Source organism: Triturus cristatus, chromosome 1_1 (assembly GCF_964204655.1).
Source record: "Triturus cristatus chromosome 1_1, aTriCri1.1, whole genome shotgun sequence".
Taxonomy (NCBI): domain Eukaryota; kingdom Metazoa; phylum Chordata; class Amphibia; order Caudata; family Salamandridae; genus Triturus; species Triturus cristatus.
Genome location: NC_140579.1, coordinates 781,532,251 through 781,670,527, shown reverse-complemented (window position 1 = coordinate 781,670,527; position 138,277 = coordinate 781,532,251).

The window sequence follows — 138,277 nt, the reverse complement described above, 5'->3', positions numbered from 1 at the left end:
GGGTTGTGCTGGGGGTAGTGTTTTAGGGTTTAGGGTAGTGAAGTGGTGTTGTGTAGTGTTGGGAGCCTTGCTGTGGGTAGATTTAGGGCTTAGGGTAGGATAGTGGTGTTTGTGTAGTGTAGGGGCTCATGCTGGGGTGGTAGTGTTTTAGGGTTTAGGGAAGCGCAGTGGTGCTTGTGTAGTATAGGGGGTCATGCTGGGGTTAGTGGTTTAGGGTTTAGGGTAGTGCAGTGGTGTTTGTGCATTGTAGGGGGTCGTATTTTAAGGTAGTGCATTGATGTTTGGGTAGTGTAGGGGGTCATGCTGGGGGTTGTGTTTTAGGGTTTAGGGTAGTGCAGTGGTGTTTGGGTAGTGTAGGGGGTCCTGCTGGGTGTAGTGTTTAGGGTTTAGGGTAGTGCAGTGGTGCATGTGTAGTGTAGGGTGTCATGCTGTGGGTAGTGTTTTAGGGTTTAGGGTAGTGCAGTTGTATTTGTGTAGTGTAGGGGTTCATGTTATATTGTTTAGGGTGGTGCAGTGGTGTTTGGGTAGTTTAGGGGGTCGTGCTGGGAGTAGTGTTTTAGGGTTTAGTGTAGTGAAGTGGTGTTTGTGTAGTGTAGGGGGTTGTGCTGGGGTAGATTTAGGGTTTAGGGTAGTGCAATGGTGTTTGTCTAGTGTAGGGGGTCGTGTTTTGGGGTTTAGGGTAGTGCTGTAGTGTTGGGATAGTGGAGGGGGTTGTGCTGGGGGTAGTGTTTTAGGGTTTAGGGTAGTGAAGTGGCGTTGTGTAGTGTTGGGAGTCTTGCTGTGGGTAGATTTAGGGTTTAGGGTAGGACAGTGGTGTTTGTGTAGTGTAGGGGGTCATGCTGGGGTAGTGTTTTAGGGTTTAGGGTAGCGCAGTGGTGCGTGTGTAGTATAGGGGGTCGTGCTGGGGTTAGTGTTTTAGGGTTTAGGGTAGTGCAGTGGTGTTTGTGCATTGTAGGGGGTCGTGTTTTAAGGTAGTGCAGTGATGTTTGGGTAGTGTAGGGGGTCATGCTGGGGGTTGTGTTTTAGGGTTTAGGAGTAGTGCAGTGGTGTTTGGGTAGTGTAGGGGGTCATGCTGGGTGTAGTGTTTAGGGTTTAGGGTAGTGCAGTGGTGTTTGTGTAGTATAGGGATTTGTGCTGGGGTAGTGTTTTAGGGTTTAGGGTAGTGCAGTGGTGTTTTGGTAGTGTAGGGGGTTATGCTGGGGTAGTGTTTTAGGGTTTAGAGTAGTGTAGTGGTGCTTGTGTAGTGTAGGGGTCTTGCTGGGGGTAGTGTTTTAGGGTTTAGGGTAGTGCAGTGGTGTTTGTGTAGTGTAGGGGGTCAAGCTGTGGGTAGTGTTTTAGGGTTTATGGTAGTGCAATTGTTTTAATGTAGTGTAGGGGGCATGCTCGGGGTAGTGTTTTAGGGTTTAGGGTAGTGCAGTCGTATTTGTGTAGTGTAGGGAGTCATGCTCAAGGTAGTGTTTTAGGGTTTAGGGTAGTGAAGTGGTGTTTGGATAGTGTAGGGGGTTATGTTGGGGGTAATGTTTTAGTGTTTAGCGTAGTGCAGTGTTGTTTGTGTAGTGTAGGGTGTCATGTTTTAGGTTTTAGGGTAGTGCAATGGTGTTTGTGTACTGTAGGGGGTCATGCTGTGGGTAGTGTTTTAGGGTAATGCAGAGGTGTTTGTGTAGTGTAGGGGGTCGTGCTGGGGTAGTGTTTTAGGGTTTAGGGTAGTGCAGTCGTATTTGTGTAGTGTAGGGAGTCATGCTCGGGGTAGTGTTTTAGGGTTTAGGGTAGTGCAGTTGTATTTGTGTAGTGTAGGGGTTGGTGTTTTAGGGTATAGGGTAGTACAGTGGTGTTTGGGTAGTGTAGGGGGTCATGCTGGGGGTAGTGTTTTAGGGTTTAGGGTAGTGAAGAGGTGTTTGTGTAGTGCAGGGGGTCATGCTCGGGATAAATTTAGGGTTTAGGGTAGTGCAGTGGTGTGTTGGTAGTGTAGTTGGTCGTGCTGGGGGTAGTGTTTTTGGGTTTAGGGCAGTGTAGTGCAGTGGTGTTTCTGTAGTGTAGGGGAATCATCCTATGGGTAGTGTTTTAGGGTTTAGGGCAGTGCAGTGGTGTTTGGGTAGTGTAGGGGGTCATGTTTTATGGTTTAGAGTAGTGCAGTGGTGTTTGGGTAGTGTAGGGGGTCATGCTGGGTGTAGTGTTTAGGGTTTAGGGTAGTGCAGTGGTGTATGTGTAGTGTAGGGTGTCATGCTGGGGTAGTGTTTTAGGGTTTAGGGTAGCGCAGTGGTGCTTGTGCAGTATAGGGGGTCGTGCTGGGGTTAGTGTTTTAGGGTTTAGGGTAGTGCAGTGGTGTTTGTGCATTGTTGGGGGTCGTGTTTTAAGGTAGTGCAGTGAAGTTTGGGTAGTGTAGGGGGTCATGCTGGGGGTTGTGTTTTAGGGTTTAGGGTAGTGCAGTGGTGTTTGGGTAGTGTAGGGGGTCATGCCGGGTGTAGTGTTTAGGGTTTAGGGTAGTGCAGTGGTGCATGTGTAGTGTAGGGTGTCCTGCTGTGGGTAGTGTTTTAGGGTTTAGGGTAGTGCAGTTGTATTTGTGTAGTGTAGGGGTTCATGTTATATTGTTTAGGGTGGTGCAGTGGTGTTTGGGTAGTGTAGGGGGTCATGCTGGGAGTAGTGTTTTAGGGTTTAGTGTAGTGAAGTGGTGTTTGTGTAGTGTAGGGGGTTGTGCTGGGGTAGATTTAGGGTTTAGGGTAGTGCAATGGTGTTTGTGTAGTGTAGGGGGTCGTGTTTTAGGGTTTAGGGTAGTGCTGTGGTGTTTGGATAGTGGAGGGGGTTGTGCTGGGGGTAGTGTTTTAGGGTTTAGGGTAGTGAAGTGGTGTTGTGTAGTGTTGGGAATATTGCTGTGGGTAGATTAAGGGTTTAGGGTAGGACAGTGGTGTTTGTGTAGTGTAGGGGGTCATGCTGGGGTAGTGTTTTAGGGTTTAGGGTAGTGTAGTGGTGCTTGTGTAGTGTAGGGGTCTTGCTGGGGGTAGTGTTTTAGGGTTTAGGGTAGTGCAGTGGTGTTTGTGTAGTGTAGGGGGTCAAGCTGTGGGTAGTGTTTTAGGGTTTATGGTAGTGCAATGGTGTTAATGTAGTGTAGGGGGCATGCTCGGGTAGTGTTTTAGGGTTTAGGGTAGTGCAGTCGTATTTGTGTAGTGTAGGGAGTCATGCTCGAGGTAGTGTTTTAGGGTTTAGGGTAGTGAAGTGGTGTTTGGATAGTGTAGGGGGTTATGTTGGGGGTAATGTTTTAGAGTTTAGCGTAGTGCAGTGTTGTTTGTGTAGTGTAGGGTGTCATGTTTTAGGTTTTAGGGTCGTGCAATGGTGTTTGTGTACTGTAGGGGGTCATGCTGTGGGTAGTGTTTTAGGGTAATGCAGAGGTGTTTGTGTAGTGTAGGGGGTCGTGCTGGGGTAGTGTTTTAGGGTTTAGGGTAGTGCAGTCGTATTTGTGTAGTGTAGGGAGTCATGCTCGGGGTAGTGTTTTAGGGTTTAGGGTAGTGCAGTTGTATTTGTGTAGTGTAGGGGTTGGTGTTTTAGGGTATAGAGTAGTACAGTGGTGTTTGGGTAGTGGAGGGGGTCATGCTGGGGGTAGTGTTTTAGGGTTTAGGGTAGTGAAGAGGTGTTTGTGTAGTGCAGGCGTCATGCTCGGGATAAATTTAGGGTTTAGGGTAGTGCAGTGGTGTGTTGGTAGTGTAGTTGGTCGTGCTGGGGGTAGTGTTTTTGGGTTTAGGGCAGTGTAGTGCAGTGGTGTTTCTGTAGTGTAGGGGAATCATCCTATGGGTAGTGTTTTAGGGTTTAGGGCAGTGCAGTGGTGTTTGGGTAGTGTAGGGGGTCATGTTTTATGGTTTAGAGTAGTGCAGTGGTGTTTGGGTAGTGTAGGGGGTCATGCTGGGTGTAGTGTTTAGGGTTTAGGGTAGTGCAGTGGTGTATGTGTAGTGTAGGGTGTCATGCTGGGGTAGTGTTTTAGGGTTTAGGGTAGCGCAGTGGTGCTTGTGTAGTATAGGGGGTCGTGCTGGGGTTAGTGTTTTAGGGTTTAGGGTAGTGCAGTGGTGTTTGTGCATTGTAGGGAGTCGTATTTTAAGGTAGTGCATTGATGTTTGGGTAGTGTAGGGGGTCATGCTGGGGGTTGTGTTTTAGGGTAGTGCAGTGGTGTTTGGGTAGTGTAGGGGTTGTGCTAGGGGTAGATTTAGGGTTTAGGGTAGTGCAATGGTGTTTGTGTAGTGTAGGGGATCGTGTTTTAGGGTTTAGGGTAGTGCTGTGGTGTTTGAATAGTGGAGGGGGTCGTGCTGGGGGTTGTGTTTTAGGGGAGTGCAGTGGTGTTTAGGTAGTGTAGGGGGTTGTGCTGGGGGTAGATTTAGGGTTTAGGGAAGTTCACTGGTGTTTGTGTAGTGTAGGGGATCGTGTTTTAGGGTTTAGGGTAGTGCTGTGGTGTTTGAATAGTGGAGGGGGTCATGCTGGGGGTAGTGTTTTAGGGTTTAGGGCAGTGCAGCGGTGTTTGGGTAGTATAGGGGGTCATGTTTTAGGGTTTAGAGTAGTGTAGTGGTGTTTGGGTAGTGTAGGGGGTCATGCTGGGTGTAGTGTTTGGGTTTAGGGTAGTGCAGTGGTGCATGTGTAGTGCAGGGTGTCATGCTGGGGTAGTGTTTTAGGGTTTAGGGTAGCGCAGTGGTGCTTGTGCAGTATAGGGGGTCGTGCTGGGGTTAGTGTTTTAGGGTTTAGGGTAGTGCAGTGGTGTTTGTGCATTGTTGGGGGTCGTGTTTTAAGGTAGTGCAGTGAAGTTTGGGTAGTGTAGGGGGTCATGCTGGGGGTTGTGTTTTAGGGTTTAGGGTAGTGCAGTGGTGTTTGGGTAGTGTAGGGGGTCATGCTGGGTGTAGTGTTTAGGGTTTAGGGTAGTGAAGTGGTGCATGTGTAGTGTAGGGTGTCCTGCTGTGGGTAGTGTTTTAGGGTTTAGGGTAGTGCAGTTGTATTTGTGTAGTGTAGGTGTTCATGTTATATTGTTTAGGGTGGTGCAGTGGTGTTTGGGTAGTGTAGGGGGTCATGCTGGGAGTAGTGTTTTAAGGTTTAGTGTAGTGAAGTGGTGTTTGTGTAGTGTAGGGGGTTGTGCTGGGGTAGATTTAGGGTTTAGGGTAGTGCAATGGTGTTTGTGTAGTGTAGGGGGTCGTGTTTTAGGGTTTAGGGTAGTGCTGTGGTGTTTGGATAGTGGAGGGGGTTGTGCTGGGGGTAGTGTTTTAGGGTTTAGGGTAGTGAAGTGGTGTTGTGTAGTGTTGGGAATATTGCTGTGGGTAGATTTAGGGTTTAGGGTAGGACAGTGGTGTTTGTGTAGTGTAGGGGGTCATGCTGGGGTAGTGTTTTAGGGTTTAGGGTAGCGCAGTGGTGCGTGTGTAGTATAGGGGGTCGTGCTGGGGTTAGTGTTTTAGGGTTTAGGGTAGTGCAGTGGTGTTTGTGCATTGTAGGGGGTCGTGTTTTAAGGTAGTGCAGTGATGTTTGGGTAGTGTAGGGGGTCATGCTGGGGGTTGTGTTTTAGGGTTTAGGAGTAGTGCAGTGGTGTTTGGGTAGTGTAGGGGGTCATGCTGGGTGTAGTGTTTAGGGTTTAGGGTAGTGCAGTGGTGTATGTGTAGTATAGGGTGTCATGCTGTGGGTAGTATTTTAGGGTTTAGGGTAGTGCAATTGTATTTGTGTAGTGTAGGGGTTCATGTTATATTGTTTAGGGTAGTGCAGTGGTGTTTGGGTAGTGTAGGGGGTCGTGCTGGGAGTAGTGTTTTAGGGTTTAGTGTAGTGAAGTGGTGTTTGTGTAGTGTAGGGGGTTGTGCTGGGGGTAGATTTAGGGTTTAGGGTAGTCCAATGGTGTTTGTGTAGTGTAGGGGGTCGTGTTTTAGGGTTTAGGGTAGTGCTGTGGTGTTTGGATAGTGGAGGGGGTTGTGCTGGGGGTAGTGTTTTAGGTTTTAGGGTAGTGGAGTGGTGTTTGTGTGATGTAGGGTGTTGTGCTGGGGGTAGATTTAGGGTTTACGGTAGCACAGTGGTGTTTGTGTAGTGCAGGGAGTAGTGCTGGGGGTTCATTTAGGGTATAGGGTAGAGCAGTGGTGTTTGGGTAGTGTAGGGGTTCGTGTTTTAGGGTTTAGGGGAATGCAGTGGTATTTGGGTAGTGTAGGGGGTTGTGCTGGGGGTAGATTTAGGGTTTAGGGTAGTGCAATGGTGTTTGTGTAGTGTAGGGGGTCGTGTTTTAGGGTTTAGGGTAGTGCTGTGGTGTTTGGATAGTGGAGGGTGTTGTGCTGGGTGTAGTGTTTTAGTGTTTAGCGTAGTGCAGTGTTTGTGTAGTGTAGGGGGTCATGTTTTAGGATTTAGGGTAGTACAGTGGTGTTTGGGTAGTGTAGGGGGTCGTGCTGGGGTAGTGTTTTAGGTTTTAGGATAGTGGAGTGATGTTTGTGTAATGTAGGGTGTCCTGCTGGAGGAAGATTTAGGGTTTAGGGTAGCACAGTGGTGTTTGTGTAGTGCAGGGGGTAGTGCTGGGTGTAAATTTAGGGGGACATGCTGGGGAAGTGTTTTAGGGTTTAGGGTAGAGCAGTGAAGCTTGTGTAGTATAGGGGGTCGTCCTGGGGTTAGTGTTTTAGGGGTCAGGGTAGTGCAGTGGTGTTTGTGTAGTGTAGGGGGTCGTGCTGGGGGTAGTGTTTTAGGGTTTGGGGTAGTGAAGTGGTGTTTGTGCAGTGTAAGGGGTCGTGCTGGGGGTAGTGTTTTAGGGTATAGAGTAATGCAGTGGTGTTTGTGTAGTGTAGGGGGTCAAGATGAGGGTAGTGTTTTAGGGTTTAGGGTAGTGCAGTGGTGTTTGTGTAGCGTAGGTTGTCATGCTGTGGATAGTGTTTTAGGGTAATGCAGAGGTGTTTGTGTAGTGTAGGTGGTCGTGCTAGGGGTAGTGTTTTAGGGTTTAGGATAGTGCAGTCGTATTTGTGTAGTGTAGGGAGACGTGCTGGGGGTAGTGTTTTAGGGTTTAGTGTAGTGCAGTTGTATTTGTGTAGTGTAGGGTTTTGTGTTTTAGGGTGTAGGGTAATGCAGTGGTGTTTGTGTAGTGTAGGGGGACATGCTGGGGAAGTGTTTTAGGGTTCAGGGTAGAGCAGTGGTGCTTGTGTAGTATAGAGTCGTCCTGGGGTTAGTGTTTTAGGGTTTATGGTAGTGCAGTGGTGTTTGTGTAGTGTAGGGGGTCGTGCTGGGGGTAGTGTATTAGGGTTTGGGGTAGTGAAGTGGTGTTTGTGCAGTGTAAGGGGTTGTGCTGGGGTAGTGTTTTAGGGTTTAGGTAGTGCAGTTGTCTTTGGGTATTGAAAGGGGTCGTGCTGGGGGTAGTGCTTTAGGGTTTAGGGTAGTACAGTGGTGTTTGTGTAGTGTAGGGGTTCATGCTTGGATAGTGTTTTAGGGATTAGGGTAGTGCAGTGGTGTTTGTGTAGTATAGGGGTTCATGCTGGGGGTACTCTTTTGGGGTTTAGGGTAGTGCAGTGGTGTTTTGGTAGTGTAGGGGGTCGATCTTGGGGTAGTGTTTTAGGGTTTAGGGTAGTGACTTGGTGCTTGTGTAGTGGGTCTTGCTGGGGGTAGTGTTTTAGGGTATAGAGTAGTGCAGTGGTGTTTGTGTAGTGTAGGGGGTCAAGTTGGGGGTAGTGTTTTAGGGTTTAGGGTAGTGCAGTCGTATTTGTGTAGTGTAGGGAGTCGTACTGGGGGTAGTGTTTTAGGGTTTAGGGTAGTGCAGTAGTATTTGTGTAGTGTAGAGGTTTGTGTTTTACGGTGTAGGGTAGTGCAGTGGTGTTTGTGTAGTGTAGGGGGTCGTCCTGGGTGTAATGTTTTAGGGTTTAGGGTAGTGAAGTGGTGTTTGTGTAGTGTAGGGGGTCGTGCTGGGGGTAATGATTTAGGGTTTAGGGCAGTGCAGTGGTGTTTGTGTAGTGTAGGGGGTCATGATGGGGAAGTGTTTTAGAGTTTAGGGTAGAGCAGTGGTGCTTGTGTAGTGTAGGAGGTAGTCCTGGGGTTAGTGTTTTAGGGTTTAGGGTAGTGCAGTGGTGTTTGTGTAGTGTAGGGGGTTGTGCTGGGGGTAGTGTTTTAGGGTTTAGGGTAGTGAAGTGGTGTTTGTGTAGTGTAGGGGGTTGTGCTGGGGGTAGTGTTTTAGGGTTCAGGTAGTGCAGTTGTGTTTGGGTAGTGAAAGGGGTCGTACTGGGGGTAGTGTTTTAGGATTTAGGGTAGTACAGTGGTGTTTGTGTAGGGTAGGGGTTCATGCTTGGGTAGTGTTTTAGGATTTAGGGTAGTGCAGTGGTGTTTGTGTACTATAAGGGTTCATGCTGGGGGTACTGTTTTAGGGTTTAGGGTAGTGCAGTGGTGTTTGTGTAGCATAGGTGTTTGTGCTGGGCGTGGTTTAGGGTAGTTCAGTGGTGTTTTGGTAGTGTAGGGGGTCGTGCTAGGGGTAGTGTTTTAGGGTTTAGGGTAGTGCAGTGTTGATTGTGTAGTGTAGGGGGTCTTGATGGGGGTAGTGTTTTAGGGTATAGAGTAGTGCAGTGGTGTTTGTGTAGTGTGTGGGGTCATGCTGTTGGTAGTGTTTTAGGGTAATGCAGAGGTGTTTGTGTAGTGTAGGGGGTCGTGTTGGGGGTAGTGTTTAAGGGTTTAGGGTAGTGCAGTCTTATTTGTGTAGTGTAGGGAGTCGTGCTGGTGGTAGTGTTTTAGAGTTTAGGGTAGTGCAGTTGTATTTGTGTAGTGTAGGGGTTTGTGTTTTAGGGTGAAGGGTAGTTCAGTGGTGTTAGTGAAGTGTAGGGGGTCGTCCTGGGTATAATGTTTTAGGGTTTAGGGTAGTGAAGTGGTGTTTGTGTAGTGTAGGGGGTTGTGCTGGGGTAGATTTAGGGTTTAGGGTAGTGCAGTGGTGTTTGTGTATTGTAGGGGATCATGTTTTAGGGTTGTGCAGTGATGTTTGGGTAGTGTAGGGGATCATGCTGGGGATAGGTTTAGGGTTTAGGGCAATGCAGTGGTGTTTGGGTAGTATAGGGGGTTGTGTTGCAGGTAGTGTTTTAGGGTTTAGGGCAGTGCAGTGGTTTTTGTGTAGTGTAGGGGGTCCTGCTGGGGGTAGTGGTTTAGGGTTTAGGGTAGTGCAGTGGTGTTTGGGTAGTGTAAGGGGTCATGCTGGGGGTAGTGTTTTAGGGTTTAGGGCAGTGCAGTCTTGTTTGGGTAGTGTAGGGGGTCATGTTTTAGGGTTTAGGATAGTGCAGTGGTATTTGGGTAGTGTAGGGGGTCGTGCTGGGGGTAGTGTTTTAGGATTTAGGGTAGTGAAGTGGTGTTGTGTAGTGTTGGGAGTTTTGCTGGGGGAAGATTTAGGGTTAAGGGTAGGGCAGTGGTGTTTGTGTAGTCTAGTGGATCGGGCGGGGGTAGCATTTTAGGGTTTAGGGCAATGCAGTGGTGTTTGTGTAGTGTAGGGGGTCATGCTGGGGTAGTGTTTTAGGGTTTAGGGGAGTGCAGTGGTGCTTGTATAGTTAAGGGGTCGTGCTGAGGTTAGTGTTTTAGGGTTTAGGGAAGTGCAGTGGTGTTTGTGTAGTGTACGGGATTGTGCTGGGGGTAGTGTTTTAGGGTTTAGGGTAGTGCAGTTGTGTTTGGGTAGTGAAGGGGGCCTTGCTGGGGGTAGTGTTTTAGGGTTTAGGGTAGTACAGTGGTGTTTGTTTAATGTAGGGGATCATGCTTGGGGTAGTGTTTTAGGGATTAGGGTAGTGCAGTGGTGTTTGTGTAGTATAGGGGTTCATGCTGGGGGTACTGTTTTAGGGTTTAGGGTAGTGCAGTGGTGTTTGTGTAGTGTAGGGGGTCTTGCTGGGGGTAGTTTTTCAGGGTATAGGGTAGTGCAGTGGTGTTTGTGTAGTGTAGGGGGTCAAGCTGTGGGTAGTGTTTTAGGGTAATGCAGAGGTGTTTGTGTAGTATAGGGGTTCATGCTGGGGGTACTGTTTTAGGGTAATGCAGAGTTGTTTGTGTAGTATAGGGGTTCATTCTGGGGGTACTGTTTTAGGGTTTAGGGTAGTGCAGTGGTGCTTGTGTAGTGTAGGGGGTCGTGCTGGGGGTAGTGTTTTAGGGTATAGGGTAGTGCAGTCGTATTTGTGTAGTGTAGGGAGTCGTGCTGAGCATAGTGTTTTAGGGTTTAGGGTAGTGCATTTGTATTTGTGTAGTGTAGAAGTTTGTGTTTTAGGGTGTAGGGTAGTGCAATGGTGTTTGTGTAGTGTAGGGGGTCATCCTGGGTGTAATGTTTTAGGGTTTAGGATAGTGAAGTGGTGTTTGTGTAGTGTAGGGGGTCGTGCTGGGGGTAATGTTTTAGGGTTTAGGGCAGTGCAGTGGTGTTTGTGTAGTGTAGGGGGTGATGATGGGGAAGTGTTTTAGAGTTTAGAGTAGAGCAGTGGTGCTTGTGTAGTATAGGGGGTTGTGCTGGGGGTAGTGTTTTAGGGTTTAGGGTAGTGAAGTGGTGTTTGTGCAGTGTAGGGGGTTGTGCTGGGGTAGTGTTTTAGGGTTCAGGTAGTGCAGTTGTGTTTGGGTAGTAAAAGGGGTCGTGCTGGGTGTAGTGTTTTAGGATTTAGGGTAGTACAGTGGTGTTTGTGTAGTGTAGGGGTTCATGCTTGGGTAGTGTTTTAGGGATTAGGGTAGTGCAGTGTTGTTTGTGTAGTATAGGGGTTCATGCTGGGGGTACTGTTTTAGGGTTTAGGGTAGTGCAGTGGTGTTTGTGTAGTATAGGTGTTTGTGCTGGGGTAGTGGTTTAGGGTTTAGGGTAGTGCAGTGGTGTTTTGGTAGTGTAGGGGGTCGTGCTAGGGGTAGTGTTTTAGGGTTTAGGGTAGTGCGATGGTGATTGTGTAGTGTAGGGGGTCTTGCTGGGGGTAGTGTTTTAGGGTATAGAGTAGTGCAGTGGTGTTTGTGTAGTGTAGGGGGTCAACTTGGGGGCAGTGTTTTAGGGTTTAGGGTAGTGCAGTGGTGTTTGTGTAGTGTAGGGGGTCATGCTGTGGGTAGTGTTTTAGGGTAATGCAGAGGTGTTTGTGTTGTGTAAGGGGTCGTGCTGGGGGTAGTGTTTAAGGGTTTAGGGTAGTGCAGTCGTATTTGTATAGTGTAGGGAGTCGTGCTGGTGGTAGTGTTTTAGGGTTTAGGGTAGTGCAGTTGTATTTGTGTAGTGTAGGGGTTTGTGTTTTAGGGTGTAGGGTAGTTCAGTGGTGTTTGTGAAGTGTAGGGGGTCGTCCTGGGTGTAATGTTTTAGGGTTTAGGGTAGTGAAGTGGTGTTTGGGTAGCGTAGGGGGTCATGCTGGGGATAGGTTTAGGTTTTAGGGTAATGCAGTAGTGTTTGGGTAGTATAGGGGGTTGTGCTGCAGGTAGTGTTTTTGGGTTTAGGGCAGTGCAGTGGTTTTTGTGTAGTGTAGGGGGTCCTGCTGGGGGTAGTGTTTTAGGGTTTAGGGCAGTGCAGTGGTGTTTGGGTAGTGTAAGGGGTCGTGCTGGGGGGTAGTGTTTTAGGGTTTAGGGCAGTGCAGTGTTGTTTGTGTAGTGTAGGGGGTCATGTTTTAGGGTTTGGGATAGTGCAGTGGTATTTGGGTAGTGTAGGGGGTCGTGCTGGGGTAGTGTTTTAGGATTTAGGGTAGTGAAGTGGTGTTGTGTAGTGTTGGGAGTCTTGCTGGGGGAAGAGTTAGGGTTAAGGGTAGGGCAGTGGTGTTTTTTAGTGTAGTGGGTGGTGCGTGGGGTAGTATTTTAGGGTTTAGGGCAGTGCAGTGGTGTTTGTGTAGTGTAGGGGTCGTGCTGGGGTTAGTGTTTTAGGGTTTAGGGCAGTGCAGTGGTGTTTGGGTAGTGTAAGGGGTCGTGCTGGGGGTAGTGTTTTAGGGTTTAGGGCAGCGCAGTGTTGTTTGTGTAGTGTAGGGGGTCATGTTTCAGGGTTTGGGATAGTGCAGTGGTATTTGGGTAGTGTAGGGGGTCGTGCTGGGGTAGTGTTTTAGGATTTAGGGTAGTGAAGTGGTGTTGTGTAGTGTTGGGAGTCTTGCTGGGGGAAGATTTAGGGTTAAGGGTAGGGCAGTGGTGTTTGTTTAGTGTAGTGGGTGGTGCGTGGGGTAGTATTTTAGGGTTTAGGGCAGTGCAGTGGTGCTTGTGTAGTGTAGGGGGTCGTGCTGGGGGTAGTGTTTTAGGGTATAGGGTAGTGCAGTCGTATTTGTGTAGTGTAGGGAGTCGTGCTGAGCATAGTGTTTTAGGGTTTAAGGTAGTGCATTTGTATTTGTGTAGTGTAGAAGTTTGTGTTTTAAGGTGTAGGGTAGTGCAATGGTGTTTGTGTAGTGTAGGGGGTCATCCTGGGTGTAATGTTTTAGGGTTTAGGATAGTGAAGTGGTGTTTGTGTAGTGTAGGGGGTCGTGCTGGGGGTAATGTTTTAGGGTTTAGGGCAGTGCAGTGGTGTTTGTGTAGTGTAGGGGGTCATGATGGGGAAGTGTTTTAGAGTTTAGAGTAGAGCAGTGGTGCTTGTGTAGTATAGGGGGTTGTGCTGGGGGTAGTGTTTTAGGGTTTAGGGTAGTGAAGTGGTGTTTGTGCAGTGTAGGGGGTTGTGCTGGGGTAGTGTTTTAGGGTTCAGGTAGTGCAGTTGTGTTTGGGTAGTAAAAGGGGTCGTGCTGGGTGTAGTGTTTTTGGATTTAGGGTAGTACAGTGGTGTTTGTGTAGTGTAGGGGTTCATGCTTGGGTAGTGTTTTAGGGATTAGGGTAGTGCAGTGGTGTTTGTGTAGTATAGGGGTTCATGCTGGGGGTACTGTTTTAGGGTTTAGGGTAGTGCAGTGGTGTTTGTGTAGTATAGGTGTTTGTGCTGGGGTAGTGGTTTAGGGTTTAGGGTAGTGCAGTGGTATTTTGGTAGTGTAGGGGGTCGTGCTAGGGGTAGTGTTTTAGGGTTTAGGGTAGTGCGATGGTGATTGTGTAGTGTAGGGGGTCTTGCTGGGGGTAGTGTTTTAGGGTATAGAGTAGTGCAGTGGTGTTTGTGTAGTGTAGGGGGTCAACTTGGGGGCAGTGTTTTAGGGTTTAGGGTAGTGCAGTGGTGTTTGTGTAGTGTAGGGGGTCATGCTGTGGGTAGTGTTTTAGGGTAATGCAGAGGTGTTTGTGTTGTGTAAGGGGTCGTGCTGGGGGTATTGTTTAAGGGTTTAGGGTAGTGCAGTCGTATTTGTATAGTGTAGGGAGTCGTGCTGGTGGTAGTGTTTTAGGGTTTAGGGTAGTGCAGTTGTATTTGTGTAGTGTAGGGGTTTGTGTTTTAGGGTGTAGGGTAGTTCAGTGGTGTTTGTGAAGTGTAGGGGGTCGTCCTGGGTGTAATGTTTTAGGGTTTAGGGTAGTGAAGTGGTGTTTGGGTAGCGTAGGGGGTCATGCTGGGGATAGGTTTAGGTTTTAGGGTAATGCAGTAGTGTTTGGGTAGTATAGGGGGTTGTGCTGCAGGTAGTGTTTTTGGGTTTAGGGCAGTGCAGTGGTTTTTGTGTAGTGTAGGGGGTCCTGCTGGGGGTAGTGTTTTAGGGTTTAGGGCAGTGCAGTGGTGTTTGGGTAGTGTAAGGGGTCGTGCTGGGGGGTAGTGTTTTAGGGTTTAGGGCAGTGCAGTGTTGTTTGTGTAGTGTAGGGGGTCATGTTTTAGGGTTTGGGATAGTGCAGTGGTATTTGGGTAGTGTAGGGGGTCGTGCTGGGGTAGTGTTTTAGGATTTAGGGTAGTGAAGTGGTGTTGTGTAGTGTTGGGAGTCTTGCTGGGGGAAGATTTAGGGTTAAGGGTAGGGCAGTGGTGTTTGTTTAGTGTAGTGGGTGGTGCGTGGGGTAGTATTTTAGGGTTTAGGGCAGTGCAGTGGTGTTTGTGTAGTGTAGGGGTCGTGCTGGGGTTAGTGTTTTAGGGTTTAGGGCAGTGCAGTGGTGTTTGGGTAGTGTAAGGGGTCGTGCTGGGGTAGTGTTTTAGGGTTTAGGGCAGTGCAGTGTTGTTTGTGTAGTGTAGGGGGTCATGTTTTAGGGTTTGGGATAGTGCAGTGGTATTTGGGTAGTGCAGGGGGTCGTGCTGGGGTAGTGTTTTGGGATTTAGGGTAGTGAAGTGGTGTTGTGTAGTGTTGGGAGTCTTGCTGGGGGAAGATTTAGGGTTAAGGGTAGGGCAGTGGTGTTTGTTTAGTGTAGTGGGTGGTGCGTGGGGTAGTATTTTAGGGTTTAGGGCAGTGCAGTGGTGTTTGTGTAGTGTAGGGGTCGTGCTGGGGTTAGTGTTTTAGGGTATAGGGTAGTGCAGTCGTATTTGTGTAGTGTAGGGAGTCGTGCTGAGCATAGTGTTTTAGGGTTTAGGGTAGTGCAGTTGTATTTGTGTAGTGTAGAAGTTTGTGTTTTAGGGTGTAGGGTAGTGCAATGGTGTTTGTGTAGTGTAGGGGGTCGTCCTGGATGTAATGTTTTAGGGTTTAGGGTAGTGAAGTGGTGTTTGTGTAGTGTAGGGGGTCGTGCTAGGGGTAATGTTTTAGGGTTTAGGGCAGTGCAGTGGTGTTTGTGTAGTGTAGGGGGTCATGATGGGGAAGTGTTTTAGAGTTTAGGGTAGAGCAGTGGTGCTTGTGTAGTATAGGGGGTTGTGCTGGGGGTAGTGTTTTAGGGTTTAGGGTAGTGAAGTGGTGTTTGTGCAGTGTAGGGGGTTGTGCTGGGGTTGTGTTTTAGGGTTCAGGTAGTGCAGTTGTGTTTGGGTAGTGAAAGGGGCCGTGCTGGGTGTAGTGTTTTAGGATTTAGGGTAGTACAGTGGTGTTTGTGTAGTGTACAGGTTCATGCTTGGGTAGTGTTTTAGGGATTAGGGTAGTGCAGTGGTGTTTGTGTAGTATAGGGGTTCATGCTGGGGGTACTGTTTTAGGGTTTAGGGTAGTGCAGTGGTGTTTGTGTAGTATAGGTGTTTGTGCTGGGGTAGTGGTTTAAGGTTTAGGGTAGTGCAGTGGTGTTTTGGTAGTGTAGGGGGTCGTGCTAGGGGTAGTGTTTTAGGGTTTAGGGTAGTGCGGTGGTGATTGTGTAGTGTAGGGGGTCTTGCTGGGGGTAGTGTTTTAGGGTATAGAGTACTGCAGTGGTGTTTGTGTAGTGTAGGGGGTCAACTTGGGGGCAGTGTTTTAGGGTTTAGGGTAGTGCAGTGGTGTTTGTGTAGTGTAGGGGGTCATGCTGTGGGTAGTGTTTTAGGATAATGCAGAGGTGTTTGTGTAGTGTAAGGGGTCGTGCTGGGGGTAGTGTTTAAAGGTTTAGGGTAGTGCAGTCGTATTTGTGTAGTGTAGGGAGTCGTGCTGGTGGTAGTGTTTTAGGGTTTAGGGTAGTGCAGTTGTATTTGTGTAGTGTAGGGGTTTGTGTTTTAGGGTGTAGGGTAGTTCAGTGGTGTTTGTGAAGTGTAGGGGGTCGTCCTGGGTGTAATGTTTTAGGGTTTAGGGTAGTGAAGTGGTGTTTGGGTAGCATAGGGGGTCATGCTGGGGATAGGTTTAGGTTTTAGGGTAATGCAGTAGTGTTTGGGTAGTATAGGGGGTTGTGCTGCAGGTAGTGTTTTTGGGTTTAGGGCAGTGCAGTGGTTTTTGTGTAGTGTAGGGGGTCCTGCTAGGGGTAGTGTTTTAGGGTTTAGGGCAGTGCAGTGGTGTTTGGGTAGTGTAAGGGGTCGTGCTGGGGGTAGTGTTTTAGGGTTTAGGGCAGTGCAGTGTTGTTTGCGTAGTGTAGGGGGTCATGTTTTAGAGTTTGGGATAGTGCAGTGGTATTTGGGTAGTGTAGGGGGTCGTGCTGGGGTATTGTTTTAGGATTTAGGGTAGTGAAGTGGTGTTGTGTAGTTTTGGGAGTCTTGCTGGGGGAAGATTTAGGGTTAAGGTGAGGGCAGTGGTGTTTGTTTAGTGTAGTGGGTCGTGCTGTGGGTAGTATTTTAGGTTTTAGGGCAGTGCAGTGGTGTTTGTGTAGTGTAGGGGTCGTGCTGGGGTTAGTGTTTTAGGGTTTAGGGAAGTGCAGTGGTGTTTGTGTAGTGTAGGGGGTCATGCTGGGGTAGTGTTTTAGGGTTTAGGGAAGTGCAGTGGTGCTTGTATAGTATAGGGGTCGTGCTGGGGTTAGTGTTTTAGGGTTTAGGGAAGTGCAGTGGTGTTTGGGTAGTGTTTTAGGGTTTAGGATAGCACATTGGTGTTTGTGTAGTGTAGGGGGTCATACTTGGGGTAGTGTTTTAGGGATTAGGGTAGTGCAGAGGTGTTTGTGTAGTATAGGGGTACATGCTGGGGGTACTGTTTTAGGGTTTAGGGTAGTTCAGTGGTGCTTGTGTAGTGTAGGGGTTCTTGCTGGGGTTAGTGTTTTAGGGTATAGGGTAGTGCAGATGTGTTTGTGTAGTGTAGGGGGTCATGCTGTGGGTAGTGTTTTAGGGTAATGCAGAGGTGTTTGTGTAGTAGTGTAGGGAGTTGTGCTGGGGGTAGTGTTTTAGGGTTTAGGGTAGTGCAGTTGTGTTTGGGTAGTGTTTTAGGGTTTAGGATAGCACAGTGGTTTGTGTAGTGTAGGGGGTCATACTTGGGGTAGTGTTTTAGGGATTAGGGTAGTGCAGAGGTGTTTGTGTAGTATAGGGGTACATGCTGGGGGTACTGTTTTAGGGTTTAGGGTAGTTCAATGGTGCTTGTGTAGTGTAGGGGGTCTTGCTGGGGTTAGTGTTTTAGGGTATAGGGTAGTGCAGATGTGTTTGTGTAGTGTAGGGGGTCATGCTGTGGGTAGTGTTTTAGGGTAATGCAGAGGTGTTTGTGTAGTATAGGGGTTCATACTGGGGGTACTGTTTTAGCGTTTAGGGTAGTGCAGTGGTGCTTGTGTAGTGTAGGGGGTCTTGCTGGGGGTAGTGTTTTAGGGTAAAGGGTAGTGCAGTCGTATTTGTGTAGTGTAGGGAATCGTGCTGGGAGTAGTGTTTTAGGGTTTAGGGTAGTGCAGTTATATTTGTGTAGTGTAGGGGTTTGTGTGTTAGGGTGTAGGGTAGTGCAGTTGCGTTTGGGTAGTGTAGGGTGTCGTCCTGGGTGCAGTGTTTTAGGGTTTAGGGTAGTGAAGTGGTGTATGTGTAGGGGGTTGTGCTGGGGTAGATTTAGGGTTTAGGGTAGTGCAGTGGTGTTTGTGTATTGTAGGGGGTCATGTTGTAGGGTTGTGCAGTGATGTTTGGGTAGTGTAGGGGGTCATGCTGGGGATAGGTATAGGGTTTAGGGTAATGCAGTGGTGTTTGGGTAGTACAGTGGTGTTTAGTACAGTGGTGTTTGTGTAGTGTAGGGGGTCATGCTTGGGGTAGTGTTATAGGGATTAGGGTAGTGCAGTGGTGTTTGTGTAGTATAGGAGTTCATGCTGGGGGTACTGTTTTAGGGTTTAGGGTAGTGCAGTGTGGCTTGTGTAGTGTAGGGGGTCTTGCTGGGGGTAGTGTTTCAGGGTATAGGGTAGTACAGGTGTGTTTGTGTAGTGTAGGGGGTCATGCTGTGGGTAGTGTTTTAGGGTAATGCAGAGGTGTTTGTGTAGTATAGAGGTTCATGCTGGGGGTACTGTTTTAGGGTTTAGGGTAGTGCAGTGGTGCTTGTGTAGTGTAGGGGGTCTTGCTGGGGGTAGTGTTTTAGGGTAAAGGGTAGTGCAGTCGTATTTGTGTAGTGTAGGGAGTCGTGCTGGGCGTAGTGTTTTAGGGTTTAAGGTAGTGCAGTTATATTTGTGTAGTGTAGGGGTTTGTGTTTTAGGGTGTGGGGTAGTGCAGTTGCATTTGGGTAGTGTAGGGTGTCGTCCTGGGTGCAGTGTTTTAGGGTTTAGGGTAGTGCTGTGGTGTTTGGATAGTGTAGGGTGTTGCGCTGGGGGTGGTGTTTTAGTCTTTAGCGTAGTGCAGTGTTGTTTGTGTAGTGTACTGTGTCATGTTTTAGGGTTTAATGTAGTGCAGTGGTGTTTGGGTAGTGTAAGGGGTCGTGCTGGTGTTAGTGTTTTAGCGTTTAGGGCAGTGCAGTGGTGTTTGAGTAGTGTAGGGGGTCGTGCTGTGGGTAGTCTTTTAGGGTAGTGCAGTGGTGTTAGTGTTCTGTAGGGGGTCTTGCTGGGGGTAGTATTGTAGGGTTTAAGGTAGTGCAGTGGTGTTTGTGTAGTGTAGGGGGTTGTGCTGGGGTAGTCTTTTAGGTTTTAGGGTGGTGCAGTGGTGATTTTGTAGTGTAGGGGGTTGTGCTGGGGGTAGATGTAGAGTTCAGGGTTGTGTAGTGGTGTTTGGGTAGTTTAGGGGGTCTTGCTAGGGGTATTGTGTTAGGGTTTAGGGTAGTGCAGTGATGTTTGTGTAGTGTAGGATGTCATGCTGGGGGTAGTCTTTTAGGGATTAGGGTAGTGCAGTGGTGTTTGGGTAGTGTAGGGGGTATTGTTGGGGGTGAGTTTTAGGGTTTATGGTAGTGCAGTGATGTGTGGGTAGTATAGGGGGTTGTGTGGGGGTAGTGTGAAAGGGTTTAGGTAGTGCAGTGGTGTTTGTGTAGTGTAGGGGGTCATGCTGGGGGTAGTGTTTTTGGGTTTAGGGTAGTGCAGTTGTGTTTGGGTAGTGAAGGGGGTCATGCTGGGGTAGTCTTTTAGGGTTTTGGGTAGTACAGTGGTGTTTGTGTAGTGTATGGGTCTACTTGGTGTAGTGTTTTAGGGATTAGTGTAGTGCAGTGGTGTTTGTGTAGTATGGGGGTTCATGCTGGGGGTACTGTTGTAGGGTTTAGGGTAGTGCAGTGCTATTTGTGTAGTATAGGGGTTTGTGCCGGGGTAGTGTTTTAGGGTTTCGGGTAGTGCAGTGGTGTTTTGGTAGTGTAGGGGGTCATGCTAGGGGTAGTGTTTTAGTGTTTAGCGTAGTGCTGTGTTGTTTGTGTAGTGTAGGGGGTCATGTTTTAGGGTTTAGGGAAGTGCAGTGGTGTTTGGGTAGTGTAGGGGGTCGTGCTAGGGGTAGTGTTTTAGGGTTTAGGGTAGTGAAGTGGTGTTTGTGTAGTGTAGGGGGTCGTTCTGGGGGTACAATTAGGGTTTAGGGTAGTGCAGTGCTGTTTGTATAGTGTAGAGGGTAGTGCTGGGGGTAGATTTAGAATTTTGGGTAGTGCAGTTATGTTCGGTTAGTGTATGGGGTGTAGTGAGGACTGCTATTTATATACGTACATTGCTAATTTAGCACAACCGCGATAGATATTAGAAAGCCATCTTGCCACTTTTGCTGCTTTTGCACACAACACTGTAGTTACATGTTATTATTTGAGAAATGCTTGCTCGCCTTTGCTTCACATGAGAACTGTCTGTTGTTCACATCCCTAACAGTGAGCTGCGACCTTGGTCTGTACACAGTGTAAAGAAACAGTCTGGGTCGCTAGACGGTGCATGTTGTTGGGTTCAGGTTGATCGGCCCACTATTTAACCGTAATACGCACGCAGCTGCAAATACCTGAAAGTCGAGTGCTTTTAATATTGCAGGCTGCATGTTTTATATTCATTCGGAAGAAGAGCTTTCCCAGGAGCAGAGTATTCCTGAGCCTGTGATGTGATTCCACTAAGCTGATCTTTACGGTATGGGGTTCCCCATTTAAGCCGAGAGACCCTCTAATAGTCTAATAATAATAATATTAGTTTACTAGCGAAAGGAAGGTGACTGTAATCCACTGTCATTTTATTATGATCTCTCCTTTCATTTTCTATGGTATTGTAACTATGCTGATGGTTTTGATCTTAATCATTTGTCTGCTTATGTTAGCCAAAGTACTGCATCTTAGGACACGAGGTTTATAAAATAAACTCTTTCAACTTTACCGTGTCTCTGTGTACTCTTGTTGTGGACTGATATGAGAATAATTACGAACAGGTATTTCTGATTCCCACCATTCCTGAGAATACACTAAGTCGCTTTTTCTGGGTTGTCTATATATTGGGACTGCCGAGATAAAACTCGGATAACGAATGGGACACTGATGCTGGTCGGATAAGGGGTTCTGGGTTCTGAGGTGAGTTTTTGGTACACCACAATTCACTGAGGTCCTGGTTTCCTGTGCATAGTTCTGTGCATAAGCAGAATCCCTGCTTTGGATTTTAGGGCAGTGTAGTGCAGGGGTATTTGGGCAGTGTAGAGGGATCGTACTGGTGGTAGCATTTTAGGGTTTAGGGCAGTGCAGTGGTGTTTGTGTAATGTAGGGGGTCATGATGGGGTAGTGTTTTAGGGTTTAGGGTAGTGCAGTGGTGTTTGTGTAGTGTAGGGGGCAGTGTTTTAGGGTTTAGGGTAGTGCACTGGTGTTTGTGTAGTGTAGGGGTCATGTTTTAGGGTTTAGGGTAGTGAAGAGGTGTTTGGGTAGTGTAGGGGATCGTGCTGGGGGTTGTGTTTTTGGGTTTAGGGTAGTGCAGTTGTGTTTGGGTAGTGAAGGGGGTCGTGCTGGGGTAGTGTTTTAGGGTTTAGGGTAGTACAGTGGTGTTTGTGTAGTGTAGGGAGTCGTGCTTGGGGTACTGTTTTATGGATTAGGGTAGTGCAGTGGTGTTTGTGTAGTATAGGGGTTCATGCTGGGGGTACTGTTTTAGGGTTTAGGGTAGTGCAGTAGTGTTTGTGTAGTATAGGTGTTTGTGCTGGGGTAGTGGTTTAGAGTTTAGGGCAGTGTAGTGGTGTTTTGGTAGTGTAGGGGGTTGTGCTAGGGGTAGTGTTTTAGGGTTTAGGGTAGTGCAGTGGTGATTGTGTAGTGTAGGGGGTCTTGCTGGGGGTAGTGTTTTAGGGTATAGAGTAGTGCAGTGGTGTTTGTGTAGTGTAGGGGGTCAACTTGGGGGCAGTGTTTTAGGGTTTAGGTTAGTGCAGTGGTGTTTGTGTAGTGTAGGGGGTCATGCTGTGGGTAGTGTTTTAGGGTAATGCAGAGGTGTTTGTGTAGTGTAGGGGGTCGTGCTGGGGGTAGTGTTTAAGGGTTTAGGGTAGTGCAGTTGTATTTGTACTCGATGGCCTGTGCACACATGAAGTTAGATATAGACAGCTAGTACTGTCAAATTCCTGATCACATATAATATTCATACAGGTCAATTCCATCACAGTGATATATAAGGAACACTCCAGATGATTTGTGTTTGTTATGTTTAGTGGAGATCTCAATGCCCAGCCGATACGTGTTTCGTCAGGGTCAACACCCACGACTTCTTCAAGGCACGAAAAAGATACAAATCCATTAAGTTCGAGATACCGGTAATCCATTCAAAACGGTGCGAGTAATCAGGTCAAAATCGAATTGAGAGTTGTACTTCAAATCCAAAAGGCTCCTAAGGAGACAAAAATCCAATGGCGTAAGGCACAACGGGAGGGGGAAGCCGAGTATGGCGACCAGAGTTGCACTCATGCGTAAAGAATGACAGAGCAGTACCGTATGCGCCCTAAATTTGTGACTGGCGGTCAATAAACCGAAAGGTTTGTGTTCTAGGGTGTAGGGTCGTTCAGTGGTGTTTGTGAAGTGAAGTGGGTCGTCCTGGGTGTAATGTTTTAGGGTTTATGGTAGTGAAGTGGTGTATGTGTAGTGTAGGGGGTTGTGCTGGGGTAGATTTAGGGTTTAGGGTAGTGCAGTGGTGTTTGTGTATTGTAGGGGGTCATGTTTTAGGGTTGTGCAGTGATGTTTGGGTAGTGTAGGGGGTCATGCTGGGGATCGGTATAGGGTTTAGGGTAATGCAGTGGACTTTGGGTAGTATAGGGGGTTGTGCTGCAGGTAGTGTTTTTGGGTTTAGGGCAGTGCAGTGGTTTTTGTGTAGTGTAGGGGGTCCTGCTGGGGGTAGTGTTTTAGGGTTTAGGACAGTGCAGTGGTGCTTGTATCGTATAGGGGTCGTGCTGGGGTTAGTGTTTTAGGGTTTAGGGAAGTGCAGTGGTGTTTGCTTAGTGCAGGGTTTGTGCTAGGGGTAGTGTTTTAGGGTTTAGGGTAGTGCAGTTGTGTTTGGGTAGTGAAGGGGGCCGTGCTGGGGGTAGTGTTTTAGGGTTTAGGGTAGTACAGTGGTGTTTGTGTAGTGTAGGGGGTCATGCTTGGGGTAGTGTTTAAGGGATTAGGGTAGTGCAGTGGTGTTTGTGTAGTATAGGGGTTCATGATGGGGGTACTGTTTTAGGGTTTAGGGTAGTGCAGTGCTGCTTGTGTAGTGTAGGGGGTCTTGCCGGGGGTAGTGTTTCAGGGTATAGGGTAGTGCAGGGGTGTTTGTGTAGTGTAGGGGGTCATGCTGTGGGTAGTGCTTTAGGGTAATGCAGAGGTGTTTGTGTAGTATAGGGGTTCATGCTGGGGGTACTGTTTTAGGGTTTAGGGTAGTGCAGTGGTGCTTGTGTAGTGTAGGGGGTCTTGCTGGGGGTAGTGTTTTAGGGTAAAGGGTAGTGCAGTCGTATTTGTGTAGTGTAGGGAGTCGTGCTGGGCGTAGTGTTTTAGGGTTTAGGGTAGTGCAGTTATATTTGTGTAGTGTAGGGGTTTGTGTTTTAGGGTGTAGGGTAGTGCAGTTGCGTTTGGGTAGTGTAGGGTGTTGTCCTGGGTGCAGTGTTTTAGGGTTTAGGGTAGTGATGTGGTGTTTGTGTAGAGTAGGGTGTTGTGCTGTGGGTAGATTTAGGGTTTAGGGTAGTGCAGTGGTGTTTGGGTAGTATAAGGGGTCGTGCTGGGGGTAGTGTTTTAGGGTTGAGGGCAGTGCAGTGTTGTTTGCGTAGTGTAGGGGGTCATGTTTTATGATTTAGGATAGTGCAGTGGTATTTGGGTAGTGTAGGGGGTCGTGCTGGGGTAGTGTTTTAGGATTTAGGGTAGTGAAGTGGTGTTGTGTAGTGTTGGGAGTCTTGCTGGGGGGAGATTTAGGGTTAAGGGTAGGGCAGTGGTGTTTGTGTAGTGTAGTGGGTCGTGCTGGGGGTAGTATGTTAGGGTTTAGGGCAGTGCAGTGGTGTTTGTGTAGTGTAGGGGGTCATGCTGGGGTAGTGTTTTAGGGTTTAGGGAAGTGCAGTGGTGCTTGTATAGTATAGGGGTCGTGCTGGGGTTAGTGTTTTAGGGTTTAGGGAAGTGCAGTGGTGTTTGTGTAGTGTAGGGGGTTGTGCTGGGGGTAGTGTTTTAGGGTTTAGGGTAGTGCAGTTGTGTTTGGGTAGTGAAGGGGGCTGTGCTGGGGGTAGTGTTTTAGGGTTTAGGGTAGAACAGTGGTTGTGTAGTGTAGGGGGTCATGCTTGGGGTAGTGTTTTAGGGATTAGGGTAGTGCAGTGGTGTTTGTGTAGTATAGGGGTTAATGCTGGGGGTACTGTTTTAGGGTTTAGGGTAGTGCAGTGTGGCTTGTGTTGTGTAGGGAGCCTTGCTGGGGTAGTGTTTCAGGGTATAGGGTAGTGCAGGTGTGTTTGTGTAGTGTAGGGGGTCATGCTGTGGGTAGTGTTTTAGGGTAATGCAGAGGTGTTTGTGTAGTATAGGGGTTCATGCTGGGGGTACTGTTTTAGGGTTTAGGGTAGTGCTTTGTGGCTTGTGTTGTGTAGGGGGTCTTGCTGGGGGTAGTGTTTCAGGGTATAGGGTAGTGCAGGTGTGTTTGTGTAGTGTAGGGGGTCATGCTGTGGGTAGAGTTTTAGGGTAATGCAGAGGTGTTTGTGTAGTATAGGGGTTCATGCTGGGGGTACTGTTTTAGGGTTTAGGGTAGTGCAGTGGTGCTTGTGTAGTGCAGGGGGTCTTGCTGGGGGTAGTGTTTTAGGGTAAAGGGTAGTGCAGTCGTATTTGTGTAGTGTAGAGTCGTGCTGGGCGTAGTGTTTTAGGGTTTAGGGTAGTGCAGTTATATTTGTGTAGTGTAGGGGTTTGTGTTTTAGGGTGTAGGGTAGTGCAGTTGCGTTTGGGTAGTGTAGGGTGTTGTCCTGGGTGCAGTGTTTTAGGGTTTAGGGTAGTGATGTGGTGTTTGTGTAGAGTAGGGTGTTGTGCTGTGGGTAGATTTAGGGTTTAGGGTAGTGCAGTGGTGTTTGGGTAGTGTAAGGGGTCGTGTTTTAGAGTTTAGGGTAGTGCTGTGGTGTTTGGATAGTGTAGGGTGTTGCGCTGGGGGTGGTGTTTTAGTATTTAACGTAGTGCAGTGTTGTTTGTGTAGTGTACTGTGTCATGTTTTAGGGTTTAATGTAGTGCAGTGGTGTTTGGGTAGTGTAGGGGGTCGTGCTGGGGTTAGTGTTTTAGGGTTTAGGGCAGTGCAGTGTTGTTTGGGTAGTGTAGGGGGTCGTGCTGTGGGTAGTCTTTTAGGGTAGTGCAGTGGTGTTTGTGTTCTGTAGGGGGTCTTGCTGGGGGTAGTATTGTAGGGATTAGGGTAGTGCAGTGGTGTTTGTGTAGTGTAGGGGGTTGTGCTGGGGGTAGTCTTTTAGGTTTTAGGGTGGTGCAGTGGTGATTGTGCAGTGTAGGGGGTTGTGCTGGGGGTAGATGTAGAGTTCAGGGTTGTGTAGTGGTGTTTGGGTAGTTTAGGGGGTCTTGCTAGGGGTATTGTGTTAGGGTTTAGGGTAGTGCAGTGATGTTTGTGTAGTGTAGGGGGATGTCATGCTGGGGGTAGTCTTTTAGGGATTAGGGTAGTGCAGTGGTGTTTGGGTAGTGTAGGGGGTATTGTTGGGGGTGAGTTTTAGGGTTTATGGTAGTGCAGTGATGTGTGGGTAGTATAGGGGGTTGTGCGGGGGGTAGTGTGAAAGGGTTTAGGTAGTGCAGTGGTGTTTGTGTAGTGTAGGGGGTCATGCTGGGGGTAGTGTTTTTGGGTTTAGGATAGTGCGGTGGTGTTTGTGTAGTGTAGGGGGTTATGTTTTAGGTTTTTGTGTAATACACAGGTGTTTGGGTAGTGTAAGGGATCGTGCTGGGGGTTGTGTTTTTGGGTTTAGGGTAGTGCAGTTGTGTTTGGGTAGTGAAGGGGGTCATGCTGGGGTAGTCTTTTAGGGTTTTGGGTAGTACAGTGGTGTTTGTGTAGTGTAGGGGTCGTGCTTGGTGTAGTGTTTTAGGGATTAGGGTAGTGCAGTGGTATTTGTGTAGTGTGGGGGTTCATGCTGGGGGTACTGTTGTAGGGTTTAGGGTAGTGCAGTGGTATTTGTGTAGTATAGGGGTTTGTGCTGGGGTAGTGTTTTAGGGTTTAGGGTAGTGCAGTGGTGTTTTGGTAGTGTAGGGGGTCATGCTAGGGGTAGTGTTTTAGTGTTTAGCGTAGTGCAGTGTTCTTTGTGTAGTGTAGGGGGTCATGTTTTAGGGTTTAGGGAAATGCAGTGGTGTTTTGGGTAGTGTAGGGGGTCGTGCTAGGGGTAGTGTTTTAGGGTTTAGGGTAGTGAAGTGGTGTTTGTGTAGTGTAGGGGGTCCTGCTGGGGGTACGATTAGGGTTTAGGGTAGTGCAGTGCTGTTTGTATAGTGTAGAGGGTAGTGCTGGGGGTAGATTTAGAGTTTTGGGTAGTGCAGTTGTGTTCGGTTAGTGTTTGGGGTGTAGTGAGGACTGCTATTTATATACGTACATTGCTAAGTTAGCACAACCGCGATAGATGTTAGAAAGCCATCTTGCCACTTTTGCTGCTTTTGCACTCGACACTGTAGTTACATGTTATTATTTGAGAAATGCTTGCTCGCCTTTGCTTCACATGAGAACTGTCTGTTGTCCACATCCCTACCAGTGAGCTGCGACCTTGGTCTGAACATTGTGTAAAGAAACAGTCTGGGTCCCTAGACGGTGCATGTTGTTGGGTTCAGGTTGATCGGCCCACTATTTAGCCATAACACGCACGCAGCTGCAAATACCTGAAAGTCGAGTGCTTTTAATATTACAGGCTGCATGTTTTATATTCATTCAGAAGAAGAGCTTTCCCAGGAGCAGAGTATACCTGAGCCTGTGATGTGATTCCACTAAGCTGATCTTTACGGTATGGGGTTCCCCATTTAAGCCGAGAGACCCTCTAATAGTCTAATAATAATAATATTAGTTTACTAGCGAAAGGAAGGTGACTGTAATCCACTGTCATTTTATTATGATCTCTCCTTTCATTTTCTATGGCATTGTAACTGTGCTGATGGTTTTGATCTTAATCATTTGTCTGCTTATGTTAGCCAAAGTACTGCATCTTAGGACACAAGGTTTATAAAATAAACTCTTTCAACTTTACCGTGTCTCTGTGTACTCTTGTTGTGGACTGATATGAGAATAATTACGAACAGGTATTTCTGATTCCCACCATTCCTGAGAATACACTAAGTCGCTTGTTCTGGGTTGTCTATATATTAGGACCGCCGAGATAAAACTCGGATAACGAATGGGACACTGATGCTGGTCGGATAAGGGGTTCTGGGTTCTGAGGTGAGTTTTTGGTACACCACAATTCACTGAGGTCCTGGTTTCCTGTGCATAGTTCTGTGCATAAGCAGAATCCCTGCTTTGGGTTTTAGGGCAGTGTAGTGCAGGGGTATTTGGGCAGTGTAGAGGGATCGTACTGGTGGTAGCATTTTAGGGTTTAGGGCAGTGGTGTTTGTGTAGTGTAGGGGGTCATGATGGGATAGTGTTTTAGGGTTTAGGGTAGTGCAGTGGTGTTTGTGTAGTGTAGGGGGCAGTGTTTTAGGGTTTAGGGTAGAGCGGAGGTGTTTGGGTAGTGTAGGGGAACGTGCTGGGGGGTTGTGTTTTTGGGTTTAGGGTAGTGCAGTTGTGTTTGGGTAGTGAAGGGGGTCGTGCTGGGGTAGTGTTTTAGGGTGTAGGGTAGTACAGTGGCGTTTGTGTAGTGTAGGGAGTCGTGCTTGGGGTAGTGTTTTAGGGATTAGGGTAGTGCAGTGGTGTTTGTGTAATATAGGGGTTCATGCTGGGGGTACTCTTTAATGTTTTAGCGTAGTGCAGTGGTATTTGTGTAGTATAGGGGTTTGTGCTGGGGTAGTGGTTTAGGGTAGTGTAGTGGTGTTTGGGTAGTTTAGGGGGTCTTGCTAGGGGTATTGTGTTAGGGTTTAGGGTAGTGCAGTGATGTTTGTGTAGTGTAGGATGTCATGCTGGGGGTAGTCTTTTAGGGATTAGGGTAGTGCAGTGGTGTTTGGGTAGTGTAGGGGGTATTGTTGGGGTGAGTTTTAGGCTTTATGGTAGTGCAGTGATGTGTGGGTAGTATAGGGGGTTGTGCGGGGTGTAGTGTGAAAGGGTTTAGATAGTGCAGTGGTGTTTGTGTAGTATAGGGGGTCATGCAGGGGGTAGTGTTTTTGGGTTTAGGATAGTGCGGTGGTGTTTGTGTAGTGTAGGGGGTTATGTTTTAGGTTTTTGTGTAGTGCACAGGTGTTTGGGTAGTGTAAGGGATCGTGCTGGGGGTTGTGTTTTTGGGTTTAGGGTAGTGCAGTTGTGTTTTGGTAGTGAAGGGGGTCATGCTGGGGTAGTCTTTTAGGGTTTTGGGTAGTACAGTGGTGTTTGTGTAGTGTAGGGGTCGTGCTTGGTGTAGTGTTTTAGGGATTAGGGTAGTGCAGTGGTGTTTGTGTAGTATGGGGGTTCATGCTGGGGGTACTGTTGTAGGGTTTAGGGTAGTGCAGTGGTATTTGTGTAGTATAGGGGTTTGTGCTGGGGTAGTGTTTTAGGGTTTAGGGTAGTGCAGTGGTGTTTTGGTAGTGTAGGGGGTCATGCTAGGGGTAGTGTTTTAGTGTTTAGCGTAGTGCAGTGTTCTTTGTGTAGTGTAGGGGGTCATGTTTTAGGGTTTAGGGAAGTGCAGTGGTGTTTGTGTAGTGTAGGGGGTCATGCTGGGGGTAGTGTTTTTGGGTTTAGGATAGTGCGGTGGTGTTTGTGTAGTGTAGGGGGTTATGTTTTAGGTTTTTGTGTAATACACAGGTGTTTGGGTAGTGTAAGGGATCGTGCTGGGGGTTGTGTTTTTGGGTTTAGGGTAGTGCAGTTGTGTTTGGGTAGTGAAGGGGGTCATGCTGGGGTAGTCTTTTAGGGTTTTGGGTAGTACAGTGGTGTTTGTGTAGTGAAGGGGTCGTGCTTGGTGTAGTGTTTTAGGGATTAGGGTAGTGCAGTGGTATTTGTGTAGTATGGGGGTTCATGCTGGGGGTACTGTTGTAGGGTTTAGGGTAGTGCAGTGGTATTTGTGTAGTATAGGGGTTTGTGCTGGGGTAGTGTTTTAGGGTTTAGGGTAGTGCAGTGGTGTTTTGGTAGTGTAGGGGGTCATGCTAGGGGTAGTGTTTTAGTGTTTAGCGTAGTGCAGTGTTCTTTGTGTAGTGTAGGGGGTCATGTTTTAGGGTTTAGGGAAGTGCAGTGGTGTTTTGGGTAGTGTAGGGGGTCGTGCTAGGGGTAGTGTTTTAGGGTTTAGGGTAGTGAAGTGGTGTTTGTGTAGTGTAGGTGGTCCTGCTGGGGGTACAATTAGGGTTTAGGGTAGTGCAGTGCTGTTTGTATAGTGTAGAGGGTAGTGCTGGGGATAGATTTAGAGTTTTGGGTAGTGCAGTTGTGTTCGGTTAGTGTATGGGGTGTAGTGAGGACTGCTATTTATATACGTACATTGCTAAGTTAGCACAACCTTGATAGATATTAGAAAGCCATCTTGCCACTTTTGCTGCTTTTGCACACGACACTGTAGTTACATGTTATTATTTGAGAAATGCTTGCTCGCCTTTGCTTCACATGAGAACTGTCTGTTGTTCACATCCCTAAAAGTGAGCTGCGACCTTGGTCTGAACATTGTGTAAAGAAACAGTCTGGGTCGCTAGACGGTGCATGTTGTTGGGTTCAGGTTGATCGGCCCACTATTTAGCCACAACACGCACGCAGCTGCAAATACCTGAAAGTTGAGTGCTTTTAATATTGCAGGCTGCATGTTTTATATTCATTCGGAAGAAGAGCTTTCCCAGGAGCAGAGTATACCTGAGCCTGTGATGTGATTCCACTAAGCTGATCTTTACGGTATGGGGTTCCCCATTTAAGCCGAGAGACCCTCTAATAGTCTAATAATAATAATATTAGTTTACTAGCGAAAGGAAGGTGACTGTAATCCACTGTCATTTTATTATGATCTCTCCTTTCATTTTCTATGGCATTGTAACTATGCTGATGGTTTTGATTTTAATCGTTTGTCTGCTTATGTTAGCCAAAGTACTGCATCTTAGGACACGAGGTTTATAAAATAAACTCTTTCAACTTTACCGTGTCTCTGTGTACTCTTGTTGTGGACTGATATGAGAATAATTACGAACAGGTATTTCTGATTCCCACCATTCCTGAGAATACACTAAGTCGCTTGTTCTGGGTTGTCTATATATTGGGACCGCCGAGATAAAACTCGGATAACGAATGGGACACTGATGCTGGTCGGATAAGGGGTTCTGGGTTCTGAGGTGAGTTTTTGGTACACCACAATTCACTGAGGTCCTGGTTTCCTGTGCATAGTTCTGTGCATAAGCAGAATCCCTGCTTTGGGTTTTAGGGCAGTGTAGTGCAGGGGTATTTGGGCAGTGTAGAGGGATCGTACTGGTGGTAGCATTTTAGGGTTTAGGGCAGTGCAGTGGTGTTTGTGTAGTGTAGGGGGTCATGATGGGGTAGTGTTTTAGGGTTTAGGGTAGTGCAGTGGTGTTTGTGTAGTGTAGGGGGCAGTGTTTTAGGGTTTAGGGTAGTGCAGTGGTGTTTGTGTAGTGTAGGGGTCAGGTTTTAGGGTTTAGGGTAGTGCAGAGGTGTTTGGGTAGTGTAGGGGATCGTGCTGGGGGTTGTGTTTTTGGGTTTAGGGTAGTGCAGTTGTGTTTGGGTAGTGAAGGGGGTCGTGCTGGGGTAGTGTTTTAGGGTGTAAGGTAGTACAGTGGTGTTTGTGTAGTGTAGGGAGTCGTGCTTGGGGTAGTGTTTTAGGGATTAGGGTAGTGCAGTGGTGTTTGTGTAATATAGGGGTTCATGCTGTGGGTACTCTTTAATGGTTTAGGGTAGTGCAGTGGTATTTGTGTAGTATAGGGGTTTGTGCTGGGGTAGTGGTTTAGGGTAGTGCAGTGGTGTTTTGGTAGTGTAGGGGGTCGTGCTAGGGATATTGTCTTAGGGTTTAGGGTAGTGCAGTGGTGTTTGTGTAGTGTAGGGGGTCTTGATGGGGGTAGTGGTTTAGGGTTTAGGGTAGTGCAGTGGTGTTTGGGTATTGTACGGGGTCAAGCTGGGGGTAGTGTTTTAGGGTTTAGGGTAGTGCAGTGGTGTTTGTGTAGTGTAGGGGGTCGTGCTGTGGGTAGCGTTTTAGGGTAATGCAGAGTTGTTTGTGTAGTGTAGAGGGTCGTGCTGGGGGTAGTGTTTTAGGGATTAGGGTAGTGTAGTTGTAGGACCAGGGGTCACCAGGCCCTAAGGGGGTAACGTTACTCGAGCAGGTTGGCACCCGAAGGCTTAAGTGTAAAGCGACCATACAACACACACATCCCCTGAAGCAGGAAACGCACGCAATAACGGACACCATGCAGTAGGTTCAATGGAAATCAATCAGTTTTATCTAATCATGTTAGATGCAAACGCAGTTCCTTAGGTTTCAATTGGTGATACCTGAGTACATTGAAACGTCAGGTTCAGAAGCATCTCATTACACTTCAATTGGCAATACCTGAATACATTGAAACGTCAGGTTCAGAAGCATCTCATTACACTTCAATTGGCAATACCTGAATACATTGACCAAGACGCGACACCTGGTGATCCTGGGGAGCGTCAAGCACGGCGGTTAAACATAGCGCTGCGCATAGCAATCAAATAGCGCATTAAATCAGGCATAGGATAATCGTGCTGCACATAGCAATCGAATAGCGCGTTAAATCAGGCCTAAGAGCGTAGCGCTGCACATGGCATTTGAATAGCGTGTTAAATCAGGCCTAGGAACATAGCGCGTTTAATCAGGCCGAAGAACATAGCGCTGCACATGGCATTTGAATAGCGCGTTAAATCGGAGCACGGAACTCAGGGCACCTGGCAGACTCTTAGCGTGTCGGATTTGGTAGACGCCATGAGGCGGAGAACCCTAGCAGTTCGTGGGGCTTGGTAACTCCTTGGCGCTTTACATGAGGCAGTTCCACACAACGCGGTGTCTGGAAGGCAGTCAGGGGTCCGCCCAGTCTCTGGCACGCTTAGGGGGCAGTTGAGACCTCGCGGGGGATCTCCCCGGGGGAGGGGCGTACTCCAGGCCTCGGGGGCCTCCCGCCCTCCTCCCCGGAGATTACCTGCGTTGCGGATCTTCCGCCTTCTCCGCGGGTGCCTCCCGGCGGTCTCCGGGTCGAGGGCCTCCCTTGCGGGCTTCTCCCGCCGAGTTGAGTGGTGCGGGGATTGGGGGACAAAGCGCGGGGCTCCCGGTCGGGTCAGACGTGACCAGGGAGCCTCGCCGGCCTCACCGGTGCTTCTGGGGACCTCCTCGCTACCTCAGGGGCCCGCGCCGGCAGCCGCCAATGGCAGTGCGGTCTGCGGGGGAGCATCCCAATCGACCAATGGGGCTACGGCGGTGCGGCGTTTAGCAGTATGCCCCCGTCAGGTGACTCAAGTTCCTTGCTTCAGGCCTACGCGGCCGCGGCAAAGCGCCTGGGCCCAACGAGGCCTTCTCGGCGCTGGGGGTCGCATTTCTTCAGCTGCGGCTGCAGCGGCGGGGCCCCGGGCTTCTCCGCGGGCCCCGGTGACGACAGGGGGCAGCCTTCCGGCCCTGGGCCGCAGCGGTGAGTGCGCCTCCGATTCCTTCACCGGGGGGGCAGAAATTAAGGGGTGACTTCGGCGCCCAGCGCCCGTGGCAGGACTGACTAGGGGGGATCCCAGGCAAGGTCGGGGAGCGCAGGGGTCACAGCGCTAGTACCTGGTTGATCCCCCGGCAGTCCAGTAGTAATTTTCAGCTTTAAGTTTCAGCATTCAGTTTCAGCAGTAGCTTTCAGCAGTAAGCTTCAGCAATAGGTTTCAGCAGTAAGCTTCAGCAATAGGTTTCAGCAGTAAGCTTCAGCAATTGGTTTCAGCAGTCTTAGTGGCGCAGTTGGCTCTGGCGCCCTTGGGGTTCTGTTGCTTGGGGGGGGGGGGGTTGAGTTGGTGACTAGTTCGCTCCTAGTCAAGCTTGGCAGATGGCTCCTGGGTTCCCCTCCCGCTGGGCTAGATCAGTGGGCTAGTACAGGATCCCTCACTCACTTCAAAGACAGCACCTAAGCCCTGTCACTTTCAGAGGCATAGGTCCCTGACTAGGCCCTACCGCCTAAAACTCCTGCGTAGGTTCCCCAGGTCTGCGTTACTCCAACTGCCTAGAAAATGTTCCCTCCCTCTGTTAAGTAGCCCTAGGTCAGGTGACCACTCTCTAAGGCAGCAAAAGTAAAACCCCACCCTTCTTCTAGAAGGTTCCAGCACATTCCAGGAGCTTCCCCATTCTAACTATAGGACAAAAAAGGCGGGCTGGTGTCGCAACATTGTTGTGGGTTTCCAGCCAGCTCCTGGCAGCTAGGGTGCTACTAGAAAGGCCACTCTGCAGTAGCAGGGGCCTGTGGCAGCCATCTTGGGAGAAGGGAACACCTGCACCTTAACACTGGTTGGCAATGAAAAGGCGCCCGGAGACCTAAGTCCAACACAAAAAGGAGGGTGGAAAAAATGAGGCACGGTAAAAATACAGGGGGAGACCACCCTAGGGCTGACAGGTCTAACAGTAGTCATATTTGTGCAGAATAGGGAGTCGTGCTGGGGGTAGTGTTTTAGGGTTTAGGGTAGTGTAGCTGTATTTGTGTAGTGTAGGGGTTCGTGTTTTAGGGTTTAGGATAGTGCAGTGGTGTTTGGGTAGTGTAGGGGGTCGTGCTGGGAGTAGTGTTTTAGGGTTTAGGGTAGTGAAGTGGTGTTTGTGTAGTGTAGGGGGTTGTGCTGGGGGTAGAATTAGCGTTTAGGGTAGTGCAATGGTGTTTGCGTAGTGTAGGGGGTCGTGTTTTAGGGTTTAGGGTAGTGTTGTGCTGTTTGGATAGTGTAGGGAGTTGTGCTGGGGTAGAGTTGTAGTGTTTAGCGTAGTGCAGTGTTGTTTGTGTAGTGTAGGGGGTCATGTTTTAGGGTTTAGGGTAGAGCAGTGGTGTTTGGGTATTGTAGGAGGTCGTGCTGGGGGTAGTGTTTTAGGGTTTAGGGCAGTGCAGTGGTGTTTGTGTAGTGTAGGGGGCATGCTGTGGAAGTGTTTTAGGGTTTAGGGTAGAGCAGTGGTGCTTGTGTAGTATAGGGGGTCGTCCTGGGGTTAGTGTTTTAGGGTTTAGGGTAGTGCAGTGGTGTTTGTGTAGTGTAGGGGGTCATGCTGGGGGTAGTGTTTTAGGGTTTGGGGTAGTGAAGTGGTGTTTGTGCAGTGTAAGGGGTTGTGCTGGGGGTAGTGTTTTAGGGTTTAGGTAGTGCAGTTGTGTTTGGGTATTGAAAGGGGTCGTGCTGGGGGTAGTTTTTTAGGGTGTAGGGTAGTACAGTGGTGTTTGTGTAGTGTAGGGGTTCATGCTTGGGTAGTGTTTTAGGGATTAGGGTAGTGCAGTGGTGTTTGTGTAGTATAGGGGTTCATGCTGGGGGTACTGTTTTAGGGTTTAGGGTAGTGCAGTGGTGTTTGTGTAGTGTAGGGGGTCATGCATGCTGGGGGTAGTGTTTTAGGGTTTAGGGCAGTGCAGTGGTGTTTGTGTAGTGTAGGGGGCATGCTGTGGAAGTGTTTTAGGGTTTAGGGTAGGGCAGTGGTGCTTGTGTAGTATAGGGGGTCGTCCTGGGGTTAGTGTTTTAGGGTTTAGGGTAGTGCAGTGGTGTTTGTGTAGTGTAGGGGGTCATGCTGGGGGTAGTGTTTTAGGGTTTGGGGTAGTGAAGTGGTGTTTGTGCAGTGTAAGGGGTTGTGCTGGGGGTAGTGTTTTAGGGTTTAGGTAGTGCAGTTGTGTTTGGGTATTGAAAGGGGTCATGCTGGGGGTAGTTTTTTAGGGTGTAGGGTAGTACAGTGGTGTTTGTGTAGTGTAGGGGTTCATGCTTGGGTAGTGTTTTAGGGATTAGGGTAGTGCAGTGGTGTTTGTGTAGTATAGGGGTTCATGCTGGGGGTACTGTTTTAGGGTTTAGGGTAGTGCAGTGGTGTTTGTGTAGTGTAGGGGGTCATGCATGCTGGGGGTAGTGTTTTAGGGTTTGGGGTAGTGAAGTGGTGTTTGTGCAGTGTAAGGGGTTGTGCTGGGGGTAGTGTTTTAGGTTTTAGGTAGTGCAGTTGTGTTTGGGTATTGAAAGGGGTCGTGCTGGGGGTAGTTTTTTAGGGTTTAGGGTAGTACAGTGGTGTTTGTGTAGTGTAGGGGTTCATGCTTGGGTAGTGTTTTAGGGATTAGGGTAGTTCAGTGGTGTTTGTGTAGTATAGGGGTTCATGCTGGGGGTACTGTTTTAGGGTTTAGGGTAGTGCAGTGGTGTTTGTGTAGTATAGGGGTTTGTGCTGGGGGAGTGTTTTAGGGTTTAGGGTAGTGCAGTGGTGTTTTGGTAGTGTAGGGGGTCGTGCTTGGGGTAGTGTTTTAGGGTTTAGGGTAGTGCCTTGGTGCTTGTGTAGTGGGTCTTGCTGGGGGTAGTGTTTTAGGGTATAGAGTAGTCCAGTGGTGTTTGTGTAGTGTAGGGGGTCAAGTTGGGTTTAGTGTTTTAGGGTTTAGGGTAGTGCAGTGGTGTTTGTGTAGTGTAGGGGGCCATGCTGTGGGTAGTGTTTTAGGGTAATGCAGAGGTGTTTGTGTGGTGAAGTGGGTCATGCTGGGGGTAGTGTTTTAGGGTTTAGGGTAGTGCAGTCGTATTTGTGTAGTGTAGGGAGTCGTACTGGGGTAGTGTTTTAGGGTTTAGGGTAGTGCAATTGTATTTCTGTAGTGTAGAGGTTTGTGTTTTAGGGTGTAGGGTAGTGCAGTAGTGTTTGTGTAGTGTAGGGGTCGTGCTGGGGTTAGAGTTTTAGTGTTTAGCGTAGTGCAGTGTTGTTTGTGTAGTGTAGGGGGTCATGTTTTAGGGTTTAGGGTAGGGCAGTGGTGTTTGGGTATTGTAGGAGGTTGTGCTGGGGGTAGTGTTTTAGGGTTTAGGGCAGTGCAGTGGTGTTTGTGTAGAGTAGGGGGGCATGCTGTGGAAGTGTTTTAGGGTTTAGGGTAGAGCAGTGGTGCTTGTGTAGTATAGGGGGTCGTCCTGGGGTTAGTGTTTTAGGGTTTAGGGTAGTGCAGTGGTGTTTGTGTAGTGTAGGGGGTCATGCTGTTGGTAGTGTTTTAGGGTTTGGGGTAGTGAAGTGGTGTTTGTGCAGTGTAAGGGGTTGTGCTGGGGATAGTGTTTTAGGGTTTAGGTAGTGCAGTTGTGTTTGGGTATTGAAAGGGGTCGTGCTGGGGGTAGTTTTTTAGGGTTTAGGGTAGTACAGTGGTGTTTGTGTAGTGTAGGGGTTCATGCTTGGGTAGTGTTTTAGGGATTAGGGTAGTGCAGTGGTGTTTGTGTAGTATAGGGGTTCATGCTGGGGGTACTGTTTTAGGGTTTAGGGTAGTGCAGTGGTGTTTGTGTAGTATAGGGGTTTGTGCTGGGGGAGTGTTTTAGGGTTTAGGGTAGTGCAGTGGTGTTTTGGTAGTGTAGGGGGTCGTGCTTGGGGTAGTGTTTTAGGGTTTAGGGTAGTGCCTTGGTGCTTGTGTAGTGGGTCTTGCTGGAGGTAGTGTTTTAGGGTATAGAGTAGTGCAGTGGTGTTTGTGTAGTGTAGGGGGTCAAGTTGGGTTTAGTGTTTTAGGGTTTAGGGTAGCGCAGTGGTGTTTGTGTAGTGTAGGGGGCCATGCTGTGGGTAGTGTTTTAGGGTAATGCAGAGGTGTTTGTGTGGTGAAGTGGGTCGTGCTGGGGGTAGTGTTTTAGGGTTTAGGGTAGTGCAGTCGTATTTGTGTAGTGTGGGGAGTCGTACTGGGGGTAGTGTTTTAGGGTTTAGGGTAGTGCAATTGTATTTCTGTAGTGTAGAGGTTTGTGTTTTAGGGTGTAGGGTAGTGCAGTAGTGTTTGTGTAGTGTAGGGGGTCGTGCTGGGGGTAATGCTTTAGGGTTTAGGGCAGTGCAGTGGTGTTTGTGTAGTGTAGGGGGTCATTATGGGGAAGTGTTTTAGAGTTTAGGGTAGAACAGTGGTGCTTGTGTAGTATAGGGGGTCGTCCTGGGGAAAGTGTTTTAGGGTTTAGGGTAGTGCAGTGGTGTTTGTGTAGTGTAGGGGATCATGCTGGGGTAGTTTTTAGGGTTTAGGGTAGTGAAGTGGTGTTTGTGTAGTGTAGGGGGTTGTGCTGGGGGTAGTGTTTTAGGGTTCAGGTAGTGCATTTGTGTTTGGGTAGTAAAAGAGGTCGTGCTGGGGGTAGTGTTTTAGGATTTAGGGTAGTATAGTGGTGTTTGTGTAGTGTAGGGGTTCATGCTTGGGTAGTGTTTTAGGGATTAGGGTAGTGCAGTGGTGTTTGTGTAGTATAGGGGTTCATGCTGGGGGTACTGTTTTAGGGTTTAGGGTAGTGCAGTGGTGTTTGTGTAGTATAGGTGTTTGTGCTGGGGTAGTGATTTAGGGTTTAGGGTAGTGCAGTGGTGTTTTGGTAGTGAAGGGGGTCGTGCTAGGGGTAGTGTTTTAGGGTTTAGGGCAGTGCAGTGGTGATTGTGTAGTGGGTCTTGCTGGGGGTAGTGTTTTAGGGTATAGAGTAGTGCAGTGGTGTTTGTGTAGTGTAGGGGGGCAAGTTGGGGGCAGAGTTTTAGGGTTTAGGGTAGTGCAGTAGTGTTTGTGTAGTGTAGGGGGTCATGCTGTGGGTAGTGTTTTAGGGTAATGCAGAGGTGTTTGTGTAGTGTAGGAGGTCGTGCTGGGGGTCGTGTTTAAGGGTTTAGGGTCATGCAGTGGTGTTTGTGTAGTGTAGGGGCTTGTGTTGGGGGTAGTGTTTTAGTGTTTAGCGTAGTGCAGTGTTGTTTGTGTAGTGTAGGGTGTCAGGGTTTAGGGTGGTGCAGTGCTGTTTGGGTAGTGTAGGGGGTTGTGCTGGGGGCAGTCTTTTAGGGTTTAGGGTAGTGAAGAGGTGTTTGTGCAGTGTAGGGGGTCATGCTGGGGATAGATTTAGGTTTTAGGGTAGTACAGTGGTGTTTGTCTAGTGTAGGGGGTCGTGCTGGGGGTAAATTTAGGGTTTAAGGGTAGTGCAGTGGTGTTTTGGTAGTGTAGTGGGTCGTGCTGGGGGCAGTATTTTTGTGTTTAGGACAGTGTAGTGCAGTGGTGTTTCTGTAGTGTAGGGGAATCATCCTGTGGGTAGTGTTTTAGGGTTTAGGGTGGTGCAGTGGTGTTTGGGTAGCGTAGGGGTTCATGTTTTAGGGTTTAGAGTAGTGCAGTGGTGTTTGGGTAGTGTAGGGGGTCGTGCTGGGCGTATTGTTTTAGGGTAGTGAAGTGGTGTTGTGCAGTGTTGGAAGTCTTGCTGTGGATAGATTTAGGGTTTAGGGAAGGACAGTGGTGTTTGTGTAGTGTAGGAGGTCATGCTGGGTGTAGTGTTTTAGGCTTCAGGGCAGTGCAGTGATGTTTGTGTAGTGTAGGGGGTCATGCTGGGGTAGTATTTTAGGGTTTAGGGTAGTGCAGTGGTGCTTGTGTAGTATAGTGGGTATTGCTGGGGTTAGTGTTTTAGGGTTTATGGTAGTGCAGTGGTGTTTGTGTATTGTAGGGGGTCGTGTTTTAAGGTAGTGCAGTGATGTTTGGGTAGTGTAGGGGGTCATGCTGGGGGTTGTGTTTTAGGGTTTAGGGTAGTGCAGTGGTGTTTGGGTAGTATAGGGGGTCGTGCTGGTGTAGTGTTTAGGGTTTAGGGTAGTGCAGTGGTGTATGTGTAGTGTAGGGTGTCATGCAGTGGGTAGTGTTTTAGGGTTTAGGGTAGTGCAGTTGTGTTTGTGTAGTGTAGGGGTTCGTGTTTTAGGGTTTAGGGTAGTGCAGTGGTGATTGGGTAGTGTAGGGGGTCGTGCTAGGAGCAGTGTTTTAGGGTTTAGGGCAGTGAAGTGGTGTTTTTGTTGTGTAGGGGGTTGTGCTGGGGGTAGATTTAGGGTTTAGGGTAGTGCAGTGGTGTTTGTGTAGTGTAGGGGGTCGTGTTTTAGGGTTTAGGGTAGTGCAGTGGTGATTGGGTAGTGTAGGGGGTCGTGCTAGGAGTAGTGTTTTAGGGTTTAGGGTAGTGAAGAGGTGTGTGTATAGTGTAGGGGGTCGTGTGGGGGTAGATTTAGGTTTTAGGGTAGTACAATAATGTTTGTGTAGTGCAGGGGTCGTGCTGGGGGTAAATTCACGGTTTAGGGTAGTGCAGTGGTGTTTTGGTAGTGTAGTGGGTCGTGCTGGCGGTAGTGTTTTTGGGTTTAGGGCAGTGTAGTGATGTTTGGGCAGTGTAGGGGGTCATGTTTTAGGGTTTAGGGTAGTGCAGTGGTGATTGGGTAGTGTAGGGGGTCGTGCTGGGGTAGTGTTTTAGGGTTTAGGGTAGTGAAGTGGTGTTGTGTAGTGTTGGAAGTCTTGCTGTGGGTAGATTTAGGGTTTAGGGTAGGACTGTGGTGTTTGTGTAGTGTAGGGGGTCATGCTGGGGGTAGTGTTTTAGGGTTTAGGGCAGTGCAGTGATATTTGTGTAGTGTAGGGTGTCATGCTGGGGTAGTGTTTTAGGGTTTAGGGTAGTTCAGTGGTGCTTGTGTAGTATAGGGGGTCGTGCTGGGGTTAGTGTTTTAGGGTTTAGGGTAGTGCAGTGGTGTTTGTGTATTGTAGGGGGTTGTGTTTTAAGGTAGTGTAGTGATGTTTGGGTAGTGTAGGGGGTCATGCTGGGGGTCGTGTTCTAGGGTTTAGGGTAGTGCAGTGGTGTTTGGGTAGTGTAGGGGGTCGTGCTGGGTGTAGTGTTTTAAGGTTTCGGGTATTAGGGTAGTGCAGTGTTGTAAGTGTAGTATAGGGTGTCATGCTGTGGGTAGTGTTTTAGGGTTTAGGGTAGAGCAATTGTGTTTGTGTAGTGTAGGGGGTCATGTTTTAGGGTTTAGGGTTGTGCTGGGGTGTTTGGATAGCGGAGGGGGTTGTGCCGAGGGTAGTGTTTTAGGTTCTAGGGTAGTGAAGTGGTGTTTGTGTAATGTAGGGTGTTCTGCTGGGGGTAGATTTAGGGTTTAGGGTAGAGCAGTGGTGTTTGGGTAGTGTAGTGGATCGTGCTGGGGGTAGTGTTTTGAATTTAGGGCAGTGTAGTGCAGTGGTGTATGGGTAGTGAAGGGGGATCATCCTGGGGGTAGTGTTTTGGGGTTTAGGGCAGTGCAGTGGTGTTTGAGTAGTGTAGGGGGTCATGCCTAGGTAGTGTTTTAGGGTTTAGGGCAGTGCAGTGGTGTTTGTGTAGTGTAGGGGGTCGTATTTTAGGGTAGTGCAGTGATGTTTGGGTAGTGTAGGGGGTCATGCTGGGGATAAGTTTAGTGTTTAGGGTAATGCAGTGGTGTTTGGGTAGTATAGGGGGTTGTGCTGCGGGCAGTGTTTTAGGGTTTTGGGCAGTGCAGTGGTGTTTGTGTAGTGTAGGGGGTCCTGCTGGGGGTAGTGATTTAGGGTTTAGGGCAGTGCAGTGGTGTTTGGGTAGTGTAAGGGGTCGTGCTGGGGATAGTGATTTAGGGTTTAGGGCAGTGCAGTGTTGTTTGTGTAGTGTATGGGGTCATGTTTTAGGGATTACGGTTGTGCAGTGGTATTTGGGTAGTGTAGGGGTCGTGCTGGGGGTAGTGTTTTAAGATTTAGGGTAGTGAAGTGGTGTTGTGTAGTGTTGGGAGTCTTGCTGGGGTAGATTTAGGGTTTAGGGTAGGGCTGTGGTGTTTGTGTAGTGTAGGGGGTCATGCTGGGGGTAGTGTCTTAGTGTTTAGGGCAGTGCAGTGGTGTTTATCTAGTGTAGGGGGTCATGCTGGGGTAGTGTTTTAGGGTTTAGGGTAGTACAGTGGTGTTTCTGTAGTGTAGGGGGTCATGCTTGGGGTAGTGTTTTAGGGATTAGGGTAGTGAAGTGGTGTTTGTGTAGTGTAGGGGGTTGTACTGGGGGTAGTGTTTTAGGGTTTAGGTAGTGCAGTTGTGTTTGGGTAGTAAAAGGGGTCATGCTGGGGGTAGTGCTTTAGGGTTTAGGGTAGTACAGTGGTGTTTGTGTAGTATAGGAGGTCATGCTTGGGTAGTGTTTAGGGATTAGGGTAGTGCAGTGGTGTTTGTGTTGTATAGGGGTTCATGCTGGGGGTACTGTTTTAGGATTTAGGGTAGTGCAGTGGTGTTTGTGTAGTATGGGGGTTTGTGCTGGGGTAGTGTTTTAGGGTTTAGAGTAGTGCAGTGGTATTTTGGTAGTGTAGGGGGTTGTGCTAGGGGTAGTGTTTTAGGGTTTAGGGTAGTGCAGTGGTGTGGTGTAGTGTTGGAAGTCTTGCTGTGGGTAGATTTAGGGTTTAGGGTAGGACAGTGGTGTTTGTTTAGTGTAGGAGTCATGATGGGGGTAGTGTTTTAGGGTTTAGGGCAGTGCAGTGATATTTGTGTAGTGTAGGGGGTCATCCTGGGGGTAGTGGTTTAGGGTTTAGGACAGTGCAGTGGTGTTTGGGTAGTGTAGGGGGTCATGCTGGGGTAGTGTTTTAGGGTTTAGGGCAGTGCAGTGGTGTTTGTGTAGTGTATGGGGTCATGCTTGGGTAGTGTTTTAGGGATTTGGATAGTGAAGTGGTGTTTGTGTTGTATAGGGGTTCATGCTGGGGTAGTGTTTTAGGGTTTAGGGTAGTACAGTGGTATTTTGGTAGTGTAGGGGGTTGTGCTAGGGGTAGTGTTTAAGGGTTTAGGGTAGTGCAGTGGTGCTTGTGTAGTTTAGGGGGTCTTGCTGGGGGTAGTGTTTTAGGGTATAGGGTAGTGCAGTGGTGTTTGTGTAGTGTGGTGGGTAAAGCTGGGGGTAGTGTTTTAGGGTTTAGTGTAGTGCAGTGGTGTTTGTGTAGTGTAGGGGGTCATGCTGTGGGTAGTGTTTTAGGGTAATGCAGAGGTGTTTGTGTAGTGTAGGGGGTCGTGCTGGGCGTAGTGTTTTAGGGTTTAGGGTAGTGCAGTCATATTTATGTAGTGTAGGGAGTCGTGCTGGGGTAGTGTTTTAGGGTTTAGGGTAGTGCAGTTGTATTTGTGTAGTGTAGGGCTTTGTGTTTTAGTGTGTAGGGTAGTGCAGTGGTGTTTGGGTAGTGTAGGGGGTTGTCCTGGGTGTAGTGTTTTAGGGTTTAGGGTAGTGAAGTGGTGTTTGTGTAGTGTAGGGGGTTGTGCTGGGGGTAGATTTAGGGTTTAGGGTAGTGCAGTGGTGTTTGTGTAGTGTAGGGGGTCAAGTTTTAGGGTTGTGCAGTGATGATTGGGTAGTGTAGGGGGTCATGCTGGCGATAGTTTTAGGGTTTAGGGTAATGCAGTGGCGTTTGGGTAGTCTAGGGGGTTGTGCTGCAGGTAGTGTTTTAGGGTTTAGGGCAGTGCAGTGGTGTTTGGGTGGTGTAAGGGGTCGTGCTGGGGGTAGTGTTTTAAGGTTTAGGGCAGTGCAGTTTTGTTTGCGTAGTGTAGGGGGTCATGTTTTAGGGTTTAGGGTAGTGCAGTGGTGTTTGTGTAGTGTAGGGGGTCGTGCTTGGGGTAGTGTTTTAGGGATTGGGGTAGTGCAGTGGTGTTTGTGTAGTATAGGGGTTCATGCTGGGGGTACTGTTTTAGGGTTTAGGGTAGTGCAGTGGTGTTTGTGTAGTATAGGGATTTGTGCTAGGGTAGTGTTTTAGGGTTTAGGGTAGTGCAGTGGTGTTTTGGTAGTGTAGGGGGTCATGCTGGGGTAGTGTTTTAGGGTTTAGGGTAGTGCAGTGGTGCTTGTGTAGTGTAGGGGGTCTTGCTGGGGGTAGTGTTTTGGGGTTTAGGGTAGTGCAGTGGTGTTTGTGTAGTGTAGGGGGTCAAGCTGGGGGTAGTGTTTTAGGGTTTAAGGTAGTGCAATGGTGTTATTGTAGTGTATGGGGTCATGCTGTGGGTAGTGTTTTAGGGTAATGCAGAGGTGTTTGTATAGTGTAGGGGTTGTGCTAGGGGTAGTGTTTTAGGGTTTAGGGTAGTGCAGTCGTATTTGTGTAGTGTAGGGAGTCGTGCTGGGGTAGTGTTTTAGGGTTTAGGGTAGTGCAGTTGAATTTGTGTAGTGTAGGGGTTCGTGTTTTAGCGTGTAGGGTAGTGCAGTTGTGTTTGGGTAGTGTAGGGGGTCATCCTGGGAGTAGTGTTTTAGGGTTTAGGCTAGTGAAGTGGTGTTTTTGTAGTATAGGGGTTGTGCTGGGGGTAGATTTAGGGTTTAGTGTAGTGCAGTGGTGTTTGTGTAGTGTAGGGGGTCGTGTTTTAGGGTTTAGGGTAGTGCTGTGGTGTTTGGATAGTGTAGGGGGTTGTGTTGGGGGTAATGTTTTAGTGTTTAGCGTAGTGCAGTGTTGTTTGTGTAGTGTAGGGTGTCATCTTGTAGGTTTTAGGGTAGTGCAATGGTGTTTGTGTAGTGTAGGGGGTCATGCTGTGGGTAGTGTTTTAGGGTAATGCAGAGGTGTCTGTGTAGTGTAGGGGGTCGTGCTGGGGGTAGTGTTTTAGGGTTTAGGGTGGTGCAGTTGTATTTGTGTAGTGTAGGGGTTTGTGTTTTAGTGAGTAGGGTAGTGCAGTGGTGTTTGGGTAGTGTAGGGGGTCGTCCTGGGTGTAGTGTTTTAGGGTTTAGGGTAGTGAAGTGGTGTTTGTGTAGTGTAGGGGGTTGGGCTGGGGGTAGATTTAGGGTTTAGGGTAGTGCAGTGGTGTTTGTGTAGTGTAAGGGGTCATGTTTTAGGGTAGTGCAGTGATGATTGGGTAGTGTAGGGGGTCATGCTGTGGATAGGTTTAGGGTTTAGGGTAATGCAGTGGCATTTGGGTAGTGTAGTGGGCTGTGCTGCTGGTAGTGTTTTAGGGTTTAGGGCAGTGCAGTGGTGTTTGGGTAGTGTAAGGGGTCGTGCTGGGGGTAGTGTTTTAAGGTTTAGGGCAGTGCAGCTTTGTTTGCGTAGTGTAGGGGGGTCATGTTTTAGGGTTTAGAGTAGTGCAGTGGTATTTGGGTAGTGTAGGGGGTCGTGTTGGGGGTAAATTTAGGGTTTAGGGTAGCAAAGTGGTGTTTGTGTAGTGTAGGGGGTCGTGCTTGGGGTAGTGTTTTAGGGATTGGGGTAGTGCAGTGGTGTTTGTGTAGTACAGGGGTTCATGCTGGGGGTACTGTTTTAGGGTTTAGGGTAGTGCAGTGGTGTTTGTGTAGTATAGGGATTTGTGCTGGGGTAGTGTTTTAGGGTTTAGGGTAGTGCAGTGGTGCTTGTGTAGTGTAGGGGGTCTTGCTGGGGGTAGTGTTTTAGGGTTTAGGGTAGTGCAGTGGTGTTTGTGTAGTATAGGAGGTCAAGCTGGTGGTAGTGTTTTAGGGTTTAGGGTAGTGCAATGGTGTTAATGTAGTGTAGGGGGTCATGCTGTGGGTAGTATTTTAGGGTAATGCAGAGGTGTTTGTATAGTGTAGGGGTCGGGCTGGGGGTAGTGTTTTAAGATTTAGGGTAGTGAAGTGGTGTTGTGTAGTGTTGGGAGTCTTGCTGGGGTAGATTTAGGGTTTAGGATAGGGCTGTGTTGTTTGTGTAGTGTAGGGGGTCATGCTGGGGGTAGTGTATTAGTGTTTAGGGCAGTGCAGTGGTGTTTATCTACTGTAGGGGGTCATGCTGGGGTAGTGTTTTCGGGTTTAGGGTAGTACAGTGGTGTTTCTGTAGTGTAGGGGGTCATGCTTGGGGTAGTGTTTTAGGGATTAGAGTAGTGAAGTGGTGTTTGTGTAGTGTAGGGGGTTGTACTGGGGGTAGTGTTTTAGGGTTTAGGGTAGTGCAGTGGTGTTTGTGTAGTATAGGGGTTTGTGCTGGGGTAGTGTTTTAGGGTTTAGAGTAGTGCAGTGGTGTTTTGGTAGTGTAGGGGGTCGTGCTAGGGGTAGTGTTTTATGGTTTAGGGTAGTGCAGTGGTGCTTGTGTATTGTAGGGGGTTGTGTTTTAAGGTAGTGCAGTGATGTTTCTGTAGTGTAGGGACAGACAACTCAAAGTTGGAGGAGGGATAGCCATAGTATACAGGGAGCACTTAATTTGTCGTATGATCGACAGCTCCATCCCTGACTGTGAAAGCGCACATTTTGCCATCACTTTATCCCCAGAAGTGTCATTTTCTGGACTTCTGATCTACCGTCCCCCTGGCGCTATTGGACAATTTCCGAAAGGAATCATTGAATCAACCATAGAGTTAGCTAGCAGGGTCTCAAATTTTATAGTACTAGGAGACCTGAATCTTCATTTCAATAATCCCTCAGACACCACCGCCACAGAATTAACTAAAGATCTTGCGGCATGTGAACTGAATTTGATAGTCTCACACCCTACCCACTCTAAAGGGAACCTTTTAGACCCCATATTCTCCAATATTGTGGACTTAACATCTGTAGAGCCATACCCCACCCCCTGGACAGATCATATGGTCATCCCCTTCATATGGAATACGCCCACACCCGGTCCAACAGAACCGCCCAGTAAAACTCTGAGTAGGCGGTGGACGAAATTAAAAATGAACGAATGGGCAGAGGCACTGAATACAAGTGAACCTCAGGTCGATCAGGACATTGACAGGGCTAATATGGACTTTAACCAATGGATTGAATCATCATTGGATAGGGTGCTTCCTAAAACAAACATCTCCAAAAAGAAAGCCTCCACTAAACAACCTTGGTTCACTTCTGAGCTAAGGTCCTTAAAACAAGAATGTAAACGGTTGGAGAGACAGTGGAGAAAACACTTTGTGGAAGAGAAAAAAACTAAATACAAACTCTCTCTAAAAAAATATAAATCTGCTCTTAACGTGGCCAAATCCATCTTTTATGCAGAAAAAATAGAGATCTCAGCTAATGCCCCAAGAGAGATGTTCAAAATAGCTAAATCCCTGTTAAAAGCCCCTGACCCGCCATCTTTACCACTCTGCACGGAGGAGGCTGATGCTCACTGCATTAATCTGGCGAATTTCTTTGCTGAAAAAATTCAAAAGATCCTCCTGTCCCTCCCCCCTCTACCTCTTGAAGAATCCATCCTCCCTTTGCCAGATGATACAGATATTATTCTGCCTTGCCTCCCTTCCTTTTCCCCCCTCAGTACTGAATTGTTGCCCACGCTTTTCAACTCTGTAAAAAGCGGTTCCCCGCTAGATCCTGTCCCTATGAATATTCTAAAGTTAGCCTTATCCAACATCAGTACATACATTATCCATCTAGTTAACACCTCACTTGAATTAGGAAGGGTACCCCAAGACTGGAAACTGGCAATGGTTAAGGCCCTGTTAAAAAAGCCTCATCTCGACCCCCAGGACTTTTCCAATTATCGTCCCATTTCCCTGCTCCCCGGCATCAGTAAACTCGCAGAGAAATGGGTAAATAAACAACTAGCATCCTTTCTGGAGACCCATAACCTGCTCCACCCAACCCAAACTGGGTTTCGGAAAGGACAGGGCACGGAGACGGCACTGCTGAGGGTGGTTGAGGATTCCAGGAGGATTCTGGACGCAGGTGGCAGCGCGGCCATTATCCTCCTGGACCTCAGTGCCGCCTTCGACACGGTGAACCACCGTGTCCTCCTGTCTCGTCTTAAACAACTGGGCGTCAAAGACAGGGCACTCATGTGGTTGGAGTCCTTTCTTGGTGACAGATCCTTTAAGGTCTTTACAGAAAATAGCTGCTCTCCATCAATGCCATTACAGTGTGGGGTGCCACAGGGCTCCTCCCTCAGCCCCACACTGTTTAATGTTTATATGGCGCCCCTGGCAGAAGTAGTTGCCTCCTTTGGGATCCAACTGGTAAGCTATGCTGACGACACCCAGCTAGTTGTTTCTCTTAATCAGTTGGAATCCTCCCCCTCCAGGCTCTGTCACTGCCTGGAGGCAGTAGCAAACTGGATGGACCTGTCCCACCTGAAATTGAATGGAGGTAAAACGGAGTTGATGCTTCTAGGAAAACGAGCCACATTTGACAACTCGATACATTGGCCCTCCTGTATGGGTCCAGGACCCACTCCAAAGACCGAGATAAAGAGTCTCGGTTTCTGGTTGGATGCAGAGTTGTCATTTAAGATCCAGGCAAGGAAAACAGTAGCCACTTGTTTCGGACTGCTGAAAACAATCCGGAAAATCCTTCCTCAGTTACCCGAGGCAGCAAAGAAAACCATTGTCCAGTCCCTTGTTCTATCCAGGTTGGATTATGGAAATGCGCTCTATCTTGGAGCCCCCGTGTCGGTTATCCGGCAACTTCAGGTTGTCCAGAATTCCGCAGCACGGCTACTCACGGGCACTAGCCATCGTACATCAGCCAGGCCCGCACTTGGCACCTTGCATTGGCTCCCCATAAAGGAGCGAATCTATTTTAAGACCCTCTGCACGGTCCATAAAACACTCTATGGGAGTGGCCCCCCCATTCTAGATGATATGATCAGACCTTACAATCCTACCAGGAATCTTCGCTCGAACCAACAAAATCTGCTGACAGTTTCTAGGATCAGCAGATCCCGCACAGGAGGTCGCCTGTTCTCGCACAACGCGGCTGGGCTGTGGAATGCTCTTCCCCCACCTCTCCGCCAAGAGCCTAACCTCCTTGTCTTTCGAAAAAAGTTAAAAACTCTTCTGTTTCCAAAAAACTAGTTAAACTAACTCTTCATTTTTAATTCATCTCTGCTTGGTTAGTCTTAAGCGCTGGGATGCTCCCGAGTAGCCATGCGCTATATAAGAGCCTTTAATAATAATTTAATAATAATAATGTTTGGGTAGTGTGGTGGGTCCAGCTGGGGGTAGTGTTTTAGGGTTTAGGGTAGTGCAGTGGTGTTTGTGTAGTGTAGGGGGTCAGGGTGTGGGTAGTGTTTTAGGGTAATACAGAGGTGTTTGTATAGTGTAGGGGGTCGTGCTGGGGTAGTGTTTTAGGGTTTAGGGTAGTGCAGTCGTATTTATGTAGTGTAGGGAGTCGTGCTGGGGGTAGTGTTTTAGGGTTTAGGGTAGTGCAGTGGTGTTTGTGTAGTATAGGGGTTTGTGCTGGGGTAGTGTTTTAGGGTTTAGAGTAGTGCAGTGGTGTTTTGGTAGTGTAGGGGGTCGTGCTAGGGGTAGTGTTTTAGGGTTTAGGGTAGTGCAGTGGTGCTTGTGTATTGTAGGGGGTTGTGTTTTAAGGTAGTGCAGTGATGTTTGGGTAGTGTGGTGGGTCAAGCTGGGGGTAGTGTTTTAGGGTTTAGGGTAGTGCAGTGGTGTTTGTGTAGTGTAGGGGGCCATGGTGTGGGTAGTGTTTTAGGGTAATACAGAGGTGTTTGTATAGTGTAGGGGGTCGTGCTGGGGGTAGTGTTTTAGTGTGTAGGGTAGTGCAGTGGTGTTTGAGTGGTGTAGGGGGTCGTCCTGGGTGTAGTGTTTTAGGGTTTAGGGTAGTGAAGTGGTGTTTGTGTAGTGTAGGGGGTTTTGCTGGGGGTAGATTTAGGGTTTAGGGTAGTGCAGTGGTGTTTGTGTAGTGTAGGGGGTCATGTTTTAGGGTAGTGCAGTGATGATTGGGTAGTGTAGGGGGTCATATTCTATGGTTTAGAGTAGTGCAGTGGTGTTTGGGTAGTGTAGGGGGTCATGCTGGGGTAGTGTTTTAGGGTTTAGCGTAGTGAAGTGGTGTGGTGTAGTGTTGGAAGTCTTGCTGTGGGTAGATTTAGGGTTTAGGGTAGGACAGTGGTGTTTGTGTAGTGTAGGGGTCATGATGGGGGTAATGTTTTAGGGTTTAGGGCAGTGCAGTGATATTTGTGTAGTGTAGGGGGTCATGCTGGGGTAGTGTTTTAGGGTTTAGGATAGTGCAGTGGTGCTTGTGTAGTATAGGGGGTCGTGCTGGGGTTAGTGTTTTAGTGTTTAGGGTAGTGCAGTGGTGTTTGTGTATTGTAGGGGGTTGTGTTTTAAGGTAGTGCAGTGATGTTTGGGTAGTGTAGGGGGTCATGCTGGGGGTCGTGTTCTAGGGTTTAGGGTAGTGCAGTGTTGTATGTGCAGTATAGGGTGTCATGCTGTGGGTAGTGTTTTAGGGTTTATGGAAATGCAGTTGTATTTGTGTAGTGTAGGGGTTCGTGTTTTAGGGTTTAGGGTAGTGCAGTGTTGTTTGGGTACTGTAGGGGGTCGTGCTGGTAGTAGTGTTTTAGGGTTTAGGGTAGTGAAGTGGTGTTTGTGTAGTGTAGGGGGTTGTGCTGGGGTAGATTTAGGGTTTAGGGTAGTGCAATGGTGTTTGTGTAGTGTAGGGAGTCATGTGTTAGGGTTTAGGGTAGTGCTGTGTTGTTTGGATAGTGGAGGGGGTTGTGCCGAGGGTAGTGTTTTAGGTTTTAGGGTAGTGGAGTGGTGTATGTGTAATGTAGTGTGTTCTGCTTGTGGGGGGTATATTTAGGGTTTAGGGTAGAGCAGTGGTGTTTGGGTAGTGTAGTGGATCGTGCTGGGGTAGTGTTTTGGGTTTAGGGCAGTGTAGTGCAGTGGTGTTTGGGTAGTGAAGGGGGATCATCCTGGGGGTAGTGTTTTAGGGTTTAGGACAGTGCAATGGTGTTTGGGTAGTGTAGAGGGTCATGCTGGGGTAGTGTTTTAGGGTTTAGGGCAGTGCAGTGGTGTTTGTGTAGTGTAGGGGGTCATGCTTGGGTAGTGTTTTAGGGATTAGGATAGTGCAGTGGTGTTTGTGTTGTATAGGGGTTCATGCTGGGGTAGTATTTTAGGGTTTAGGGTAGTGCAGTGGTGTTTTGGTAGTGTAGGGGGTCGTGCTAGGGGTAGTGTTTTAGGGTTTAGGGTAGTGCAGTGGTGCTTGTGTAGTGTAGTGGGTCTTGCTGGGGTAGTGTTTTAGGGTATAGGGTAGTGCAGTGGTGTTTGTGTAGTGTGGTGGGTCAAGCTGGGGGTAGTGTTTTAGGGTTTATTGTAGTGCAGTGGTGTTTGTGTAGTGTAGGGGGTCATGCTGTGGGTAGTGTTTTAGGGTAATGCAGAGGTGTTTGTGTAGTGTAGGGGGTCGTGCTGGGCATAGTGTTTTAGGGTTTAGGGTAGTGCAGTCATATTTATGTAGTGTAGGGAGTCGTGCTGGGGTAGTGTTTTAGGGTTTAGGGTAGTGCAGTTGTATTTGTGTAGTGTAGGGCTTTGTGTTTTAGTGTGTAGGGTAGTGCAGTGGTGTTTGGGTAGTGTAGGGGGTCGTCCTGGGTGTAGTGTTTTAGGGTTTAGGGTAGTGAAGTGGTGTTTGTGTAGTGTAGGGGGTTGTGCTGGGGGTAGATTTAGGGTTTAGGGTAGTGCAGTGGTGTTTGTGTAGTGTAGGGGGTCAAGTTTTAGGGTAGTGCAGTGATGATTGGGTAGTGTAGGGGGTCATGCTGGCGATAGGTTTAGGGTTTAGGGTAATGCAGTGGCGTTTGGGTAGTCTAGGGGGTTGTGCTGTGTGGTACTTTGAAATTTGGGACCGCGTAGGAGGCAGGGCCCTACCCCTGTCTATTCGGGTATTAGTGAACCGCGAATGGCCAATGCGTTATGTACAAGTGCTTTTCATTACATTTCATCGATAAATGCACTATGTATACGATATTATACATTGACTTCATGGGTTCCATCTTAGAGCGGTGGCCATCTTATGGTTGCCCTCACATAGGCTACACATTACAAACAAGTACGGGCCTTTCTGTTTGACTTCTCTTTGACCTGTACAGCTTGGCTCCGCTGCCCCAGGTCAGTCCGGTCTCGCGAGCTCCCCGTCCTACGGCCACCTGTGATTAGCATCAGGGTTTGACACACCATAAAGCCTTTTCATCCCACACAAGCCTCCGGCTAATCTCTTTCACATCTGACTCTGTTTCCTACTTTATGGCTTGTGATACGAGCAGGAGGTGCCCGTTTTATTGGGGTCTGCTGATATCTGATGAGGGTTCTGAGCCTTGCTGGGTTAAATGATTGAGGGCTGAACGAACTGGAATGTGGGATTGTCATCATGACTCTGCCTTTTCTTTGAAGCCAAAATATGTGAATGACCACTTGTGAAACAGGGGCGGTGTTGCCCAAAGCGTAATATTCTGTATAAAAGGGAAGACTGGTTTTTGTTCTGGAGACTGCCTCATTCAGTTGCTAAGGCTTCTGTGCGACGTAGTCTCACTCATTTGAGTTTAATAAAGATGTCTTTTCATACTTCAGCTTCTTTGCCAAGTTCTTTGTTATATTACCATGAGAGTGGAATTTTATAATACTACGCCAACGTGGAAAACGAAGTCATAGGGTGCTACCCCTGGCACCGCTGGGGTCCTAAAATCCCCGGTACTTCAGTTGGCGCCCGACAGCGCGGCATCAATACAAGTGACTATCTGGAGGAGCGATCTTGTCAGAGGACAGAAATCTACTGGGAAGAACAGGACAGAAATCCGCTAAGCAGGTACTTTGAGCACCGAGGTTCTGGGGGATTCTTTGTCTCTGCAGCCCAGTATATTTCTGATCTTTCTGACTTTGACTCTCCAAAAGATGTCACTCCCGATTAGAACCCTTTTTGGCGTGAGTATTATAAAAGACATTTGGTTATGTAGAACTTGACAGTTAGAATTTGGATAACCTTTTGATTAGTAAAAATAAGAATTAAGTATAAGTGCTTTGGTTCTTTGTCTTTGATTTGGTTATCGCAATTACCAAAGCCGAGGGGTTGGTTTCTTGGTTTGTTGATTTGGTCATTGCAATTACCATACCCAAGGGTCTCGCATATTTGCGAGTATATTGGTAGACATAAGCCGTGAAGTTAGAAGCTAGATTAGTGAGCTATAAGATGCCTGATCTTAGCAAGTTTGAAATGTAGCGTTGGAACTGTGAAATTTGTGTTGGCCAACTTTTGGTTTGTATAGGTTTGATATGCGAATTGCAATTTGTGTAGGCAGGTAATGAGGAGATATTTCTCCATTTGGTTTAGTTGAACGGTGCACATACGAAAAATACCTTAAGCACCATTTTGATTATAATACTTGCGTTTTCCGCAGTATTTTTGACATGCCTGTTTGTAAGCTCACATGGAAAAATGTGTTGCTTTTTTTGGAAGGTACCATAGTTAGAAACGGTTAGATTTGAAAACATATTTCTTCCTTGGTGATTTTGTTCCCCCAGGGAATTAAAATATGACATAATACAAAACAAGGATCCTTCGTTCTGCGCAGTTTTATGAATAAATATATGCAGAACGATTTTGTGTGATGTTCTGCTAGGCAAAGCTAGTGAATTGAGCGCATTCACTACTTCTTGGACATACATCTGTCTGTTGGGCTGTTTATGCAGCCTTTTGGAATACTATTGAGAAGCGTTTCTTGTAAATATGACTTACAACTAGTATTTGCAAATGGTTTGGTTCAAGTATAGTCTGTGAGCTGTTCTTTCTTTCTGTCATGCGTATTGATTTGTAAGTCAACTGTGTGTTTAAATGTCTATGTGGTTTTCTCATTAGTGCAACTTCTGTAAGTAAATTGCGACGGCGCTATTTATGAAAAATGGCTAAAGCACGCTGTATTGTCTGTTTGACCCCCTTTCCGTTTATGTCTGGGATAAGCTCAATATGTGTTTGTGGGTCTTTTGATGTTTTCAGTCTGTTAAGTAAAATGTTGGTTAATTAATATCAAGTAGAAACTTAGGAAAAAAATGCAGAAATGAACGGTGTGATGTGCTAAAATAGCTATATGTTGCTCTTTAATTTATAGAATGAGCAATTGTGCACATATACAAAATTGCCGTTAAATGCTTAAAGGATATAATTAGAAACACATTCAATAGATATAAATAAGGCCCCAAAAACGAAATTATCTATTTTTGCAAAAGTAACTAAATTTACAGCATTTTCCTTAGATGCATTGTATTAGATGTTCACAGGCAAACTTTTCAGCTGCAGTATATTTGAGAGAATGTTCATCCAGCCAGCACCTTCCCAGTTAAACACGGGTGGAATTTTGCATAACCGTCCTTTTAAATGAAAGTGGCGCAAAAATGTGACGCGTTTCAAATTGGGCTTATGCGCTTAGGCTTGTGAGTTAAATGTGTCCAAAATGATAGGCAAGGGATGCAGCTTGTTTTTTTATACATGGAATTATCACAAAAACGAATAATTGGTATTTTTCTTTTTTTAAAGAAAATTATTAATCATGTAAAAATTATTTAAAAAAATAAGTGCTTTTCAAAATCGTTTTTTGATATTTATAAAGCTTAATACTCATACTATGACCTCCTAGCATTAAAATTTGATTTGAGTTGTGTTGCATCACTAAAATGGCAAGCATTCGTGTGTACAATTTTCCCTTGGCACAGGCGCAAACAAGCTCATTTTTATAAAGTATAAGTTATTATTTCCAATACCTGACTCATGGGTTATGTAATGGACATTCTGGTAATGCATATTATGCAAGAAAATTGTAGGATACTCATTTTTTAATGCCTAAAATATCAAAGTCGAATTTGGGTAAAAGCGCTGTTTAAACTGCATTTTCTTTCATTCAGAGTACTTTTTAAAGTGTCTCAGGCTTCAGTAAATACATACATTTAGGTTTGATATATATTTACAGGTTGTGCCTTCTTATGATTCAATGAGTTAATATGCCAGTACAACGGCTTGTTTTAATATCAGGGTTGAAGTTTCTAACTTCAGCTGGGCCTACTGAGAAGTTCATTAATTTAAAGTTGATGAAATGTGTACCATTGCATAGGATTGCAACAAGCATTTATTCTAAAAACTGGTATGTGTGTTATTAAGTTTTGTGAATTATTCACAGTACATGTAGTTTAATAATCTGGGATTAGGGATAATTTTTTTAGCGCCTAAAAAGGAGAAATTATTTTTCAAAATAGAGTGAATTATTGCAAGTTAGGAGGAATTAGGAAGGCCTTCTGGCTTTGACAAATTCAGAGTGGCAGAAGCTGGGGGCTGGGAGAGCTGCAGAGGCTGGCTCGGTCACGCTGCTGAGATGCTATCTTTAGTGTAAACAATGGAGTAGGCTGCCACGTTGACATTTATGACCTTTTAAATTAGGGCCTTGCCTCTGTGGAATGCAGAATGACCTTGCTACACGGGCCTCTAAAGCTGGGGTTTCTGGTTTCTCCATAACAACATCACTAAAACTAAAGAACTTAATTCCAAAGGGAAAATATAGAAAAGGGGTTTTCTTTGAAAGCCCAAACATCATGTTAAATGCTTTGCAGAACTGATACATTTGTGTTATTTAACAGAAAACGAAGCGTTGCATTAAGTCTTAGACAGAAAACAAGATGCAGCCTTTTTCTAAAAAAAAATTTTTAAGGCTACATGCCTACGTGAGAACGCATTGCCAATTAAGACTTCTTTTTCACAGTGGAAATTGTAGGTGCCAAATTAATATGGAGTGTCATGTAACGATTTTTACTTTCAGAAAGGTAAAACTACGGTGGCTTGATGTTGCAAGGACTGACAAGAGGGTAACAGTTAAGTAATGGAAATTTATTTTTGTGTATTTGGTCCTATCATGAATTGTTCTTGCTGGTCCTGTATGGAAAACAGTAAAGTTATATTTGACAGCAGATTTCCATTGCCTGGTGATCTGCTGTCAAAAGGAGGGTAAGGATTTTAAACCTGACAAATTAAACAGGCCCAGGCTGCAGTTTTACAGTGCATAAAGTACATGACATGGTGTTTGTGTGTCACCGCTTACTCACATATGCTATTGACATTTGTCTATGCTTTTTGTGCTTGATATACAGCAAGTATATCTGATGGCTTGACGTTTTGTGCGTTTTTATTATTTTTTGCATGTTTTCGTTGTTTTTGTTGCTGCTTTTGATACTATTACAAGTTTACCTGTGTTGTGAGGGGATGGTCATGACGATGCCCATCGCTACGCAACAGTTGGTTGAACTTGTTCTGGTTACTAAATTCCACAGCTAATGATATTTCATGCTGTGAACATGAGGGACAACACTTTACCAGTGCATGTCTATTTGGCTATAATTGTATTGAAGGGAAATAAAAGAGATATACAGGATCAAAGTGTGTCACCTGTAGTTAGTCACGTTACTGCCCCCTTCCCTTAAAGGAACAGGCAGCCTTACATTTATGTATCCTTGATTGGACCTAAGGATGAAATTATAGATCTGTGACTCAAGGTGGCCTAATTTCTATATTACATTAGTTAATGCTGTTTTGCTTCCTAAGTAGCATATGGCTTTTGTTCCTTAAAAGAAAACCAGGTTTTCATATTTTTTTTTCCTGAAGAAGGAACTGGAATATTACCTAGGAGTATCGTATATGGTGTAGTCACCAGCGGTAGAGTTAAAATGTGTGTAACTTTGGCCTTTTGTGTATCATCCGTACTCTTGATGTTGTGTCACATGCCTGACTATCACCCAAATAATTTTTGTTCTTCCTATAGATTTTTTTTTTCTTTTGTTGCTTCTCCCCTGACCAATGTCGCATTATGCTTAGTTATTGGGGATTTTAGTTGTGTCCTAGTTCCAATTCCCTTTTCCGTATTCCTTTCACCAGTCAGCCCATTTATTATTGTAGGTGTATTGTTCAGGTACACACTTCCAGACTACAGTGATGTACCAGGGACCCCCATATTATGTATAATTCCCTTTTGTATGACCAGACTGGTTTTCAAGAATTTTCCTTAGGCCTGCTTCAATTTTTTCCAGCCTGACTGTCAGAGTAGCGATAGACTGGTTAACTGACTCAATATTATAGTAAGACACGTTTTCCATCTCAAAAGGAGATATCTTACGTTTACTTTTTGAACATGACGAATTTTCAATGTCTATTTTTAATGTGGTTTTTACCCTTTTGTTCCTGCTGCTTTAATTTGTGGTGGGATCAGATGTGTTCTAATCATGCAAATATCAGGACCCTCTAGTTCTTGTCTTTTGTTTGCATATTTGACTATTAGCCTGTGTATTGCATATTGCACCTGATGTGAAAGTTTTCTACATGCCCATGATAATCTGTACCATGTGATTTCTCTATTGAGATGTTCTAGATAAGGAATTTAGGAATACCTAGATGTAATCATTGAGAAAAAATGTGGTTGCCCCATTACACAATGCCACCATATGTGAAGACATCCATGTAGATAGAATTCTCGTGTAGTTATCTACCCTTAGATGATGGAGGCTCTCACACGGAAACCCAATTGAAAAGATTAGAGACGCTGTTTTACCTACTGCCTTTATATTTGTATTGCTTTTTGAGAATGACAGTGTATTCTAGACCAAAATTGTCCCATGGCGTGTGGCCACTCCTTTGAAAGACCGCAGGCCACCTGTTTGCAGTCCCCTTGTTATACAATGAACTGTTTAAAGCATCGCACTTGCTTCATCAGAAGGCGTTCAACATCAGAAAAGAAGGAGGAGCTGGTTTTGCCACAGAACCAGAATTTCAGTGCACAAGAGCGCCTGTCATGTGCTGGTAACCTCTGACAGTGTGCAGTCCCTTGAGCCCCTTGGCCTGAGTTTTTGGCCACACACCCCTCTTTTCCTTTGCTCCAATGGAAGTGCAGTGCACCGGCGGATCCAAGATTGACAAAAGGCACTAATTCTAGGGCCCATGAAAGAGCAGCCTGAGCGTCCTCTGACACCGAATGATGAGTGTTGTATCCTGAGAATGGTCCCGGGTCTGCACAAGATGATCTGTGCCCATGACCAATGAAGAGCATATTATTTGTAGTGTCTGCAGCAGAGGAAAGACACAGGTGCACTGCCTTGAGACATTGAGACTCTCGAGTGAGCTGTGGGTGTTTGCCAGGAGGGCACTCCAACTAAGCAGTACTTTTCTCATGTAAGGCTTGAATGAAGAGGCCCATGCAAAAGAAAACAACAGAATAAGATTTGATGGACAATAGAAGCCTGCCAGAGAGGCTTTTTGAACGGACTCTGGGCATAGGTGGTTTCACAAGAGGTTTCCGTGTGATTGTATAGAGTAGGTGTTAAGGAGACTGACTGTTTTGCTGGCATTGTTTTAAAGTACTATTCTGTTTAGTAAAAGCAGAATAAAGTCCATTTTCTGTGGAAAGAGTATTTTCACCTCAGAGCATTGATGAGGGTCACCACTGTTTCACCTGAACATATAAAATGCATAGGAGCCCTAAAGGTGTTACTAGATAATTTTAGGAGTTGCTTTCTGCTTAGGGTTGTGAAAAATTATTATTTCATTTGTAATAGTGGTCACTACTTTCTCCCATTGCCTATATGTTCTTAATAACGTGTTTTCTAGTGTTTTTAAAACATGACGTTGTCATTTATGGGTGGGATTGTTTTACTCTACCCAATTGACTTCTGCACCCGCTTCCCAACCTATGTCCTTTCCTACTACTGCTTCTTTGCATTCTTTTCACCCTTTTCCTGAACATGGGCAGGTTAAAAGATTAGAATTCGTAAGCAATTCTTTTGTACAGCTTCTGCATCAACACTAGTTAGTAGTGAACATCACTAATTGTTGGGTGTGTGATCTTATGCCACCCACTACAGATAGAGGTATTCCTTATTTTTTTCCTGCCATATGAGGCCTATGTGCTACTACATGTGTAAGGAGACGTGTCCCGAGAGAGAGTTGCTAAGTAATAGGATGATGCTACAGCAACATCTTCATGACTTTATGAATATAGACCTGGACTGAGATTAGTATGAGAATAGTTATTGCCTATGTAAGGGCAAAAGGAGGGTCTGTGGTACTTTGAAATTTGGGACCGCGTAGGAGGCAGGGCCCTACCCCTGTCTATTCGGGTATTAGTGAACCGCGAATGGCCAATGCGTTATGTACAAGTGCTTTTCATTACATTTCATCGATAAATGCACTATGTATACGATATTATACATTGACTTCATGGGTTCCATCTTAGAGCGGTGGCCATCTTATGGTTGCCCTCACATAGGCTACACATTACAAACAAGTACGGGCCTTTAGAACACATGTACTTTCTGTTTGACTTCTCTTTGACCTGTACAGCTTGGCTCCGCTGCCCCAGGTCAGTCCGGTCTCACGAGCTCCCCGTCCTACGGCCACCTGTGATTAGCATCAGGGTTTGACACACCATAAAGCCTTTTCATCCCACAGAAGCCTCCGGCTAATCTCTTTCACATCTGACTCTGTTTCCTACTTTATGGCTTGTTTTACGAGCAGGAGATGCCCGTTTTATTGGGGTCTGCTGATATCTGATGAGGGTTCTGAGCCTTGCTGGGTTAAATGATTGAGGGCTGAACGAACTGGAATGTGGGATTGTCATCATGACTCTGCCTTTTCTTTGAAGCCAAAATATGTGAATGACCACTTGTGAAACAGGGGCGGTGTTGCCCAAAGCGTAATATTCTGTATTAAAGGGAAGACTGGTTTTTGTTCTGGAGACTGCCTCATTCAGTTGCTAAGGCTTCTGTGTGACGTAGTCTCACTCATTTGAGTTTAATAAAGATGTCTTTTCATATTTCAGCTTCTTTGCCAAGTTCTTCGTTATATTACCATGAGAGTGGAATTTTATAATACTACGCCAACATGGAAAACGAAGTCATAGGGTGCTACCCCGGTACTTCAGTTGGCGCCCGACAGCGCGGCATCAATACAAGTGACTATCTGGAGGAGCGATCTTGTCAGAGGACAGAAATCTACTGGGAAGAACAGGACAGAAATCCACTAAGCAGGTACTTTGAGCACCGAGGTTCTGGGGGATTCTTTGTCTCTGCAGCCCAGTATATCTCTGATCTTTCTGACTTTGACTCTCCAAAAGATGTCACTCCCGATTAGAACCCTTTTTGGCGTGAGTATTATAAAAGACATTTGGTTATGTAGAACTTGACAGTTAGAATTTGGATAACCTTTTGATTAGTAAAAATAAGAATTAAGTATAAGTGCTTTGGTTCTTTGTCTTTGATTTGGTTATCGCAATTACCAAAGCCGAGGGGTTGGTTTCTTGGTTTGTTGATTTGGTCATTGCAATTACCATACCCAAGGGTCTCGCATATTTGCGAGTATATTGGTAGACATAAGCCGTGAAGTTAGAAGCTAGATTAGTGAGCTATAAGATGCCTGATCTTAGCAAGTTTGAAATGTAGCGTTGGAACTGTGAAATTTGTGTTGGCCAACTTTTGGTTTGTATAGGTTTGATATGCGAATTGCAATTTGTGTAGGCAGGTAATGAGGAGATATTTCTCCATTTGGTTTAGTTGAACGGTGCACATACGAAAAATACCTTAAGCACCATTTTGATTATAATACTTGCGTTTTCCGCAGTATTTTTGACATGCCTGTTTGTAAGCTCACATGGAAAAATGTGTTGCTTTTTTTGGAAGGTACCATAGTTAGAAACGGTTAGATTTGAAAACATATATCTTCCTTGGTGATTTTGTACCCCCAGGGAATTAAAATATGACATAATACAAAACAAGGATCCTTCGTTCTGCGCAGTTTTATGAATAAAGATATGCAGAACGATTTTGTGTGATGTTCTGCTAGGCAAAGCTAGTGAATTGAGCGCATTCACTACTTCTTGGACATACATCTGTCTGTTGGGCTGTTTATGCAGCCTTTTGGAATACTATTGAGAAGCGTTTCTTGTAAATATGACTTACAACTAGTATTTGCAAATGGTTTGGTTCAAGTATAGTCTGTGAGCTGTTCTTTCTTTCTGTCATGCGTATTGATTTGTAAGTCAACTGTGTGTTTAAATGTCTATGTGGTTTTCTCATTAGTGCAACTTCTGTAAGTAAATTGCGACGACGCTATTTATGAAAAATGGCTAAAGCACGCTGTATTGTCTGTTTGACCCCCTTTCCGTTTATGTCTGGGATGAGCTCAATATGTGTTTGTGGGTCTTTTGATGTTTTCAGTCTGTTAAGTAAAATGTTGGTTAATTAATATCAAGTAGAAACTTAGGAAAAAAATGCAGAAATGAACGGTGTGATGTGCTAAAATAGCTATATGTTGCTCTTTAATTTATAGAATGAGCAATTGTGCACATATACAAAATTGCCGTTAAATGCTTAAAGGATATAATTAGAAACACATTCAATAGATATAAATAAGGCCCCAAAAACGAAATTATCTATTTTTGCAAAAGTAACTAAATTTACAGCATTTTCCTTAGATGCATTGTATTAGATGTTCACAGGCAAACTTTTCAGCTGCAGTATATTTGAGAGAATGTTCATCCAGCCAGCACCTTCCCAGTTAAACACGGGTGGAATTTTCCATAACCGTCCTTTTAAATGAAAGTGGCGCAAAAATGTGACGCGTTTCAAATTGGGCTTATGCGCTTAGGCTTGTGAGTTAAATGTGTCCAAAATGATAGGCAAGGGATGCAGCTTGTTTTTTTATACATGGAATTATCACAAAAACGAATAATTGGTATTTTTCTTTTTTTAAAGAAAATTATTAATCATGTAAAAATTATTTAAAAAAATAAGTGCTTTTCAAAATCGTTTTTTGATATTTATAAAGCTTAATACTCATACTATGACCTCCTAGCATTAAAATTTGATTTGAGTTGTGTTGCATCACTAAAATGGCAAGCATTCGTGTGTACAATTTTCCCTTGGCGCAGGCGCAAACAAGCTCCTTTTTATAAAGTATAAGTTATTATTTCCAATGCCTGACTCATGGGTTATGTAATGGACATTCTGGTAATGCATATTATGCAAGAAAATTGTAGGATACTCATTTTTTAATACCTAAAATATCAAAGTCGAATTTGGGTAAAAGCGCTGTTTAAACTGCATTTTCTTTCATTCAGAGTACTTTTTAAAGTGTCTCAGGCTTCAGTAAATACATACATTTAGGTTTGATATATATTTACAGGTTGTGCCTTCTTATGATTCAATGAGTTAATATGCCAGTACAACGGCTTGTTTTAATATCAGGGTTGAAGGTTCTAACTTCAGCTGGGCCTACTGAGAAGTTCATTAATTTAAAGTTGATGAAATGTGTACCATTGCATAGGATTGCAACAAGCATTTATTCTAAAAACTGGTATGTGTGTTATTAAGTTTTGTGAATTATTCACAGTACATGTAGTTTAATAATCTGGGAATAGGGATAATTGTTTTAGCGCCTAAAAAGGAGAAATTATTTTTCAAAATAGAGTGAATTATTGCAAGTTAGGAGGAATTAGGAAGGCCTTCTGGCTTTGACAAATTCAGAGTGGCAGAAGCTGGGGGCTGGGAGAGCTGCAGAGGCTGGCTCGGTCACGCTGCTGAGATGCTATCTTTAGTGTAAACAATGGAGTAGGCTGCCACGTTGACATTTATGACCTTTTAAATTAGGGCCTTGCCTCTGTGGAATGCAGAATGACCTTGCTACACGGGCCTCTAAAGCTGGGGTTTCTGGTTTCTCCATAACAACATCACTGAAACTAAAGAACTTAATTCCAAAGGGAAAATATAGAAAAGGGGTTTTCTTTGAAAGCCCAAACATCATGTTAAATGCTTTGCAGAACTGATACATTTGTGTTATTTAACAGAAAATGAAGCGTTGCATTAAGTCTTAGACAGAAAACAAGATGCAGCCTTTTTCTAAAAAATTTTTTTTAAGGCTACATGCCTACGTGAGAACGCATTGCCAATTAAGACTTCTTTTTCACAGTGGAAATTGTAGGTGCCAAATTAATATGGAGTGTCATGTAACGATTTTTACTTTCAGAAAGGTAAAACTACGGTGGCTTGATGTTGCAAGGACTGACAAGAGGGTAACAGTTAAGTAATGGAAATTTATTTTTGTGTATTAGGTCCTATCATGAATTGTTCTTGCTGGTCCTGTATGGAAAACAGTAAAGTTATATTTGACAGCAGATTTCCATTGCCTGGTGATCTGCTGTCAAAAGGAGGGTAAGGATTTTAAACCTGACAAATTAAACATGCCCAGGCTGCAGTTTTACAGTGCATAAAGTACATGACATGGTGTTTGTGTGTCACCGCTTACTCACATATGCTATTGAAATTTGTCTATGCTTTTTGTGCTTGATATACAGCAAGTATATCTGATGGCTTGACGTTTTGTGCGTTTTTATTATTTTTTGCATGTTTTCGTTGTTTTTGTTGCTGCTTTTGATACTATTACAAGTTTACCTGTGTTGTGAGGGGATGGTCATGACGATGCCCATCGCTACGCAACAGTTGGTTGAACTTGTTCTGGTTACTAAATTCCACAGCTAATGATATTTCATGCTGTGAACATGAGAGACAACACTTTACCAGTGCATGTCTATTTGGCTATAATTGTATTGAAGGGAAATAAAAGAGATATACAGGATCAAAGTGTGTCACCTGTAGTTAGTCACGTTACTGCCCCCTTCCCTTAAAGGAACAGGCAGCCTTACATTTATGTATCCTTGATTGGACCTAAGGATGAAATTATAGATCTGTGACTCAAGGTGGCCTAATTTCTATATTACATTAGTTAATGCTGTTTTGCTTCCTAAGTAGCATATGGCTTTTGTTCCTTAAAAGAAAACCAGGTTTTCATATTTTTTTTTCCTGAAGAAGGAACTGGAATATTACCTAGGAGTATCGTATATGGTGTAGTCACCAGCGGTAGAGTTAAAATGTGTGTAACTTTGGCCTTTTGTGTCTCATCCGTACTCTTGATGTTGTGTCACATGCCTGACTATCACCCAAATAATTTTTGTTCTTCCTATAGATTTTTTTTTTTCTTTTGTTGCTTCTCCCCTGACCAATGTCGCATTATGCTTAGTTATTGGGGATTTTAGTTGTGTCCTAGTTCCAATTCCCTTTTCCGTATTCCTTTCACCAGTCAGCCCATTTATTATTGTAGGTGTATTGTTCAGGTACACACTTCCAGACTACAGTGATGTACCAGGGACCCCCATATTATGTATAATTCCCTTTTGTATGACCAGACTGGTTTTCAAGAATTTTCCTTAGGCCTGCTTCAATGTTTTCCAGCCTGACTGTCAGAGTAGCGATTGACTGGTTAACTGACTCAATATTATAGTAAGACAAGTTTTCCATCCCAAAAGGAGATATCTTACGTTTACTTTTTGAACATGACGAATTTTCAATGTCTATTTTTAATGTGGTTTTTACCCTTTTGTTCCTGCTGCTTTAATTTTTGGTGGGATCAGATGTGTTCTAATCATGCAAATATCAGGACCCTCTAGTTCTTGTCTTTTGTTTGCATATTTGACTATTAGCCTGTGTATTGCATATTGCACCTGATGTGAAAGTTTTCTACATGCCCATGATAATCTGTACCATGTGATTTCTCTATTGAGATGTTCTAGATAAGGAATTTAGGAATACCTAGATGTAATCATTGAGAAAAAATGTGGTTGCCCCATTACACAATGCCACCATATGTGAAGACATCCATGTAGATAGAATTCTCGTGTAGTTATCTACCCTTAGATGATGGAGGCTCTCACACGGAAACCCAATTGAAAAGATTGGAGACGCTGTTTTACCTAATGCCTTTATATTTGTATTGCTTTTTGAGAATGACAGTGTATTCTAGACCAAAATTGTCCCATGGCGTGTGGCCACTCCTTTGAAAGACCGCAGGCCACCTGTTTGCAGTCCCCTTGTTATACAATGAACTGTTTAAAGCATCGCACTTGCTTCATCAGAAGGCGTTCAACATCAGAAAAGAAGGAGGAGCTGGTTTTGCCACAGAACCAGAATTTCAGTGCACAAGAGCGCCTGTCATGTGCTGGTAACCTCTGACAGTGTGCAGTCCCTTGAGCCCCTTGGCCTGAGTTTTTGGCCACACACCCCTCTTTTCCTTTGCTCCAATGGAAGTGCAGTGCACCGGCGGATCCAAGATTGACAAAAGGCACTAATTCTAGGGCCCATGAAAGAGCAGCCTGAGCGTCCTCTGACACCGAATGATGAGTGTTGGATCCTGAGAATGATCCCGGGTCTGCACAAGATGATCTGTGCCCATGACCAATGAAGAGCATATTATTTGTAGTGTCTGCAGCAGAGGAAAGACACAGGTGCACTGCCTTGAGACATTGAGACTCTCGAGTGAGCTGTGGGTGTTTGCCAGGAGGGCACTCCAACTAAGCAGTACTTTTCTCATGTAAGGCTTGAATGAAGAGGCCCATGCAAAAGAAAACAACAGAAGAAGATTTGATGGACAATAGAAGCCTGCCAGAGAGGCTTTTTGAACGGACTCTGGGCATAGGTGGTTTCACAAGAGGTTTCCGTGTGATTGTATAGAGTAGGTGTTAAGGAGACTGATTGTTTTGCTGGCATTGTTTTAAAGTACTATTCTGTTTAGTAAAAGCAGAATAAAGTCCATTTTCTGTGGAAAGAGTATTTTCACCTCAGAGCATTGATGAGGGTCACCACTGTGGAGAAGTGTGGCTCAATGATTAGAGCGGCAGACCCTGTTGCAGAGGTCTAGCCCGGGACCAGGGTTCAATTCCCCGCCTCGGCGGGTCTTGGGCTCAAATTCCACGGACCTGATAATTCTCGCCTCGGTGCCATTCTAATCATGGAGTCCCACTCTGCAACTCTGGGCAATAGCTTGCTTAATCTCCACAACGGCCCCCACAACGCTAAGGATGCCTGGCCTTCACCTTGGGGGTGCCCAGGAGTGGACGCCTCACAGGGAAAAGCCAGGATGGGTTCCACAGCGGTATTCGTACAAGCGCCGAGAGGCCTCCGGGTAGTCGTGCGCTATACAAGTATCCATACATTTACATTTACATTTACATTACATTCACTGTTTCACCTGAACATATAAAATGCATAGGAGCCCTAAAAGTGTTACTAGATAATTTTAGGAGTTGCTTTCTGCTTAGGGTTGTGAAAAATTATTATTTCATTTGTAATAGTGGTCACTACTTTCTCCCATTGCCTATATGTTCTTAATAACGTGTTTTCTAGTGTTTTTAAAACATGACGTTGTCATTTATGGGTGGGATTGTTTTACTCTACCCAATTGACTTCTGCACCCGCTTCCCAACCTATGTCCTTTCCTACTACTGCTTCTTTGCATTCTTTTCACCCTTTTCCTGAACATGGGCAGGTTAAAAGATTAGAATTCGTAAGCAATTCTTTTGTACAGCTTCTGCATCAACACTAGTTAGTAGTGAACATCACTAATTGTTGGGTGTGTGATCTTATGCCACCCACTACAGATAGAGGTATTCCTTATTTTTTTCCTGCCATATGAGGCCTATGTGCTACTACATGTGTAAGGAGACGTGTCCCGAGAGAGAGTTGCTAAGTAATAGGATGATGCTACAGCAACATCTTCATGACTTTATGAATATAGACCTGGACTGAGATAAGTATGAGAATAGTTATTGCCTATGTAAGGGCAAAAGGAGGGTCTGTGGTACTTTGAAATTTGGGACCGCGTAGGAGGCAGGGCCCTACCCCTGTCTATTCGGGTATTAGTGAACCGCGAATGGCCAATGCGTTATGTACAAGTGCTTTTCATTACATTTCATCGATAAATGCACTATGTATACGATATTATACATTGACTTCATGGGTTCCATCTTAGAGCGGTGGCCATCTTATGGTTGCCCTCACATAGGCTACACATTACAAACAAGTACGGGCCTTTAGAACACATGTACTTTCTGTTTGACTTCTCTTTGACCTGTACAGCTTGGCTCCGCTGCCCCAGGTCAGTCCGGTCTCACGAGCTCCCCGTCCTACAGCCACCTGTGATTAGCATCAGGGTTTGACACACCATAAAGCCTTTTCATCCCACAGAAGCCTCCGGCTAATCTCTTTCACATCTGACTCTGTTTCCTACTTTATGGCTTGTTTTACGAGCAGGAGATGCCCGTTTTATTGGGGTCTGCTGATATCTGATGAGGGTTCTGAGCCTTGCTGGGTTAAATGATTGAGGGCTGAACGAACTGGAATGTGGGATTGTCATCATGACTCTGCCTTTTCTTTGAAGCCAAAATATGTGAATGACCACTTGTGAAACAGGGGCGGTGTTGCCCAAAGCGTAATATTCTGTATAAAAGGGAAGACTGTTTTTTGTTCTGGAGACTGCCTCATTCAGTTGCTAAGGCTTCTGTGCGACGTAGTCTCACTCATTTGAGTTTAATAAAGATGTCTTTTCATATTTCAGCTTTTTTGCCAAGTTCTTTGTTATATTACCATGAGAGTGGAATTTTATAATACTACGCCAACATGGAAAACGAAGTCATAGGGTGCTACCCCTGGCACCGCTGGGGTCTTAAAATCCCCGGTACTTCAGTTGCAGGTAGTGTTTTAGGGTTTAGGGCAGTGCAGTGGTGTTTGGGTAGTGTAAGGGGTCGTGCTGGGGGTAGTGTTTTAAGGTTTAGGGCAGTGCAGTTTTGTTTGCGTAGTGTAGGGTGTCATGTTTTAGGGTTTAGGGTAGTGCAGTGGTGTTTGTGTAGTGTAGGGGGTCGTGGTTGGGGTAGTGTTTTAGGGATTGGGGTAGTGCAGTGGTGTTTGTGTAGTACAGGGGTTCATGCTGGGGGTACTGTTTTAGGGTTTAGGGTAGTGCAGTGGTGTTTGTGTAGTATAGGGATTTGTGCTGGGGTAGTGTTTTAGGGTTTAGGGTAGTGCAGTGGTGTTTTGGTAGTGTAGGGGGTTGTGCTGGGGTAGTGTTTTAGGGTTTAGGGTAGTGCAGTGGTGCTTGTGTAGTGTAGGGGGTCTTGCTGGGGGGTAGTGTTTTGGGGTTTAGGGTAGTGCAGTGGTGTTTGTGTAGTGTAGAGGGTCAAGCTGGGGGTAGTGTTTTAGGGTTTAAGGTAGTGCAATGGTGTTATTGTAGTGTATGGGGTCATGCTGTGGGTAGTGTTTTAGGGTAATGCAGAGGTGTTTGTATAGTGTAGGGGTTGTGCTAGGGGTAGTGTTTTAGGGTTTAGGGTAGTGCAGTTATATTTGTGTAGTGTAGGGAGTCGTGCTGGGGGTAGTGTTTTAAGGTTTAGGGTAGTGCAGTTGAATTTGTGTAGTGTCGAGGTTTGTGTTTTAGCGTGTAGGGTAGTGCAGTTGTGTTTGGGTAGTGTAGGGGGTCATCCTGGGAGTAGTGTTTTAGGGTTTAGGGTAGTGAAGTGGTGTTTTTGTAGTGTAGGGGTTGTGCTGGGGGTAGATTTAGGGTTTAGTGTAGTGCAGTGGTGTTTGTGTAGTGTAGGGGGTCGTGTTTTAGGGTTTAGGGTAGTGCTGTGGTGCTTGGATAGTGTAGGGGGCTGTGTTGGGGGTAATGTTTTAGTGTTTAGCGTAGTGCAGTGTTGTTTGTGTAGTGTAGGGTGTCATCTTTTAGGTTTTAGGGTAGTGCAATGGTGTTTGTGTAGTGTAGGGGGTCATGCTGTGGGTAGTGTTTTAGGGTAATGCAGAGGTGTTTGTGTAGTGTAGGGGGTCGTGCTGGGGGTAGTGTTTTAGGGTTTAGGGTGGTGCAGTTGTATTTGTGTAGTGTAGGGGTTTGTGTTTTAGTGAGTAGGGTAGTGCAGTGGTGTTTGGGTAGTGTAGGGGGTCGTCCTGGGTGTAGTGTTTTAGGGTTTAGGGTAGTGAAGTGGTGTTTGTGTAGTAAAGGGGGTTGTGCTGGGGTAGATTTAGGGTTTAGGGTAGTGCAGTGGTGTTTGTGTAGTGTAGGGGGTCATGTTTTAGGGTAATGCAGTGATGATTGGGTAGTGTAGGGGAGCATGCTGGAGATAGGTTTAGGGTTTAGGGTAATGCAGTGGCGTTTGGGTAGTGTAGGGGGTTGTGCTGCAGGTAGTGTTTTAGGGTTTAGGGCAGTGCAGTGGTGTTTGGGTAGTGTAAGGGGTCATGCTGGGGGTAGTGTTTTAAGGTTTAGGGCAGTGCAGATTTGTTTGCGGAGTGTAGGGGGGTCATGTTTTAGGGTTTAGGGTAGTGCAGTGGTATTTGGGTAGTGTAGGGGGTCGTGTTGGGGGTACATTTAGGGTTTAGGGTAGCAAAGTGGTGTTTGTGTAGTGTAGGGGGGCGTGCTTGGGGTAGTGTTTTAGGGATTGGGTAGTGCAGTGGTGTTTGTGTAGTACAGGGGTTCATGCTGGGGGTACTGTTTTAGGGTTTAGGGTAGTGTAGTGGTGTTTGTGTAGTATAGGGATTTGTGCTGGTGTAGTGTTTTAGGGTTTAGGGTAGTGCAGTGGTGTTTTGGTAGTGTAGGGGGTCGTGCTGGGGTAGTGTTTTAGGGTTTAGGGTAGTGCAGTGGTGCTTGTGTAGTGTAGGGGGTCTTGCTGGGGGTAGTGTTTTAGGGTTTAGGGTAGTGCAGTGATGTTTGTGTAGTGTAGGGGGTCAAGCTGGTGGTAGTGTTTTAGGGTTTAGGGTAGTGCAATGGTGTTAATGTAGTGTAGGGGTCATGCTGTGGGTAGTGTATTAGGGTAATTTAGAGGTGTTTGTATAGTGTAGGGGTCAGGCTGGGGGTAGTGTTTTAGGGTTTAGGGTAGTGCAGTCGTATTTGTGTAGTGTAGGGAGTCATGCTTGGGGTAGTGTTTTAGGGTTTAGGGTAGTGAAGTGGTGTTTTTGTATTGTAGGGGGTTGTGCTGGGGGTATATTTAGGGTTTAGGGTAGTGCAGTGGTGTTTGTGTAGTGTAGGGGTGAGAAAATTTGATTTTCGATTGTGATCAAATCGACCCGCCATTTTGTGCTCCGCCGCCATTTTGTGTTGCCCTCATTCAGGCAGCACGGCGAACAAAGTCTATTCTGCTTTTTCTGCAGCTTCGTGTCGAAATAAGCCTTCTGCCTCTATTTGCAAAGCTGGTGTTAGGACTGGCCGAGTACACTAATCCCTGTCTGGTTTTTCTAATCCCCGTCTCAACTATCTGTTGGTTCACACTATTCTCTTCTGACTTTATCTTATCGTCTGGCCTTCACTGTCCTCTGCTAGCATTCTCTCATTTCACAACTGTCCTCCAACACACACAAACGTATCTCGCCACCTGCAAGTTAGTTGCAGATCTGTTAATGAATTAGTTCGAGGGAGGGGTGACAAACACAGTTGGAGGAGAGGTTTCTTCGAGTCATCTGATACTTTGTTTTTAAACCTTTCCTATTGGTTCTGTCCTGTTTTCTAACTTTTCTTATTGGCTCCTTCTTATATGTTCTGGGTGTGTATTTGGTTAATGTATGTTTCACATATGTGGTATATAAGATTGTGCGCCACGGAGTGAAGTGGCAGTCTCCTGAGAACCTACCTTGTGTACTTCTGGGATAACTGTACTAGCTGCAGCTAATAAATCCGATCTTCTAACGCCTAACAGAGTGTCCCGTGTCTCTGTGTAGCTGAGCAGGAGAACCCCGGAGATTAAGGCGTACCCTGCGCCGCCAGGCCCAAAAGGTTCTGGTTCTTCAACTGGCGCCCCACGTGGGGCGGCTTCAGCGGTACCGGTTCTGCCTGAAGGTCGTGAGGAACCCCGCAAGAAAATTCTGGAGGATTCGCGAGCCACGTCAAGAGACCCCTGTATGTCGAAAGTGGTCCGAAGTTCTTTTGCAGCGTGGTTACTCCTTCCTGACGGCTACTGACGACTGCTGCCCTGACTGCCACCCTGCCTTGGCCCTTTGGTGATGTTTGGTAAGGCGAGACGATAGACGGGCCTCTGTTGGCGTGAGAAGACGTCCTTAGTTAAGTATTTGGTGGGTCGCTCCCACAATTTTGTTTCTTAGTACCTTTGATCCTTTGGTTCTTAGATTCGACTATTGCAATAGCCGAAGCCGAGGGGTAAGTGCATTTGTGCTGCGTAAACTGAGTTTTACCCCCTTGAAGTTTGTGAACAGTCCGGTGAAATCACGAGATGCCTGGTCTGACTAAGTTTGGAAAACTTTGTTGCTTTGGTTGTAATAGGGAATCCTAGCTTGAGGACTCTTGTCCGATTCCTTCGGTTGGAACTCACACATATGAGCTCTATTCAAAACATGGTATTGGCCCCATTGCCTTTAACGAGGCATGGACCCGATACACGAAGAAAGATGGTGTTCTAAAATTGCCAGAAAATGGTAGCTTTGAGCCTGATGTGTTAGATAATTTAGAAGCAGTCTTATTCAAAAGAAAAGCCCGGCCGGCAATGTTTGACTCTTTCCGCCTTTGGCGTAAGGAAGCCAAACAGAAAGAAATTAAGCAAACAAAATGAGATAGGAAAGCACAGGGAATGACAATTATACGGGCTGCCCAACGATTTAAAGACGATGAAATTGATAATGCGACAGAAATCTTAGAGAGACAGCATCGTATGGCGATGGATAAATGCTATCCGGTGTTGCCTGTTTCCCCTTCCGAAAACAAGAAAGATATAGAAGAAGATCCCCTAATGTCTCATTTATTGAGATTGCCTCCGCCCTATGCACAAGGTGCTAATGCACCCCAGTTGTTACAGCCTGTTCAGGCGCCAGCGGTACCTCCGCCTGTTCCGGCTCTTCCGCATTTGCCTCCTCCAGTATTAACGCCTCTGCCAGTTTTACCATTAACTTCGATTTCTTTGCCCTCATCTCCTGATCTTCGATCTCCTTTGCCTTCTGCACCTCCTGAAATTATCGGTTCTCCTTCTGTTAGTTCGCCTAATGCTTTGTCTCCTATTCTTATGTCCAATTCTCCGTCTATGCGTAAGCGACTCACGGACACTGTCACTGGTATTCTATCTCCTTTCTTTGAAGCTTTAAATGTGTCTCCGGATTTTGCTTGAAGACAATCTCGTAGTCAGTTCCCAGATTCTGAAGAACGAGAGAGATTGGAATCTCTCGCACGAAAATGGATCAAAAAGGGTCCCCAATACAGTGGGCTCGATATTATGCCTACCTTCTCACAATGGAATGCACCCACGCAAAGATATGTTTTCTATGTAATGTGTGATACTCTCATTAAAGAATGGGAGGATGTGAATTTGAATTCGGTTCCACAGGGCCTGCTAGATGTTCAGGCTGACTTTGATAAAGGACTTATTGTGGGTTTCAAAGTTGAAAACGCTGTAAGGACACTTATTTCCTTTAGAAACATATTATCCTCTCAGACTTTCCTTGATTCCGATCCGTCGGTTAGACTGACACTGAAAAATTATCCCATGAGAGAGGTTCCTCCAGTATGGAAGGAAGAGGTTGCAGCAGTAGGTGCTAATCCAGCTATTCCCGCTCATTTTCAACGTATATGGATACATGTCCCCTGGAAGAGATCTGAAGTTTTGGCCCTTAAACAGACTCTACCGGATCCTCGTAAAAACCCTGCGGGTTATTATAAAGAATTATCACAGACAGTTGACGCTTGCATCATGAACCTAGCTGATATCGATATGTTGATGGGAAATGTAGCCCCACAGACATTATGGGCTAGGATTCGTAAGGAGAATCACGCACAGGAATTAGGTGCTGATTGGGATGTTATAACTGTGGCAGATAGAGACCAAGTGGGTGGTGCGAAGCCTGACGCTTTAATTTCAGAACTCCCTGGTAGGATTATTACGTTAATGAAAACGATGATGCCTGCATTGAGAGTTAATTGGGATAAATTAGTGGCATGCAAACAAAAGAAAGATGAAAGTGTCTCTGATTTCTTCACTCGTTTTGAGGAGACATTTATTGATCACAGTGGTCAAGATATGGCTACGGAGGGTGGACAGCGATTATTTGTGGACAAATTTGTATTTAATTTGCTTCCCGAGCTGTCAAACAAATTGAAAGATTCTGAAAGTTCATGGGCTGTTTCTTCCTATGCCCAGATATTGGCTACTGCACAATATTATGAAAACAGAGATAAAGAAGAAAAAGAAAAGCAAGAGAAAAAGACGAAAGAATTAAAAACAAAGGTTCTCTTGCAACAAGCTTATCCTCCTCGCTATGCTCAGCCTCAGTTTCAACAGCTTCCGCAGTTTCAGAGATTGTATAAAAAACCTGAGCCATATATTCCGCGACCTTTGTTAGGACCTAATCAATGTGCCTATTGTAGAGAGGAAGGTCATTTTAAGAATAGTTGTCCGGTTTTATTGCAGCGCAGTGGAGCATTATCTGCTCCACGAGGTCGTGCTGGTCTCCAGTCAGCAAACAGAGGTAGAGGTCGTGGTGTGTTGACTCCAGAACAGCATGCCCTTCCTCCTCCCAATTCCATGAATTACTTTGATCAGCAAAATGTTAGGTCTACACAGTACTACAATGAAGACCATTATATTGAAAGCGGAAATGTAAGTCTTCATGCTAACTAGGACAGCCATGGACAAAGTAAGGGAGTTGTGTCGGTTCCAGTAGATCAGAATGGACCTTATGTTAATGTCACTACAATGGGTGTTTTAGAGCCATTTCTTCTAGATACTGGGGCGATGAGAAGTTCTATCATTCATTCTAAACTCCCTGGGGCACCTTTGTCTGGCTTAACGAATGTATCTGTGGGATTTTCTGGCGCCCCTATTCGTAACCCGGTTTCTTGCCCTTTGCCTATTTCAATTGGCCCTTATGATTTGGAAGCTCCACTTCTTTTGATGAATGGTTGCGGTGAGAATCTGTTGGATTTGGACTTATTGAAAAGAATGCATGCTACGATATATTGTTTTCCTTCTGGTGTACATCTTACTTTAGGACAGAAACTGATTTCTCCAATGTATTTGTCCAAAGATCAGTTTCCACCTGAATTGCTTTCTCTTCCGGCAACGCTTTGGGCCATGGGTCCGAATGATGTGGGGTGTCTTGAAATTCCACCTTATGTTGTCACTCTCAAGCCTAATGTTGAATTGCTGCGTTTTCCGTAATATAGAATTTCCACTGAAGGTGAAAAAACGCTTTTGGAAATCATTCATGATTTGATTCAGAAGGGTGTGGTTGAAGAAACGAGAGGAAACACATGCAACAGTCCTATTCTTCCTATTCTTAAACGCACTGATCCTTCTCAGCCTCCTGTATATCGTTTCGTAATTGATCTTCGGGAGGTAAACAAAATTGTTGTACCACAATTTCCTGTCGTTCCAGATATCACTGCTCTGTTGACAATGAGACCTTCCACAGCGACTTGGTTTTCTGTTATCGATCTAAAGAATGCCTTCTTTAGTATTCCCATTGCAGAAGAGAGTAGGGATATTTTTGGCTTCTCTCTTGGAGGCCGAAGCTTCCGGTTTAAGCGCGCACCTCAGGGCTATTGTGAAAGTCCCTCCATTTACAGCCAAGCTTTGAAATGCCATCTTGATACTTTTCATTTACCATCTGGTGCTGCTCTTATACAATACATGGATGACTTGTTAATCACTGCTGATTCAGAAGATATCTGCAAAAATGTCACTGTTGCATTGTTACGCCATTTGTTTAATCTGAATCATAAGGTTTCACCTTCCAAACTACAATATGACCGTCGAGAGGTTACCTATTTGGGTCATCTCCTATCAAAGGAGGGACGACGATTAACACCAGAACGATTCAGGCGATTACGCAAACGTCTGTGCCATCCACACAAAGGGAGGTACGTGCCTTTCTGGGTATTACTTCCTATTGTAGGCAGTGGATCCCTAACTTATCTCTGTTGGCCAAGCCCTTGTTGGCACTCACTTTGAAAGATACGCCTCAGCTTCTTCCTTGGACTGATGAGTGCCAAAAGAGTTTTACTGACTTACGTACTGCTCTGTGTTCCGCTCCTGTACTAGGTACTCCTGATTACAATAAGCCTTTTACGCTGTATGTTCATGAGAGAGAGGGTTGTGCGTTGTCAGTTTTAACACAGCAATTTGGAGACAAACAGCGGCCATGTGCTTATTTTTCGGCTACGCTAGATCCCGTAGCTAAAGCATTGCCTAGTTGTCTCAAAGCGACAGCAGCAGCAGCAATTTCTATTCGACAGTCTGCTGGAGTGGTGCTAGATAATACTCTCATTGTCATGGTGCCACATGCGGTGGATACTTTACTAAACAGAACAAAAACGCAGCATCTTACGAGTGCTCGTTTAACTGGATACGAGCTGACGCTTTTGTCTAGTCACGTACACATCAAACGATGTAATACCCTAAATCCAGCTACTCTGTTGCCCCTTCCAGAGGAGAAAGGTGTTGAGGAGCAACATGATTGTTTCTTTCGTACTGAGGAAGAGACAAAAGGAAGAATTGACTTGAAAGATACGCCGCTAGAGAATCCGGATGGAACTCTATGGGTAGATGGTTCTTGTTTTAAGATGCCTAATGGAGATACAGTTTCAGCCTATGCTGTAACTACTTTACATACAGTTGTGGAAACAGCCCGTATCAGACACAACTCAGCTCAAGCAGCGGAACTGATAGCATTAACGAGAGCATGTGTGCTGTCAAAAGGGAAAAGAGTGAACGTGTACACTGACAGTCAATACGCCTTTGGTGTAGCGTTCAATTTTGGGCGTCTTTGGAAAGAGAGGGGATTCCTTACTTCACATGGCACTAAAATACAACATGGTCAGTTGGTGACTGATCTTCTTGAGTCACTTGTCTTGCCCACCCAATTAGCAATTGTGAAGTGTAGTGCACACAAAAAGATTACAGATGATGTTGGCCGAGGAAATGCATTTGCAGATGAAGTAGCGAAAAAAGACAGCGAGAGACGCTACAAGTCGAATGTATGTGGCGGGTCCTGCGAATTGGGTCAGAGAAAGAGGAATGTATGAGAATACAGTAGAAAGTGTAAAGTCGATTCAGAAAGAGGCTACAGAGAAGGAATTGAGTAAGTGGAAAGAAAGTACGGGAATGTTAGTTGAGATGGGTTGTTGGGTGGAATTATCTGAACACCAACGTTGGCTGTTACCAGATGCCTATGTACTCCCAGTGGTTACTATGGCACATGGTCCAGCCCACTTAAGTGCGAAAGGTATATGCAAGCTTCTGGCTCCAGTGAAGTAATGTAAAATGAAGGAATCCCAAAATGCGCAGACAATGTAGTGAAACATTGTATTGTTTGTTTAATGTACAACCCGGGAAAGGGAACCCCAACTCTAGCGGGTCACTTTGCTCCTCCGACATCTCCATTTGAGGTGTTGCAGATCGATTACATACACATGGAACGATGCAACAATCTCAAATATGTTCTGGTGGTAGTATGCGCCTTCTCTAGATGGATAGAAGCATACCCTCTAAAAGACAATACAGCCTTATCCACAGCCAAAATTCTACTGAAAGGATTTTTCCCCAGGTTTGGTTTGCCGCGCATTGTCTGGAGTGACAATGGGAGCGAATTTGTGGGCCAAGTCATGCAAAAAGTTTGTGCGGGTCTTGGTATCAAGCAAAAGTTCCATGCGGCAAACCATCCACAGTCAGCAGGTTTAGTGGAATGTTATCACGGAACTTTGAAGATTAAACTAGCGAAAGTCCAAGCTAGTACAGGACTTAATTGGCCCGATGCTTTACCACTGGCTCTCCTGTCCACCAGAACTGCTGTGCACTCTCGTTTGGGACTTAGCCCTTACGAAGTGGTCTTTGGGTGCCCAGCTAATATATGGGGAGTCCCTCGCCCTAAGAAATACTCAGACTTGCCATATCCAATGTTGATTGACTACTTGCATGAACTTACAACTAAATTGTGTGTTCTCCATCAACAGGTTCAGAGTGCTTTACCGGAGGCTTCCACAGACCCAGGTCATTCCATCCGACCAGGTGACTGGGTTTGTATAAAGAATTTCCAAAGGACGAAAAAATTGGAGCCCAGGTGGAGGGAGCCTCGTTTGGTACTTTTAGTAACGAGAACAGCAGTCAAAGTCGAAGGAAAGAAGAATTGGATTCACGGCGTGCATTGTAAGAAAGTGCCTTTGCCTCTACCCTTCGATCAATGGGTGCGTAGGGGCATTGGTGACTCTGAGAGTGAGAAGGCTCCACGATTCGTACCTTTTAGCTATGCACGCCTGAATGGAACACTATCTGAGAAAGAGGACGACGACATTCTGCAGGAAGCGATAACACCACATCGTCGCTTGGATACGACAAATCGGCGAACATTGTTCCGAGATCAAACCGTACCTGATAAAGAACATTATAATCTGAGACCTAGACCAAAGAACACTTAAGATTTTTATCTCTCTTGTGTAGTATTCTATCCTGGTTGCAGGGTCACGGTAGGAGTCTTGATTGTGACCTGAGTAGTGGCAATAGGCCTGCAGGACTTGCAGTGTCATAGGACGGCAGATAATCATAATTAAGTGATCAAGGAAGATTGCTGTGAGCATCCATTTAGAAAGATGGAAACTACACTAAGCAAAAGAGAGAGAAGAAATGAAAAAAAAAAGAATCCTGTAGATTAATGTACAGTCATTTTAGTGTAACCTTATGTATTATTATATTATTGGCGTTTATAATTTGGATTATTTATGCTCTGCAGCAAAAAGTTGTCTCTCCTTCTTCCTCTTCGTCTTCTTCTACTGTCTCTCCACATCTATTTCATACCCTTCCTCAACATGAACTCATTAGAAGAACTGAATATTATAACAATTCCTTTGTCCAGTTATTACATCAACACCAGTTAGCGGTCAATACAACTGACTGTTGGGTGTGTGGACTTATGCCACATACCACAGAAAAAGGAATGCCATATTTAGTTCTCCCGTTTTCTTATGAGGGTTCTGCTTGGGCTTATTTTGTTATCTTCTCCAATGCCTACCAAAGTGAATTCAAACAATCCGTTAGTGCATATATTGGTGGTCCAGATTTTAGTCATAGCTCATTGATAAAGGGAATGGTAGCTATGGCTAAAATCATGGAAAATAGTAAGATTTCCGTTGACGAAAGGAAAGCGTACACAAACTGAAACGTCACCCATTATGTCACTAGCCTTAGTGATAAGGTTAAACAAAGAAAATCTCCACCAATTTGGACTATTCCTCATCAGGGAAATTTCTGTCTGCAAATAAATGATCGGTCTTCTGACACCATACAAAGAAACAACTGGTCCCACACATACGTCTACTCCTCTCAGAACTCGCCTCCTCTAGTGCCATCTCAAGGCACATATTTTATCTGTCACAATAGAGCTTACACATGGTTGCCAACGGGTTTTTCTGGTACCTGTTATATAGCTTTCCTTCTTTCCCCTACATACACCGCTTCTGCAAACTATCATCGAAACAGATATGGCAGAGGGATTATTGATTCTAAAGACACAGCAGGACAAGAGGGAGGAGATTTCCTCAAAGGATTTCTTCCTTTTTGGGGTCCAATGGCCAACAGCAGAAATATAAGGCAACTGGTTTGTGTCGTAGAAACCACTATAGACATCACTGTAGGAGCCTTAAGTAATATCACGGCAGAACTACAGGCGGATCGTCTTATGACCTTACAAAACCGAGTTGCCTTAGATTTTGTTCTTGCGGATCGTGGTGGAGTGTGCAAATTGATTGGGTCAAGTTGCTGTATTTTCATACCTAATGACGCTCCGACAGTATACCAAGCTATCTCTAAGTTGCATATAATCTCTGAGTCAATTCATCAGGACGAAGGAGATTGGTCATTATCAGAGTGGTTTTGGGGACTACTGTCCAAATGGGGTTGGAAAGCATTGACATTCCTTGGAATAGTTTTGACCATTATTTTCTCTTGTTGCCTTTGTATGCACTGTGGTCCCGCCATCTGCGACCTTTGTGCTACTATGTGCATCCCTAAACCCAAATCACAAAGAGCAGAGAACATAAGAATGATGCTACAGCAACAGCTCGATGACCTCATGGCCATCGACATTGACTCAGATTAACATGAGTCTATCTTGCCTGAGTTCTGGCAAAAGGAGGGTCTGAGAAAATTTGATTTTCGATCGTGATCGAATCGACCCGCCATTTTGTGCTCCGCAGCCATTTTGTCTTGCCCTCACTCAGGCAGCACGGCGAACAAAGTCTATTCTGCTTTTTCTGCAGCTTCGTGTCGAAATAAGCCTTCTGCCTCTATTTGCACAGCTGGTGTTAGGACTGGCCGAGTACACTAATCCCTGTCTGGTTTTTCTAATCCCCGTCTCAACTATCTGTTGGTTCACACTATTCTCTTCTGACTTTATCTTATCGTCTGGCCTTCACTGTCCTCTGCTAGCATTCTCTCGTTTCACAACAGTCCTCCAACACACACAAACGTATCTCGCCACCTGCAAGTTAGTTGCAGATCTGTTAATGAATTAGTTCGAGGGAGGGGTGACAAACACAGTTGGAAGAGAGGTTTCTTCGAGTCATCTGATACTTTGTTTTCAAACGTTTCCTATTGGTTCTGTCCTGTTTTCTAACTTTTCTTATTGGCTCCTTCTTATATGTTCTGGGTGTGTATTTGGTTAATGTATGTTTCACATATGTGGTATATAAGATTGTGCGCCACGGAGTGAAGTGGCAGTCTCCTGAGAACCTACCTTGTGTACTTCTGGGATAACTGTACTAGCTGCAGCTAATAAATCCGATCTTCTAACGCCTAACAGAGTGTCCCGTGTCTCTGTGTAGCTGAGCAGGAGAACCCCGGAGATTAAGGCTTACCCTGCGCCGCCAGGCCCAAAAGGTTCTGGTTCTTCAACTGGTGCCCAACGTGGGGCGGCTTCAGCGGTACCGGTTCTGCCTGAAGGTCGTGAGGAACCCCGCAAGAAAATTCTGGAGGATTCGCGAGCCACGTCAAGCGACCCCTGTATGTCGAAAGTGGTCCGAAGTTCTTTTGCAGCGTGGTTACTCCTTCCTGACGGCTACTGACGACTGCTGCCCTGACTGCCACCCTGCCTTGGCCCTTCCTTTGGTGATGTTTGGTAAGGCGAGACGATAGACGGGCCTCTGTTGGCGTGAGAAGACGTCCTTAGTTAAGTATTTGGTGGGTCGCTCCCACAATTTTGTTTCTTAGTACCTTTGATCCTTTGGTTCTAAGATTCGACTATTGCAATAGCCGAAGCCAAGGGGTAAGTGCATTTGTGCTGCGTAAACTGAGTTTTACCCCCTTGAAGTTTGTGAACAGTCCGGTGAAATCACGAGATGCCTGGTCTGACTAAGTTTGGAAAACTTTGTTGCTTTGGTTGTAATAGGGAATCCTAGCTTGAGGACTCTTGTCCGATTCCTTCGGTTGGAACTCACACATATGAGCTCTATTCAAAACATGGTATTGGCCCCATTGCCTTTAACGAGGCATGGACCCGATACACGAAGAAAGATGGTGTTCTAAAATTGCCAGAAAATGGTAGCTTTGAGCCTGATGTGTTAGATAATTTAGAAGCAGTCTTATTCAAAAGAAAAGCCCGGCCGGCAATGTTTGACTCTTTCCGCCTTTGGCGTAAGGAAGCCAAACAGAAAGAAATTAAGCAAACAAAATGAGATAGGAAAGCACAGGGAATGACAATTATACGGGCTGCCCAACGATTTAAAGACGATGAAATTGATAATGCGACAGAAATCTTAGAGAGACAGCATCGTATGGCGATGGATAAATGCTATCCGGTGTTGCCTGTTTCCCCTTCCGAAAACAAGAAAGATATAGAAGAAGATCCCCTAATGTCTCATTTATTGAGATTGCCTCCGCCCTATGCACAAGGTGCTAATGCACCCCAGTTGTTACAGCCTGTTCAGGCGCCAGCGGTACCTCCGCCTGTTCCGGCTCTTCCGCATTTGCCTCCTCCAGTATTAACGCCTCTGCCAGTTTTACCATTAACTTCGATTTCTTTGCCCTCATCTCCTGATCTTCGATCTCCTTTGCCTTCTGCACCTCCTGCAATTATCGGTTCTCCTTCTGTTAGTTCGCCTAATACTTTGTCTCCTATTCTTATGTCCAATTCTCCGTCTATGCGTAAGCGACTCACGGACACTGTCACTGGTATTCTATCTCCTTTCTTTGAAGCTTTAAATGTGTCTCCGGATTTTGCTCGAAGACAATCTCGTAGTCAGTTCCCAGATTCTGAAGAACGAGAGAGATTGGAATCTCTCGCACGAAAATGGATCAAAAAGGGTCCCCAATACAGTGTGCTCGATATTATGCCTACCTTCTCACAATGGAATGCACCCACGCAAAGATATGTTTTCTATGTAATGTGTGATACTCTCATTAAAGAATGGGAGGATGTGAATTTGAATTCGGTTCCACAGGGCCTGCTTGATGTTCAGGCTGACTTTGATAAAGGACTAATTGTGGGTTTCAAAGTTGAAAACGCTGTAAGGACACTTATTTCCTTTAGAAACATATTATCCTCTCAGACTTTCCTTGATTCCGATCCGTCGGTTAGACTGACACTGAAAAATTATCCCATGAGAGAGGTTCCTCCAGTATGGAAGGAAGAGGTTGCAGCAGTAGGTGCTAATCCAGCTATTCCCGCTCATTTTCAACGTATATGGGTACATGTCCCCTGGAAGAGATCTGAAGTTTTGGCCCTTAAACAGACTCTACCGGATCCTCGTAAAAACCCTGCGGGTTATTATAAAGAATTATCACAGACAGTTGACGCTTGCATCATGAACCTAGCTGATATCGATATGTTGATGGGAAATGTAGCCCCACAGACATTATGGGCTAGGATTCGTAAGGAGAATCACGCACAGGAATTAGGTGCTGATTGGGATGTTATAACTGCGGCAGATAGAGACCAAGTGGGTGGTGCGAAGCCTGACGCTTTAATTTCAGAACTCCCTGGTAGGATTATTACGTTAATGAAAACGATGATGCCTGCATTGAGAGTTAATTGGGATAAATTAGTGGCATGCAAACAAAAGAAAGATGAAAGTGTCTCTGATTTCTTCACTCGTTTCAAGGAGACATTTATTGATCACAGTGGTCAAGATATGGCTACAGAGGGTGGACAGCGATTATTTGTGGAGAAATTTGTATTTAATTTGCTTCCCGAGCTGTCAAACAAATTGAAAGATTCTGAAAGTTCAAGGGCTGTTTCTTCCTATGCCCAGATATTGGCTACTGCACAATATTATGAAAACAGAGATAAAGAAGAAAAAGAAAAGCAAGAGAAAAAGACGAAAGAATTCAAAACAAAGGTTCTCTTGCAACAAGCTTATCCTCCTCGCTATGCTCAGCCTCAGTTTCAACAGCTTCCGCAGTTTCAGAGATTGTATAAAAAACCTGAGCCATATATTCCGCGACCTTTGTTAGGACCTAATCAATGTGCCTATTGTAGAGAGGAAGGTCATTTTAAGAATAGTTGTCCGGTTTTATTGCAGCGCAGTGGAGCATTATCTGCTCCACGAGGTCGTGCTGGTCTCCAGTCAGCAAACAGAGGTAGAGGTCGAGGTGTGTTGACTCCAGAACAGCATGCCCTTCCTCCTCCCAATTCCATGAATTACTTTGATCAGCAAAATGTTAGGTCTACACAGTACTACAATGAAGACCATTATATTGAAAGCGGAAATGTAAGTCTTCATGCTAACTAGGACAGCCATTGACAAAGTAAGGGAGTTGTGTCGGTTTCAGTAGATCAGAATGGACCTTATGTTAATGTCACTACAATGGGTGTTTTAGAGCCATTTCTTCTAGATACTGGGGCGATGAGAAGTTCTATCATTCATTCTAAACTCCCTGGGGCACCTTTGTCTGGCTTAACGAATGTATCTGTGGGATTTTCTGGCGCCCCTATTCGTAACCCGGTTTCTTGCCCTTTGCCTATTTCAATTGGCCCTTATGATTTGGAAGCTCCACTTCTTTTGATGAATGGTTGCGGTGAGAATCTGTTGGATTTGGACTTATTGAAAAGAATGCATGCTACGATATATTGTTTTCCTTCTGGTGTACATCTTACTTTAGGACAGAAACTGATTTCTCCAATGTATTTGTCCAAAGATCAGTTTCCACCTGAATTGCTTTCTCTTCCGGCAACGCTTTGGGCCACAGGTCCGAATGATGTGGGGTGTCTTGAAATTCCACCTTATGTTGTCACTCTCAAGCCTAATGTTGAATTGCTGCGTTTTCCGCAATATAGAATTTCCACTGAAGGTGAAAAAGCGCTTTTGGAAATCATTCATGATTTGATTCAGAAGGGTGTGGTTGAAGAAACGAGAGGAAACACATGCAACAGTCCTATTCTTCCTATTCTTAAACGCACTGATCCTTCTCAGCCTCCTGTATATCGTTTCGTAATTGATCTTCGGGAGGTAAACAAAATTGTTGTACCACAATTTCCTGTCGTTCCAGATATCACTGCTCTGTTGACAATGAGACCTTCCACAGCGACTTGGTTTTCTGTTATCGATCTAAAGAATGCCTTCTTTAGTATTCCCATTGCAGAAGAGAGTAGGGATATTTTTGGCTTCTCTCTTGGAGGCCGAAGCTTCCGGTTTAAGCGCGCACCTCAGGGCTATTGTGAAAGTCCTTCCATTTACAGCCAAGCTTTGAAATGCCATCTTGATACTTTTCATTTACCATCTGGTGCTGCTCTTATACAATACATGGATGACTTGTTAATCACTGCTGATTCAGAAGATATCTGCAAAAATGTCACTGTTGCATTGTTACGCCATTTGTTTAATCTGAATCATAAGGTTTCACCTTCCAAACTACAATATGACCGTCGAGAGGTTACCTATTTGGGTCATCTCCTATCAAAGGAGGGACGACGATTAACACCAGAACGATTCAGGCGATTACGCAAACGTCTGTGCCATCCACACAAAGGGAGGTACGTGCCTTTCTGGGTATTACTTCCTATTGTAGGCAGTGGATCCCTAACTTATCTCTGTTGGCCAAGCCCTTGTTGGCACTCACTTTGAAGGATACGCCTCAGCCTCTTCCTTGGACTGATGAGTGCCAAAAGAGTTTTACTGACTTACGTACTGCTCTGTGTTCCGCTCCTGTACTAGGTACTCCTGATTACAATAAGCCTTTTACGCTGTATGTTCATGAGAGAGAGGGTTGTGCGTTGTCAGTTTTAACACAGCAATTTGGAGACAAACAGCGGCCATGTGCTTATTTTTCGGCTACGCTAGATCCCGTAGCTAAAGCATTGCCTAGTTGTCTCAAAGCGACATCAGCAGCAGCAATTTCTATTCGACAGTCTGCTGGAGTGGTGCTAGATAATACTCTCATTGTCATGGTGCCACATGCAGTGGATACTTTACTAAACAGAACAAAAACGCAGCATCTTACGAGTGCTCGTTTAACTGGATACGAGCTGACGCTTTTGTCTAGTCACGTACACATCAAACGATGTAATACCCTAAATCCAGCTACTCTGTTGCCCCTTCCAGAGGAGAAAGGTGTTGAGGAGCAACATGATTGTTTCTTTCGTACTGAGGAAGAGACAAAAGGAAGAATTGACTTGAAAGATACGCCGCTAGAGAATCCGGATGGAACTCTATGGGTAGATGGTTCTTGTTTTAAGATGCCTAATGGAGATACAGTTTCAGCCTATGCTGTAACTACTTTACATACAGTTGTGAAAACAGCCCGTATCAGACACAACTCAGCTCAAGCAGCGGAACTGATAGCATTAACGAGAGCATGTGTGCTGTCAAAAGGGAAAAGAGTGAACGTGTACACTGACAGTCAATACGCCTTTGGTGTAGCGTTCAATTTTGGGCGTCTTTGGAAAGAGAGGGGATTCCTTACTTCACATGGCACTAAAATACAACATGGTCAGTTGGTGACTGATCTTCTTGAGTCACTTGTCTTGCCCACCCAATTAGCAATTGTGAAGTGTAGTGCACACAAAAAGATTACAGATGATGTTGGCCGAGGAAATGCATTTGCAGATAAAGTAGCGAAAAAGACAGCGAGAGACGCTACAAGTCGAATGTATGTGGCGGGTCCTGCGAATTGGGTCAGAGAAAGAGGAATGTATGAGAATACAGTAGAAAGTGTAAAGTCGATTCAGAAAGAGGCTACAGAGAAGGAATTGAGTAAGTGGAAAGAAAGTACGGGAATGTTAGTTGAGATGGGTTGTTGGGTGGAATTATCTGAACACCAACGTTGGCTGTTACCAGATGCCTATGTACTCCCAGTGGTTACTATGGCACATGGTCCAGCCCACTTAAGTGCAAAAGGTATATGCAAGCTTCTGGCTCCAGTGAAGTAATGTAAAATGAAGGAATCCCAAAATGCGCAGACAATGTAGTGAAACATTGTATTGTTTGTTTAATGTACAACCCGGGAAAGGGAACCCCAACTCTAGCGGGTCACTTTGCTCCTCCGACATCTCCATTTGAGGTGTTGCAGATCGATTACATACACATGGAATGATGCAACAATCTCAAATATGTTCTGGTGGTAGTATGCGCCTTCTCTAGAGGGATAGAAGCATACCCTCTAAAAGACAATACAGCCTTATCCACAGCCAAAATTCTACTGAAAGAATTTTTCCCCAGGTTTGGTTTACCGCGCATTGTCTGGAGTGACAATGGGAGCGAATTTGTGGGCCAAGTCATGCAAAAAGTTTGTGCGGGTCTTGGTATCAAGCAAAAGTTCCATGCGGCAAACCATCCACAGTCAGCAGGTTTAGTGGAATGTTATCACGGAACTTTGAAGATTAAACTAGCGAAAGTCCAAGCTAGTACAGGACTTAATTGGCCCGATGCTTTACCACTGGCTCTCCTGTCCACCAGAACTGCTGTGCACTCTCGTTTGGGACTTAGCCCTTACGAAGTGGTCTTTGGGTGCCCAGCTAATATATGGGGAGTCCCTCGCCCTAAGAAATACTCAGACTTGCCATATCCAATGTTGATTGACTACTTGCATGAACTTACAACTAAATTGTGTGTTCTCCATCAACAGGTTCAGAGTGCTTTACCGGAGGCTTCCACAGACCCAGGTCATTCCATCCGACCAGGTGACTGGGTTTGTATAAAGAATTTCCAAAGGACGAAAAAATTGGAGCCCAGGTGGAGGGAGCCTCGTTTGGTACTTTTAGTAACGAGAACAGCAGTCAAAGTCGAAGGAAAGAAGAATTGGATTCACGGCGTGCATTGTAAGAAAGTGCCTTTGCCTCTACCCTTCGATCAATGGGTGCGTAGGGGCATTGGTGACTCTGAGAGTGAGAAGGCTCCACGATTCGTACCTTTTAGCTATGCACGCCTGAATGGAACACTATCTGAGAAAGAGGACGACGACATTCTGCAGGAAGCGATAACACCACATCGTCGCTTGGATACGACAAATCGGCGAACATTGTTCCGAGATCAAACCGTACCTGATAAAGAACATTATAATCTGAGACCTAGACCAAAGAACACTTAAGATTTTTATCTCTCTTGTGTAGTATTCTATCCTGGTTGCAGGGTCACGGTAGGAGTCTTGATTGTGACCTGAGTAGTGGCAATAGGCCTGCAGGACTTGCAGTGTCATAGGACGGCAGATAATCATAATTAAGTGATCAAGGAAGATTGCTGTGAGCATCCATTTAGAAAGATGGAAACTACACTAAGCAAAAGAGAGAGAAGAAATGAAAAAAAAAAGAATCCTGTAGATTAATGTACAGTCATTTTAGTGTAACCTTATGTATTATTATATTATTGTGTATCCTTTTGGCGTTTATAATTTGGATTATTTATGCTCTGCAGCAAAAAGTTGTCTCTCCTTCTTCCTCTTCCTCTTCTTCTACTGTCTCTCCACATCTATTTCATACCCTTCCTCAACATGAACTCATTAGAAGAACTGAATATTATAACAATTCCTTTGTCCAGTTATTACATCAACACCAGTTAGCGGTCAATACAACTGACTGTTGGGTGTGTGGACTTATGCCACATACCACAGAAAAAGGAATGCCATATTTAGTTCTCCCGTTTTCTTATGAGGTTTCTGCTTGGGCTTATTTTGTTATCTTCTCCAATGCCTACCAAAGCGAATTCAAACAATCCGTTAGTGCATATATTGGTGGTCCAGATTTTAGTCATAGCTCATTGATAAAGGGAATGGTAGCTATGGCTAAAATCATGGAAAATAGTAAGATTTCCGTTGACGAAAGGAAAGCGTACACAAACTGAAACGTCACCCATTATGTCACTAGCCTTAGTGATAAGGTTAAACAAAGAAAATCTCCACCAATTTGGACTATTCCTCATCAGGGAAATTTCTGTCTGCAAATAAATGATCGGTCTTCTGACACCATACAAAGAAACAACTGGTCCCACACATACGTCTACTCCTCTCAGAACTCGCCTCCTCTAGTGCCATCTCAAGGCACATATTTTATCTGTCACAATAGAGCTTACACATGGTTGCCAACGGGTTTTTCTGGTACCTGTTATATAGCTTTCCTTCTTTCCCCTACATACACCGCTTCTGCAAACTATCATCGAAACAGATATGGCAGAGGGATTATTGATTCTAAAGACACAGCAGGACAAGAGGGAGGAGATTTCCTCAAAGGATTTCTTCCTTTTTGGGGTCCAATGGCCAACAGCAGAAATATAAGGCAACTGGTTTGTGTCGTAGAAACCACTATAGACATCACTGTAGGAGCCTTAAGTAATATCACGGCAGAACTACAGGCGGATCGTCTTATGACCTTACAAAACCGAGTTGCCTTAGATTTTGTTCTTGCGGATCGTGGTGGAGTGTGCAAATTGATTGGGTCAAGTTGCTGTATTTTCATACCTAATAACGCTCCGACAGTATACCAAGCTATCTCTAAGTTGCATATAATCTCTGAGTCAATTCATCAGGACGAAGGAGATTGGTCATTATCAGAGTGGTTTTGGGGACTACTGTCCAAATGGGGTTGGAAAGCATTGACATTCCTTGGAATAGTTTTGACCATTATTTTCTCTTGTTGCCTTTGTATGCACTGTGGTCCCGCCATCTGCGACCTTTGTGCTACTATGTGCATCCCTAAACCCAAATCACAAAGAGCAGAGAACATAAGAATGATGCTACAGCAACAGCTCGATGACCTCATGGCCATCGACATTGACTCAGATTAACATGAGTCTATCTTGCCTGAGTTCTGGCAAAAGGAGGGTCTGAGAAAATTTGATTTTCGATCGTGATCGAATCGACCCGCCATTTTGTGCTTCGCAGCCATTTTGTCTTGCCCTCACTCAGGCAGCACGGCGAACAAAGTCTATTCTGCTTTTTCTGCAGCTTCGTGTCGAAATAAGCCTTCTGCCTCTATTTGCACAGCTGGTGTTAGGACTGGCCGAGTACACTAATCCCTGTCTGGTTTTTCTAATCCCCGTCTCAACTATCTGTTGGTTCACACTATTCTCTTCTGACTTTATCTTATCGTCTGGCCTTCACTGTCCTCTGCTAGCATTCTCTCGTTTCACAACAGTCCTCCAAAACACACAAACGTATCTCGCCACCTGCAAGTTAGTTGCAGATCTGTTAATGAATTAGTTCGAGGGAGGGGTGACAAACACAGTTGGAGGAGAGGTTTCTTCGAGTCATCTGATACTTTGTTTTCAAACGTTTCCTATTGGTTCTGTCCTGTTTTCTAACTTTTCTTATTGGCTCCTTCTTATATGTTCTGGGTGTGTATTTGGTTAATGAATGTTTCACATATGTGGTATATAAGATTGTGCGCCACGGAGTGAAGTGGCAGTCTCCTGAGAACCTACCTTGTGTACTTCTGGGATAACTGTACTAGCTGCAGCTAATAAATCCGATCTTCTAACGCCTAACAGAGTGTCCCGTGTCTCTGTGTAGCTGAGCAGGAGAACCCCGGAGATTAAGGCTTACCCTGCGCCACCAGGCCCAAAATGTTCTGGTTCTTCAACTGGCGCCCAACGTGGGGCGGCTTCAGCGGTACCGGTTCTGCCTGAAGGTCGTGAGGAACCCCGCAAGAAAATTCTGGAGGATTCGCGAGCCACGTCAAGCGACCCCTGTATGTCGAAAGTGGTCCGAAGTTCTTTTGCAGCGTGGTTACTCCTTCCTGACGGCTACTGACGACTGCTGCCCTGACTGCCACCCTGCCTTGGCCCTTCCTTTGGTGATGTTTGGTAAGGCGAGACGATAGACGGGCCTCTGTTGGCGTGAGAAGACGTCCTTAGTTAAGTATTTGGTGGGTCGCTCCCACAATTTTGTTTCTTAGTACCTTTGATCCTTTGGTTCTTAGATTCGACTATTGCAATAGCTGAAGCCGAGGGGTAAGTGCATTTGTGCTGCGTAAACTGAGTTTTACCCCCTTGAAGTTTGTGAACAGTCCGGTGAAATCACGAGATGCCTGGTCTGACTAAGTTTTGAAAACTTTGTTGCTTTGGTTGTAATAGGGAATCCTAGCTTGAGGACTCTTGTCCGATTCCTTCGGTTGGAACTCACACATATGAGCTCTATTCAAAACATGGTATTGGCCCCATTGCCTTTAACGAGGCATGGACCCGATACACGAAGAAAGATGGTGTTCTAAAATTGCCAGAAAATGGTAGCTTTGAGCCTGATGTGTTAGATAATTTAGAAGCAGTCTTATTCAAAAGAAAAGCCCGGCCGGCAATGTTTGACTCTTTCCGCCTTTGGCGTAAGGAAGCCAAACAGAAAGAAATTAAGCAAACAAAATGAGATAGGAAAGCACAGGGAATGACAATTATACGGGCTGCCCAACGATTTAAAGACGATGAAATTGATAATGCGACAGAAATCTTAGAGAGACAGCATCGTATGGCGATGGATAAATGCTATCCGGTGTTGCCTGTTTCCCCTTCCGAAAACAAGAAAGATATAGAAGAAGATCCCCTAATGTCTCATTTATTGAGATTGCCTCCGCCCTATGCACAAGGTGCTAATGCACCCCAGTTGTTACAGCCTGTTCAGCCGCCAGCGGTACCTGCGCCTGTTCCGGCTCTTCCGCATTTGCCTCCTCCAGTATTAACGCCTCTGCCAGTTTTACCATTAACTTCGATTTCTTTGCCCTCATCTCCTGATCTTCGATCTCCTTTGCCTTCTGCACCTCCTGCAATTATCGGTTCTCCTTCTGTTAGTTCGCCTAATACTTTGTCTCCTATTCTTATGTCCAATTCTCCGTCTATGCGTAAGCGACTCACGGACACTGTCACTGGTATTCTATCTCCTTTCTTTGAAGCTTTAAATGTGTCTCCGGATTTTGCTCGAAGACAATCTCGTAGTCAGTTCCCAGATTCTGAAGAACGAGAGAGATTGGAATCTCTCGCACGAAAATGGATCAAAAAGGGTCCCCAATACAGTGTGCTCGATATTATGCCTACCTTCTCACAATGGAATGCACCCACGCAAAGATATGTTTTCTATGTAATGTGTGATACTCTCATTAAAGAATGGGAGGATGTGAATTTGAATTCGGTTCCACAGGGCCTGCTAGATGTTCAGGCTGACTTTGATAAAGGACTTATTGTGGGTTTCAAAGTTGAAAACGCTGTAAGGACACTTATTTCCTTTAGAAACATATTATCCTCTCAGACTTTCCTTGATTCCGATCCGTCGGTTAGACTGACACTGAAAAATTATCCCATGAGAGAGGTTCCTCCAGTATGGAAGGAAGAGGTTGCAGCAGTAGGTGCTAATCCAGCTATTCCCGCTCATTTTCAACATATATGGGTACATGTCCCCTGGAAGAGATCTGAAGTTTTGGCCCTTAAACAGACTCTACCGGATCCTCGTAAAAACCCTGCGGGTTATTATAAAGAATTATCACAGACAGTTGACGCTTGCATCATGAACCTAGCTGATATCGATATGTTGATGGGAAATGTAGCCCCACAGACATTATGGGCTAGGATTCGTAAGGAGAATCACGCACAGGAATTAGGTGCTGATTGGGATGTTATAACTGGGGCAGATAGAGACCAAGTGGGTGGTGCGAAGCCTGACGCTTTAATTTCAGAACTCCCTGGTAGGATTATTACGTTAATGAAAACGATGATGCCTGCATTGAGAGTTAATTGGGATAAATTAGTGGCATGCAAACAAAAGAAAGATGAAAGTGTCTCTGATTTCTTCACTCGTTTTGAGGAGACATTTATTGATCACAGTGGTCAAGATATGGCTACGGAGGGTGGACAGCGATTATTTGTGGACAAATTTGTATTTAATTTGCTTCCCGAGCTGTCAAACAAATTGAAAGATTCTGAAAGTTCATGGGCTGTTTCTTCCTATGCCCAGATATTGGCTACTGCACAATATTATGAAAACAGAGATAAAGAAGAAAAAGAAAAGCAAGAGAAAAAGACGAAAGAATTAAAAACAAAGGTTCTCTTGCAACAAGCTTATCCTCCTCGCTATGCTCAGCCTCAGTTTCAACAGCTTCCGCAGTTTCAGAGATTGTATAAAAAACCTGAGCCATATATTCCGCGACCTTTGTTAGGACCTAATCAATGTGCCTATTGTAGAGAGGAAGGTCATTTTAAGAATAGTTGTCCGGTTTTATTGCATTGCAGCGCAGTGGAGCATTATCTGCTCCACGAGGTCGTGCTGGTCTCCAGTCAGCAAACAGAGGTAGAGGTCGAGGTGTGTTGACTCCAGAACAGCATGCCCTTCCTCCTCCCAATTCCATGAATTACTTTGATCAGCAAAATGTTAGGTCTACACAGTACTACAATGAAGACCATTATATTGAAAGCGGAAATGTAAGTCTTCATGCTAACTAGGACAGCCATGGACAAAGTAAGGGAGTTGTGTCGGTTCCAGTAGATCAGAATGGACCTTATGTTAATGTCACTACAATGGGTGTTTTAGAGCCATTTCTTCTAGATACTGGGGCGATGAGAAGTTCTATCATTCATTCTAAACTCCCTGGGGCACCTTTGTCTGGCTTAACGAATGTATCTGTGGGATTTTCTGGCGCCCCTATTCGTGACCCGGTTTCTTGCCCTTTGCCTATTTCAATTGGCCCTTATGATTTGGAAGCTCCACTTCTTTTGATGAATGGTTGCGGTGAGAATCTGTTGGATTTGGACTTATTGAAAAGAATGCATGCTACGATATATTGTTTTCCTTCTGGTGTACATCTTACTTTAGGACAGAAACTGATTTCTCCAATGTATTTGTCCAAAGATCAGTTTCCACCTGAATTGCTTTCTCTTCCGGCAACGCTTTGGGCCACGGGTCCGAATGATGTGGGGTGTCTTGAAATTCCACCTTATGTTGTCACTCTCAAGCCTAATGTTGAATTGCTGCGTTTTCCGCAATATAGAATTTCCACTGAAGGTGAAAAAGCGCTTTTGGAAATCATTCATGATTTGATTCAAAAGGGTGTGGTTGAAGAAACGAGAGGAAACACATGCAACAGTCCTATTCTTCCTATTCTTAAACGCACTGATCCTTCTCAGCCTCCTGTATATCGTTTCGTAATTGATCTTCGGGAGGTAAACAAAATTGTTGTACCACAATTTCCTGTCGTTCCAGATATCACTGCTCTGTTGACAATGAGACCTTCCACAGCGACTTGGTTTTCTGTTATCGATCTAAAGAATGCCTTCTTCAGTATTCCCATTGCAGAAGAGAGTAGGGATATTTTTGGCTTCTCTCTTGGAGGCCGAAGCTTCCGGTTTAAGCGCGCACCTCAGGGCTATTGTGAAAGTCCTTCCATTTACAGCCAAGCTTTGAAATGCCATCTTGATACTTTTCATTTACCATCTGGTGCTGCTCTTATACAATACATGGATGACTTGTTAATCACTGCTGATTCAGAAGATATCTGCAAAAATGTCACTGTTGCATTGTTACGCCATTTGCTTAATCTGAATCATAAGGTTTCACCTTCCAAACTACAATATGACCGTCGAGAGGTTACCTATTTGGGTCATCTCCTATCAAAGGAGGAACGACGATTAACACCAGAACGATTCAGGCGATTACGCAAACGTCTGTGCCATCCACACAAAGGGAGGTACGTGCCTTTCTGGGTATTACTTCCTATTGTAGGCAGTGGATCCCTAACTTATCTCTGTTGGCCAAGCCCTTGTTGGCACTCACTTTGAAAGATACACCTCAGCCTCTTCCTTGGACTGATGAGTGCCAAAAGAGTTTTACTGACTTACGTACTGCTCTGTGTTCCGCTCCTGTACTAGGTACTCCTGATTACAATAAGCCTTTTACGCTGTATGTTCATGAGAGAGAGGGTTGTGCGTTGTCAGTTTTAACACAGCAATTTGGAGACAAACAGCGGCCATGTGCTTATTTTTCGGCTACGCTAGATCCCGTAGCTAAAGCATTGCCTAGTTGTCTCAAAGCGACAGCAGCAGCAGCAATTTCTATTCGACAGTCTGCTGGAGTGGTGCTAGATAATACTCTCATTGTCATGGTGCCACATGCAGTGGATACTTTACTAAACAGAACAAAAACGCAGCATCTTACGAGTGCTCGTTTAACTGGATACGAGCTGACGCTTTTGTCTAGTCACGTACACATCACACGATGTAATACCCTAAATCCAGCTACTCTGTTGCCCCTTCCAGAGGAGAAAGGTGTTGAGGAGCAACATGATTGTTTCTTTCGTACTGAGGAAGAGACAAAAGGAAGAATTGACTTGAAAGATACGCCGCTAGAGAATCCGGATGGAACTCTATGGGTAGATGGTTCTTGTTTTAAGATGCCTAATGGAGATACAGTTTCAGCCTATGCTGTAACTACTTTACATACAGTTGTGGAAACAGCCCGTATCAGACACAACTCAGCTCAAGCAGCGGAACTGATAGCATTAACGAGAGCATGTGTGCTGTCAAAAGGGAAAAGAGTGAACGTGTACACTGACAGTCAATACGCCTTTGGTGTAGCGTTCAATTTTGGGCGTCTTTGGAAAGAGAGGGGATTCCTTACTTCACATGGCACTAAAATACAACATGGTCAGTTGGTGACTGATCTTCTTGAGTCACTTGTCTTGCCCACCCAATTAGCAATTGTGAAGTGTAGTGCACACAAAAAGATTACAGATGATGTTGGCCGAGGAAATGCATTTGCAGATGAAGTAGCGAAAAAGACAGCGAGAGACGCTACAAGTCGAATGTATGTGGCGGGTCCTGCGAATTGGGTCAGAGAAAGAGGAATGTATGAGAATACAGTAGAAAGTGTAAAGTCGATTCAGAAAGAGGCTACAGAGAAGGAATTGAGTAAGTGGAAAGAAAGTACGGGAACGTTAGTTGAGATCGGTTGTTGGGTGGAATTATCTGAACACCAACGTTGGCTGTTACCAGATGCCTATGTACTCCCAGTGGTTACTATGGCACATGGTCCAGCCCACTTAAGTGCGAAAGGTATATACAAGCTTCTGGCTCCAGTGAAGTAATGTAAAATGAAGGAATCCCAAAATGTGCAGACAATGTAGTGAAACATTGTATTGTTTGTTTAATGTACAACCCGGGAAAGGGAACCCCAACTCTAGCGGGTCACTTTGCTCCTCCGACATATCCATTTGAGGCGTTGCAGATCGATTACATACACATGGAACGATGCAACAATCTCAAATATGTTCTGGTGGTAGTATGCGCCTTCTCTAGATGGATAGAAGCATACCCTCTAAAAGACAATACAGCCTTATCCACAGCCAAAATTCTACTGAAAGAATTTTTCCCCAGGTTTGGTTTGCCGCGCATTGTCTGGAGTGACAATGGGAGCGAATATGTGGGCCAAGTCATGCAAAAAGTTTGTGCGGGTCTTGGTATCAAGCAAAAGTTCCATGCGGCAAACCATCCACAGTCAGCAGGTTTAGTGGAATGTTATCACGGAACTTTGAAGATTAAACTAGCGAAAGTCCAAGCTAGTACAGGACTTAATTGGCCCGATGCTTTACCACTGGCTCTCCTGTCCACCAGAACTGCTGTGCACTCTCGTTTGGGACTTAGCCCTTACGAAGTGGTCTTTGGGTGCCCAGCTAATATATGGGGAGTCCCTCGCCCTAAGAAATACTCAGACTTGCCATATCCAATGTTGATTGACTACTTGCATGAACTTACAACTAAATTGCGTGTTCTCCATCAACAGGTTCAGAGTGCTTTACCGGAGGCTTCCACAGACCCAGGTCATTCCATCCGACCAGGTGACTGGGTTTGTATAAAGAATTTCCAAAGGACGAAAAAATTGGAGCCCAGGTGGAGGGAGCCTCGTTTGGTACTTTTAGTAACGAGAACAGCAGTCAAAGTCGAAGGAAAGAAGAATTGGATTCACGGCGTGCATTGTAAGAAAGTGCCTTTGCCTCTACCCTTCGATCAATGGGTGCGTAGGGGCATTGGTGACTCTGAGAGTGAGAAGGCTCCACGATTCGTACCTTTTAGCTATGCACGCCTGAATGGAACACTATCTGAGAAAGAGGACGACGACATTCTGCAGGAAGCGATAACACCACATCGTCGCTTGGATACGACAAATCGGCGAACATTGTTCCGAGATCAAACCGTACCTGATAAAGAACATTATAATCTGAGACCTAGACCAAAGAACACTTAAGATTTTTATCTCTCTTGTGTAGTATTCTATCCCGGTTGCAGGGTCACGGTAGGAGTCTTGATTGTGACCTGAGTAGTGGCAATAGGCCTGCAGGACTTGCAGTGTCATAGGACGGCAGATAATCATAATTAAGTGATCAAGGAAGATTGCTGTGAGCATCCATTTAGAAAGATGGAAACTACACTAAGCAAAAGAGAGAGAAGAAATGAAAAAAAAAAGAATCCTGTAGATTAATGTACAGTCATTTTAGTGTAACCTTATGTATTATTATATTATTGTGTATCCTTTTGGCGTTTATAATTTGGATTATTTATGCTCTGCAGCAAAAAGTTGTCTCTCCTTCTTCCTCTTCGTCTTCTTCTACTGTCTCTCCACATCTATTTCATACCCTTCCTCAACATGAACTCATTAGAAGAACTGAATATTATAACAATTCCTTTGTCCAGTTATTACATCAACACCAGTTAGCGGTCAATACAACTGACTGTTGGGTGTGTGGACTTATGCCACATACCACAGAAAAAGGAATGCCATATTTAGTTCTCCCGTTTTCTTATGAGGTTTCTGCTTGGGCTTATTTTGTTATCTTCTCCAATGCCTACCAAAGCGAATTCAAACAATCCGTTAGTGCATATATTGGTGGTCCAGATTTTAGTCATAGCTCATTGATAAAGGGAATGGTAGCTATGGCTAAAATCATGGAAAATAGTAAGATTTCCGTTGACGAAAGGAAAGCGTACACAAACTGAAACGTCACCCATTATGTCACTAGCCTTAGTGATAAGGTTAAACAAAGAAAATCTCCACCAATTTGGACTATTCCTCATCAGGGAAATTTCTGTCTGCAAATAAATGATCGGTCTTCTGACACCATACAAAGAAACAACTGGTCCCACACATACGTCTACTCCTCTCAGAACTCGCCTCCTCTAGTGCCATCTCAAGGCACATATTTTATCTGTCACAATAGAGCTTACACATGGTTGCCAACGGGTTTTTCTGGTACCTGTTATATAGCTTTCCTTCTTTCCCCTACATACACCGCTTCTGCAAACTATCATCGAAACAGATATGGCAGAGGGATTATTGATTCTAAAGACACAGCAGGACAAGAGGGAGGAGATTTCCTCAAAGGATTTCTTCCTTTTTGGGGTCCAATGGCCAACAGCAGAAATATAAGGCAACTGGTTTGTGTCGTAGAAACCACTATAGACATCACTGTAGGAGCCTTAAGTAATATCACGGCAGAACTACAGGCGGATCGTCTTATGACCTTACAAAACCGAGTTGCCTTAGATTTTGTTCTTGCGGATCGTGGTGGAGTGTGCAAATTGATTGGGTCAAGTTGCTGTATTTTCATACCTAATGACGCTCCGACAGTATACCAAGCTATCTCTAAGTTGCATATAATCTCTGAGTCAATTCATCAGGACGAAGGAGATTGGTCATTATCAGAGTGGTTTTGGGGACTACTGTCCAAATGGGGTTGGAAAGCATTGACATTCCTTGGAATAGTTTTGACCATTATTTTCTCTTGTTGCCTTTTTATGCACTGTGGTCCCGCCATCTGCGACCTTTGTGCTACTATGTGCATCCCTAAACCCAAATCACAAAGAGCAGAGAACATAAGAATGATGCTACAGCAACAGCTCGATGACCTCATGGCCATCGACATTGACTCAGATTAACATGAGTCTATCTTGCCTGAGTTCTGGCAAAAGGAGGGTCTGAGAAAATTTGATTTTCGATCGTGATCGAATCGACCCGCCATTTTGTGCTCCGCAGCCATTTTGTGTTGCCCTCACTCAGGCAGCACGGCGAACAAAGTCTATTCTGCTTTTTCTGCAGCTTCGTGTCGAAATAAGCCTTCTGCCTCTATTTGCACAGCTGGTGTTAGGACTGGCCGAGTACACTAATCCCTGTCTGGTTTTTCTAATCCCCGTCTCAACTATCTGTTGGTTCACACTATTCTCTTCTGACTTTATCTTATCGTCTGGCCTTCACTGTCCTCTGCTAGCATTCTCTCGTTTCACAACAGTCCTCCAACACACACAAACGTATCTCGCCACCTGCAAGTTAGTTGCAGATCTGTTAATGAATTAGTTCGAGGGAGGGGTGACAAACACAGTTGGAGGAGAGGTTTCTTCGAGTCATCTGATACTTTGTGTTCAAACCTTTCCTATTGGTTCTGTCCTGTTTTCTAACTTTTCTTATTGGCTCCTTCTTATATGTTCTGGGTGTGTATTTGGTTAATGTATGTATCACATATGTGGTATATAAGATTGTGCGCCACGGAGTGAAGTGGCAGTCTCCTGAGAACCTACTTTGAGTACTTCTGGGATAACTGTACTAGCTGCAGCTAATAAATTCGATCTTCTAACGCCTAACAGAGTGTCCCGTGTCTCTGTGTAGCTGAGCAGGAGAACCCCGGAGATTAAGGCGTACCCTGCGCCGCCAGGCCCAAAAGGTTCTGGTTCTTCAGGGGGTCGTGTTTTAGGGTTTAGGGTAGTGCTGTGGTGTTTGGATAGTGTAGGGGGTTGTGTTGGGGGTAATGTTTTAGTGTTTAGCGTAGTGCAGTGTTGTTTGTGTAGTGCAGGGTGTCATGTTTTATGTTTTAGGGTAGTGCAATGGTGTTTGTGTAGTGTAGGGGGTCATGCTGTGGGCAGTGTTTTAGGGTAATGCAGAGGTGTTTGTGTAGTGTAGGGGGTTGTGCTGGGGGTAGTGTTTTATGGTTTAGAGTATTGCAGTGGTGACTGTGTAGTGTAGGGGGTCGTGTTTTAGGGTAGTGCAGTGAAGTTTGGGTAGTGTAGGTGGTCATGCTGGGGTTTGTATTTTAGGGTTTAGGGTTGTTCAGTGTTGATTATGTAGTTTATGGGGTCTTGTTTTAAGGTTTAGGTTAGTGCAGTTGTGTTTGGGTAGTGTAGGAGGTCATGCTGTGGGTAGTGTTTTAGGGTAGTGAGGTGGTGTTTGTGTAGTGTAGGGGTCGTGCTGGGGGTAGTGTGTTAGGGTTTAGGGTAGTGCAGTAGTATTTGTGTAGTATAGGGAGTCGTGCTGGGGGTAGTGTTTTAGGGTTTAGGGTAGTGCAGTGGTGTTTGTGTAGTGTAGGGGTTCGTGTTTTAGTGTTTAGGCTAGTGCAGTGTTGTTTGTGTAGTGTAGGGGGTCTTGTTTTAAGGTTTAGGGAAGTGAAGTGGTGTTTGTTTAGTGTAGGGGTCGTGTTGGGTGTAGATTTAGGGTTTAGGGTAGTGCAGTGGTGTTTGTGTAGTGTAGGAGTCGTGCTGGGGGTAGATTTAGGGTCTAGGGTAGTGCAGTGGTGTTTGGAAAGTGTAGGGGGTCGTGCTGGGGGTAGTGATTTTGACTTTAGGGCAGTGCAATGGCGTTTGGATAGTGTAGGGGGTCGTGCAGGGGTAGTGTTTTAGAGTTTAGAGCAGAGCAGTGGTGTTTGTGTAGTGTAGGGGGTCATGCTGGGGGTAGTGCTTTAGGATTTATGGTACTGCAGTGGTGTTTGTGTAGTGTAGGGGGTCGTGCTGGGGGTAGTGTTTTAGGTTTTATGGTAGTGCAGTGGTGTTTGGGTATCTTAGGGGGTCGTGCTGAGTGAAGTGTTTTAGGGTTTAGGGTAATGCAGTGGTGTTTGTGTAGTGTAGGGTGTCATGCTGCGGGTAGCGTTTTAGGGTTTAGGGTAGTGCAGTGGTGTTTGGTAGTAAAGGGTGTCACGCTCCGGGTAGTGTTTTAGGGTTTAGGGCAGTGCAGTGGTGTTTGTGTAGTGTAGGGGGACATGCTGGCGGTAGTGTTTTAGGGTTTAGAATAGTGCAGTGGTGTTTGTGTAGTAAAGGGGGATGTGCTGGGAGTTGAATTTTATGTTTAGGGTAGTGCAGTGGTATTTGTGTAGTGTAGGGGGTGTGCTGGGGTAGTGTTTTAGGGTTTAGGGTAGTGCAGTGGTATTTGTGTAGTGTAGGCGGTCGTACTGGGGGTAGATTTAGGGTTTAGGTAGGTACAGTTGTGTTTGGGTAGTGTAGGGGGTCGTGCTGGGGGTTGGGTTTTAGGGTTTAGGGCAGTGCAGTGGTGTTTGGGTTATGTAGGGGTTAGTGCCGGTGGAAGTGTTTTAGGGTTTATGGCAGTGCACTGGTGTTTGGTTAGTGTAGGTGGTCGTGCTGGCGTAGTGTTTTAGGGAACTGCAGAGGTGTTTGTAAGGTGTAGGGGGTCATGCTGGGGGTAGTGTTTTAGGGTAGTGCAGTGGTATTTGTGTAGTGTAGGGAGTCATGCTGGGGATAGTGTTTTAGGGTTGAGGGTTGTGCAGTGGTGTTTGTGTAGTGTAGGGGTGTGTGTTTTAGGGTTTACAGTAGTGCACTGGTGTTTGGGTAGTGTAGGGGGTCGTGCTGGGAGTAGTGTTTTAGGGTTTAGGGTAGTGAAATGGTGTTTGGGTAGTGTAGGGGTTCGTGCTGGGGTAGTGTTTTTGGGTTTAGGGCAGTGCAATGCAGTGGTATTTGGGTAGTGTAGGGGGATTGTGCTGGGGTAGTGTTTTATGGTTTAGGGCAGTGCACTTTAGTTTGTGTAGTGTAGGGGGTCATGCTGCGGGTAGTGTTTTAGGGTTTAGTGTAGTGCAGTTTTATTTGTGAAGAGTAGGGGGTCATGCTGGGGGTAGATTTAGGGTTTAGGGTAGTGCAGTTGTGTTTGGGTAGTGTAGGGGGGCATGCTGGGGTAGGGTTTTAGGGTTTAGGATAGTGCAGTGGTGTTTGGGTAGTGTAGGGGGATCGTGCTGGTGGAAGTGTTTTAGGGTTTAGGGCAGTGCATTGGTGTTTGGGTAGTGTGGGGGGATCATGCTGGTGGAAGTGTTTTAGAGTTGAGGGCAGTGCAGTGATGTTTGGGTGGTGTAGGGTGTTGTGCTGGGGGTAGTGTTGTAGGGCAGTGCAGAGGTGTTTGTGTAGTGTAGGGGGTTGTACTAGGGGTACTGTTTTAGGGTTTAGGGTAGTGAAGTGGTGTTTGTGTAGTGTAGGGGGATGTGCTGGGGGTAGTGTTTTAGGGTTTAGGGTAGTGTAGGGGATATTGCTGTGGGAAGTGTTTTAGGGTTTAGGGCAGTGCCGTGGTGTTTGTGTAGTGTAGTGGGTCGTGCTGGGGGTATTGTTCTAGTGTTTAGGGTAGTGCAGTGGTGTTTGTGTAGTCGTGTAGGGGGTCATGCTGGGGGTAGTGTTTTAGGGTTTAGGGTAGTGCAGTGGTGTTTGTGAAGTGCAGGGGGTCATGCTGGGTGTAGATTTAGGGTTTAGGGTAATGAAGTGGTGTTTATGTAGTGTAGGGGGTCATGCTGGGGGTAGATTTAGGGTCTAGTGTAGTGCAGTGGTGTTTGGAAAGTGTAGGGGTTTGTGCTGGGGGTAGTGAGTTTGAGTTTAGGGCAGTGCAGTGGTGTTTGGGTAGTGTAGGGGGATCATGCTGGGGTAGTGTTTTAGGGTTTAGTGCAGTGGTGTTTGGATAGTGTAGGGGTGCATGCAGGGGGTAGAGTTTTAGGATTTAGAGCAGTGAAGTGGTGTTTGTGTAGTGTAGGGGGTGATGCTGGGGGTAGTGTTTTAGGTTTTATGGTACTGCAGTGGTGTTTGTGTAGTATAGGGGGTCGTGCTGGGGATAGTGTTTTAGGGTTTAGGTTATTGCAGTGGTGTTTGGGTAGTGTAGGAGTTCATGCTAGAGGTTGTGTTTTGGGGTTAAGGTAGTGCAGTGGTGTTTGGGTATCTTAAGGGGTCGTGCTGGGTGTAGTGTTTTAGGGTTTAGGGTAATGCAGTGGTGTTTGTGTAGTGTAGGGTGTCATGCTGGGGGTAGCGTTTTAGTGTTTAGGGTAGTGCAGTGGTGTTTTTGTAGTGTAGCTGGTCCTGCTGGGGGTAGTGTTTTAGGGCTTAGGGTAGTGCAGTGGTGTTTGGTAGTATAGGGTGTCACGCTCTGGGTAGTGTTTTAGGTTTTAGGGCAGTGCAGTGGTGTTTGTGTAGTGTAGGGGGATATGCTGGGGGTAGTGTTTTAGGGTTTTGAACACTGTGTTGGTGTTTGTGTAGTGTAGGGGGATGTGCTGGGAGTTGAGTTTTAGGGTTTAGGGTAGTGCAGTGGTATTTGTGTAGTGTAGGGGGGCGTGCTGGGGTAGTGTTTTAGCGTTTAGGGTAGTGCAGTGGTATTTGTGTATTGTAGGTGGTCGTACTAGGGGTAGATTTAGGGTTTAGGTAGGTACAGTGGTGTTTGGATAGTGTAGGGGATCGTGCTGGGGGTTGGGTTTTAGGATTTAGGGCAGTGCAGTGGTGTTTGGGTAATGTAGGGGATCGTGCTTGTGGAAGTGTTTTAGGGTTTAGGGCAGTGCACCGGTGTTTGGGTAGTGTAGGTGGTCGTGCTGGCGTAGTGTTTTAGGGTACTGCAGAGGTGTTTGTAAGGTGTAGGGGGTCATGCTGGGGGTAGTGTTTTAGGGTTTAGGGTAGTGCAGTGGTATTTGTGTAGTGTAGGGACTCATGCTGGGGATAGTGTTTTAGGGTTAAGGGTTGTGCAGTGGTGTTTGTGTAGTGTAGGGGTTCATGTTTTAGGGTTTACGGTAGTGCACTGGTGTTTCGGTAGTGTAGGGTGTCGTGCTGGGGGTAGTGTTTTAGGGCTAAGGGTAGTGAAATAGTGTTTGGGTAGTGTAGGGGTTCGTGCTGGGGGAAATGTTTTTGGGTTTAGGGCAGTGCAGTGCAGTGGTGTTTGGGTAGTGTAGGAGGATTGTGCTGGGGTAGTGTTTTATGGTTTAGGGCAGTGCACTCTTGTTTGTGTAGTATAGGGGGACATGCTGCTGGTAGTGTTTAAAGGTTTAATGTAGTGCTGTTTTATTTGTGTAGTGTAGGGGGTCATGCTGGGGGTAGATTTTGGGTTTAGGATAGTGCAGTTGTGTTTGCGTAGTGTAGGGGGTCATGCTGGGGTAGGGTTTTAGGGTTTAGGGTAGTGCAGTGGTGTTTGGGTAGTGTAGGGGGATCATGCTGGTGGAAGTGTTTTAGTGTTTAGGGCAGTGCACTGGTGTTTGGGTAGTGTGGGGGGATCATGCTGGTGGAAGTGTTTTAGAGTTGAGGGCAGTGCAGTGGTGTATGGGTGGTGTAGGGGGTTGTGCTGGGGGTAGTGTTTTAGGGCAGTGCAGAGATGTTTGTGTAGTGTAGGGGGTTGCACTAGGGGTAGTGTTTTAGGGTTTAGGGTAGTGCAGTGGTGTTTGTGTAGTGTAGGGGGATGTGCTGGGGTAGTGTTTTAGGGTTTAGGATAGTGCACTGGTGTTTGTGTAGTGCATTGGGTCGTGTTTTAGGGTAATGCAATGATGTTTGGGTAGTGTAGGGGGTCATGATGGGGGTTGTGTTTTAGGGTTTATGGTAGTGCAGTGGTGTTTAGGTAGTGTAGGGGCCGTTCTGGGTGTAGTGTTTTAGGTTTTAGGGAAGTGCACTGGTGTTGGTGTAGTGTAGCTTGTTGTGCTGGGGGTAGTGTATTAGGGTTTAGGGTAGTGCAGTGGTGTTTGTGTAGTGTAGGGTGTCACACTGGGGGTAGTGTTTTAGGGTTTAGGGTATTTCAGTGGTGTTTGTATGGTGTAGGGGATCATGCTGGGGGTTAGTGTTTTAGGGTTTAGGGTAGTGCAGTGGTGTTTGTGTAGTGTAGGGGGTCATACTAGGGGTAGATTTAGGGTTTAGGATAGTGCAGTGGGGTTTGGGTAGTGTAGGCGGTCGTGCTGGGGGTAGGGTTTTATTGTTTAGGGAAGTGCAGTAGTGTTTGTGTAGTGTAGGGGGATCATGCTGGTGGAAGTGTTTTAGGTTTTAGGGTTTAGGGCAGTGCAATGTTGTTTGGGTATTGTAGGGGTCATGCTGGGGGCAGTGTTTTAGGGCAGTGCAGAGATGTTTGTGTAGTGTAGGGGTTTCGTGCTGGTGGTAGTGTTTTAGGGTTTAGGGTAGAGCAGTGGTGTTTGTTTTGTGTAGGGGGTCGCATTTTATGGTAGTGCAGTGATGTTTGGGTAGTGTAAGGGGTCATGCTAGGTGTAGTGTTTTAGGGTTAAGGATAGTGCAGTGGTGTTTGTGTAGTATAGGGTGTCATGCTGTGGGTAGTGTTTTAGGGTTTAGGGTAGTGCAGTGGTGTTGGTGTAGTGTAGGGGTCGCGCTGGGGGTAGTGTTTTAGGGTTTAGGGTTGTACAGTGATGTTTGGGTAGCGTAGGGGGTCACGCTGGGGGTAGTGTTTTAGGGTTTAGGGTAGTGCAGTGGTGTTTGTGTAGTGAAGGGGGTCATGCTAGGGGTAGATTTAGGATTTAGGGTAGTTCAGTGGTATTTGGGTAGTATAGGGGGTCGTGTTTTAGGGTTTAGGGTAGTGCAGTGGTCTTTGGGTAGTGTAGGGGGTCGTGCTGGGGGTAGTGTTTTAGTGATTAGGGTCCCTGATATGTAAGGTTGCAGAAGATGATTGGGTGGGTTACTTAGGAGAAATTTATGGGCAATGGCCAATGCAAGAAGATTTAAGAGTTATTGATTGGACGCCGTTGTCAGAGGACATAAAAGAATATTTTTCCTCAGAAAATATAAAAAGTATTATAGCCAGTCTGAAGCTCACCGGTGCGGCAGGCCCAGATAACTTACCGGCTGTAATAAAAAATACAAGACCGGAATGGTGGGCTGACATTTTTACAAATTTGTTCCAAATAATCCTGGAAACAGGAATTATCCCAGAAAGTTGGAAGGGTGCTATTATAAGACCCATACATAAAAAGGGTGATTATAATTTACCGAAAAATTACAGATTGATAAATCTCCTTGATATAGGGGAAAAGGTCTTCGCAAAAGCACTATTGAATGTATTAAAAGACTGGGCAGAGGAAAAACAGATTATCCCGCCGGAACAGGGGGGTTTAAAGCTGGCTATTCTACAATTGATCATTGTTTTGCGCTCTGGGCAATAGCACGGAAGTCAATGGAAACACGGGGAAATTTATTTTGTTGTTTTGTAGACTTCCGGGCAGCTTTCGACCTGGTGGATCGGAAGCTGCTATGGGAGGACCTAACTAGATACAAACCCTGCATACCAAAAATTGGGCCCAGATATTTCTAGATATAGACGGTAGTTTATCCAGGAAAATAGAGATTGGGAATGGGCTACGGCAGGGATGTGTATTGGCCCCCCTGTTGTTCTCCTTATTCCTGGCAGATCTACCTTTGGTTCTAGGGTACCAATTGGGGCTAGCCGGAAACTAGATGGGAAGCATTACTTACTTTATGCTGACGATCTGGTAATTATGGACCAGACCGAAGTAGGCTTGCAAAGGAAACTGAGTTCTTTTAACGCTTATTGTCTGAAGAAAAAACTGGTGATTAATATGGATAAGACCAAAACTTTGACTTTTGGTCGAAAGAAATCCAGTTTCACTTGGTGGATGGGGACCGAGAAAGTGGAATCAGTTTCCGAATACAGATACCTGGGCATATGGTTTGAGAAGACCATGAAGTGGCATACCCATCTAGATGCATTAAGAATGAGATCCTCAACAACAATCAGTGGCCTGAAAATATTTAACAAAGCCTATGGTGAAATGTCGGATGGCCCAGTGCTAAAAGCTTATTCCGCTATGGTATCCCCACAAATCCTGTATGGTGCTGAATTGATATATTTGAGTGGGAAGATGTCCTGGGATCTTGAGGAAGGCAAACATTTAAAAAACGTATTTATGCTGCCTCAATCATCAATGGTTCAGGCCGTAAGATTGGAGCTAGGACTGACTTCATGGGGTATGTTAGCTGGTATGGCCCTGTTTTGCTTTTGGCAACGATTAGGGGCTGATGGAAATATAAAAGTATCCCAATGGTGTAAAAATGAAGTAGAGAAAAGTGAGCTAAGATGGGCAAAAGAGATCAGGGCAACAATGAAGAAGTTATACCGTAGGATGGAGGTTACCCTGGGCCCTAACGATTCTGTGGTAAATATTGATAAAAAGATCCTCAAATCGTTGGGGAAGGAAATGTCTATTGTAGAGGATCGAAAGTATCTTGGGAACAAACCATCAGTACATTTCATGAATATTGCTTGGGAAGATAATCAATGCTTCCCTTGTATTGATAGGCTACCAGATCGTGGATTATGGAGGGAGGTCCTTAGGGTAAGAATTGGGGTAAACCCATGTTATACAAACCATATGGTAAAAAGCGCCATGGTCGACAAGATGGGAAGATATACTTGCACTTTGAACACACGGTGCGATTTGTTACATATATTATTAGATTGTCACAGGCTTTTAGAATTACGATGCATGTTTTTAAAACCATTATTTAAATTATATGAGATCAAAACCAGGATACAGGCTGTCGCACTGTTAACCGAAATTAGTAATTTAGATATTGCTGTTGCTATGGGGAAGTTTTTGCAAAAAGTGAAAGTATTTTTGAATACTTTTATTGAGCTGTAGCAAATACATCAGGTGTAACTTAGGTTATAAAGGTGTTTAAATGAGTTTTTAAGATGTATTTTAATGTTTTAAAAGAAATGAACTTTTTAAGATGTAATTTTACATATTGTGTGTTTGGTTTATGGATCTACGGTCCAAATAAACGTGAATTAAAAACTAAACTAGTGATTAGGGTAGTGCAGTATTGTTTGTGTAGTGTAGGGGGTCATGTTTTAGGTTTTAGGATAGTGCAGTGGTGTTTGTGTAGTGAAGGGGGTCATGCTGGGGGTAGATTTAGGATTTAGGGTAGTTCAGTGGTATTTTGGTAGTATACGGGGTCGTGTTTTAGGGTTTAGGGTAGTGCAGTAGTGTTTGGGTAGTGTAGGGGGGGTCGTGTTGGGGTAGTGTTTTAGTGATTAGGGTAGAGCAGTGTTGTTTGTGAAGTGTAGGGGGTCATGTTTTAGGGTAGGGCAGTGGTGTTTGGGTAGTGTAGGAGGTCATCCTGGGGGAAGTGTTTATGGGTTCAGGGTAGTGCAGTGGTGTTTGCGTAGTGTAGGGGTTTGTGCTGGGGTAGAGTTTTAGGGTTTATGGTAGTGCAGTGGTGTTTGTGTAGTGTAGGGGGTCATACTTGGCGTAGAATTAGGGTTTAGGATAGTGCACTGGTGTTTGCGTAGTGTAGCAGGTCATGCTAGGGGTAGGGTTTTAAGGTTTAGGGCAGCGCAGTGGTGTTTGGGTAGTGTAGAGGGATAATGCTGGTGGAAGTGTTTTAGGGTTTAGGGCAGTGCAGTGGAGTTTAGGAAGTGTAGGGGGTCGTGCTGGGGGTAGTGTTTTAGGGCAGTGCCGAGGTGTTTGTGTAGTGTAGGGGGTCATGCTGGGGGTAGTGTTTTAGAGTTTAGGGTAGTGCATTGGCATTTGTGTAGTGTAGGGAGTCGTGCTGGGGGTAGGGTTTTAGGGTTTAGGGTGGTGCAGTGGTGTTTGGGTAGAGTAGGGGTTCGTGTTTTAGGGTTTAGGGTAGTGCAGTGTTGTTTGGGTAGTGTAGGGGGTCGTGCTGGGGGTAGTGTTTTAGTGTTTAGGGTAGTGCAGTACTGTTTGTGTATTGTAGGTGGTCATGTTTTAGGGTTTAGGGTAGTGCAGTGGTGTTTGGGTAGTGTAGGGGGTCGTGATGGGGGTAGTGTTTTAGTGTTTAGGGTAGTGCAGTACTGTTTGTGTAGTGTAGGGGGTCATGTTTTAGGGTTTAGGGTAGTGCAATGGTGTTTGGGTAATTAAGGGTGTTGTGCTGGGTGTTGTGCTTTAGCGTTTAGTGTAGTGCAGTGGTGTTTGGGTACTGTAGGGGGTCATGCTGGGGGTAGATTTAGGGTTTAGGGTAGTGCAATGGTGTTTGTGTAGTGTAGGGGTTCATGCTGGGGGTAGTGTTTTAGGGTTTAGGGTACTACAGTGGTGTTTGGGTATTGTAGGGGATCACGCTGGGGGTAGTGTTTTAGCACTAAGGGTAGTGCAGTGGTGTTTGTGTAGTGTAGGGGGGTCATGCTGGGGGTAGTGTTTTAGGGTTTAGGGTAGTGCAGTGGTGTTTGTGTAGTGAAGAGGGACGTGCTGGGGTAGTGTTTTAGGGTTTAGTGTAGTGCAGTGGTGTTTGTGGAGTGTAGGGGGTCATGCTGGGTGCAGATTTAGGGTTTAGGGTAGTTCAGTGGTGTTTGGGTAGTATAGGGGTCATTTTTTAGGGTTTAGGGTAGTGCATTGGTGTTTGGGTAGTGTAGGGGGTCATTCTGGGGGTAGTGTATTAGTGATTATGGTAGCGCAGTGTTGTTTGTGTAGTGTAGGGGGTCATGTTTTAGGGTTTAGGGTAGTGCAGTGGTGTTTGGGTAGTGAAGGAGGTCATCGTGGGGGTAGTGTTTATGGGATTAGGGTAGTGCAGCGGTGTTTGTGTAGTGTAGGGGGACGTGCTGGGGTAGTGTTTTAGGATTTATGGTAGTGCCATTGTGTTTGTGTAGTGTAGGGGGTCGCACTGGGCGTAGATTTAGGGTTTAGGATAGTGCACTGGTGTTTGGGGAGCGTAGCGGGCCGTGCTAGGGGTAGGGTTTTAAGGTATAGGGCAGTGCAGTGGTGTTTGGGTAGTGTAGAGGGATTGTGCTGGTGGAAGTGTTTTAGGGTTTAGGGCAGTGCAGTGGTCTTTGGGAAGTGTAGGGGGTTGTGCTGGGGTAGTGTTTTAGGGCGGTGCCGAGGTGTTTGTGTAGTGTAGGGGGTCTTGCTGGGGGTAGCGTTTTAGGGTTTAGGGTAGTGCATTGGTATTTTTGTAGTGTAGGGAGTTGTTCTTGGGGTAGTGTTTTAGCGTTTAGGGTAGTGCAGTGGTGTGTGGGTAGTGTAGGGGTTAGTGTTTAGGGTTTAGGGTAGTGCAGTGGTGTTTGGGTAGTGTAGGGGGTCATGCTGGGAGTAGTGTCTTAGGGTTTAGGGTAGTGCAGTGGTGTTTGGGTAGTGTAGGGGGTCATGCTGGGAGTAGTGTCTTAGGGTTTAGGGTAGTGCAGTGGTGTTTGGGTAGTGTAGGGAGTCATGTTTCAGGGTTTAGTGTAGTGCAGTGGTGTTTGGGTAGTGTAGTTGGTCGTGCTGGGGGTACTGTTTTAGTGATTAAGGTAGTGCAGTGTTGTTTGTGTAGTGTAGGGGGTCATGTTTTAGGGTTTAGGGTAGTGCAGTGGTGTTTGGGTAGTGTAGGGGGTTATGCTGGGGTTAGTGTTATAGGGTTTAGGGTAGTGAAGTTGTGTTTGTGTAGTGTAGGGGGTCGTGCTGGGTGTAGTTTTAGGGTTTAGGGTAGTGCAGTGGTGTTTGTGTAGTGCTGGGGGTCGTGCTGGGGGTAGATTTAGGGTTTAGGGTAGTGCAGTGTTGTTTGCAAAGTGTAGGGGGTCGTGCTGGGGGTAGTATTTTTGGGTTTAGGGCAGTGCAGTGCAGTGGTGTTTGGGTAGTGTAGGGGGATCATGCTGGGGTAGAGTTGTAGGGTTTAGGGGAGTGCAGTAGTGTTTGGGTAGTGTCGGGGTCGTGCTGGGGGTAGTGTTTTAGCGTTTAGGGCAGTGCAGTAGTGTTTTTGTAGTGTAGAGGGTCATGCTGGGGATAGAGTTTTAGAGTTTAGGGTAGTGCAGTAGAGTTTGTGTAGTGTAGGGGGTCGTGCTGGGGGTAGTGTTTTAGGGTTTAGGGTAGTGCAGTGGTGTTTGTGTAGTGTAGGGTGTAGTGTTTTAGGGTAGTGTAGTGATGTTTGGGTAGTGTAGGGGATCATGCTGGGGGTTGTGTTTTAGGGTAGTACAGTGGTGTTTGGGTAGTGTAGGGGGTCTTGCTGCAGGTAGTGTTTTAGGGTTTAGGGCAGTGCAGTGGTATTTGTGTAGTGTAGGATGTCATGTTGGGGGTGGTGTTTTAGGGTTTAGGGTAGTGCATTGGTGTTTGTGTAGCATAGGGGGTCGTGCTGGGGGTAGTTTATTAGGGTTTAGCACAGTGCAGTGGTGTTTGGGTAATGTAGGGGGTTGTGCCGGGGGTAGTGTTTTAGCGTTTAGGGGAGTGCAGCGGTGTTTGGGTAGTGTAGGCGGTCGCGCTGGTGGTAGTGTTTTAGGGTTTAGGGTACTACAGTGATGTTTGGGTAGTGTAGGGGGTCACGCTGGGGGTAGTGTTTTAGGGTTTATGGTAGTGCAGTGGTGTTTGTGTAGTGTAGGGGTCATGCTGGGGGTAGTGTTTTAGGGTTTATGGGAGTTCCATGGTGTTTGTGTAGTTTAGAGGGACATGCTGGTGTAGTGTTTTAGGGTTTAGGGTAGTGCAGTGGTGTTTGTTTAATGTAGGCGGTCATACTGGGGTAGAGGAAGGTGCAGTGGTGTTTGGGTAGTGTAGGGGGTCGTGCTGGGGTTAGGGTTTTTAGGTTTAGGGCAGTGCAGTGGTGTTTGTGTAGTGTAGTGGGATCGTGCTGGTGGAAGTGTTTTAGAGTTTATGGCAGTGCAGTGGTGTTTGGGTAGTATAGGGGGTCATGCTGTGGGTAGTGTTTTAGGGTTTAGGGTAGTGCAGTGGTGTTTGTGTAGTGTAGGGGTTCGTGTTTTAGGGTTTAGGGTAGTGCAGTGGTGTTTGGGTAGTGTGGAAGGGGTGGTGCAGGGAGTAGTGTTTTCGGGTTTAGGGTAGTGAAGTGGTGTTTGTGTAGTGTAGGGGTCGTGCTGGGGGAAGATTTAGATGTAGGGTAGTACAGTGGTTTTTGTGTAGTGTAGGGGGTCGTTTTTTAGGGTTTAGGATAGTGCAGTGGTATTTGGGTAGTGTAGGGAGTTGTGCTGGGGGTAGTGTTTTAGTGTTTAGAGTAGTGCAGTGGTCTTTGGGTAGTGTAGGGGATCGTGCTGGGGTAGTGTTTTAGGGTGTAGGGTAGTGAAGTGGTCTTGTGTAGTGTTGGGGGTCGTGCTGGGGGTAGATTTAGGGTTTAGGGTAGTGCAGTGGTGTTTGTGTAGTGAAGGGTGTCATACTGGGGGTAGTGTTTTAGGGTTTAGGGTAGTGCAGTGGTGTTTGGGTAGTGTAGGTGGTCGTGTTTTAGGGTAGTGCAGTGATGTTTGGGTAGTGTATGTGGTAATACTCGGGGCAGAATTAGGGTTTAGGGTAATGCAGTGGTGTTTGGGTAGTGTAGGGGGCCGTGCTGCAGGTAGTATTTTAGTGTTTAGGGCACTGCAGTGGTGTTTGGTAGTGTAGGGGGTCATGCTGGGCATAGATGTATGGTAGTGCAGTAGTGTTTGTGTAGTGTAGGGGATCGCACTGGGGGTAGTGTTTTTGGGTTTAGGGTACTGCAGTGGTATTTGTGTAGTGTAGGGAGTTGTGCTGGGATAGTGTTTTAGTGTTTGGGGTAGTGCAGTGGTGTTTGTGTAGTTTAGTTGTTTTTGTTTTAGGGTTTAGGGTAGTGCAGTGGTGTTTGGGTAGTGTAGGGGGTTGTGCTGGGGGTAGTGTTTTAGTGTTTACGGTAGTGCTGTCTTCTTTGTGTAGTGTAGGGGGTCATGTTTTAGGGTTTAGGGTAGTGCAGTGGTTTTTGAGTAGTGTAGGGGGTCGTGCTGGGGGTAGATTTAGGGTTTAGGGTAGTGAAGTGGTGTTTGGAAAGTGTAGGGGGTCGTGATGGGGTAGTGATTTTGGGTTTAGGGCAGTGCAGTGCAGTGGTGTTTGGTTAGTGTAGGGGAATCGTGCTGGGGATAGTGTTTTAGGGTTTAGGGCAGTGCAGTGGTGTTAGGGTAGTGTAGGGGGTCATGCTAGGTGTAGTGTTTTAGGGTTTAGGGCAGTGCAGTGGTGTTTTTGTAGTGTAGGGGGTCATGCTAGGGTTAGTGTTTTATGGTTGAGGGTAATGCAGTGGTGTTTGTGTAGTATAGGGGGTCGCGCTGGGGGTAGTGTGTTAGTGTTTAGGGTAGTGCAGTGGTTTTTGTGTTGTGTAGGGGGTCGTGCTGGGGTAGATTTAGGGTTTAGGGTAGTGCAGTGGTGTTTGGAAAGTGTAGGGGGTCGTGATGGGGATAGTGTTTTTGGGTTTAGGGCAGTGCAGTGGTGTTTGGTTAGTGTAGGGGGATCGTGCTGGGGTAGTGTTTTAGGGTTTAGGGCAGTGCAGTGGTGTTCGGGTAGTGTAGGGGGCCGTGCTAGGTGTAGTGTTTTAGGGTTTAGGACAATGCAGTGGTGTTTGTGTAGTGTAGGGGGTCATGCTAGGGGTAGTGTTTTAGGGTTGAGGGTAGTGCAGTGGTGTTTGTGTAGTATAAGGGGTCATGCTGGGGGTAGTGTTTTACGGTTTAGGGTAGTGCAGTGGTGTTTGCGTAGTGTAGGGGGACATGCTGAGGGTTGTGTTTTAGGGTTTAGGGTAGTGCAGTGGTTTTTGGGTAGTGTAGGGGGTTGTGCTGGGTGTAGTGTTTTAGGGTTTAGGGTAGTGTAGTGGTGTATGTGTAGTGTAGGGTGTCACGCTGAGGGTAGTGTTTTAGGATTTAGGTTACTGCAGTGGTGTTTGTGTAGTGTAGGGGGTCATGATGGGGTGGTGTCTTAGGGTTTAGGATAGTGCAGTGGTGTTTGTGCAGTGTAGGGGAACGTGCAGTGGTAGTGTTTTAGGGTTTAGGGTAGTGCAGTGGTGTTTGTGTAGTGGGTCGTACTGGGGGTAAATTTAGGGTTTAGGATAGTGCAGTGGTGTTTGGATAGTTGAAGGGCTCGTGCTGGTGGAAGTGTTTTAGGGTTTAGGGCAGAGCAATGTTTTGGGTAGTGTATGGGTCGTGCTGGGGGTAGTGTTTTAGGGCAGTGCAGAGGTGTTTGTGTAGTTTAGGGGGTCGAGCTGGGAGGATCGTTTTAGTGCTTAGGGTAGTGCAGTGGTATTTGTGCAGTCTAGGGAGTCATGCTGGGGGTAGTGTTTTAGGGTTTAGGGTAGTGCCGTGGTGTTTGTGTAGTGTAGGTGGGTCATGCTGGGAGTAGTGTTTTAGTGTTTAGGGTAGTGCAGTGGTGTTTGTGTAGTGTAGGGGTTCGTGTTTTAGGGTTTAGGGTAGTGCAGTGGTGTTTGGGTAGTGTGGAAGGGGTGGTGCAGGGAGTAGTGTTTTCGGGTTTAGGGTGGTGAAGTGGTGTTTGTGTAGTGTAGGGGTCGTGCTGGGGGAAGATTTAGATGTAGGGTAGTACAGTGGTTTTTGTGTAGTGTAGGGGGTCGTTTTTTAGGGTTTAGGATAGTGCAGTGGTATTTGGGTAGTGTAGGGAGTTGTGCTGGGGGTAGTGTTTTAGTGTTTAGAGTAGTGCAGTGGTCTTTGGGTAGTGTAGGGGATCGTGCTGGGGTAGTGTTTTAGGGTGTAGGGTAGTGAAGTGGTCTTGTGTAGTGTTGGGGGTCGTGCTGGGGGTAGATTTAGGGTTTAGGGTAGTGCAGTGGTGTTTGTGTAGTGAAGGGTGTCATACTGGGGGTAGTGTTTTAGGGTTTAGGGTAGTGCAGTGGTGTTTGGGTAGTGTAGGTGGTCGTGTTTTAGGGTAGTGCAGTGATGTTTGGGTAGTGTATGTGGTAATACTCGGGGCAGAATTAGGGTTTAGGGTAATGCAGTGGTGTTTGGGTAGTGTAGGGGGCCGTGCTGCAGGTAGTATTTTAGTGTTTAGGGCACTGCAGTGGTGTTTGGTAGTGTAGGGGGTCATGCTGGGCATAGATGTATGGTAGTGCAGTAGTGTTTGTGTAGTGTAGGGGGTCGCACTGGGGGTAGTGTTTTTGGGTTTAGGGCATTGCAGTGGTGTTTGGGTCGTGTAGGGGGTCATGCTGGGGGTAGTGTTTTATGGCAATGCAGAGGTGTTTGGGTAGTGTAGGGGGTCGTGCTGGGGGTAGTGTTTTAGGGTTTAGGGTACTGCAGTGGTATTTGTGTAGTGTAGGGAGTTGTGCTGGGATAGTGTTTTAGTGTTTGGGGTAGTGCAGTGGTGTTTGTGTAGTTTAGTTGTTTTTGTTTTAGGGTTTAGGGTAGTGCAGTGGTGTTTGGGTAGTGTAGGGGGTTGTGCTGGGGGTAGTGTTTTAGTGTTTACGGTAGTGCTGTCTTCTTTGTGTAGTGTAGGGGGTCATGTTTTAGGGTTTAGGGTAGTGCAGTGGTTTTTGAGTAGTGTAGGGGGTCGTGCTGGGGGTAGATTTAGGGTTTAGGGTAGTGAAGTGGTGTTTGGAAAGTGTAGGGGGTCGTGATGGGGTAGTGATTTTGGGTTTAGGGCAGTGCAGTGCAGTGGTGTTTGGTTAGTGTAGGGGAATCGTGCTGGGGATAGTGTTTTAGGGTTTAGGGCAGTGCAGTGGTGTTAGGGTAGTGTAGGGGGTCATGCTAGGTGTAGTGTTTTAGGGTTTAGGGCAGTGCAGTGGTGTTTTTGTAGTGTAGGGGGTCATGCTAGGGTTAGTGTTTTATGGTTGAGGGTAATGCAGTGGTGTTTGTGTAGTATAGGGGGTCGCGCTGGGGGTAGTGTGTTAGTGTTTAGGGTAGTGCAGTGGTTTTTGTGTTGTGTAGGGGGTCGTGCTGGGGTAGATTTAGGGTTTAGGGTAGTGCAGTGGTGTTTGGAAAGTGTAGGGGGTCGTGATGGGGATAGTGTTTTTGGGTTTAGGGCAGTGCAGTGGTGTTTGGTTAGTGTAGGGGGATCGTGCTGGGGTAGTGTTTTAGGGTTTAGGGCAGTGCAGTGGTGTTCGGGTAGTGTAGGGGGCCGTGCTAGGTGTAGTGTTTTAGGGTTTAGGACAATGCAGTGGTGTTTGTGTAGTGTAGGGGGTCATGCTAGGGGTAGTGTTTTAGGGTTGAGGGTAGTGCAGTGGTGTTTGTGTAGTATAAGGGGTCATGCTGGGGGTAGTGTTTTACGGTTTAGGGTAGTGCAGTGGTGTTTGCGTAGTGTAGGGGGACATGCTGAGGGTTGTGTTTTAGGGTTTAGGGTAGTGCAGTGGTTTTTGGGTAGTGTAGGGGGTTGTGCTGGGTGTAGTGTTTTAGGGTTTAGGGTAGTGTAGTGGTGTATGTGTAGTGTAGGGTGTCACGCTGAGGGTAGTGTTTTAGGATTTAGGTTACTGCAGTGGTGTTTGTGTAGTGTAGGGGGTCATGATGGGGTGGTGTCTTAGGGTTTAGGATAGTGCAGTGGTGTTTGTGCAGTGTAGGGGAACGTGCAGTGGTAGTGTTTTAGGGTTTAGGGTAGTGCAGTGGTGTTTGTGTAGTGGGTCGTACTGGGGGTAAATTTAGGGTTTAGGATAGTGCAGTGGTGTTTGGATAGTTGAAGGGCTCGTGCTGGTGGAAGTGTTTTAGGGTTTAGGGCAGAGCAATGTTTTGGGTAGTGTATGGGTCGTGCTGGGGGTAGTGTTTTAGGGCAGTGCAGAGGTGTTTGTGTAGTTTAGGGGGTCGAGCTGGGAGGATCGTTTTAGTGCTTAGGGTAGTGCAGTGGTATTTGTGCAGTCTAGGGAGTCATGCTGGGGGTAGTGTTTTAGGGTTTAGGGTAGTGCCGTGGTGTTTGTGTAGTGTAGGTGGGTCATGCTGGGAGTAGTGTTTTAGTGTTTAGGGTAGTGCAGTGGTGTTTGTGTAGTGTAGGGGTTCGTGTTTTAGGGTTTAGGGTAGTGCAGTGGTGTTTGGGTAGTGTGGAAGGGGTGGTGCAGGGAGTAGTGTTTTCGGGTTTAGGGTGGTGAAGTGGTGTTTGTGTAGTGTAGGGGTCGTGCTGGGGGAAGATTTAGATGTAGGGTAGTACAGTGGTTTTTGTGTAGTGTAGGGGGTCGTTTTTTAGGGTTTAGGATAGTGCAGTGGTATTTGGGTAGTGTAGGGAGTTGTGCTGGGGGTAGTGTTTTAGTGTTTAGAGTAGTGCAGTGGTCTTTGGGTAGTGTAGGGGATCGTGCTGGGGTAGTGTTTTAGGGTGTAGGGTAGTGAAGTGGTCTTGTGTAGTGTTGGGGGTCGTGCTGGGGGTAGATTTAGGGTTTAGGGTAGTGCAGTGGTGTTTGTGTAGTGAAGGGTGTCATACTGGGGGTAGTGTTTTAGGGTTTAGGGTAGTGCAGTGGTGTTTGGGTAGTGTAGGTGGTCGTGTTTTAGGGTAGTGCAGTGATGTTTGGGTAGTGTATGTGGTAATACTCGGGGCAGAATTAGGGTTTAGGGTAATGCAGTGGTGTTTGGGTAGTGTAGGGGGCCGTGCTGCAGGTAGTATTTTAGTGTTTAGGGCACTGCAGTGGTGTTTGGTAGTGTAGGGGGTCATGCTGGGCATAGATGTATGGTAGTGCAGTAGTGTTTGTGTAGTGTAGGGGGTCGCACTGGGGGTAGTGTTTTTGGGTTTAGGGCATTGCAGTGGTGTTTGGGTCGTGTAGGGGGTCATGCTGGGGGTAGTGTTTTATGGCAATGCAGAGGTGTTTGGGTAGTGTAGGGGGTCGTGCTGGGGGTAGTGTTTTAGGGTTTAGGGTACTGCAGTGGTATTTGTGTAGTGTAGGGAGTTGTGCTGGGATAGTGTTTTAGTGTTTGGGGTAGTGCAGTGGTGTTTGTGTAGTTTAGTTGTTTTTGTTTTAGGGTTTAGGGTAGTGCAGTGGTGTTTGGGTAGTGTAGGGGGTTGTGCTGGGGGTAGTGTTTTAGTGTTTACGGTAGTGCTGTCTTCTTTGTGTAGTGTAGGGGGTCATGTTTTAGGGTTTAGGGTAGTGCAGTGGTTTTTGAGTAGTGTAGGGGGTCGTGCTGGGGGTAGATTTAGGGTTTAGGGTAGTGAAGTGGTGTTTGGAAAGTGTAGGGGGTCGTGATGGGGTAGTGATTTTGGGTTTAGGGCAGTGCAGTGCAGTGGTGTTTGGTTAGTGTAGGGGAATCGTGCTGGGGATAGTGTTTTAGGGTTTAGGGCAGTGCAGTGGTGTTAGGGTAGTGTAGGGGGTCATGCTAGGTGTAGTGTTTTAGGGTTTAGGGCAGTGCAGTGGTGTTTTTGTAGTGTAGGGGGTCATGCTAGGGTTAGTGTTTTATGGTTGAGGGTAATGCAGTGGTGTTTGTGTAGTATAGGGGGTCGCGCTGGGGGTAGTGTGTTAGTGTTTAGGGTAGTGCAGTGGTTTTTGTGTTGTGTAGGGGGTCGTGCTGGGGTAGATTTAGGGTTTAGGGTAGTGCAGTGGTGTTTGGAAAGTGTAGGGGGTCGTGATGGGGATAGTGTTTTTGGGTTTAGGGCAGTGCAGTGGTGTTTGGTTAGTGTAGGGGGATCGTGCTGGGGTAGTGTTTTAGGGTTTAGGGCAGTGCAGTGGTGTTCGGGTAGTGTAGGGGGCCGTGCTAGGTGTAGTGTTTTAGGGTTTAGGACAATGCAGTGGTGTTTGTGTAGTGTAGGGGGTCATGCTAGGGGTAGTGTTTTAGGGTTGAGGGTAGTGCAGTGGTGTTTGTGTAGTATAAGGGGTCATGCTGGGGGTAGTGTTTTACGGTTTAGGGTAGTGCAGTGGTGTTTGCGTAGTGTAGGGGGACATGCTGAGGGTTGTGTTTTAGGGTTTAGGGTAGTGCAGTGGTTTTTGGGTAGTGTAGGGGGTTGTGCTGGGTGTAGTGTTTTAGGGTTTAGGGTAGTGTAGTGGTGTATGTGTAGTGTAGGGTGTCACGCTGAGGGTAGTGTTTTAGGATTTAGGTTACTGCAGTGGTGTTTGTGTAGTGTAGGGGGTCATGATGGGGTGGTGTCTTAGGGTTTAGGATAGTGCAGTGGTGTTTGTGCAGTGTAGGGGAACGTGCAGTGGTAGTGTTTTAGGGTTTAGGGTAGTGCAGTGGTGTTTGTGTAGTGGGTCGTACTGGGGGTAAATTTAGGGTTTAGGATAGTGCAGTGGTGTTTGGATAGTTGAAGGGCTCGTGCTGGTGGAAGTGTTTTAGGGTTTAGGGCAGAGCAATGTTTTGGGTAGTGTATGGGTCGTGCTGGGGGTAGTGTTTTAGGGCAGTGCAGAGGTGTTTGTGTAGTTTAGGGGGTCGAGCTGGGAGGATCGTTTTAGTGCTTAGGGTAGTGCAGTGGTATTTGTGCAGTCTAGGGAGTCATGCTGGGGGTAGTGTTTTAGGGTTTAGGGTAGTGCCGTGGTGTTTGTGTAGTGTAGGTGGGTCATGCTGGGAGTAGTGTTTTAGTGTTTAGGGTAGTGCAGTGGTGTTTGTGTAGTGTAGGGGTTCGTGTTTTAGGGTTTAGGGTAGTGCAGTGGTGTTTGGGTAGTGTGGAAGGGGTGGTGCAGGGAGTAGTGTTTTCGGGTTTAGGGTGGTGAAGTGGTGTTTGTGTAGTGTAGGGGTCGTGCTGGGGGAAGATTTAGATGTAGGGTAGTACAGTGGTTTTTGTGTAGTGTAGGGGGTCGTTTTTTAGGGTTTAGGATAGTGCAGTGGTATTTGGGTAGTGTAGGGAGTTGTGCTGGGGGTAGTGTTTTAGTGTTTAGAGTAGTGCAGTGGTCTTTGGGTAGTGTAGGGGATCGTGCTGGGGTAGTGTTTTAGGGTGTAGGGTAGTGAAGTGGTCTTGTGTAGTGTTGGGGGTCGTGCTGGGGGTAGATTTAGGGTTTAGGGTAGTGCAGTGGTGTTTGTGTAGTGAAGGGTGTCATACTGGGGGTAGTGTTTTAGGGTTTAGGGTAGTGCAGTGGTGTTTGGGTAGTGTAGGTGGTCGTGTTTTAGGGTAGTGCAGTGATGTTTGGGTAGTGTATGTGGTAATACTCGGGGCAGAATTAGGGTTTAGGGTAATGCAGTGGTGTTTGGGTAGTGTAGGGGGCCGTGCTGCAGGTAGTATTTTAGTGTTTAGGGCACTGCAGTGGTGTTTGGTAGTGTAGGGGGTCATGCTGGGCATAGATGTATGGTAGTGCAGTAGTGTTTGTGTAGTGTAGGGGGTCGCACTGGGGGTAGTGTTTTTGGGTTTAGGGCATTGCAGTGGTGTTTGGGTCGTGTAGGGGGTCATGCTGGGGGTAGTGTTTTATGGCAATGCAGAGGTGTTTGGGTAGTGTAGGGGGTCGTGCTGGGGGTAGTGTTTTAGGGTTTAGGGTACTGCAGTGGTATTTGTGTAGTGTAGGGAGTTGTGCTGGGATAGTGTTTTAGTGTTTGGGGTAGTGCAGTGGTGTTTGTGTAGTTTAGTTGTTTTTGTTTTAGGGTTTAGGGTAGTGCAGTGGTGTTTGGGTAGTGTAGGGGGTTGTGCTGGGGGTAGTGTTTTAGTGTTTACGGTAGTGCTGTCTTCTTTGTGTAGTGTAGGGGGTCATGTTTTAGGGTTTAGGGTAGTGCAGTGGTTTTTGAGTAGTGTAGGGGGTCGTGCTGGGGGTAGATTTAGGGTTTAGGGTAGTGAAGTGGTGTTTGGAAAGTGTAGGGGGTCGTGATGGGGTAGTGATTTTGGGTTTAGGGCAGTGCAGTGCAGTGGTGTTTGGTTAGTGTAGGGGAATCGTGCTGGGGATAGTGTTTTAGGGTTTAGGGCAGTGCAGTGGTGTTAGGGTAGTGTAGGGGGTCATGCTAGGTGTAGTGTTTTAGGGTTTAGGGCAGTGCAGTGGTGTTTTTGTAGTGTAGGGGGTCATGCTAGGGTTAGTGTTTTATGGTTGAGGGTAATGCAGTGGTGTTTGTGTAGTATAGGGGGTCGCGCTGGGGGTAGTGTGTTAGTGTTTAGGGTAGTGCAGTGGTTTTTGTGTTGTGTAGGGGGTCGTGCTGGGGTAGATTTAGGGTTTAGGGTAGTGCAGTGGTGTTTGGAAAGTGTAGGGGGTCGTGATGGGGATAGTGTTTTTGGGTTTAGGGCAGTGCAGTGGTGTTTGGTTAGTGTAGGGGGATCGTGCTGGGGTAGTGTTTTAGGGTTTAGGGCAGTGCAGTGGTGTTCGGGTAGTGTAGGGGGCCGTGCTAGGTGTAGTGTTTTAGGGTTTAGGACAATGCAGTGGTGTTTGTGTAGTGTAGGGGGTCATGCTAGGGGTAGTGTTTTAGGGTTGAGGGTAGTGCAGTGGTGTTTGTGTAGTATAAGGGGTCATGCTGGGGGTAGTGTTTTACGGTTTAGGGTAGTGCAGTGGTGTTTGCGTAGTGTAGGGGGACATGCTGAGGGTTGTGTTTTAGGGTTTAGGGTAGTGCAGTGGTTTTTGGGTAGTGTAGGGGGTTGTGCTGGGTGTAGTGTTTTAGGGTTTAGGGTAGTGTAGTGGTGTATGTGTAGTGTAGGGTGTCACGCTGAGGGTAGTGTTTTAGGATTTAGGTTACTGCAGTGGTGTTTGTGTAGTGTAGGGGGTCATGATGGGGTGGTGTCTTAGGGTTTAGGATAGTGCAGTGGTGTTTGTGCAGTGTAGGGGAACGTGCAGTGGTAGTGTTTTAGGGTTTAGGGTAGTGCAGTGGTGTTTGTGTAGTGGGTCGTACTGGGGGTAAATTTAGGGTTTAGGATAGTGCAGTGGTGTTTGGATAGTTGAAGGGCTCGTGCTGGTGGAAGTGTTTTAGGGTTTAGGGCAGAGCAATGTTTTGGGTAGTGTATGGGTCGTGCTGGGGGTAGTGTTTTAGGGCAGTGCAGAGGTGTTTGTGTAGTTTAGGGGGTCGAGCTGGGAGTAGCGTTTTAGTGCTTAGGGTAGTGCAGTGGTATTTGTGCAGTCTAGGGAGTCATGCTGGGGGTAGTGTTTTAGGGTTTAGGGTAGTGCCGTGGTGTTTGTGTAGTGTAGGTGGGTCATGCTGGGAGTAGTGTTTTAGTGTTTAGGGTAGTGAAGTGGTATTTGTGGAGTGTAGAGGGTCATGCTGGGGGTAGATTTTGGGTTTAGGATAGTGCAGTGGTGTTTGTGTACTGTAGGGGGTCATGCTGGGTGTAGATGTGGGGTTTAGGGTAGTGCAGTGGTGTTTGGAAAGTGTAGGGGGTCGTGATGGGGGTAGTGATTTTGGGTTTAGGGCAGTGCAGTGCAGTGGTGTTTGGTTAGTGTAGGGGGATCGTGCTGGGGTAGTGTTTTAGGGTTTACGGCAGTGCAGTGGTGTTAGGGTAGTGTAGGGGGTCGTGCTGGGTGTAGATGTGGGGTTTAGGGTAGTGCAGTGGTGTTTGGAAAGTGTAGGGGGTCGTGATGGGGGTAGTGATTTTGGGTTTAGGGCAGTGCAGTGCAGTGGTGTTTGGTTAGTGTAGGGGGTTGTGCTGGGTGTAGTGTTTTAGGGTTTAGGGTAGTGTAGTGGTGTATGTGTAGTGTAGGGTGTCACGCTGAGGGTAGTGTTTTAGGATTTAGGTTACTGCAGTGGTGTTTGTGTAGTGTAGGGGGTCATGATGGGGTGGTGTCTTAGGGTTTAGGATAGTGCAGTGGTGTTTGTGCAGTGTAGGGGAACGTGCAGTGGTAGTGTTTTAGGGTTTAGGGTAGTGCAGTGGTGTTTGTGTAGTGGGTCGTACTGGGGGTAAATTTAGGGTTTAGGATAGTGCAGTGGTGTTTGGATAGTTGAAGGGCTCGTGCTGGTGGAAGTGTTTTAGGGTTTAGGGCAGAGCAATGTTTTGGGTAGTGTATGGGTCGTGCTGGGGGTAGTGTTTTAGGGCAGTGCAGAGGTGTTTGTGTAGTTTAGGGGGTCGAGCTGGGAGTAGCGTTTTAGTGCTTAGGGTAGTGCAGTGGTATTTGTGCAGTCTAGGGAGTCATGCTGGGGGTAGTGTTTTAGGGTTTAGGGTAGTGCCGTGGTGTTTGTGTAGTGTAGGTGGGTCATGCTGGGAGTAGTGTTTTAGTGTTTAGGGTAGTGAAGTGGTATTTGTGGAGTGTAGAGGGTCATGCTGGGGGTAGATTTTGGGTTTAGGATAGTGCAGTGGTGTTTGTGTACTGTAGGGGGTCATGCTGGGTGTAGATGTGGGGTTTAGGGTAGTGCAGTGGTGTTTGGAAAGTGTAGGGGGTCGTGATGGGGGTAGTGATTTTGGGTTTAGGGCAGTGCAGTGCAGTGGTGTTTGGTTAGTGTAGGGGGATCGTGCTGGGGTAGTGTTTTAGGGTTTACGGCAGTGCAGTGGTGTTAGGGTAGTGTAGGGGGTCGTGCTGGGTGTAGATGTGGGGTTTAGGGTAGTGCAGTGGTGTTTGGAAAGTGTAGGGGGTCGTGATGGGGGTAGTGATTTTGGGTTTAGGGCAGTGCAGTGCAGTGGTGTTTGGTTAGTGTAGGGGGATCGTGCTGGGGTAGTGTTTTAGGGTTTACGGCAGTGCAGTGGTGTTAGGGTAGTGTAGGGGGCCGTGCTAGGTGTAGTGTTTTAGGGTTTAGGACAATGCAGTGGTGTTTGTGTAGTGTAGGGGGTCATGCTAGGGGTAGTGTTTTAGGGTTGAGGGTAGTGCAGTGGTGTTTGTGTAGTATAAGGGGTCATGCTGGGGGTAGTGTTTTACGGTTTAGGGTAGTGCAGTGGTGTTTGCGTAGTGTAGGGGGACATGCTGAGGGTTGTGTTTTAGGGTTTAGGGTAGTGCAGTGGTTTTTGGGTAGTGTAGGGGGTTGTGCTGGGTGTAGTGTTTTAGGGTTTAGGGTAGTGTAGTGGTGTATGTGTAGTGTAGGGTGTCACGCTGAGGGTAGTGTTTTAGGATTTAGGTTACTGCAGTGGTGTTTGTGTAGTGTAGGGGGTCATGATGGGGTGGTGTCTTAGGGTTTAGGATAGTGCAGTGGTGTTTGTGCAGTGTAGGGGAACGTGCAGTGGTAGTGTTTTAGGGTTTAGGGTAGTGCAGTGGTGTTTGTGTAGTGGGTCGTACTGGGGGTAAATTTAGGGTTTAGGATAGTGCAGTGGTGTTTGGATAGTTGAAGGGCTCGTGCTGGTGGAAGTGTTTTAGGGTTTAGGGCAGAGCAATGTTTTGGGTAGTGTATGGGTCGTGCTGGGGGTAGTGTTTTAGGGCAGTGCAGAGGTGTTTGTGTAGTTTAGGGGGTCGAGCTGGGAGTAGCGTTTTAGTGCTTAGGGTAGTGCAGTGGTATTTGTGCAGTCTAGGGAGTCATGCTGGGGGTAGTGTTTTAGGGTTTAGGGTAGTGCCGTGGTGTTTGTGTAGTGTAGGTGGGTCATGCTGGGAGTAGTGTTTTAGTGTTTAGGGTAGTGAAGTGGTATTTGTGGAGTGTAGAGGGTCATGCTGGGGGTAGATTTTGGGTTTAGGATAGTGCAGTGGTGTTTGTGTACTGTAGGGGGTCATGCTGGGTGTAGATGTGGGGTTTAGGGTAGTGCAGTGGTGTTTGGAAAGTGTAGGGGGTCGTGATGGGGGTAGTGATTTTGGGTTTAGGGCAGTGCAGTGCAGTGGTGTTTGGTTAGTGTAGGGGGATCGTGCTGGGGTAGTGTTTTAGGGTTTACGGCAGTGCAGTGGTGTTAGGGTAGTGTAGGGGGTCGTGCTGGGTGTAGATGTGGGGTTTAGGGTAGTGCAGTGGTGTTTGGAAAGTGTAGGGGGTCGTGATGGGGGTAGTGATTTTGGGTTTAGGGCAGTGCAGTGCAGTGGTGTTTGGTTAGTGTAGGGGGATCGTGCTGGGGTAGTGTTTTAGGGTTTACGGCAGTGCAGTGGTGTTAGGGTAGTGTAGGGGGTCGTGCTAGGTGTAGTGTTTTAGGGTTTAGGGCAGTGCAGTGGTGTTTTTGTAGTGTAGGGGGTCATGCTAGGTTAGTGTTTTATGGTTGAGGGTAATGCGGTGGTGTTTGTGTAGTATAGGGAGTCGCGCTGGGGGTAGTGTTTTAGTGTTTAGGGTAGTGCAGTGGTTTTTGAGTAGTGTAGTGGGTTATGCTGGGGGTAGTGTTTTAGGGTTTAGGGTAGTGAAGTTTTGTTTGTGTTGTGTAGGGGGTCGTGCTGGGGGTAGATTTAGGGTTTAGGGTAGTGCAGTGGTGTTTGGAAAGTGTAGGGGGTCGTGATGGGGATAGTGTTTTTGGGCTTAGGGCAGTGCAGTGGTGTTTGGTTAGTGTAGGGGGATCGTGCTGGGGTAGTGTTTTAGGGTTTAGAGCAGTGCAGTGGTGTTTGTGTAGTGTAGGGGGTCATGCTAGGGGTAGTGTTTTAGGGTTGAGGGTAGTGCAGTGGTGTTTGTATGGTATAGGGGGTCATGCTGGGGGTAGTGTTTTACGGTTTAGGATAGTGCAGTGGTGTTTGCGTAGTGTAGGGGGTCATGCTGAGGGTTGGGTTTTAGGGTTTAGGGTAGTGCAGTGGTGTTTGGGTAGTGTAGGGGGTTGTGCTGGGTGTAGTGTTTTAGGGTTTAGGGTGGTGCAGTGGTGGTTGTGTAGTGTAACTTGTCATGCAGGGGGTAGTGTTGTAGGGTTTAGGGTATTGTAGTGGTGTATGTGTAGTGTAGGGTGTCACACTGAGGGTAGTGTTTTAGGGTTTAGGTTACTGCAGTGGTGTTTGTGTAGTGTAGGGGGTCACGATGGGGTAGTGTCTTAGGGTTTAGGGCAGTGCAGTGGTGTTAGTGTAGTGTAGGGGAACGTGCTGTGGTAGTGTTTTAGGGTTTAGGGTAGTGCAGTGGTGTTTGTGTAGTGGGTCGTACTGGGGGTAAATTTAGGGTTTAGGATAGTGCAGTGGTGTTTGGGTAGTTGAGGGGTTCATGCTGGTTGAAGTGTTTTAGGGTTCAGGGCAGTGCAATGTTTTGGGTAGTGTATGGGTCGTGCTGGGGGTAGTGTTTTAGGGCAGTGCAGAGGTGTTTGTGTGGTGTAGGTGGGTCATGCTGGGAGTAGTGTTTTAGTATTTAGGGTAGTGAAGTGGTATTTATGGAGTTTAGAGGGTCATGCTGGGGGTAGATCTTGGGTTTAGGATAGTGCAGTGGTGTTTGTGTAGTGTAGGGGGTCATGCTGCGGGTAGATTTAGCATTTATGGTAGTGCAGTGGTGTTTGGAAAGTATAGGGGGTCGTGCTGGGGGTACTGATTTAGGGTTTAGGGTAGTGCAGTGGTGTTTGTGTAGTGTAGGGGAACCTGCTGGGGTAGTGTTTTAGGGTTTAGTTTAGTGCAGTGGTGTTTGTGTAGTGTAGGGGGTCTCGCTTGGGATAGTGTTTTAGGGTATAGGGCAGTACAGTGGTGTTTGGGTAGTGTAGGGGGTCATGTTGGGGGTAGGGTTTTAGGGTTTAGGGCAGTGCAATGGTGTTTGGGTAGTGTAGGGGGATCGTGCTGGTGGAAGTGTTTTAGGGTTTAGGGCAGTGCAATGTTTTGGGTAGTGTAGGGGTCGTGTTGGGGGTAGTGTTTTAGGGCAGTGCAGAGGTGTTTGTATAGTGTAGAGGATCCTGCTGGGGGTAGTGGTTTAGGGTTTAGTGTAGTGCAGTGGTATTTGTGCAGTGTAGGGAGTCATGCTGGGAGTAGTGTTTTAGGGTTTAGGGTAGTGCAGTGGTGTTTGTGTAGTGTAGGGGGGTCATGCTGGGAGTAGTGGTTTAGTGTTTAAGGTAGTGAAGTGGTGTTTGTCTAGTGTAGGGGGTCATGCTGGGGGTAGATTTGGGGATTAGGATAGTGCAGTGGTGTTTGTGTAGTGTAGGGGGTCGGTACTGGGGTTAGATTTAGCGTTTAGGGCAGTGCAGTGGTGTTTCGAAAGTGTAGGGGGTCATGTTGGGGGTAGTGTTTTAGGGTTTAGGGTAGTGCAGTGGTGTTTGTGTAATGTAGGGAAACGTGCTGGGGTACTGTTTTAGGGTTTAGGGTAGTGCAGTGGTGTTTGTATAGTGTAGGGGGTCGTACTGGGGATAGGGTTTTAGGGTTTAGGGCAGTGCAATGGTGTTTGGGTAGTGTAGGGGGATCATGCTGGGGTAGTGTTTTAGGGTTTAGGATAGTGCAGTGGTGTTTGGGTAGCGTAGGAGGTCGTGCTGGGGGTAGGGTTTTAGGGTTAAGGGCAGTGCAATGGTGTTTGGGTAGTGTAGGGGGATCGTGCTAGTGCAAGTGTTTTAGGGTTTAGGGCAGTGCAATTTTTTTGTAGTGCAGGGGCCGTGCTGGGTGTAGTGTTTTGGGGCAGTGCAGAGGTGTTTGTGTAGTGTAGGGGGTCATGCTGGGGGCAGTGTTTTAGGGTTTAGAGTAGTGCAGTGGTATTTGTGCAGTGTAGGGAGCCATGCTGGGGGTAGTGTTTTAGGGTTTAGGGTAGTGCAGTGGTGTTTGTGTAGTGTAGGGGGGTCATGTTGGGAGTAGTGTTTTAGTGTTTAGTGTAGTGAAGTGGTGTTTGTGTAGTGTAGGGTGTCGTACTGGGGGTAGATTTAGGGTTTAGGATAGTGCAGTGGTGTTTGTGTAGTGTAGGGGGTCGTGCTGGGGTAGCGTTTTAGGGTTTAGGATAGTGCAGTGGTGTTTGGGTAGTGTAGGGGGTCGTGCTGGGGGTAGCGCTTTAGGGTTTAGGGCAGTGCAATGGTGTTTGGGTAGTGTAGGGGGATCGTGCTGGGGTAGCGTTTTAGGGTTTAGGATAGTGCAGTGGTGTTTGGGTAGTGTAGGGGGTCGTGCTGGGGGTAGCGCTTTAGGGTTTAGGGCAGTGCAATGTTTTGGGTAGTGTAGAGGTCGTGCTGGGGGTAGTGTTTTAGGGAAGTGCAGAGGTGTTTTTGTAGTGTAGGGGTCATGCTGGAGGTAGTGTTTTAGGGTTTAGGGTACTGCGGTGGTATTTGTGCAGTGTAGGGAGCCATGCTGGGGGTAGTGTTTTAAGGTTTAGGGTAGTGCAGTGGTGTTTGTGTAGTGCGGGGGGTCATGTTGGGAGTAGTGTGTTAGGGGGTCATGCTGGGGTAGATTTTGGGTTTAGGATAGTGCAGTGGTGTTTGTGTAGTGTAGGGGGTCAAGCTGGGGGTAGATGTAGCATTTAGGGTAGTGCAGTGGTGTTTGGAAAGTGTAGGGGGTCATGCTGGGGGTAGTGTTTTTGGGTTTAGGGCAGTGTAGTGGTATTTGGGTAGTGTAGGGGGATCGTGCTGGGGTAGTGTTTTAGGGTTTAGGGCAGTGCAGTGGTGTTTGTGTAGTGTAGGGGGTCTTACTGGGGATAGATTTAGGGTTTAGGATAGTGCTGTGGTGTTTGGATAGTGTAGGGGGTCGTGCTGGGGTAGGGCTTTAGGGTTTAGGGCAGTGCAATGGTGTTTGGGTAGTTTAGGGGGATAGTGCTGGGGTAGTGTTTTAGGGTTTAGGGTATTGCAGTGGTGTTTGTTTAGTGTAGGGGAACCTGCTGGGGTAGTTTTTTGGGTTTAGGTAAGTGCAGTGGTGTTTGTGTAGTGTAGGAGGTCGAACTGGGGTAGATTTAGGGTTTAGGATAGTGCAGTCGTGTTTGGGTAGTGTAGGGGTCGTGCTGGGGGCAGTGTTTTAGGACAGTGCAGAGGTGTTTGTGTAGTGTAGGGGGTCGTGCTGGGGGTAGTGTTTTAGGGTTTAGGGTAGTGCAGTGGTATTTGTGCAGTGTATGGAGTCATGCTGGGAGTAGTGTTTTAGTGTTTAGGGTAGTGAAGTGGTTTTCTGTAGTGTAGGGGGTCATGCTGGGGGTAGATTTTGGGTTTAGGATAGTGCAGTGGTGTTTGTGTAGTGTAGGGGTTTGTGCTGGGGGTAGTGTTTTAGGGTTTAGGGTAGTGCAGTGGTGTTTGGGTAGCGTAGGAGGTTGTGCTGGGGGTAGGGTTTTAGGGTTAAGGGCAGTGCAATGGTGTTTGGGTAGTGTAGGGGGATCGTGCTCGTGGAAGTGTTTTAGGGTTTAGGGCAGTGTAATTGTTTTGTAGTGCAGGGGTCATGCTGGGTGTAGTGTTTTGGGGCAGTGCAGAGGTGGTTGTGTAGTGTAGGGGGTCTTGCTGGGGGCAGTGTTTTAGGGTTTAGAGTAGTGCAGTGGTATTTGTGCAGTGTAAGGAGCCATGCTGGGGGTAGTGTTTTAGGGTTTAGGGTAGTGCAGTGGTGTTTGTGTAGTGTACAGGGGTCATGTTGGGAGTAGTGTTTTAGTGTTTAGTGTAGTGAAGTGGTGTTTGTGTAGTGTAGGGGTCATGCTGGGGGTAGATTTTGGGTTTAGGATAGTGCAGTGGTGTCTGTGTAGTGTAGGGGTCGTGCTGGGGTTAGATTTAGCATTTAGGGTAGTGCAGTGGAGTTTGGAAATTGTAGGGGGTCATGCTGGGAGAAGTGTTTTAGGGTAGAGGGTAGTGCAATGGTGTTTGTGTAGTGTAGGGGAACATGCTGGGGTAGTGTTTTAGGGTTTAGGGTAGTGCAGTGGTGTTTGTGTAGTGTAGGGTGTCGTACTGGGGGTAGATTTAGGGTTTAGGATAGTGCAGTGGTGTTTGGGTAGTGTAGGGGGTCGTGCTGGGGTAGCGTTTTAGGGTTTAGGATAGTGTAGTGGTGTTTGGGTAGTGTAGGGGGTCGTGCTGGGGGTAGCACTTTAGGGTTTAGGGCAGTGCAATGTTTTGGGTAGTGTAGGGGTCGTGCTGGGGGTAGTGTTTTAGGGCAGTGCAGAGGTGTTTTTGTAGTGTAGGGGTCATGCTGGAGGTAGTGTTTTTGGGTTTAGGGTACTACAGTGGTATTTGTGCAGTGTAGGGAGCCATGCTGGGGGTAGTGTTTTAGGGTTTAGGGTAGTGCAGTGGTGTTTGTGTAGTGCGGGGGGTCATGTTGGGAGTAGTGTTTTAGTGTTTAGTGCAGTGAAGTGGTGTTTGTGTAGTGTAGGGGGTCATGCTGGGGGTAGATTTTGGGATTAGGACAGTGCAGTGGTCTTTGTGTAGTGTAGGGGATCTTACTGGGGATAGATTTATGGTTTAGGATAGTGCAGTGGTATTTGGATAGTGTAGGGGGTCGTGCTGGGGGTAGGGTTTTAGGGTTTAGGGCAGTGCAATGGTGTTTGGGTAGTTTAGGGGGATAGTGCTCGGGTAGTGTTTTAGGGTTTAGGGTATTGCAGTTGTGTTTGTTTAGTGTAGGGGAACCTGCTGGGGTAGTTTTTTGGGTTTAGGTAAATGCAGTGGTGTTTGTGTAGTGTAGGAGGTCGTACTGGGGTAGATTTAGGGTTTAGGATAATGCAGTTGTGTTTGGGTAGTGTAGGGGGTCGTGCTGGGGGTAGGGTTTTAGGGTTTAGGGCAGTGCAATGGTGTTTGGGTAGTGTATGGGGATTGTGCTGGTGGAAGTGTTTTAGGGTTTAGGGCAGTGCAATGTTTTGGGTAGTGTAGGGGTTGTGCTGGGGGCAGTGTTTTAGGGCAGTGCAGAGGTGTTTGTGTAGTGTAGGGGGTCGTGCTGGGGGTAGTGTTTTAGGGTTTAGGGTAGTGCAGTGGTATTTGTGCAGTGTATGGAGTCATGCTGGGAGTAGTGTTTTAGTGTTTAGGGTAGTGAAGGGGTTTTCTGTAGTGTAGGGGGGTCATGCTGGGGGTAGATTTTGGGTTTAGGATAGTGCAGTGGTGTTTGTGTCGTGTAGGGGGTCGTGCTGGGGTTAGATTTAGCATTTAGGGTAGTGCAGTGGTGTTTGGAAAGTGTAGGGGGTTGTGCTGGGGGTAGTGTTTTAGGGTTTAGGGTAGTGCAGTGGTGTTTGTGTAATGTAGGGGAACGTGCTGGGGTAGTGTTTTAGGGTTTAGGGCAGTGCAGTGGTGTTTCTATAGTGAGGGGGGTCATACTGGGGTAATTTTAGGGTTTAGGATAGTGCAGTGGTGTTTGGGTAGTGTAGAGGGTCGTGCTGGAGGTAAGGTTTTAGGGTTTAGGGCATTGCAATGGTGTTTGGGTAGTGTAGGGGGATCGTGCTGGTGGAAGTGTTTTAGGTTTTAGGGCAGTGCAATGTTTAGATAGTGTAGGAGTCGTGCTGGGGTAGTGTTTTAGGGCAGTGCAGAGGTTTTTGTGTAGTGTAGGGGGTCATGCTGGGGGTAGTGTTTTAGGGTTTAGAGTTGTGCAGTGGTATTTGTGCAGTGTAGGGAGTCATGCTGGGGGTAGTGTTTTAGGGTTTAGGGTAGTGCACTGGTGTTTGTGTAGTGTAGGGGGGTCATGCTGGGAGTAGTGTTTTAGTGTTTAGTGTAGTGAAGTGGTGTTTGTGTAGTGTGGGGTGTCATGCTGGGGGTAGATTTAGCGTTTAGGGTAGTGCAGTGGTGTTTGGAAAGTGTAGGGGGTCATGCTGGGGGTAGTGTTTTTGGGTTTAGGGCAGTGCAGTGCAGTGGTGTTTGGGTAGTGTAGGGGGATCATGCTGGGGTAGTGTTTTAGTGTTTAGGGCAGTGCAGTGGTGTTTGGGTAGTGTAGGGGGTTGTGCTGGGGGTAGTGTTTTAGGGTTTAGGGCAGTGCAGTGGTTTTTGTGTAGTGTAGGGGTCGTGCTGGGAGTAGTGATTTAGGGTTTAGGGCAGTGCAGTGCAGTGGTGTTTGAGTAGTGTAGGGGGATCATGCTGGGGTAGTGTTTTAGTGTTTAGGGCAGTGCAGTGGTGTTTTTGTGTAGTGTAGGGGGTCATCCTGGGGGTAGTGTTTTAGGGTTTAGGGTAGTGCAGTGGTGTTTGTGTATTGTAGGGGGTCGTGTTTTAGGGTAGTGCAGTGGTGTTTGGGTAGTGTAGGGCGTCACACTGGGTGCAGTGTTTTAGGGTTTAGGGAGTGCATTGGTGTTTGGGTAGTGTAGGGTGTCATGCTGATGGTAGTATTTTAGAGTTTAGGGTAGTGCAGTGGTATTTGTGCAGTGTATGGAGTCATGCTGGGAGTAGTGTTTTAGTGTTTAGGGTAGTGAAGTGGTTTTCTGTAGTGTAGGGGGTCATGCTGGGGGTAGATTTTGGGTTTAGGATAGTGCAGTGGTGTTTGTGTAGTGTAGGGGGTCGTGCTGGGGTTAGAGTTAGCGTTTAGGGTAGTGCAGTGGTGTTTGGAAAGTGTAGGGGGTTGTGCTGGGGGTAGTGTTTTAGGGTTTAGGGTAGTGCAGTGGTCTTTGTGTAATGTACGGGAAAGTGCTGGGGTAGTGTTTTAGGGTTTAGGGTAGTGCAGTGGTGTTTGGGTAGTGTAGGCGGTCGCGCTGGTGGTAGTGTTTTAGGGTTTAGGGTACTACAGTGAGGTTTGGGTAGTGTAGGGGGTCACGCTGGGGGTAGTGTTTTAGGGTTTATGGTAGTGCAGTGGTGTTTGTGTAGTGTAGGGTGTCGTACTGGGGGTAGATTTAGGGTTTAGGATAGTGCAGTGGTGTTTGGGTAGTGTAGGGGGTCGTGCTGGGGTAGAGTTTTAGAGTTAAGGGCAGTGCAATGGTGTTTGGGTAGTGTAGGGGGATCGTGCTGGGGTAGCGTTTTAGGGTTTAGGATAGTGTAGTGGTATTTGGGTAGTGTAGGGGGTCGTGCTGGGGGTAGCACTTTAGGGTTTAGGGCAGTGCAATGTTTTGGGTAGTGTAGGGGTCGTGCTGGGGGTAGTGTTTTAGGGCAGTGCAGAGGTGTTTTTGTAGTGTAGGGGTCATGCTGGAGGTAGTGTTTTTGGGTTTAGGGTACTACAGTGGTATTTGTGCAGTGTAGGGAGCCATGCTGGGGGTAGTGTTTTAGGGTTTAGGGTAGTGCAGTGGTGTTTGTGTAGTGCGGGGGGTCATGTTGGGAGTAGTGTTTTAGTGTTTAGTGCAGTGAAGTGGTGTTTGTGTAGTGTAGGGGGTCATGCTGGGGGTAGATTTTGGGATTAGGACAGTGCAGTGGTCTTTGTGTAGTGTAGGGGATCTTACTGGGGATAGATTTATGGTTTAGGATAGTGCAGTGGTATTTGGATAGTGTAGGGGGTCGTGCTGGGGGTAGGGTTTTAGGGTTTAGGGCAGTGCAATGGTGTTTGGGTAGTTTAGGGGGATAGTGCTCGGGTAGTGTTTTAGGGTTTAGGGTATTGCAGTTGTGTTTGTTTAGTGTAGGGGAACCTGCTGGGGTAGTTTTTTGGGTTTAGGTAAGTGCAGTGGTGTTTGTGTAGTGTAGGAGGTCGTACTGGGGTAGATTTAGGGTTTAGGATAGTGCAGTTGTGTTTGGGTAGTGTAGAGGGTCGTGCTGGAGGTAAGGTTTTAGGGTTTAGGGCATTGCAATGGTGTTTGGGTAGTGTAGGGGGATCGTGCTGGTGGAAGTGTTTTAGGTTTTAGGGCAGTGCAATGTTTAGATAGTGTAGGAGTCGTGCTGGGGTAGTGTTTTAGGGCAGTGCAGAGGTTTTTGTGTAGTGTAGGGGGTCATGCTGGGGGTAGTGTTTTAGGGTTTAGAGTTGTGCAGTGGTATTTGTGCAGTGTAGGGAGTCATGCTGGGGGTAGTGTTTTAGGGTTTAGGGTAGTGCACTGGTGTTTGTGTAGTGTAGGGGGGTCATGCTGGGAGTAGTGTTTTAGTGTTTAGTGTAGTGAAGTGGTGTTTGTGTAGTGTGGGGTGTCATGCTGGGGGTAGATTTAGCGTTTAGGGTAGTGCAGTGGTGTTTGGAAAGTGTAGGGGGTCATGCTGGGGGTAGTGTTTTTGGGTTTAGGGCAGTGCAGTGCAGTGGTGTTTGGGTAGTGTAGGGGGATCATGCTGGGGTAGTGTTTTAGTGTTTAGGGCAGTGCAGTGGTGTTTGGGTAGTGTAGGGGGTTGTGCTGGGGGTAGTGTTTTAGGGTTTAGGGCAGTGCAGTGGTTTTTGTGTAGAGTAGGGGTCGTGCTGGGAGTAGTGATTTAGGGTTTAGGGCAGTGCAGTGCAGTGGTGTTTGAGTAGTGTAGGGGGATCATGCTGGGGTAGTGTTTTAGTGTTTAGGGCAGTGCAGTGGTGTTTTTGTGTAGTGTAGGGGGTCATCCTGGGGGTAGTGTTTTAGGGTTTAGGGTAGTGCAGTGGTGTTTGTGTATTGTAGGGGGTCGTGTTTTAGGGTAGTGCAGTGGTGTTTGGGTAGTGTAGGGCGTCACACTGGGTGCAGTGTTTTAGGGTTTAGGGAGTGCATTGGTGTTTGGGTAGTGTAGGGTGTCATGCTGATGGTAGTATTTTAGAGTTTAGGGTAGTGCAGTGGTATTTGTGCAGTGTATGGAGTCATGCTGGGAGTAGTGTTTTAGTGTTTAGGGTAGTGAAGTGGTTTTCTGTAGTGTAGGGGGTCATGCTGGGGGTAGATTTTGGGTTTAGGATAGTGCAGTGGTGTTTGTGTAGTGTAGGGGGTCGTGCTGGGGTTAGAGTTAGCGTTTAGGGTAGTGCAGTGGTGTTTGGAAAGTGTAGGGGGTTGTGTTGGGGGTAGTGTTTTAGGGTTTAGGGTAGTGCAGTGGTCTTTGTGTAATGTAGGGGAAAGTGCTGGGGTAGTGTTTTAGGGTTTAGGGTAGTGCAGTGGTGTTTGGGTAGTGTAGGCGGTCGCGCTGGTGGTAGTGTTTTAGGGTTTAGGGTACTACAGTGATGTTTGGGTAGTGTAGGGGGTCACGCTGGGGGTAGTGTTTTAGGGTTTATGGTAGTGCAGTGGTGTTTGTGTAGTGTAGGGTGTCGTACTGGGGGTAGATTTAGGGTTTAGGATAGTGCAGTGGTGTTTGGGTAGTGTAGGGGGTCGTGCTGGGGTAGAGTTTTAGAGTTAAGGGCAGTGCAATGGTGTTTGGGTAGTGTAGGGGGATCGTGCTGGGGTAGCGTTTTAGGGTTTAGGATAGTGTAGTGGTGTTTGGGTAGTGTAGGGGGTCGTGCTGGGGGTAGCACTTTAGGGTTTAGGGCAGTGCAATGTTTTGGGTAGTGTAGGGGTCGTGCTGGGGGTAGTGTTTTAGGGCAGTGCAGAGGTGTTTTTGTAGTGTAGGGGTCATGCTGGAGGTAGTGTTTTTGGGTTTAGGGTACTACAGTGGTATTTGTGCAGTGTAGGGAGCCATGCTGGGGGTAGTGTTTTAGGGTTTAGGGTAGTGCAGTGGTGTTTGTGTAGTGCGGGGGGTCATGTTGGGAGTAGTGTTTTAGTGTTTAGTGCAGTGAAGTGGTGTTTGTGTAGTGTAGGGGGTCATGCTGGGGGTAGATTTTGGGATTAGGACAGTGCAGTGGTCTTTGTGTAGTGTAGGGGATCTTACTGGGGATAGATTTATGGTTTAGGATAGTGCAGTGGTATTTGGATAGTGTAGGGGGTCGTGCTGGGGGTAGGGTTTTAGGGTTTAGGGCAGTGCAATGGTGTTTGGGTAGTTTAGGGGGATAGTGCTCGGGTAGTGTTTTAGGGTTTAGGGTATTGCAGTTGTGTTTGTTTAGTGTAGGGGAACCTGCTGGGGTAGTTTTTTGGGTTTAGGTAAGTGCAGTGGTGTTTGTGTAGTGTAGGAGGTCGTACTGGGGTAGATTTAGGGTTTAGGATAGTGCAGTTGTGTTTGGGTAGTGTAGGGGGTCGTGCTGGGGGTAGGGTTTTAGGGTTTAGGGCAGTGCAATGGTGTTTGGGTAGTGTATGGGGATTGTGCTGGTGGAAGTGTTTTAGGGTTTAGGGCAGTGCAATGTTTTGGGTAGTGTAGGGGTCGTGCTGGGGGCAGTGTTTTAGGGCAGTGCAGAGGTGTTTGTGTAGTGTAGGGGGTCGTGCTGGGGGTAGTGTTTTAGGGTTTAGGGTAGTGCAGTGGTATTTGTGCAGTGTATGGAGTCATGCTGGGAGTAGTGTTTTAGTGTTTAGGGTAGTGAAGGGGTTTTCTGTAGTGTAGGGGGGTCATGCTGGGGGTAGATTTTGGGTTTAGGATAGTGCAGTGGTGTTTGTGTCGTGTAGGGGGTCGTGCTGGGGTTAGATTTAGCATTTAGGGTAGTGCAGTGGTGTTTGGAAAGTGTAGGGGGTTGTGCTGGGGGTAGTGTTTTAGGGTTTAGGGTAGTGCAGTGGTGTTTGTGTAATGTAGGGGAACGTGCTGGGGTAGTGTTTTAGGGTTTAGGGCAGTGCAGTGGTGTTTCTATAGTGTAGGGGGTCATACTGGGGTAATTTTAGGGTTTAGGATAGTGCAGTGGTGTTTGGGTAGTGTAGAGGGTCGTGCTGGAGGTAAGGTTTTAGGGTTTAGGGCATTGCAATGGTGTTTGGGTAGTGTAGGTGGATCGTGCTGGTGGAAGTGTTTTAGGTTTTAGGGCAGTGCAATGTTTAGATAGTGTAGGAGTCGTGCTGGGGTAGTGTTTTAGGGCAGTGCAGAGGTTTTTGTGTAGTGTAGGGGGTCATGCTGGGGGTAGTGTTTTAGGGTTTAGAGTTGTGCAGTGGTATTTGTGCAGTGTAGGGAATCATGCTGGGGGTAGTGTTTTAGGGTTTAGGGTAGTGCACTGGTGTTTGTGTAGTGTAGGGGGGTCATGCTGGGAGTAGTGTTTTAGTGTTTAGTGTAGTGAAGTGGTGTTTGTGTAGTGTGGGGTGTCATGCTGGGGGTAGATTTAGCGTTTAGGGTAGTGCAGTGGTGTTTGGAAAGTGTAGGGGGTCATGCTGGGGGTAGTGTTTTTGGGTTTAGGGCAGTGCAGTGCAGTGGTGTTTGGGTAGTGTAGGGGGATCATGCTGGGGTAGTGTTTTAGTGTTTAGGGCAGTGCAGTGGTGTTTGGGTAGTGTAGGGGGTTGTGCTGGGGGTAGTGTTTTAGGGTTTAGGGCAGTGCAGTGGTTTTTGTGTAGTGTAGGGGTCATGCTGGGAGTAGTGATTTAGGGTTTAGGGCAGTGCAGTGCAGTGGTGTTTGAGTAGTGTAGGGGGATCATGCTGGGCTAGTGTTTTAGTGTTTAGGGCAGTGCAGTGGTGTTTTTGTGTAGTGTAGGGGGTCATCCTGGGGGTAGTGTTTTAGGGTTTAGGGTAGTGCAGTGGTGTTTGTGTATTGTAGGGGGTCGTGTTTTAGGGTAGTGCAGTGGTGTTTGGGTAGTGTAGGGCGTCACACTGGGTGCAGTGTTTTAGGGTTTAGGGAGTGCATTGGTGTTTGGGTAGTGTAGGGTGTCATGCTGATGGTAGTATTTTAGAGTTTAGGGTAGTGCAGTGGTATTTGTGCAGTGTATGGAGTCATGCTGGGAGTAGTGTTTTAGTGTTTAGGGTAGTGAAGTGGTTTTCTGTAGTTTAGGGGGTCATGCTGGGGGTAGATTTTGGGTTTAGGATAGTGCAGTGGTGTTTGTGTAGTGTACGGGGTCGTGCTGGGGTTAGAGTTAGTGTTTAGGGTAGTGCAGTGGTGTTTGGAAAGTGTAGGGGGTTGTGCTGGGGGTAGTGTTTTAGGGTTTAGGGTAGTGCAGTGGTCTTTGTGTAATGTAGGGGAAAGTGCTGGGGTAGTGTTTTAAGGTTTAGGGTAGTGCAGTGGTGTTTGGGTAGTGTAGGCGGTCTCGCTGGTGGTAGTGTTTTAGGGTTTAGGGTACTACAGTGATGTTTGGGTAGTGTAGGGGGTCACGCTGGGGGTAGTGTTTTAGGGTTTATGGTAGTGCAGTGGTGTTTGTGTAGTGTAGGGGTCATGCTGGGGGTAGTGTTTTAGGGTTTATGGGAGTTCCATGGTGTTTGTGTAGTTTAGAGGGACATGCTGGTGTAGTGTTTTAGGGTTTAGGGTAGTGCAGTGGTGTTTGTTTAATGTAGGCGGTCATACTGGGGTAGACTTAGGGTTTAGGAAGGTGCAGTGGTGTTTGGGTAGTGTAGGGGGTCGTGCTGGGGTTAGGGTTTTTAGGTTTAGGGCAGTGCAGTGGTGTTTGGGTAGTGTAGTAGGATCGTGCTGGTGGAAGTGTTTTAGAGTTTATGGCAGTGCAGTGGTGTTTGGGTAGTATAGGGGGTCATGCTGTGGGTAGTGTTTTAGGGTTTAGGGTAGTGCAGTGGTGTTTGTGTAGTGTAGGGGTTCGTGTTTTACGGTTTAGGGTAGTGCAGTGGTGTTTGGGTAGTGTAGGGGGTCGTGCAGGGAGTAGTGTTTTCGGGTTTAGGGTAGTGAAGTGGTGTTTGTGTAGTGTAGGGGTCGTGCTGGGGGAAGATTTAGGATTTAGGGTAGTGCAGTGGTTTTTGTGTAGTGTAGAGGGTCGTTTTTTAGGGTTTAGGATAGTGCAGTGGTATTTGGGTAGTGTAGGGAGTTGTGCTGGGGGTAGTGTTTTAGTGTTTAGGGTAGTGCAGTGGTCTTTGGGTAGTGTAGGGGATCGTGCTGGGGTAGTGTTTTAGGGTGTAGGGTAGTGAAGTGGTCTTGTGTAGTGTTGGGGGTCGTGCTGGGGGTAGATTTAGGGTTTAGGGTAGTGCAGTGGTGTTTGTGTAGTGAAGGGTGTCATACTGGGGGTAGTGTTTTAGGGTTTAGGGTAGTGCAGTGGTGTTTGGGTAGTGTAGGTGGTCGTGTTTTAGGGTAGTGCAGTGATGTTTGGGTAGTGTATGTGGTAATACTGGGGGCAGAATTAGGGTTTAGGGTAATGCAGTGGTGTTTGGGTAGTGTAGGGGGCCGTGCTGCAGGTAGTATTTTAGTGTTTAGGGCACTGCAGTGGTGTTTGGTAGTGTAGGGGGTCATGCTGGGCATAGATGTATGGTAGTGCAGTAGTGTTTGTGTAGTGTAGGGTGTCGCACTGGGGGTAGTGTTTTTGGGTTTAGGGCATTGCAGTGGTGTTTGGGTAGTGTAGGGGGTCATGCTGGGGGTAGTGTTTTATGGCAGTGCAGAGGTGTTTGGGTAGTGTAGGGGGTCGTGCTGGGGGTAGTGTTTTAGGGTTTAGGGTACTGCAGTGGTAATTGTGTAGTGTAGGGAGTTGTGCTGGGATAGTGTTTTAGTGTTTAGGGTAGTGCAGTGGTGTTTGTGTAGTTTAGTTGTTTTTGTTTTAGGGTTTAGGGTAGTGCAGTGGTGTTTGGGTAGTGTAGGGGGTTGTGCTGGGGGTAGTGTTTTAGTGTTTACGGTAGTGCAGTCTTCTTTGTGTAGTGTAGGGGGTCATGTTTTAGGGTTTAGGGTAGTGCAGTGGTTTTTTAGTAGTGTAGGGGGCCTGCTGGGGGTAATGTTTTAGGGTTTAGGGTAGTGAAGTGGTGTTTGTGTTGTGTAGGGGGTCGTGCTGGGGGTAGATTTAGGGTTTAGGGTAGTGAAGTGGTGTTTGGAAAGTGTAGGGGGTCGTGATGGGGTAGTGATTTTGGGTTTAGGGCAGTGCAGTGCAGTGGTGTTTGGTTAGTGTAGGGGGATCGTGCTGGGGGTAGTGTTTTTGGGTTTAGGGCAGTGTAGTGGTATTTGGGTAGTGTAGGGGGATCGTGCTGGGGTAGTGTTTTAGGGTTTAGGGCAGTGCAGTGGTGTTTGTGTAGTGTAGGGGGTCTTACTGGGGATAGATTTAGGGTTTAGGATAGTGCTGTGGTGTTTGGATAGTGTAGGGGGTCGTGCTGGGGGTAGGGTTTTAGGGTTTAGGGCAGTGCAATGGTGTTTGGGTAGTTTAGGGGTCGTGCTGGGGGCAGTGTTTTAGGGCAGTGCAGAGGTGTTTGTGTAGTGTAGGGGGTCGTGCTGGGGGTAGTGTTTTAGGGTTTAGGGTAGTGCAGTGGTATTTGTGCAGTGTATGGAGTCATGCTGGGAGTAGTGTTTTAGTGTTTAGGGTAGTGAAGTGGTTTTCTGTAGTGTAGGGGGTCATGCTGGGGGTAGATTTTGGGTTTAGGATAGTGCAGTGGTGTTTGTGTAGTGTAGGGGGTCGTGCTGGGGTTAGATTTAGCGTTTAGGGTAGTGCAGTGGTGTTTGGAAAGTGTAGGGGGTTGTGCTGGGGGTAGTGTTTTAGGGTTTAGGGTAGTGCAGTGGTGTTTGGGTAGCGTAGGAGGTCGTGCTGGGGTAGGGTTTTAGGGTTAAGGGCAGTGCAATGGTGTTTGGGTAGTGTAGGGGGATCGTGCTCGTGGAAGTGATTTAGGGTTTAGGGCAGTGCAATTTTTTTGTAGTGCAGGGGTCATGCTGGGTGTAGTGTTTTGGGGCAGTGCAGAGGTGGTTGTGTAGTGTAGGGGTCTTGCTGGGGGCAGTGTTTTAGGGTTTAGAGTAGTGCAGTGGTATTTGTGCAGTGTAGGGAGCCATGCTGGGGGTAGTGTTTCAGGGTTTAGGGTAGTGCAGTGGTGTTTGTGTAGTGTACGGGGGTCATGTTGGGAGTAGTGTTTTAGTGTTTAGTGTAGTGAAGTGGTGTTTGTGTAGTGTAGGGGTCATGCTGGGGGTAGATTTTGAGTTTAGGATAGTGCAGTGGTGTTTGTGTAGTGTAGGGGTCATGCTGGGGTTAGGTTTAGCATTTAGGGTAGTGCAATGGAGTTTGGAAATTGTAGGGGGTCATGCTGGGAGAAGTGTTTTAGGGTATAGGGTAGTGCAATGGTGTTTGTGTAGTGTAGGGGAACATGCTGGGGTAGTGTTTTAGGGTTTAGGGTAGTGCAGTGGTGTTTGTGTAGTGTAGGGTGTCGTACTGGGGGTAGATTTAGGGTTTAGGATAGTGCAGTGGTGTTTGGGTAGTGTAGGGGGTCGTGCTGGGGGTAGAGTTTTAGAGTTTAGGGCAGTGCAATGGTGTTTGGGTAGTGTAGGGGGATCGTGCTGGGGTAGCGTTTTAGGGTTTAGGATAGTGTAGTGGTGTTTGGGTAGTGTAGGGGGTCGTGCTGGGGGTAGCACTTTAGGGTTTAGGGCAGTGCAATGTTTTGGGTAGTGTAGGGGTCGTGCTGGGGGTAGTGTTTTAGGGCAGTGCAGAGGTGTTTTTGTAGTGTAGGGGTCATGCTGGAGGTAGTGTTTTTGGGTTTAGGGTACTACAGTGGTATTTGTGCAGTGTAGGGAGCCATGCTGGGGGTAGTGTTTTAGGGTTTAGGGTAGTGCAGTGGTGTTTGTGTAGTGCGGGGGGTCATGTTGGGAGTAGTGTTTTAGTGTTTAGTGCAGTGAAGTGGTGTTTGTGTAGTGTAGGGGGTCATGCTGGGGGTAGATTTTGGGTTTAGGACAGTGCAGTGGTCTTTGTGTAGTGTAGGGGGTCTTACTGGGGATAGATTTAGGGTTTAGGATAGTGCAGTGGTGTTTGGATAGTGTAGGGGGTCGTGCTGGGGGTAGGGTTTTAGGGTTTAGGGCAGTGCAATGGTGTTTGGGTAGTTTAGGGGGATAGTGCTGGGGTAGTGTTTTAGGGTTTAGGGTATTGCAGTGGTGTTTGTTTAGTGTAGGGGAACCTGCTGGGGTAGTTTTGTTGGGTTTAGGTAAGTGCAGTGGTGTTTGTGTAGTGTAGGAGGTCGTACTGGGGTAGATTTAGGGTTTAGGATAGTGCAGTTGTGTTTGGGTAGTGTAGGGGGTCGTGCTGGGGGTAGGGTTTTAGGGTTTAGGGCAGTGCAATGGTGTTTGGGTAGTGTATGGGGATTGTGCTGGTGGAAGTGTTTTAGGGTTTAGGGCAGTGCAATGTTTTGGGTAGTGTAGGGGTCGTGCTGGGGGCAGTGCTTTAGGGTATAGGGTAGTGCAATGGTGTTTGTGTAGTGTAGGAGAACATGCTGGGGTAGTGTTTTAGGGTTTAGGGTAGTGCAGTGGTGTTTGTGTAGTGTAGGGTGTCGTACTGGGGGTAGATTTAGGGTTTAGGATAGTGCAGTGGTGTTTGGGTAGTGTAGGGGGTCGTGCTGGGGGTAGAGTTTTAGAGTTTAGGGCAGTGCAATGGTGTTTGGGTAGTGTAGGGGGATCGTGCTGGGGTAGCGTTTTAGGGTTTAGGATAGTGTAGTGGTGTTTGGGTAGTGTAGGGGGTCGTGCTGGGGGTAGCACTTTAGGGTTTAGGGCAGTGCAATGTTTTGGGTAGTGTCGGGGTCGTGCTGGGGTAGTGTTTTAGGGCAGTGCAGAGGTGTTTTTGTAGTGTAGGGGTCATGCTGGAGGTAGTGTTTTTGGGTTTAGGGTACTACAGTGGTATTTGTGCAGTGTAGGGAGCCATGCTGGGGGTAGTGTTTTAGGGTTTAGGGTAGTGCAGTGGTGTTTGTGTAGTGCGGGGGGTCATGTTGGGAGTAGTGTTTTAGTGTTTAGTGCAGTGAAGTGGTGTTTGTGTAGTGTAGGGGGTCATGCTGGGGGTAAATTTTGGGTTTATGACAGTGCACTGGTCTTTGTGTAGTGTAGGGGGTCTTACTGGGGATAGATTTAGGGTTTAGGATAGTGCAGTGGTGTTTGGATAGTGTAGGGGGTCGTGCTGGGGGTAGGGTTTTAGGGTTTAGGGCAGTGCAATGGTGTTTGGGTAGTTTAGGGGGATAGTGCTGGGGTAGTGTTTTAGGGTTTAGGGTATTGCAGTGGTGTTTGTTTAGTGTAGGGGACCCTGCTGGGGTAGTTTTGTTGGGTTTAGGTAAGTGCAGTGGTGTTTGTGTAGTGTAGGAGGTCGTACTGGGGTAGATTTAGGGTTTAGGATAGTGCAGTTGTGTTTGGGTAGTGTAGGGGGTTGTGCTGGGGGTAGGGTTTTAGGGTTTAGGGCAGTGCAATGGTGTTTGGGTAGTGTATGGGGATTGTGCTGGTGGAAGTATTTTAGGGTTTAGGGCAGTGCAATGTTTTGGGTAGTGTAGGGGTCGTGCTGGGGGCAGTGTTTTAGGGCAGTGCAGAGGTGTTTGTGTAGTGTAGGGGGTCGTGCTGGGGGTAGTGTTTTAGGGTTTAGGGTAGTGCAGTGGTATTTGTGCAGTGTATGGAGTCATGCTGGGAGTAGTGTTTTAGTGTTTAGGGTAGTGAAGTGGTTTTCTGTAGTGTAGGGGGGTCATGCTGGGGGTAGATTTTGGGTTTAGGATAGTGCAGTGGTGTTTGTGTCGTGTAGGGGGTCGTGCTGGGGTTAGATTTAGCATTTAGGGTAGTGCAGTGGTGTTTGGAAAGTGTAGGGGGTTGTGCTGGGGGTAGTGTTTTAGGGTTTAGGGTAGTGCAGTGGTGTTTGTGTAATGTAGGGGAACGTGCTGGGGTAGTGTTTTAGGGTTTAGGGCAGTGCAGTGGTGTTTCTATAGTGTAGGGGGTCATACTGGGGTAATTTTAGGGTTTAGGATAGTGCAGTGGTGTTTGGGTAGTGTAGAGGGTCGTGCTGGAGGTAAGGTTTTAGGGTTTAGGGCAGTGCAATGGTGTTTTTGTAGTGTAGGGGGATCGTACTGGTGGAAGTGTTTTAGGTTTTAGGGCAGTGCAATGTTTAGATAGTGTAGGAGTCGTGCTGGGGGTAGTGTTTTAGGGCAGTGCAGAGGTGTTTGTGTAGTGTAGGGGGTCATGCTGGGGGTAGTGT